General features: G+C 36.1%; 4 protein-coding genes across 4 annotated transcripts in view; 2 read left to right on the top strand and 2 right to left on the bottom strand.

Moving 5' to 3' along the window:
• Positions 1 to 937: 937 nt before the first annotated feature.
• LOC137408697 (uncharacterized) lies at positions 938 to 3,570 on the top strand. Its single transcript, XM_068095274.1, has 2 exons — positions 938 to 1,431; positions 3,175 to 3,570. Exons 1-2 carry the CDS (start codon positions 938 to 940, stop codon positions 3,524 to 3,526), a joined length of 846 nt encoding a protein of 281 aa, XP_067951375.1. The 3' UTR covers positions 3,527 to 3,570.
• Positions 3,571 to 3,961: 391 nt separating this feature from the next.
• LOC137408052 (breast cancer type 2 susceptibility protein-like) lies at positions 3,962 to 62,193 on the bottom strand. The gene is made up of 28 exons (XM_068094441.1): positions 62,176 to 62,193; positions 61,987 to 62,084; positions 61,340 to 61,443; positions 61,135 to 61,196; positions 59,013 to 59,139; positions 58,213 to 58,443; positions 57,640 to 57,783; positions 50,220 to 50,429; positions 46,176 to 49,354; positions 45,689 to 45,818; positions 45,287 to 45,344; positions 43,494 to 43,658; positions 41,572 to 41,701; positions 39,559 to 39,716; positions 37,987 to 38,184; positions 35,183 to 35,297; positions 34,722 to 34,886; positions 29,717 to 29,893; positions 28,581 to 28,694; positions 22,405 to 22,539; positions 21,579 to 21,759; positions 20,843 to 21,051; positions 19,629 to 19,729; positions 19,038 to 19,107; positions 12,471 to 12,656; positions 6,751 to 6,847; positions 4,624 to 4,753; positions 3,962 to 4,410 (listed from the first exon to the last, which is right to left on the bottom strand). The coding sequence occupies exons 1-28, from the start codon at positions 62,191 to 62,193 to the stop codon at positions 4,302 to 4,304; spliced, it is 6,801 nt and encodes a 2,266-aa protein (XP_067950542.1). The 3' UTR covers positions 3,962 to 4,301.
• Positions 62,194 to 68,721: 6,528 nt separating this feature from the next.
• On the top strand, positions 68,722 to 96,666 carry LOC137408320 (ribosome production factor 1-like). Its single transcript, XM_068094808.1, has 6 exons — positions 68,722 to 68,948; positions 76,163 to 76,248; positions 76,945 to 77,049; positions 85,339 to 85,554; positions 86,755 to 86,952; positions 96,284 to 96,666. The coding sequence occupies exons 1-6, from the start codon at positions 68,762 to 68,764 to the stop codon at positions 96,443 to 96,445; spliced, it is 954 nt and encodes a 317-aa protein (XP_067950909.1). The 5' UTR covers positions 68,722 to 68,761; the 3' UTR covers positions 96,446 to 96,666.
• Positions 96,667 to 100,108: 3,442 nt separating this feature from the next.
• Positions 100,109 to 104,368, bottom strand: part of LOC137408473 (beta-1,3-N-acetylglucosaminyltransferase radical fringe-like) — a 13,313-nt gene continuing 9,053 nt past the window's right edge. The window contains exons 5-10 of the mRNA XM_068095011.1: positions 104,014 to 104,155; positions 103,722 to 103,804; positions 103,485 to 103,555; positions 102,385 to 102,479; positions 101,715 to 101,824; positions 100,109 to 100,475 (exon numbers count right to left, since the gene is read on the bottom strand). Coding sequence (XP_067951112.1) covers positions 100,403 to 100,475; positions 101,715 to 101,824; positions 102,385 to 102,479; positions 103,485 to 103,555; positions 103,722 to 103,804; positions 104,014 to 104,155 — 574 coding nt within the window. The 3' untranslated portion in view covers positions 100,109 to 100,402. The remainder of the gene's footprint in view (positions 100,476 to 101,714; positions 101,825 to 102,384; positions 102,480 to 103,484; positions 103,556 to 103,721; positions 103,805 to 104,013; positions 104,156 to 104,368) is intronic.

Below are 104,368 nucleotides of genomic sequence, written 5' to 3'. Positions count from 1 at the left end.
TTGCAAATAACTTATTTAAAATACAAATTCTTATCTATATTTTCACAAGTTTTCAAGTTCAGTTGAAATGAATATACAACACTATTTTTTGCTAATATTGGCACTTTCCTAGCAATACAGGTGATTGTTTTGCATAGACGTTGCAGCTGATTTTCATTATTTAATTACTGAAACTAAATATTTTCCTTTCCATAACTATTTCTATGCTAGTATAGTAACTACTCCTACAGAGACTGCTTTCACTTTATCATAAAAATAACAGTCTACAATCATACAATTAGCATTTACACTTTAAAAGCCATTGAAGACAAGTTTATTGTGAAGGGTACTCAAATAGCATTGCTGTAACTAAGGCTCCGACAGACAAGATTTAAAACTATGCCCATGAACTGCCACCAGTGCTGCATGAAATTAAATGGAATAAATTATTGGGTTGGCATCAAAGCATACTAGGCAAAAATCACAGCAAACCTTACTCAATATGCAGAAAACTGGCTTTAATGCTAATTCTATCCTTTTTTTAAAAGGATGGAAGGAGTAGGGATTCCCAAATAAACTCATAACATCGTATGAGTACCATTGTACCAGAGTACGCATTGATTGAGGAATGTACGCATTTGTGAATCTCTTATACAATTAATGCATTTATGAATGCGTTCATTGTATGAGATTCATGAATGCAATGCATTTATAAATTTATTGGACTAGCTTAACACAAGCTAGTCTAATGTCATTATCTCTCTTAAATGGATCGCCTATCAAAACGATACAACATAACGCACAGCACCAAGGTATGCGTAAAGGCGTTCAGTATCCTAGAGACAGCCAGAATAACACGAACGCAATATAAGCAGTTAGCGTGCTATTAGCAGGCCGAGTAAGTCGGTTTGTTTGAGTATTGTCATTGATCTGGAACAGCAAAGATCAGCAGCGTTCAATGAAAGGAGTGAAGGTAATAGCAATATCTCTACTAGCAGTCCTATTTATAACTCACAAACTGCTGTTACCACTTATAATCAGCTACTACGAGGAAGACTGTTATATGTCAAAGACAAAGTATGGCGCCTACCGTCTGTTCTTCCAACGAATAGTAACATTATATGACCAGCTAGAACAGGTATACTGGGTTGATAGTGGCCTCTTGCTGGGCTACTACAGGCTTAAAGATATGCTACCATATGATGGAGATATAGATATCAACAGGATACATGTACCATCAAAAGAAGCGAAGTTTGACAAACGCTTTCAAGCAGGAATGAGAGCATTCCCAGAGACATATGGAAATGCTATGATAGCTAAGATGAATTTTACGGACAGTTCAGGGAGGCGTACAGAGCTTACCGCTGACTTGTTTAGATACCAGATTGAAGTGATCAATGGGCATAAAGTGGTAGTAAACTATTGGAATCAACATATTACAAACACATCCAAGTGAGTATCAATCAGGTTTATATTTGTTAAGGCTTATGTTAAACTATTTTCATATTAGGTTTGTTGAAGTGATGCAATGAATGAAAGACTACTTCATTCACGCAGTGTGATGATAGTCAATATCTGCAAGTTTCTATATGCATTCCCCAGACACAGTAGTTGTATGCATTATGTTTGTTTTCAAAATTCTTCAGCATACTTTCAAAATTATCCAGCTACGTGTGGTAAGAATAAGCAATTACAATATAGTTCATTAAAAGAGCTATTTTGATCGTTTACAAAGTCTATGTACTTCACGAAACTTTCAGCGATTCATGGCCGATAGTTTGCTAGCACGTAGTTTCAGATGATTTGAACAAAAACTTAAATTGTTTTTGGCATTCTCTCCACTAAAACCAGATTCGACAAGTGATGATGTTAGAAACAAATTCCACATTGTTCATTAGTAGGGCCTATACCTAGCTTTTTACAATTTATAGTCAATGTGAAAACTTGTGAAAACAATCTCACTAAGCATTTAAGCCTGGTTTCCATATGACAGCGCAAAGATCGTGCGCAATGCATTTCTTGGGCTGCGATGCAGTGTTTCCACATCGCGCGTAGGCGCCCATGCTTGCATTAGACAGGGTGGGTAATTTCCTTACTTTTTCGTAGGAGAGACTGATTTCTTCGGAAAAACAGCCCACCGTTGCAACATTACGTTGTCATATAAAAACCAGGCTTACTATTTCGTACGGGAGACTGATTTCTTCAGAAAACAGCCCTCCGTTTGAATTGTGGGATAGGTTGAAAAGGTCGAGCGTTGTATTGTGGGATATATCATCGCGCGCACCCGTCGCAAGAATCCATTCTGTTGGATCCTTGCGATCAGCGTACGCACATCGCGCGATCGTCGTGCATTGACGTTTCCATATCACAGCCGGCCTACGCGCGATGTCGTGCGCCTTGCGCTGTCATATGGAAACCAGGCTTTACCAGGCAACCTACTATTGCTAGCAAGTATAGACTCGACAATGTTTTGAATGAAAGCAACCCTGGTTAAGCTGTAGACAGTCGGTGGCCAAAAACAAAACATGACAGAATTGCAATAGTATGTTATTTATTTTGCGAGAAGAATTTATGAGAGATGCGTAGCTTTTCTAAAAATTTCAGTTAATGTTCCCTAGACTAAAACATCTAAAAATATATTCTTGAAAGCCAACATCTCCTCATGCCGTACAAAACAATTTTAAACAACAATAACCCAGAAGATCCGGTGGTGTATTTGAAGATTAAGCTGTGGTTTTCAGTTCGGTAAGGTATTTTTGGAAGCTGTTCATGCAATTATGATGAAAGAGCTATTTTACACAAATCACAAGTGCTGGAACAAGCAAAAGTGATAGAGCTATCATGGCCAGTCAGGTGTCAAAACCCGATGAAAAATCAAATCTATAACATTATTTGCTTTCAAAGCATTGTTGAGCCAATTTGTAAGATACAATGTAAACCAAATTGTTACAAGCAAAATAATTGTTCCAACTTTTGACAACACCATCTGCAGAAGTGTTGTTTTAATTTCCTGATTCTTTTCAGCAATCATTCAACATGGCTCGGAGTATCCACTCACCACTTTTCAAAGCATTTTTTCGCATTTTTATGATCACCCTTTTACATCATAGATTATGCATTCAAAAGATTCAACCACTAGGAATGTCTTGCAAAATTAATTCAGAAAGTATATCGAGAACTGCATTATCATTACAGATACCAGCTATTTGAAAAGCACTTTGAGAAACAGATTCCATATGAGGTTATCTTTCCATTGCAACGACTGGAATTTTTAGGAGTCACAGCGAGCTTCCCCAACAACATTGAAAGACTTCTTTCTATACGCTTTCCTACATATAAAGTCCCGCTGCCATATAAATGGAAATGCTATCTTCCCAAGGCAAATGCTATAGTGATTATTTTTCTCTTCGTAGCAGCTGTAGTAACAGCTTGGAAAGTGATGCCACTCCGAAAGCAACGACAATCACACAGAACTCGAATCGTCACATTGCCACGAAATAATTTGCTCAATATTGGTGCAAACCCGACTCATGCAACAATGTTTTAAATAATTTTTATTGAATGCTTTTTGTAGTTCATTATCATATTAAAATTAAAAGGGAAGTTGGAAGTCGAATGGAAGTCAATGAACTCGGAAATGTTTTACACAATGCATTATTTGGAATAACAAAACAACAACTTCAAAGTATTCATCTTTTGTTGACAGGGTCATACATACTTCCAGCTGCGTTGCCTTACACCCGAATTCCAAACATACCACCAAACATACCACCAAACATACCACCAAACATCCAATGGTCAACTGTCAAGTCCTGAGAATTAGCAAGATATTTTATTAATTTTTTTAGGCCATTTATTATTAGCTTGGAAAAACGCTTACGATTGTGTCTCATGGAACAAAAGGCATGCAGCTTGCACGCCTGGAAGTTGAACACTACTGCAACAATTTTAAGAAAACTGCTGGAAATTACCAGCGAGAAAAAATGCTGCAGATTGTTTATTTTGTAAAGTGCAACTGAAAATATTTACAAATTGAGCAGAAAATTTGGAGATTCTACTTGGCTTCAGCTTTAAAAGTGAGCAAGAGAAAAACAACTAAAGCGACAATCGCCTAATAAAATATATAACCAAACACCTGAGAGCACCAATAGCCACTATGAATGAGTCTACATATTAACAAACATAATTAATCCCAAATGTCTAAAAGAATGAATGACTAGTTCATAATAGTGTGAGGCAAGACTGCAGTGACTAGATATGGTAACACCACTGCCAAATGGGATTGGAGTTCTCAATTTGAGCAGGTGTTTGTAGGAAGTGCCTTAACTCTGAGAAAAGCATGCTAATAGCTGGCTGTCAGAGACTTCATCTTCACTTTCCTCTGGCGCTTGCTTCACCTTCGTCTTGGGGGCACAAGGGATAGCGGTAGAACTGAGTAAAAGATTGAGGTTCATATTTTATGAGTGTGATTCGAATCCCTTGGCTAGTTGAAAAGATTTGACAAAACAGAGAGGCCATTATTAGACATATTAATAGCTAAACATGTTTAACATCATTCCTTCAATATCATTCCTTGTTATCTCAGTACCTGTTAAGGCCTCTGGAAGATAAACATGATAAAAATCAACAAGAAATGATGCTTACCTTCTCTTTCTGATTGGACTTTGATATTGCCTCTCAAGAGCTCGTCTGCTTTTAGCACTTACTGTTAAACTTGGATAGAAGGAAGATTGCGAGCTGAGAGCTAGAGATAAGAAATCTTCTTTATGATTTCCTAGATGGAGAGACGCAAAACTTGAACAAGTAAACAACCTCAAACAGAGGCTAGGTGTCAATGAATGTCAAATATGTATGTCATTAAGATAAGTGGAGCTTGTCAAAGCGAGCATCGGTTTTTGTAGTTTTAAACAAACTGCAAAACTCTTTTATGGATTAGATGCAGACCGTTAAAAATGGGTACAGTTAGAATTCCCTATTTAGTCTTTATTGGTTCTAATACACCGTAAAACCTATAACAACAAATTGGTAACGAATTTGACAACTACTTCGGTAAATCATAAAATAATAATAAATAAATAAATCAAACAATTATTGGAGCAGCATAATTAAAAAAGAATGACAAAATATTGAAGGAAAATAAAATACTCATCTGTGCCTTTATTTAATCCACTCAAAATTCCGTTACAACTGTATATCAAGGTAGAATTATATCAAACTTATGTTGTCATAAACTATAAAATTAAGAGTCTAAAATCGGGTCATTTCGTTCTTACTCAGTAGGTCCATTCAGGACTGCTATTGGCCAGACAAATAGGCCTGAAGCGAGGACTGAAGATAAAATCATATAACAAGAATTGTGCAGCCACTTCATGAAATAAAAAGCTACGAAGCTCGTTGCAATGTTACATGTAAAATGGATGCAAATATAGTCAAAGTTGCTTTTTCTATTGTGAAGTCAAAATTCAACCTACTACCCAATGGTTTTTCTTTACTCCATCCCAAAAGTGCAGACAGACCAGCTAAATTGTGAAAGGCTATATGAATAGAGATACATAGGGAATACCACCTACTAATCCTAGCTAGCAATTTTAAATAAATTCAACTGTAATCTGACTGGGCCTTAGTGTGAATGCAAAAAGCAACTGCCCTACCATGAAAGTATATCAATCTAATTTAATCCCTGTATAATTTCTCATCTTGTCCAAGGAATTCAATAGCCATTATTACTAGTTACAGAGTTAATATCTCAACTCCTCAGTCATAAAAATATTTACCTAGGTTATACGAATGCTAAAGGGTGCACTAGCTTGTGCACTCTACCATACTGAGTATGTTAATAGGGAAGAAAACATGGCCAAACAGTATTGACTCACCATAACAGACAAGCTATCACTAGTGTTACACCTACGAATTTTTGACCTTCAAAGTTGTGGCTTTATTGGTAGGAATGAGGAGGACGTAATTACATGATATGCAAGAGTTCGCACAACTCCCAATTGTTCGTAGCTGACAAGTTTTTATCCTATGAAGAAATTGTCGCACAACTCGGCGTTTTTCTATATTAGCCTGTTGCACTTTTAGATACAGCTGGGTACATTTGAATCACGGCTGACACTATTAAAATGAGTTTAAGGTCAAATGTCAACGCTAAAACATGTGGGAAATACTTCTTTAAAATTCAGAGTTAATATTTTTCATTTTGGAGATAATATTTTTAAAACATGTGCTTTTAAAACAGAGTTGCATAGGGATGCTGTAAGGATGTCATAAATGAAGACGATAAATATCCAACCTCTGATCGTAAAGATTTATGCAATAATACGAATGTTGATGTTTACATCCTATGCAGTACTTCATTGTTGATACGATATTTTCAAAAAAACCCCCATTGAATCTGAGGTTTGAATCGCTTTGAAGAGTAAAATATGTGACGTTTGAAAACATTTACATGCTACGAAGATGAAAAACATTACAAAAATTTGTAGCATGTAACACTGGTGTATGAGTGGATCACATCACGAGAATTTAGGTTATTAAGCAAATTTCTCCAAACTATGATTGTGTCAAGAAACACACGAAGGTCTATCAGCCTGCAGTGTTCACCATCTAATACACTAATATGACCTACTTGTGGCTAGGATAGATTACGCTAGCTGAACATTTCATGTAACAGCTGCGAACATTAGTTTTAAAGGAATAAAGCACTGAGCCAGCAAACAGGTACGCAGAAGTTAACTGTCATCTAACATACTCATACACGGTAAAACTCACCACATGAAATATCTGACTGCTTTTGAGTGCTAGTAGATGATCGAGCAAGTTGAAGCAAGCGATTCTGACAGTGCCTCACAAGTTCAAGCCTTTTCTTCTACAAAAGAAGTAACAGCAATGCATTCAGCCATCTACAGTATGCAGCTGATCAACAAGGTGCAATATGAAAATGTATAAATAACTAGCATCATACAATCAAAATTTACAGTACTAAATTTCTCCAAGTGGACTAATAAGTTTTTTCCACTACATTAGTTGACCTATCAAATGGAAATATTCTTGATGGAAGTTATTATGAAGTATTCATAGGCAGTGCTGGACTTCCGTGTCCCCAGTGATGCTTTACTATCATTATTATGCGACTCTCCGGGTGTTACAAGATACTTCAATTACCAGCAATGTACAGACAGCAGAGAAGTTTAAAAGGCGATGTGGCAGCCTACACATTTTGCAGAAAGAGCAGACAACTCCTTTAAAACAGCTTGATTTTTTAGAAAACAACTTGTGATCACTCGGCAGATTATTTACAGTATTAATACAGTTCTATGACAAATGTGAAGCTTTTAAAAAACAAAAGAGCCTGGAAAAATCTAACAATTGACGACTTGAACCTACTATTCATCATGAAGACCAACCTTATTACTAACCAACTTATGGGTGTATTGTCAATCCACCGTAATTCTTTGAATATGCAGTGCTAAGCTATTCAAGTATATCTATATATATCTTATATCTATATATAAATACATTTCTAAAAGTCCGTCTGTTGTCGTATATCTGTATATCTGTATATGATGTATATACACACACATATATATGTGTGTATATATATATATGTGTATATATATACATATATACACACATATATATATATATATGTATATATAGATATATACATTTTTCAAAGTATGTCTGTCTGTCATTCCGGCTATAGATATTATTAGAATAGCTGTAGCTGGACAACAATGCTGACGCAACGTCATGGTATACCACCATTCGAAACCAAGCGCTTATTAACTAGCTTACTGGAATCACTAGCTTACTAGCTTAGAATATGTAAGCTTACTAGCTCACTAGCTTATTTAGTTTATAAGCTGAATTTTAACACTCTAGTATATACAGCTAGTATATAGGCACAGCTAGTATATATATATACATATATATATATATATATATTACTGTTTCGGCTACTGTTGACTGTACTGTTGGCTGTACTGTTGACTGTACTGTTGACTGAACTGTTGACTGTACTATCAATAGCCGAAACAGTACTGTCAATCAGACAGTACTGTTTCGGCTTTTCAAGCCTCATCAGTGCAGCTTTGAGCAGGCAAGGGAGACAAATATATATATACTAGTTGCATTACCCGTCTACAGGAATAGATTCACGCGCAGCATAAGGTTTATTGAGAGTTGTCTTTCATACTGTAAAACAACTCCAAATATGCAGTTACATCTCCCTCTCTCCATCTCTCTCTCTTTCCCCTCTCTCCCTCCCTCCCTCTTTCTCTCCTTTTCTCTCTCCCCCTCTCCTCCTCGCTCTCCCTCTCTCTCTCCTTCTCTCCCTCTATCCCTCTCTCCATCTCTCCCTCCCTCTTCCCCCTCTCTCTCTCCCTCTCTCTCTCTCCCCCCCCCTCCCTCTCTCTCTCCTTCTCTCCTTCTCTCCATCTCTCTTCCCTCTCTCCCTCCCTCTTCTCCCTCTTTCTCTCCCTCTCTCTCTCCCCCCCTCTCCTCCTCGCTCTCCCTCTCTCTCTGCTTCTCTCCCTCTCTCCGTCTCTCCCTCTCTCCCCTCCCTCCCTCTTCCCCCTCTCCCTCTCTCTCTCTCCCTCTTTCTCTCCCTCTCTCTCTCTCCCCCTCTCCTCCTCGCTCTCCCTCTCCCCCCTCTCTCTCCCCCCTCTCCTCCTCGCTCTCCTTCTCTCTCTCTCTCTCCATCTCTCTCCCTTAGTTCAACGCAACACATGCAGATAGACAACATTTTTGGTTTTTCTGTCGGGCGTATGAAGAAACAGTTTTCGGCGTGTGCCTACTTTTGAGCAGGCGACGTATAGCTGGTCATGGCTGATGCAGGGTGACAGTAAGTCGATAGCAGCCGCTCTCTTTCTTTTCACAATAGCGTATCACAATGCTCGGAGTACTCGTGAAAGTTCTGTAATAGTAAGTTACAGTAGGCCTACTCGTAGCTGGAAAAAAATTAGTAACTCGGCTGCTGAAGGAAATGAACATGACCCACTATCACGAACAGCGGCAAATCCAACGTTATTAAGTAGTGGAGATGTGGCAATTCATAGACAATACAACATCGTATAAGAAACACTTACCTTTTTGATGTGGAAATTTAGTAGGTGAGAAATGCGTTTTTCCAGTGGCTCCAAGAAACAAACGTTTACGTGACCTTCTCGGTACACTACTCGTTAATTTATTTTATTTAATGAATAGTACATTTGTATAGCTGTATAGACACCTTTGTATAGGCTGCAGAACTCAGGAAAGGTGCTTTTAAACACGGCAGAAAATTTGCCGTTTAAAAAGCGTGCTAACCGGGGATTTCGGTTAATGCGTTCGAGCGGTGAAAGAAAAACAACAGAATCGCCACACCTTTATATAAGCCGCTTGGCTCAAATCGTCAGAGAAAAGTAGCGGCTAATAGTCCATATTACGAAATTACGATATTACGATAATTAGTACTCATATTAACTCGGTTGGCTTCGTTCGACCGGATGGAAAAAGAAAGACCGCTCTATAATTTATTTACCGTTACTACACATATTACCTAATTCAGTTTGCTTCGTACGACCGAAATTCGTACGACGATAAAAGGAAAGACCGCTCTATAAGGCGGACAATCAATCAGATAGACAACGATTGCCGTTTATATAGTAGATAGAGAACAGCGTTTTTCTAGTGGTTGCAAGAAACAAATGTTCACATGACCTTTCCGGTACACGTTGGCAGTAAATATTAATTAGATGTAATTTACTACTTATTAATTTATTTAAAGAGTAGTAAATTTTATTTAATTCACTACTTATATTTACTACTAATTTAATTTTACTACTTACTCATATTAATTAAGTTTGCTTCGTACGATCGAATCTGTTACAATCTTGCCACAATCAATACTCATAGAGGATCTATTCTTCAGCCCTGAACCTTTGTATATAGTACATATCAATCAATTTATCTTTGTATAAGCTATCCTGCATTACTTATTTGAAGTCATCCTCTCATGTAAATTTTCTTTTAACTTTTACACAAATAATCTCAAACTAAATACGAATTGTTCACTACTATCTTGCATTCAGGATTCTTCTACAGTTTCCGTTTTATTGGATAATATGCCTGCAAATAGAGGCTTTTTGGTATTTTGTTATCAGCAAAATAAAAGATTACTAACTAACGATCGCAAAAAAAGACCGCCATATAATTTATTTATACTGCTCATATTTGGGAGTTATCGGTGACTCAATATATCGAGAAGACAACTCATACTATTAGCATATCAGTATTTATCGTCCATCCCTACGATGAATAGCAGGTTACGTATTATAATAGAGGCATGTACTAACCGGAGATTCCCGTTAATGCGCCCTAGCGGTGAAAAAAAACACAGAATAGACACGCCCTTATATAAAAGTAGCGGCTAATAGTCCGAAAAGTACGGCACTCTATAAAGCGGACAGACAGATACACAGATAGATAGATAGACAGACAGACAACGATTGCCGTTTATATAGTAGATATACATATATACATAAATCTTCAATTTATTTCTCAAAGAATGTCGTCTGTCTTCTGTCTGCATTCCAGCTATAGATCTTAAAATCTTGATATTTAAATTCCGCATTCTGATGGATTGGAACTCACGACGAAGTCTTCGAATAAATTCTAATCCGGATGCTCTACCACTTAGCTAAAACACCATAGTGGTCGGAGATGTTTTAACATAACGTATACACCATGCTCGTGCTAATTATTTTAGCCTTGCGTCTATGAGTTATTATGCTTCTGTTCAGAAATATTTTGGGACCCAAGTATATGCAACGCGATGCTTGTTCGTGTTTTTTCATTAGGGCTAATTTATTCGGCCCCACGGTATCGACAATAAATTATCTCGAATTTAAAATTTGGCGATTTGTGTACTGATTATATACGTTATTAAAAGATATATGTCACTGAACTTGCCATGGCGAGTTATCTGTACCCGTTATACGGTGTGTCCGGTATCCGTAAAAATAAAAACGTTTCGCAATGATGAAACTAATGTTAAAAGTTTATTTAAGGTTTACTAAAATACATACTAAAACTTCTTTCAAGTATGTGTTTAGTAAACTAAATTCATTCAAGTTAGATTCAGCGTTTATGTTACACGTCTGTCTTGAAGGTAAAAACTCTCCAGGTAGTACATTGTAATGTTGTATTATCTTGGGCACGCAGATCATAACCACAAAATTCACTCAAGTCATTGTAGGTACCTATAGTTACTAAGATTAACATAGTATTTTGGCACTATTTTTAATGATGATGATTAGCAGCCTACGATATTAGCCTACATGCTAATTTTTGCATGCCAACACTGAAACAAACTGAAATCATATAATTGTATACCAAATAGTTTTGGATTGTAATCGTAGCAAAAAGACTATATTTTGCCATTACTTGCTAATGATTTCACATTTACGTTTAACACCTTTACACTCTTTATTTTTCCTTCTAATTTATTTCAACGAAACACTTCTTTCAAATTATGAAATTTTAAATTTACAGGTTTTTGAAAACATTTACAGTTGTTTTATTTATCTTCAATTTAGTTGTCCTGCACAAAGCCTTTTCCTTATGATATAAAGTTTGAAAGTTACAGTTGTTTGACAAAATTTGAAAACCTTTACAGTTGTTTTTACTTTTTCTCCCAATGCATTTCAACTACACAAAACACTTCTTTCATGATATATAGTTGGAAAGTTATAATGGGAAATGTTGTTATATGTTAAATACAAATAAATTTTCTGCCCAAAGACTTTTTTTAATGGGGCAATGTCGGGTAGTACAGCTAGTAAATCTATATATAGTTGTATATAGATATACTATATACAGCTGTATATATATATATATTTATGTATATAAATACATATATATATATATATATATAAATACATATACATGTATTTGTAAATCTCAAAGTCTGTCATTCAGTGTGTCCAGATATAGCTATTAAAAACTAGGGATGAGTCATTGGCAATGTGCCAGGCTAATGGCAAGTGGCAGGCAACTACACTACCTGCCAATGTTAATTAGCTGTTTTTTAATACCTGTGCAACGCCAGGCGTTTGGTTACTTTCGTATAAATGTCTATCATATTTTATTACATTAGCAATAGTACAAAAATAAACTGAGTTATAATAGTTCAAATAATTTTTGTTTTTATCAAACTGATTTGGATATTACAAAACGTCCATGTAAAATCACCCATTTTTAGCTGCATGAACATACAAAGAACAACCTAATTGCAGCTATACAAGCATGTGTTAAGTACTGCAAACTCAACCTGGCTGCCTAAATTTCAATGTTTAATCAAACACGGACAAATCTATAACTACATGTACATGTATGTATGTTAGGCATAAACTCAAGCAACAAGTTAATAGACGAAAGCTGTTCAAATTCTCTCGTTACATTTAGTTTAATTACAACACATTCTTGTCCTACATTAGACAAGAAGCTACCTGGCAGAGAGAGGAGAGTTCTTTGGCATAAGCTGAGTTATGAACTGACAAATAGCCAGTGGATATGCTGCTGGTTTCAGAGACAGTTAAGTTGGGCAGAGAGTAGCGAAAAGGTTTTGATGACTTCTGCAGGTTGCTGCAATGAAGCAGTGAGCCTTCTTTAACTAACTTGTCATATCCATGTACCTGTAACCAAGAACTGCACCTGACACACAACTCTTCTTCATGGGGGAACTTAACTGGGGAAAACAACTTAAACCACAAGTTTTAACAACCTTCATTCATGTTGTTCGAGGGTCTGAAATGCGAGCCAACCATAAACCGAAATATTTCCTTTTAGCAATGACTGAATGAAGTTTTATGGTTGTGTTTTGGTACAAGGTATATTTACTAGCAATGAGATTTACTCTCTATAAAATTTGTCTATCCATTAGTTAAGGTGACTACACACTTTTATACTGTTTACTTCGTAAAAATGATTTCTTACTTTTGAAACACTATGCATTTTTTAAGTGAATACTAGATGTCCAGTGGGTAATTCACCCACTGAGTTTCCATAATACTACTAACACCTATTTACTAAAAGACTACTAGTAACTAGTAAGTTAAATACTAATCCCACGACCAAACGAGCGGAGCAAAGTTTGAGAGTTTGTATGATAAATGCATGCGCACACAACTTACGAAAATTATTCATCAACAAGGTCGCAAAACCTTGTTTCAAAATCTCATCAACAAATTTAACCATCGTTTTGTAGAGTCGTTAAAGTATAATAACGATACAAAACACATATAACCCTATTTAAATATGTTACCAAGTCTTTGTAAATTGTCGACAGTCTCTTAAAACTTACCCATCTGATCGGATTATACACAAATAGACAGATTAATTTGGCCGAAAATTGTCACAAAACGCTTGGAAAGCTTGGTTTAATAAAAGTTAAGACCGGCAAACGAAATGCCGAGCGACAGAGAATAGAACCATTAAGTCGTGCGCATTTCACGAAAAAATAACGGGCGCATTTCACCAGTCTATAGCATTGTCGAACTGCCGAAGGTTTCTGTAATTAGCGTAAAAGTACAGAAATCGTTTATTTTTTGTCGCCTTCAAAGTAACTGACATTTTGGAAACCTTTGTGTACTTTGGTATTCTAACTGATGTCCAAAGCAGTGAAAGTAAAGGAAATGACGATGATATTTTTTTCTAATGATTTTTATGAGATTATTACAATATTTAATTATAAGTTTGGATGACTATTGAAATGTAATAGTCACACTAACAACATCGATGATGGGCAATATGTTACTGCTATTATTTTTTGTAAATAGTTTTATTAAATAGATTTTCTAAAAATCTATATAAATATCACAACTTTTTGATACTGTTAGCTATGACGTTTTGAAATGTAAACAAAATTGTGCATTGGTTTTCTATTATTACTATATTAATAATATTGGTTGTTCTAATAATATTAGTGCATTTTACTTCTAATATTGGCCAATATTGCATTTCTCCTATTGCAGGGGGAGAGATATAAACATATAATCTTTTTCTTTCATTATTGCTGTTTGTCATGACCAAACACTTTTTAAATAGATTTTCCAAAAATCTATATAAATATCACAACTTCTTGATATTGTTAGCTATTACGTTTTGAAATGTAAACAAAATTGTGCATTGGTTGTCTATTATTACTATATTAATAATATTGGTTATTCTAATAATATCAGTGCATTTTACTTCTAATATTGGTCAATATTGCATTTCTCCTATTGCAGGGGAAAAATATAAACATAATCTTTACCTTTCATTATTGCTGTTTGTTGTATATAATAACACCCACACCCAGTACATTACAGCTACCATTGCAGTTATCCTATTGCGCTGCAGTGCCATTTGACTGCTAATATTGCATTTCTCAACCATCAGTACCCTTTCTTTTTTCCAATATCACTTTGGTCATGGGCTGTATGACAGGGGAATTTCTAGTGAATAAAATTATGTTGTTTGAGAGGGTGATTGAAGATATTGCGTCGAGAGCATGAGAACATCGATATTTTTAACCACTTTAACAAAAGAACATGGAACTGACAAATAATGAGGCACTGCCAGTATTTCCCAGCAGAATATATGCAGAGAGCAGACATCGTTTAATAGCAAATGCTTTACCAAAAACCTAATCAACTAAATGTGGATTATTTTATATCTAGCATATAAAGGCTTTTAATAATTGTATATGTTACATTTTTTGCTTCTTGTTTTTCCATTATACAGGGTCAGGCTTTACGCTATGCATTACGTTAAGCACAACGTGAAGTGGTTAGTGTTCGTTTTGAATAGGTTAATTGAGCTGGTTGTTCTGTGCTCTTGTTCTTTTACAATACAAACTGTGTATTATCACCCATTCTGATCTTGCTTCATTCTACAAGCTACTTCAGCAACACGGCATCAGCGAAGGGTATCCGATTTGCTGAGATGGTGAAAAGCTGCGAGGATCAGAATACTAGTGAGTTTTATGTTTAGTTAAGTTAAGGTTATTTGCAAAGCTTCAGGGAGTCACTGATTTGCCAAAGTTTCTTTTATTGTTCCTTTATGAGTCAGCTTTTGAGGTCTATCAGCAATTGAGTTCTGAAGTGAAGTGAGAAACTGCTCAGACTAATGGCAGACTGATGATAAGGTGTGCATTTGCGTCCGTCTGGTCTGCCGGCTGACATTGCAATGCAACCCAAATCTACTGTCAATGTTGATAAGCTTGATTTAGCTGAGTTGGTCAGTAAAGAGTGTGCAATGCTTGTGTCTAGGGGAGAACAATGACCTTCTGGCTTATGTTGGTGTCCATCAGGTGAAGAAGTCTATCCAATGTTTTGTGTGTCAGAATATGGTCAATATGATCATGTTGCTCATGATTGTAGTAATAACAGACAGACATGTCTGCTCGTATTCAAAGTCAAAGTGTCAGACGATGTTGTGTACGTAATTCTCCTCGTCATTTGGCTAAAAAGTGTCCAAATAAAGCGAGAAATGGCAACAGGGCAGTACAGTGCACCCTCAGGATACGATTTAATCGGTTTCTGGGTTGGCATCGCAAGGTAAAAAAATTGTACGTAGGGGTATAGAAACCATTTACTATATAAACGGCAAAATTTGTGCGTGTCCACCTTATAGTGGGCTTTCCTTTTTTTGATTCGGTCACATGAAGCGAGCTGAATTGATATGAGTAGTAAATAAATCAATAAAGTATTAAATAAATTAATAAGTAGTAATTTACATGTAATTAATATTTACTGCCAACGAGTACGAGAAAGGTCACGTGAGCGTTTGTTTTTTCCGGCCACCTAGACAAATTGTCCTCAGTTGTCCTCAATTTAGTGGGTAATCAAAAATTACCTACTAAATTTCTACTTCAAAAAGGTAAGTACTTCTCATTCAATGGTGCATTGTCTATGAATTGCCACCCCTCCATCACTTAAAGACGTTGGATTTGCTACTGTTTGTGATAGCAAACATGCTCATTTCCTTCAGCAGCTGAGTTAATCATTTTTTTCCAGCTACGAGTACTGTAGTTACTACTACAGAACTTGCAAGGGTACTCCGAGCGTTGTGATAGGTGACGGTGAGAAGAAAGAGAGCAGTTGGTATCGACTTACTGTCACCCTGATTTAGCCATGGCCAGCTGTACGTTGCCTGCTCATAAGTAGGCACAAGCCGAAAACTGTTTGGTCATACACTCAACAGAAAAACAAAGGATGTTGTTTATCCGCAAGTGCTGCATTGAATGAGCATTGAGTTATTGTTATGTCACGCTTGCATTGAGTTAACATTATGTTATTGTTATATCATGCTATGTTCTTCATGTTCTGCTATACCTACATATTATCCGCATGCAGCATTTTCTAATATATTTTCATGCTTTTCATATTTTTTCCAATAAAAAGGCTATCACGTTGGCGTTGTGTTTTATTATTGTAAGGTGTTAATGCTGTGCCTTGACATCATACTGTCTGTGCTGTTATACATATAAATTTTATCAACACAAGCACATTACTGCTGCACTGTTTGTATATACTATGTCAAAACACAGGCTATAGACAAAGAACTGGTGAGCCCTGATTAGTGTTTTAAGCATGTAGAAGTCTCCATTCAATAAATGCTGGCGATAGCACAATATTTTGTAGAATTTCTTGAAAGATGCATAATTTTTCAATACTGCCAGTTTGAAAAACTTCAGTTCGCCTAGCAATATCAATTTGATTATCAGTTCTCTGCACAAAAATAGGACAACTCCAATTTTAGTGGTTTGAGCACCACCTCCATTTGACAATTTTTGATCTTTATGAACCCATAATATCAAGTGATCAGTAGAAAAGTGTCTACAAAATCGTATTAATGAATCGTTTACATCAACAATCAATACTCTCGTCGTCCAACTCCAAAGCTTTTTGCTTTTTCCCGTTACAACTTTAAAAGCAACACTATAAAAATAATTAATAACTGTCTCAGGCTAATTATAGTAGCTCCTTGTTTAATGGAGTCTTGATACTTCAAAGTACATGTACGAAGGTCAGTCAATAAGTAGTGGGAATTTGGTCATAACTTTTGTTCTATTTTATTTAGCAATTTAATATTTTCTAGACTTTTATAAATGGGAGTTCTCATCACTTACTCAAAAATTCATCATTTTAGTGATTCAACTATTTGATATTATTTATATTTAAAATGGAAGCCAAGCTGAAAACATGCTCACTCATAGAGAAAATAGCTACATAATCAGATTTTTGAGAGCTGAAGGTGTAAAAACAAGAGTCATACATAGTAAAATGAAACAACAATATGGGGAAAGCTGTATGTCACTAACAAGCTGCTATTGGTGGGTTGATGAATTCAATAATGGGCGAGAAGACAACCTCTCCTGTAAAGAAGTTCAAATCCCAGAGAACGACACGGAAAGTAATGCTCACAGTATTCTGGGATAGAAAGGAACCTATAACTTGGGATTTCAAGAGCTAAGGTAACACTGTTAACTCTAAAAACTACTGTGAGCTCCTGGCTGGGGTGAAGCAAGACATAAGGAACAAGAGAAGAGGCCTCCAGAAAAGAGATGTCGTGTTTCACCAGGACAATGCCCGCCCACATACTGCTGCCCGTACAATGGCCAAAATTGAGGAACTAGGCTGGGAGGTGTTAGTACACCCTCTTTATAGTCCAGATCTAGCACCAAGCAATTTTCATCTTTTTGGACCATTAAAGAACCACACGAGAGGCAAGCACTTCACTACAGTGATGCAGCCGTCATGGAAGCTGTGCGCGAATGGTTTAAAACCCAGCGGCCAAAATTTTATTCTACAGGAATTGAGAAACTTCCAGAAAGATGGAACAAGTGCATAGAAAAAGAAGGGGATTATGTTGAAAAGTGAACAAAAAATTGTAGCTATCTTATTGTAATAAAATGTTATGATAAAATTCCCACTACTTATTGACTGACCCTCGTACATAAAAATGGTTTTAAGTTTTGGACCAAAGGCACATTTGTACTCAATGTAACGAGCAAAAGTTTTGCTCTGCCAAAAAATTGTTCGGATGCTAATATCGACTAGTTCAGCAGTGCAGAAGAAAAATTGAGGCTAAAAGACATTGTGGAAGACATCGGACAATCAGAAGATGTTAGTTCCAGCGAAAGCAACAATCAGAAAGCAGCTATTCGAGTAAACGATGCAAATATTTTTGTTTTCAAAATATTACTTTTTGTTTCTGCGTGTAATATAAGTATGGTTCATTTATGTCATTTGTTCATGAATATATATTTGTAGCAGTTGATAGATTATCATTATATAACTCATAAATTTGCAGATTTATAGCATATTATTTGATAGCATTATTGCGATTATCTGACCTTACAATTGATCGACGCTCGTAACTCCTCTTCTATTGCACATAGAAAGGTAGTTTTGGCGACAAACTGTAGCAAGCATTTCAATGAGTGCAATGAGCTTTAATGCAACATTGGTAAATATAAATAGAAATATGACTTCAAATTTAGAATGAAATAAAAATTGACAGCTCGAACAAATTGCAAAGCAGAACACAGGCTATAATATCATCGCAGGTGAATTGCAAGCAATATATATTAATTGGTAGATATATTTTTCGGTTTCTCAATGCACATTTATAAAGAGATCTTTGAGAAGTTGGAGATAAGTTAGCAGATTTAATGCGTCTAAACGGTTTACTATCGCTTTACCGGAAAGAGGTCAAAATATAGGCGACATTCGAGTTGCGCGATAAATTGCTAAATTGCCCGAAATTCTGACGAACCATTTGAAAAATACAACGCCAGCCCCTATTTGAATGCCACCTCCAATTGACCGGCACTATAAAGGAAGGGTGGGAAAATAGAGAGCCATGTCATTCAATTACAGGTTTTATGGTATGTACATAATAATATATACATAATAATACAAAACTATAGTTTTTGACAAAAAATAAAGAAATGTGAACAAGCAGTTTTGTGAACTATTAACTACAGCTGAAGGAGTAGAAAGATAAAAAGAATACATTGGAGAGCATACCTTGAGACCACCCCAGAAATTGAGGGACAATATTTCAGCGCTAGGACTTGCGACGTACACTACAGTGATGCTACAAAATACAAGCTCGAGGTTAAGAGTGCTGAAAAGACAATGTTATGATGGTCACATAGAATAGCTTTTTCATTTTCCTTATAGCAGATATAGTAATGCTATTTTGCTGCAATAAAAAGCATGCCACAGCTTATCAACCATGATGCTCAACATCAACAATGAGAACAGCTCTCCGTCCTAAAGCAGGGCATCATATTACATGGAAGAAGTACAGTCATACTCTGACTTGCGATTATCTTTACACATCAAGTTTTTGAGACTGTTTTAAAAAACTTCAGCAACTATTCATCTGGATATGCTAGATGATTTGTAACAAATGACGTCTGAAATTTTTCAAAATGTTGTAGCGTTCTTAACTAATACATATGTATGCAGCTTTCTTCACATAGTTTGGTTTTACAGCAGTGAATATTCAAAGTACAAAGAGAGAAGAGCTGACAATGGTACTTTGCAAGCTCATTTTTCTCCAAGTTATAGTTTTCCATTTCATATAATAAATACAGCATATTGTAAACTCACCTACTATTTGGGGTTTCCCAACCAACAACTATGCCAGCTGTATCAAGTTCGACTATCTCTGTGTCCAAGATTTTCTTAGTGACTTGTGCCAGAGACAAGACCTGCACATTGTAAAATACTAGATGTTATGAATTACTTTTCAGCTACAAATTTGCATGTTAGTTGTCTTCATCTAATTAATGCATGTAGTTTACAAATATAGAGCTAAGCTTTTTGTTGAGGGAAATGAGAAAACAGCTTAAAAACCCTTGACCCATTTCGACTCTTTACAACTTTGTTATATCAGTGTACATGATCAATATCAACATTTTACATGGCTTGCAATCACATTGTTGTGTGTCACATCCCAAACACAACCACAAGCATACAGACAAACATATGTATACATGTATACGTCTATAGCTACTTGCCACAACCATTTTGCAGTAATCATAGGCAGGCACAATAAACCTCAGTTCTTTAGGGAATTAACATATCTATAAAATTAACTTAAAAATTTCCATATTATAGAAATAAAACTTTGCAAGTCAGTACTACTAGCTGACCGAAAACAATTTTATTATTAGCAGGTCAAAGCACATGCAAACTCTGCTTCATCATGCATGTAAACTGCTTAGCGTTTAGAATTATGCTATTCTCATACCACCTTACTGTTATGATGCACATGGAGATGTTTGATATAGCCAGAGATGAAAGACACGTGACAGCCATCAAGCCTATGCGATCACTGTCACTAAAAACAGTTCAACCAAAACATACGCAATGCTGGCTGCTATATCAAGAACAGGTTTTGACAATTTGTAGTTGAAATGAATGCGGTAAAAAAACTTGAATAAAAACTTTGGTTTTTTGTCATTGAACCGAGATGAGATACGTAACCTGTTAATCTACTCAGCCAGGGAGCTAAGAGTCTGCATTCTATGAAGAGTCAAATGAAGGTGCAATATTTTACATTAAAAGTAAATCACAAAGATATGGGCAACGATGTGAAAAAATATCTTTGTACAAGATATCAATGACAGATAGAATGCAATATGACCACGTTAACAGAAATCGACAAACCAGATGGGGAGGGCAATAAACACGTCATGTCATAAATTAACTGACTTAATCACAATTAATCGATTGTGTTGCTAATAATAAATTTTTCGATAAAATATGTGTAATATATATTGATGATAGATATCTGTCTACAATCACAAGGAAATTCTCACCTCTCTGGGTGTGTATATGTCGCCAATGACACTTTTGTCTACAGTTAGCCTCTCGAACCTAGTGTGCTTATTGGCTGAAAGCAGGACCGGAGCCTTGGCCTTTTGACCCCGCAAGTGAGAGGCAGCTAGGTTGTAAATATTGAACACACAGCCTTCCTTTAGCATTGTCAGCATATCATAAGTCGGTCGCCATAAGGTGAGTATTGTCCCTAGAGGATAGAGAAAGACAACATCACACTGGAAAAAACTTGTGATCAAAGGATTTTTGAAAATTTTTGATAAAAATAGTTTTTCCATGTACTCCCTACATTGTGGCATATGTGAAAAGCAATAAGCTATTTTGGCACAGTTCATGTCTTAAAAATTGCACATATATTGCAAAAAACTCTTGGTGGAAAACAACAGAACGATATTTGATTTTTGGTTGAAATCATATTATGATCGCCTCTGAAGGGGTAACTTGCTTATCGGTAATCTTACGTTAGACCTACAGCAGTAAAATACTTTTATTTAATTTATATGCCAATCACAACATGCAAGGTAAAAAATATTTTCCATAATATTGAGAAGTATGAAAATAACAAAATCGGCAGACTGCCCTTCTTGCTAACTTTGCAATGGAAAAGAAGGCAGCACTATTTTTACAACAAAACAGACTACACGGAAATGTTTTTTCAATTACTTGTCATAATCAGTGAGCGCATGGCTCAAATACAGAACAGAACACAACACTCACAGGCTTGCTTCTCCTTATCAATTGCGTGCAAAGAGCTGACTCGTACTTTCAACATGGGAGTCACAGACCTCTCTGCTGGTAGAAGGCCTCTCACTTTCTTCCTAATATTTGCTGCTCTTTCTGATGCCACCTGCTGTTGGTGGACATACAACCTTTCCCTCTGCCATTCTGTCATCATTTCCTATTGTAATGCTACCGTTTTATTTACAGTGACAGAGCAACTGAGTGAATCGCAAAGACACAACTTTAAACATAGCAAGGGCTGTATATTGAAGTGCTGACATAGTGGCATATTACCTGGAGGCTTATATTCATTGAGAAAATGATTAAAAAAGGTAATTCCTAGCAATATCATATAAGCAGCAGCACTATTCTTTGAAATAATAGCCTGTCTAGAACTACTGGATGAGCTGATCGCGCTGCCTCTAAGTAAAGCGATTTAGATAGCATGAAAAATGTTGGTACACTTTTACCTAAATCAGCAGTTAAAATATGCTGTCCCATTTGCTATGAGTTAGCCTTATAAAAAAAAGTCATTTAATATCCAGAACAGTATAATGAACACATTCACCACTAGGTGAGTTCTGATTGGCTTAGCTGAGTGCCCTAGCACCCTAGGTGTTAACACGATACTTGGCTAGCAAGTCGTAAAGATTTGAGTAATTTCCTATGTGGTTCGAACAATGTTATGTTCAACTTGAAAATTACTATATTACGAAAAAACAAACCAGTGCTAAGAGAGTAGACTTGCACAAGAAATATAATGCATCTGAACCAAATCACATAATGTTACACAGGAGATAAAAAATAGATATAACCATCTCACCTGCACAAGGATGGGATCTACAGCATCCTCTATCATAGACATCAATTCTTCCCCACTGGTGGCTTGTTTTATCTCCTTCTCTGCGTATCGCCTCTTCTTACAATTTATACCGATTCGGCTTTGCTGTCCATTTTCCTGGCATAACATGACTCTCATAGTGATACCATGAGAAAATTGTCTTTGCTAACGTTTTTATCATCGAGTGCAAACAAATTGAGTAAATTACTGAAAATATTTATTATTATAATATTTTATTCTAATCAACTCAGTAATTAGCGATCAAAAAGCATGCATTAGTAAGAAAAGTTGTTCCTTCCATATACATGCTGTGGTAGATGCAAACAAGTCAACACAAGAGTGAGCAAACCAAAATTACACTAGATGTATATGTTACACGTATGTGATTTACATGTCAATCAGCCAATCAACTATAGAAGTATGAAGAAAGAATAATGGCATCAAAATATTTGGAGGTCTTACAAAAGCCCCTATATTTAAACACTAATACCAGCACTACTTTTAATGAGACAGATGTCATGATTGCAAAAACCAAGCGGCATACATCATACTATTATTAAAATAGCCGAGATTTATTCCTTTCTCCATGGTTCTCAGCTCTGACTTGCCAACACCGCCACTGGCCAGCCAATGCCAGACAGATACAGCATGGCTAGATAATGACAGCGGTGGCCGTCAGGCGCAAGGCTCACCACTGGCATTCTGTTGAATGGTAGCGTGGTTGCTACGAGCCCTGCTCCGTCAGACCGGGTGGTTGGGAATCCTAGATAGAATCCCATCTACGAAGTATGCGGTTCAAACGGCGGTGTTCTATTCGAAATGGCTCCTTAGACCACATCAGAGAAATACACATGATGCAGTCTAGTACAATGACCGGCTGGAGTGCAGGCCAAGGGAATCTGCTGTTGACTAACTATTCATTGCCTGGCAATTGCTCTTATAGCAGGGTTAGCCTAAGCTCTCCAAGCTCAACTAGTTGAATCAAGCACAGACCCATCCGATATCATATGTAATCCTCTTAGTAGCTAACAGCAACGGTAATCAATAGTTTTGTTTATATTATAGCTCAAGTGTCCCACTTAAAAAAGATTTATGGGTGGCATGACTGATACTCCTACATTTGTAGTGACAGGGTGTTTCACAATCTTTGAAAGGTATTGACAGTTAGCTTTGCTGACTATGCATTGCGCCATGTCATAATAATAGGCAATGCTGACTATACATTGCGTCATGTTATGATGTTAGTCAAATCGTAGCTGGCAATAACCAAATATTTGGAAAGGTTGCAGATCCTTTTCATGTAACGATACAGAACAGCAATGAAAACACAATTAGTGATTGGTTTGAAACACATTAACTCCAGGAGATGTGTTACATGGCTCTCATAACATACAGTGGTGTGCATAAACTTGGAATCACATTGTTTTGTTCACTCTATATCGAATGGATCTTCCATTTGCTTTCTATTTTCCGCCAATTATGATGCCATGCCAGATATTATATATCAATCTGATCAGCAGAAGATGTGCTTTCAAACAATGCATTGATTGATTGAACACAATCATTTCTGAGTGAAATGATCATCAACATCATCACTCCTGAAGAGCTCAGAAAGTTGGTAAACAGCATGCCTCGACGGTGTCAGATGGTGATCAAGAACAAGGGCTGGCCAATAAAATACTAATGCTCAGCTCAAGACACCTTACCAGTCCTTCTGAAGACCAACAATAACCCAACGGCCCTTTTCAGGGCCACCAATTTGTATAAAAGAGTTTGTTTGTATCCTATTTTATCAATTTTCGCTAACAACCTTCATAGCCTGCAATAAGTCTGCCTTTCGGTAGATCCAACCCCAGCGATAAAAATCTGAGAATATTTTTGAATATTTGGCATCATGTTGTTTTTCAGAATTTTCCCTTTCAAATGATATATATATTGATGGGGTTGAGGCACTTAACTCCAAAGAATTTCTTAGACAACAGCATATAAACATACATATTTGAAAATTTAACTGGTGATTCCAAGTTTATGCACACCACTGTAAATTATTAATAATAACAGAAGATTTAGCCCCTTTTAAGCATAAACATTGTCATGAAAAACCTCAAAGAAGTGAACTTAAAATTCTACAGTTTGCTGGGAATGTCTAGATGAAAAACCTCAAAGAAGTGAACTTAGAATTCTACAGTTTGCTGGGAATGTCTAGATGAAAAACCTCAAAGAAGTGAACTTAGAATTCTACAGTTTGCTGGGAATGTCTAGATGAAAAACCTCAAAGAAGTGAACTTAGAATTCTACAGTTTGCTGGGAATGTCTAGATGAAAAACCTCAAAGAAGTGAACTTAGAATTCTACAGTTTGCTGGGAATGTCTAGATGAAAAACCTCAAAGAAGTGAACTTAGAATTCTACAGTTTGCTGGGAATGTCTAGATGAAAAGCCTCAAAGAAGTGAACTTAGAATTCTACAGTTTGCTGGGAATGTCTAGATGAAAAACCTCAAAGAAGTGAACTTAGAATTCTACAGTTTGCTGGGAATGTCTAGATGGATTTACATTACTAGTTTTAGCACGAATTTTTGAACACATTTCAGCAATCTGCTGATTGGGTAAAGTATATCCTGTTTGGACACTTTCTAAGCTAATAAAGTAGGTATTTTCTACCAATTGGCTTTTATTAAAAGTCAACTATTAAAGCTATTGAAAGAGATACATTGAAAATGTCACTAAAAGACTAAAATTACATCAACTGGCAAAAATAGATTTCTACAACCCATCCTTGACATTCATATTACATCTTGACTGTATATTGACTAGCCCCAGCATGAAATAATCTTGTTTATGTTCATGCGCAATCAATCGCAATATGCCTGTGTGAGTGGTTAATGTACCACTAAGTAATAACAACTCAGTTAAAGGTTGACTTGCAATAAAATTCACATTACAGTTATTTGGTATCAAAAGATTCACCATGTCTTGTGTTGTGTTGTACTCCGTTGTGTTGTAGGTGCCAAATACATTGTATGTGGAAATGTGATTCAAGCTCTTAAAAGCTCAAAAACGAAAATCCGCCGTAGATTTGAATCTCTTTATTTCGATGACGTAGTCATGAAATTTGATTATTGTCTTGTCACGTGATGTTCTCACGTGAATTGAAAGGCCAATAAAAAGCTCAATATAAAACTTATCGTAGCACTAGTTTATGACAAACACTTTGGGTTTTACTGAAGACCCCGTATCAAATATAGATGCTTTACTCTACTTTACAGTTTTGTTTCGGTTTGGTCTAATCGGCAAGTCGTAATCTAATCATGTGACTCAATACTTGGCAAATAATTTCTGCAGCACTTTTCGATTATCACAAGTGACCAACAGGCTCGTCATGATTATCAGACAATAATATGATTAGCATTACGATGACGATAAAATAGACGCGTAAGAACAATAGACATAGTTTTATTGAATGCGTGAAGTATAATTGTGAAAATATTTCGACGAATAAGGTTGCATGAAAGTGTGATCAGAAACCATCTCTCACAACTACATCACATTTGAGCCTTTTTGGAAAGAGAATCCAAACTACGGCGGTCTCGTGTGGCTGCGATTTTCTGTTCATTTTTGAGCTTTTAAGAGCTTGTAATCACCTTTCCACATATTTTGCACCTACAACACAACAGAGTAAGACATGGTGGATCTTTTCATATTAAATAACTGTAAAGTGAATTTTGTTGCAAGTCAACCTTTAAAGGTGAGTACTGTGTAGAATTCCAAAAAATGACCTGGTGTATTTAAGGAATTTAAAATTCAGGAAATAGCAATTTGCAATTGTTTGTTGCGATGTTCAATAATTTCTTATTATCCACTCACAAATGAAGCTATGACTATGAGTGGACTAAAGGACTTTGGACTAATCAGGTGGTATTGCATCACTGCTTACTCAGCTTTAGGCAACTGCCATGGGCAGGGCCAGTGCCTAATAGCTTATCATTTAGCAAGGTACTGTGGTCAAAAAACGGTACATTAGCTGTCGTCCCCTATCCATGTAATAATATAAATGCAATCTTAGGATATGCATGACGAGTGTGCCAAGAATTCTATGAATAGGGAGTGTCTCGTTACGTTACAATGATAGATTCTGAGTCAACGCATAGCTAGCTATAAGAATGATAAGTTGAAAGACTAGTGCCAGTCAACAGCTGATTCCCTTGGTCTGCACTCCAGTGGGTCATTGTACTAGGTCTCATCATGTGCATATCACAGATGTGGTCTAAGGAGCCATTTCGACAATCAACACACAGCACATAAAATCAAGCTTTCTTCGTAGATGGGATTCTATCTAGGATTCCCAACCACCCGGTCTGACGGAGCAGGGCTCGTAGCAACCACGCTACCATTCAATAGAATGCCAGTGGTGAGCTCTGTGCCTGACGGCCACCACTGCCATTGTCTAGTCTTGCTGTATCTGTCTGGCATTGGCTGGCCAGTGGCGGTGTTGGCAGGTCGGTATGCGCTACACACATGGGAATATTGGAAAATGGAAGCCGATATGTTTTAAAAGGTAGGCTATAGTCCGCATTTCAAATTCTGTAGTTTGAAAATATATTTTTGATATGATATTCCAATAGCTATATTTTAGTAGCTTTACAACGGACAGCTTTAGAAGTGTTTAGAACATGCATACAAATTTATGCTCCAGTATATAACAAAATAGCAACTGAACATAGTCTTAGTAATGGTTTAAAAAGGCTTTTTTTCGATCCCTATTTACATGAAGTTATTTTATCTATAGGGTTATTATGTTTTAAACTTACACAATAGTTTTGATGATAAAGATCTGAACGGTTTACAGTACATGCACCTAAATACTTGCAACTTTCAGAAGCGCAGACAGCATGCTTCTATTAACATGCTATTTGATTGATTAAATGAACTTTGGAAATAATATACTGCTATGTTCCAAATGTCACAAAATATGGCATTAACACAGTCATATTAAAACACAAATAAAAATATAATAAATAAATAAAAAAATCTACAGCAACTAATTTTAAACAAAATACATTTTTAATTGAGGTGTGTTAATGCCAAGAGATGCTGCATGTTAACAGGAAACGTTCCTTCGTTGAACTTAGCTGATGCTTTATTCTTTTCAGCTTAAAATTGAAGTTTAATAAATTAGCAGCCTTTAGTGATAGCTTTGATGAGGTCAGTAATATACCAAAGCTAACAATAGCTAAACTCTACTGAGGAAGATGTTAAAAATATTTTTGTGTACAGCCACAACTCTACTTGAAAAAAAACAAAGCTATGTACATAGTGAGGAACAAGCAAACCTGCATATCAATCATTTCAAAGACTAAGCTAAATTCACACGCTAAGCGGTGCTTTTAAATTGCTAAGTTCAATATTGAACTTAGAAATTTAAAAGCACCGTTGTTTTCCATTATAGAAAACAGAACCTTAGCATGAATGTTAAACTCCTAACTTAGAAAAACCTCAGGCTAAAAGTTGGACAACAGGCTAAAACTACTTTTAAGTTTTACTGATTTTATCTGGTCAGAGCTTCTTGAAATTGAACAAAGTCACATGAACTTGATGAGCCTTATAGCTCGACGCAAACAGCCAGCTTCCATATTCAACTAGTGAGTGAATGCGAGGATTCTGCATGCCAATCTTCTCAACTCTGACAATTGAAACAAAAATTTCATACATCTTGGGTACTCGTTGCATCTAGTTTATTTGAATAGTTAATTTGAAATAATTTATTTGAACTGTGCCCATGACCAGCAAAAAATTGCTATAAACGTACAGCAATTTACCACAAAAACTATTCGCTGCTTCCTGAGACTAAGGGTGATCACTTTTGGTAAGGAAGTACCAAACGCCTACCACTAAATGCAAGATAGACTAGCAGCTCACCAGTTCAGGAGTTCAGTTATGATTATGGTGTAATGTGGAATATGATAAATATTTTTTCAATCGCCTCCAGGTAAGAATTAACAAAGAAGTATGACTATTGTTACAATCATAAGCAACTTTGGAAAGAATGACAAGAAAAAGAACAAGTATCTTTAGCTAAATCAATGAGTTGAACCTAAAACTCATACAAACCAGCAAACCTTCGAAACTGCCATAAGGCCGTCTTGATAAAAACTAGCCTACCTTATTCAGTTCCTGTTCTAGGAGTTTATTCCTCTTGTCAGCATCTTCCTGAGCTACCTGTCTCTCCTTTACTTCATTCCTAAACACTGTTCCGGACTCTGTTTTCTCCATATACTACAATCAAGCATGAAAACAGATGTAGACTCAGTGAACTCAGACGCAGCAACATCAAGAGGATTGAGCCTTTGTTCTGATAGAGAAGAGCTCATTGTGAGTGCACCATAAAATATTGACAGAGATTTATTGTGAATACATAGCAATGGAACCATTAGGCAACAAATAAAAGTAACCCGAATCCACGTATTCAACTACCAATAATTAGTTAGTAGGAGCTGTATATAGGTCACTTCACTTTTCAACCCCAATCCATTCCACAAGACTGTTCAAAACATGAATTATTTTTTAAATTTCAAAATGACTTTTTTCCATTACAAATAATGTAAATAATTTAAACTCATTCTGAAACTGGAAAAATACTGCTTAATAATTCTTACACAACTCTAACCAATAAAGTCATAAACTGTATATTATGAGAGTGGGTAATACACAAAGTAATTGAACTGATCATGAATAATCTATGAATAAGGACTACATTAAGGATGTACTGCGCATCTGTAGCAGCTCACATCCCGACCTCATTTCCTCTGATATTTGTGCAAAAACAAGTGGCTTAGGTTCTTTATTTTAACGTAAGACTTTAATATTCCACTAGTACATTATGCAAATTGCAAAAACCCTTCAGCATGTCTTATGTCACAATGAACATGTAAGCAACTGCTGTAACAGTTGAGTACTAAAGATAATGGAGAGCATCAGTTGGTGATTGACAAGCAGAACGTTTCCCTAGTTTATTTTGGAAAGAGGGAGGATAGGAGAATGTTCGAGATTTAAATTTAAATTTTTGTTTTGCTTCTGAGACCAGAGACATGAACTATTGTTAATACTTGTGAGGCCTGAGACATTCGAAAACCATGACTGGACTGTAAATAATTAGATCTGCATCACACACTCTAATATATCAGGTTAAGAGAAAACATATTTGTTACAAACAGAGATTGCAGATTTAGTTTATTCAGGAACGAGGAAATGCTATTATCAACTACGGACTGATCACTAAATACAAGATGGTGACTTACAACTAGAGGATATACTGTAGATATGAGAAGTTTTAGACAAGGTACTATGCCTCCAAGTGGTAGAAGGGACGAAAGTGACATCACTAACTTATTTGATGTGAATCCTAGTCTAGTGTGATATGCAGCCCTCCTCACGGAGTTGGTGAATATCTTCAGACAGACATCGGACGCTCGAGCCTACACAAATGAAAAACTGAAAAACAAGATGTTATGTTGCCTGCGCAGCTTACAGCCCAGCGATTAGTTAAAAAAGGCACAAAATAACAAGATCAAATGCAACGCTCTTATAAAGCCAGTAAACAAACCCTGAATGGATATTTAACAATAACAACTAGTGACTGAAACACTCTGGGCCTCTCATGATAAAAAGTAATATATTTAATGAATTACATTATTTCATTAAATAATACTTTTATGATCATGTAATTGCAACAAAAATGTCTTTTCGATGGGTATGATAACCTAGAAAGCCAAACTGGAATATTTATGAATACTTAAAACGTTGAATAGACACAGAACAATTACAAATATATCTGGCAAAATTGGAACAATTTGATGGGTTTCATTGAGCTAAAAATAAGCTGTTGAGCTATTGATACTATTCCTTAGCCTGTAAGGAACATGATATAAACATTCGTCATTATTTCTATCATCATCTTGTAAACTATCAAAAGCCCTGCAAGGTGTTTGCTTTCAAATATGAGTTTTCGCACATCACTTGGTTTTCCAACGTTTTCATATCTCTAATATCTTGCGCCAGTCTCAAGGCTCTACTACTAAGTGTGTATTTCGAGAATAATTAGCAGTTTCAACATTAAAAAACACATTACCTAAAATACATTTTCTATGCATGCTATCAGCAAACTAGAGATAGGAAAATAACTCAGGAACTGCTACACCTAGTGCACATCTAAGCGCGAACTTTGCCCAGCTTGAAATATATTTTAATACTGATAAGCGCATGTTATAAGAAACATGCCACTAATATCGGACACCTACCAAGATAACATTTGTGCAAACATAGCTGATTTGCGTAACTGTATGATGCCAGGTAGTTTATTAGAGCTGGTATGCATCAGAGCACCGTAAACCGGGGCTACTTTGAACAATTTTGCACTTCAACCGCAGCTACCATGCGAGTACTGCAAGCCCCACACAATCATTTGTGCCCAGTATTGGGGCTGTGGTTGGTAGAAGCCATTAAGTTGATCAGCAACATTCAACATTCTTCGCTTGCTAAGCAAGGTGAAATAAATCATGTGTTCAAAGGAGCCCCTGGCGTGGGGCTACTTTAAATAGGTCTAAAAATTGTTCAAATTAATGCAAAACACTAAAGTGAAAAGTTATTAAAACATTTTATTTCATTAATATTATTACCTGGAAACAAACACAATGTGTAATGCAATTCATTCAATCAATGGCGAGTAGGTTTATGGGCCCCATCGGTTTTCTATATCTGGGAAAGATATGACCCCTCGATTATTTAACACAATATAGCCAATGTTGGCACTCACTATCTCTGACCAATCGTAGTGTAATATCTCTGCAGTATTAGGCCATCACCATCCTGCCCTCTTGCATTTTATCATGCTGCTGATGGTGGCCCCATCTTCATCTACCTCCAGTACTTTGCCAGGATAAAACTCCCCTTCATATTTGAATATAGCAAACACCCTTTTTTAACCTCGGTCCTGTTAACTCCCTGATCCTCAAAATTTATCACCATCTCAGTTATCTCCGGCTCATCAGTCTTATCTTCAGCATCACCATCAATAACTGGCATCTCTGTTTCTTCATCGTCGTCTAGTTGTTGCGAGGGTCCTAAATAATAAGTTGTCCACAACTCTTTGGCCTTGTAGACAATGTAGGGTGGTAGGAGGTTCCCATTAGCATCTCCACAGTACATAAGAGAAATGCTGGTTTTGGAGCTGTCTTTCACTCTCTCTGCATTTTTCACATCCCTCTTAAAGACACATTTTCTCACCTCTGGATCATCGCTCAAATTGGTTTCGTCATAATTGAAGACGTTGGAAGGGGGAGGTAATCCAGCTTCTCTGAGAGTACTCTCCAAGTTGTTAAAACATTGCCTGACTTCTTCTGCACTCACTCTAGCTCTGGAACATTTGATGTTTTAGCATGTTCTTGTGCAAAGGTTGTCTTTGTGCCTTGTGATGAATGACTTTACCCAGTCAGTTGACGGAAGGTTGCCCTGGAAACATTTGACGAACCTTCCGGTAACAGTGAGATGTGTACGCACAAGTATTCTGATCTCCATCATATGAAATGGGAAACCCCATTCTGACACTTTAATAATAATAATATTATTGGTGAATGTTGCTCCTGGATGGTAAAAACGAGTTGAGTCCCTGGAGATTTGGGGTGTTTTTGACGTGATTTATGAGACAAAGTCTCCAGTGATATCCCATAATGCTTGCTTGCAGCTCTAAGACATCGATCCACTTTCCATGGAATCTAAAGCTTTATTGAGAATTTCGGCATCAAACTGTCTGTATTTCCGAGCATCTGGCGCTCTCTTGTAAGTTCGCACCCTGGTAATTATTGTTTCAGAACGCTGTAAATGAGAAGCAAATGACCAACTATGTTCTTGACATCAATCTAGGGTAGATTTTAATAAGTTTATACAATGTTCAGCTATCAACAAATAAAATACTAGTATTTCTGGGCTTCAAATACACACATGGGGGTACTTTGAACCGCGTTCAAAGTCACCCCGTGTAGGCTGTGTATTGGGGTTCTTGATCAATTTTGGTCTGGTCCAAAGCATAATCATTATAATTGCTGCTTTTAAAGGCAAATATGGGTGAAGAACATGAAATAGAATATACTATCAGCCGTGGAAATGTTTTAGCTCATTTAGGTTTTAGATTTGTAATTAAATTTAGCTTACCTTTGTGATGTGTGAATTTTGTCTGCTCCAATATGGCTGCCAAAGAGTCTCTCAAAAAGGTTTTCAAAATTGAGCACCAATATATTTTTTTCTCTAATTATTATGCAGAACATCCATAGATCAAAATATGATATTTGAATTCATTGTTTATGTTGTGACATGATGTAATTCTAGTGTATTACATAAATCCAACAAAACTTCAAAAAGCGTTCAAAGTAACCTCGGTTTACGGTACTAACAAATACTGGAGAAAATAGGAATATGAGACCGCAGAGGGTATTGTTAACTGAAATCTCGATTTATGTTTCTACCGACTGTTCCATACCTACTATTAATCTGAGTAACATCTTTAGTAGCATAATTTTTTAGCAGAAGTACTGATTTGATAGAAAAAAGCATACGAATAAAAAGCTAAATATGCATTCTGCATGATGTTTCCTTTAGCTACCATATTAGTACATTGTAAAAATAACATTCGCAATCGCATGGTCAGCCTCTGATCACAAAAGGCGGTTGAACCGTTGTAGTCATAGTGATATAGAAACAATGCAATGTAAAGGTAAAACAGCAACCCTTGCAGTTTAACGGAATGCACTACAAAAATTAATATCTATAGATTTATGTGAACAGAATAGCAAATGTAGTGCTTAGCTATTTGCATTGAACATCAAACAAGTTTGCTTAGCGGTAATTCAAACCTTTGCAAGATGTGAGTACTTCATTAGCCAATTTCATCCTATTTTGCATCTTTTCAGCACTCAAGAAAATCCTTTTCGATAGACTATAAAAAAGTTGTTTTGATTTATGCGATTTATGTTTTACATTCTAATTTCTTGGAAGATAGTTTTTGATTTAACATACAAACGTACCAAATTAATTTAGATTTTTCATGGAATCGTGTCTAATATTGTTGAGAAGTGTTGAAGTGTATATGTAATGTAAACAAACAAGTGTATGTTTACACTTGTTTAATGTAAACAAGTGTATTGTAAATGTATACAAACAATGAAGTGTTCAATGCTTTGCAATGTAACTGTGTGTGAACTAATACGCAAACACCATGAAAACAATAGTCATTGACTCATAGCTTCACCATTTAATAAATAGCAGAATAAGGGAGGCAATTTAAATTTAGTGGTGGCTTAAAAATGAACGAACAAAATTTTTGTAGAGTTTATCAGAAAATTTTTTATCATTTGCGATAGTTTTTAATATTTGAGGTGATCTGGCCGCCAGGAAGTTTCAAAAATAAAAACGACAAAACTTGATCGCAATTAAAACCTATTAAAGGAAAAATACGTACAAAATGATGTCACTAGTTGCGATAGTTGATATCGGCTAGTGTCTTCTAATTTAAGCGTTACATGTCTCTATTTCGTCTGTCTCTTTGCAAATATAGACAGCATAATCGCACCGTCGCTTGATCTGAGTGCTTTAATCGTGATCAAGTTTTATTAATTTTAATCTTGAAACACCCTGACAGTCAGATTACCTCAAGCATTAAAAACAATTGCAAATTGTAAAAAAATACCAATACTTTCTGATAAAATCTACTAAAATTTTGGGTAATTTCATCTTCAACTTTGTACTTAATGGTTCAACTAGATCATATTTTTGCTTTCATAAACTTTTATTTATGTTTGTTGTTTATGGTGTTTCTCAAAGTTAAGTGTAAGCGAATAATACTGAATAGATGCATGTTATTATTTCCGAGAGATTTAGTGGAAAGTTACCAAAAACTTCTTACATGTTGCAGGTGTGGATGATATGCAAATGTGTGAGCTGTCTCTAGAAGAAACAGGTTTGTGTCGCAAGAAGGGTGCTGAGATTCTTAAAATTTACCAAAGTAGTTGTGCAAGTTCATCGTTAACTAACACAAGTCATTCTCTGTATGAACTAGTGAATTGTTTGCGTCAGCCTCTCTTGAAAACTTTACAATGTTGAATGTATAAATGATTTAGATGTGATTTAGATTGACTACCTGCGTGCATGCTGTTGTTGTCAAGCATATATACAGAACCTTCACAGAACTTCCGTTCAATATCACAATATCAATTGATAGCAGGTAAGGAAAGTGACAGACACCACTGAGCTTACAGTGAGTGGTGAACAAGCCTCATCAGGACCAAGTCTCTGAGCACCAGCCACCACCAGCTTGCACCCTTCTTTGATAGACCCTCGATCAATGATCTCTTTCATTTCTGTGTCGTAACTTACCCTGACTGCATACCAACCATCTGATAACTCCATGGTAGAACTTGACTATAAAGTGGACAGAGTGAAATCATGATAAAATAATGCAGCAAGCAGAGCTCGACAGTTAAAGTAAAACGATGTGAACTCCTAAAAAATTTTTTTTGTTCGCAAAATCCCAATTGCCATCTAGTAAATGCATACCAAATTAATAAGCAAAAAGATCATAGACCAGTGATCGTTATCATTTCTTTCACAATAAAAGGTTGAATCTATTTATCTTATGTAAAAATGTTGTTGGAATCTTCTGCAATTTAGATAGTACATAGTTGGAAACAGTGCATGAGAAACAATCTAGCGTGTACCTGCTCAGTATTGTGGTCGTCGTCAATAGGTGGTGTCGCATGGATTGAACTGACAACAAGAACCATAGTTTTGCTGGAGATATCATCTCTCTCATATATCTTTCGTAAAGCTGATCTGTGCAAAAATTAACAGAAAGTTGAGAAGCTTAACTTTAACAATCCAGCTGACTGTGATATACATTTTATAATCTGCAGACTTTAGCACTTCAGTAGAGCACAAGCACACTTTTCGATGCTCGATGCAGTGTGGCACCTATGATTGTTACATAGTAAGCAAAAATTTGAAAAATGAAACTGCCCATATCATCCAAAGTATGACTACCCATTTTCAACATTTATATGTGACTGTTGGTTCACAGCAATTGCGTTTCTTGTGCATCTTTTGCTCTTAAATCTTAAATGGTTAAAAGCACAGCACGCAGTTGGCAGTGAGCATATCTTTTTACTGCTTTACTTTACATAATAAATACAATGGTCAAGTTTCCTCTACATTAGCTATTATTTTTTGTTTGGGAAATTAGTTTTATTGACTTATCTTTTTTCCAATAAAACATCTTTACTACAATAAGAGCCGCGCCCATCTGTCTGTAGCCGTGCTAAGAGAGTTAGATTGAGAGTGTAAAAGGGATAGCCTCATAAGGGAATAGAACTCCAACATTCAGCTTTGCAGCCAAGCGCACTACCAACTGCACCACTAGACCATCTTGCAGCATCATGGAATAATTATGCACATGATGATCTCCCACAGCGCATGGGACTATAAAGAGATTCAAATCTACGACGGCTTTTCGTTTTTGAGCTTTTAAGAGCTTGTAATCACATTCCCACATATTTTGCACTTACAACCCAACAGAGTAAGACATGGTGAATTTTTTCATATCAAATAACTGTAATGTGAATTTTGTTGCAAGTCAACCTTTAAATAAATGAAATTGAATAGCCCGCACAAATAAATATTTTTATTATGTTCCAGTAACAACTAATTCAATTAAATAGAAGACACTGGAGGATACAACTAAAGGACTGCATGTGACATTTCAGTTGTGAAAATAAACCAGAGTTATTGACACATTTTCTAGTTGTATCTTTATAAGCTCTGAGTTGTCCAAACATGAACTAGAATTGAGAATTAACAGATGTTCGGTGATTAATACGAGTTTTAAAACATCCTTTAAAGAAAATGGAGTATTTTGGACATCCTTTATAAATGTAATCAGCATAAAGCGGAGTCACTCATTGCAGAGATATATAATTTGGTCCCCGTAAAATTAACAGATCCAATCTTAAAACTAGCTTGCACTTTACCGATTGAAGATCATGAAACGTGTTAAATTTGTCAAAAGACCTGTAAATGTATTGAAAATCTGATGTTGGAGAATACTGCACTAAAACCCTAGTTGAGTTCACCAGGGTCGGAACATAACATCTGACAGAGTTTAATGTTTAACTGGTCTAAAGGTACATGTAGGATCTTACCATTCTGAATGCAATTTTGTAGCTGCTAGCAAGCAGATTTGTAAGCTGTATATAGAGTGAAACTCGGATAACTCGCCCTCGGATATCTCGAACACATGGTTAACTCGAAAGGATTTGTTCGGTCCGTTCCCACGCAATGATAAATTGCTTTAGATAACTCGACCTTAACTTTGTTAACTCGAACAGTTTTTTTGCCCAGCGGCTACCGAGACGGTTGTTAACATTTTAGAATATCACTTTATTCCAAGCCATAGAGATAAACAACAACTTTTAGTAGTTCTTAGGCGTCATTATTACCACTATCGGCAAAATATTTTCGTTAATCACTTTTTTAAAGGTTTTCAAAAAATCAAATTTTACCAAACATCCGCTTGGAAATAGCCATCTACAAGCAAGGAGAACCCCGGTAACTTTCAGATAAACTTTAAGAAAATCGGCAAAACTGGTTTTTGTTAAAACACTTAAAAGAAAAATATGTCTTTTTTTCTGAGAGCTTCAACCGCGATCAGGTTTTGCCTATTTTAATCTGAAAACGTCTTGGCATCACATCACCTAAAACAAACAAACGAATCTCAAGTAATAAAAGGAAAATATTTATACTTTCTGATAAAAATTGTTAAAACATTACATGAGAGGTCCCTTAACTTGCAACAAGCAATCCATGCTTTTGATTTATATATAGTTTGTATATGTACTGATAAATACAATAATACATGCACTTGTGATAGTGTTCTCATAACTTGAATGCTCTGATAACTCGAACACTTTCTCTCAGTCCCATGAAGGTCAAGTTAGCCGAGTTTCACTGTATAACTTCTTTATTGTGTTAAGGAACTTTTTGTAAAATGTACAAACAAAGCTATGCTAGGGTCTGACATTCAGGCAGTATGATTATAGCCAACACTTGCATTAAACTAGAGCTGTGTTACACATTCTTAGCCAACTAATTCAGCAATATGCTGATTGAGAGTTAAATACTAAAAATATGCCGTAGGAATCGCAGGGGCCTGCGCTGAAAGTTTCTAAATCAATTTCTTAAAAAACCTTGTTGCAAAACGTAAATAGCATTTTAAACATGCTCGAGCCATTTTTGCCGAACATGAATTTACGGTGAGTCTGCTATTTCCTTAACACTAACCAACAAAAAATTGGTGTGGAAAATTAAGTTGGCCACATGAAAAACGGTGTTTAGGCTTATTATTAAAAATTTTCGTAAGAGTTTTGTTGAGGAACTTTTGGCCTCATTTTTTATTAATTATAGATATACAGTACACACCAGGAAAAATCAAACTAATAACTTTATTATTTAAACGAATGAAATAGCTAACCTTTGAGAAAGGTCAACCTCCCTCTCGTATCTGTACTTCATCTGGTGAAGAAGGGCTACGGGATTACAGACACCTTCGTATCTATCTACATAAGATCTTTCCAGACTTGCCAGCTTCCACACTATCCATTTGTAGTGATTATTGAACCATTCTCTAGTGAGCAGTGATGGATCTACACCAACCATCATTTGGAAACAACTACCAATAGAAAGAAATATGAAATTATAAAGTCAAGTATGACAAGTAAAGTGAGTTGTTAGTCACAAAATACACAAATTTTTATTTTTGTTAAACTTGGTTAGACTGAAAATTACAGCAAAAGTACAACGACATAATTGTTAATAAATTATACAGACTTCAAGATTATTAAGAACAACTTAACTAGCAAAATTGTTGTTTGAATCAGTCACTTACCGGATTCATGAGAAATCATAAAAGTAAGTCGAAACAGTTCACATAGCAATAACACTACTCATAGATACCATTGTTTATGTGAGGATGACTAATAACTTCCCAACCAGAATGTTCCTTAGTAAAAACTCTGTGCAGCGGAGTTAGAACTTGGTCACATTAGATGAACAGTGCAGATGTTTGCAATACTCAAATGACAGAAATCCAATGATATTAAAGGTTGACTTGCAACAAAATTCACATTACAGTTATTTGGTATCAAAAGATTCACCATGTCTTACCCAGTTGTGTTGTAAGTGCCAAATATGTGGAAATGTGATTACAAGCTCTTAAAAGTTCAAAAACGAAAAGCCGCCGTAGATTGGAATCTCTTTATTTCGATGACGTAGCCATGAAATTTGGTTATCGTCTTGTCACGTATGTTCTCACGTAAATTGAAAGGCCAATACAAAGCTCAATATAAAACTTATCGTAGTACTAGTTTATGACAAACACTTCGGGTTTTACCGAAGACCCCGTATCAAATATAGATGCTCGCTACTTTACAATTTTGTTTCGGCCTGGTCTAATCAGCAAGTCGTAATCTGATCATGTGACCCAATACTTTGCAAATAATTTCTGCAGCCCTTTTCAATTATCACAAGTGACCAACAGGCTCGTCATGATTATAAGACAATGATATGTACTCCTTCAAGCTTAGACTAAAAAATTAAATGAATTTTTACGGTAAGTTATAGGATATCACTGCTAAAAGTGACAGCATTACGATGACGATAAAACAGACGCGCAAGAACAATAGACATCGTTTTATTGAAAATATTTCGACGAATAAGGTTGCAAGAAAGTGTAAACAGAAACCATCTCTCACAACTACATCACATTTGAGCCATTTTGGAAATGGAATTCAAACTACGGCGGTCTCGTGTGGCTGCAATTTTCTGTTCATTTTTGAGCTTTAAAGAGCTTGTAATCACCTTTCCACATATTTTACACCTACGAAACAACAGAATAAGACATGGTGAATCTTTTCATATCATATAACGGTAATGTGAATTTTGTTGCAAGTCAACCTTTAAGATCTATGCAATTTATAAAAACATAATGTAGCAATGAGGTCAGATCTCATTATCAGCTGGGAATATATGCTAGGATATCGCATACTTGTAGAGCTGGTCACTAGATAGAGAAGATGTCAGGTGCTCAGTGATGTCACACTCCGTGCATAGTGCCTGAATACTGCCCCTTTGCTCATCTGTCACATCGTGGAATATATATGAGGATGCGGAGTGCGATGTCACATTTGCCACCTTTTTTCTTGTCTGTACATTGACAAAAGAACATCATTGTACGATAACCAAAGTACATAGCGTGTAGAAGAAACCTTAGAAAGATTTCTATGGCCTATGTGTAAGTTGTTGAGGAAAATACTTTTGAATCTAGAATGCTTTGTCAATGATAGCAATGCAAGCAACTATTTTAGATGCATTTAGTCTGCTAGAATCTTAGCTTTGACTGAGATATTTAATTTTTGATCAAATGCAAGCAGTGCATTTTTATGTGCCAGAGTTCTTAGGAGATTATATATAATTTTATTTATAAAAAAAAATGCCAGAAAATTTCTGGGCTGCATGTCAATACAAGCTATTTAAGTAGAACTTCAAATTTGATCACATCTTCCGAATGAATGCATTATTTGCATGAAGTTTACTTCAAATCAAACTTGCTCTATTGTCCCACGACCAAACGATCGGAGCGAATGTTTGAGTTTTTATGATAAATGCATGTGCACACAACTTACGAATATTATTAATCAACAACGTCGCAAAACCCTTGTATGGACATCTCATCAACAAATTTAACCATTTTTTTGTAGAGTCGTTAAAGTATAATAATGATACAAACACATATAAGCCTATTTGAATATGTTACCAAGTCTTTGAAAATCGTCGACATAATCCTAAACCTTACCCATCTGATCGGATTATACACAAATAGACAGATTAAGTTAGCCGAAAATCTTTATTAAAACTGGCCAAGCCTTACTTTTATCAAAATTAAGACCGACAAACGAAACGCCGAGCAACAGAGAATAGAACCATTAAGTCGTGCGCATTTCACGAAAAAATAACGTGTATAATTCACCAGTCTATAGCATTGTCAAATTGCCGAAGGTTTCTGTAATTAACATAGAAGTACAGAAATCGTTTGTTTTTGCCGATTTCAAAGTAACTGACATTTTGGAAACTTTTGAGTACAATGGTATTCTAACTGATGTCCAAAGCAGTGAAAGTGAAGGAAATGACGATGATAATTTTTTCTAGCGATTCTTATGAGATTATTACAATATTTAATTATAAGTTTGGATGACTATTGAAGTCTTATAGTCACACTAACAACATCGATGATGGGCAATATGTTACTGTTATTATTTTTCTAAACAGTTTTGTTAAATAGATTTTCCAAAAATCTATATAAATATCACAACTTCTTGATATTGTTAGCTATGACGTTTTGAAATGTAAACAGAATTTTGCATTGGTTTTCTATTATTACTATATTAATATTATTGGTTATTCTAATAATATCAGTGCATTTTATTCTAATATTGGCCAATATCGCATTTCTCCTATTGCAGGGGGAGAGATATAAACATATAATCTTTTCCTTTCAATATTGCTGTTTGTTGTATATAATAACACCCACACCCAGTACATTACAGCTACCATTGCAGCTATCCTATTGCACTGCAGTGCCATTTGACTGCTAATATTGCATTTCTCAACCATCAGTACCCTTTCTTTCTTCCAATATCACTTTGGCCGTGGGCTGTATGACAGGGGAATTTCTAGTTTAATAAAATACCTCCACAATTTATCAAATATCATGCACCCAAACATACATTCCTCAGCAGCTCAGAAAACGGCATTCAAAAACTACTCAAATGATATTTTTTTATGAAAATACCAGCTAATACTGCATATAAAAACCTTATGTATTAATACTAGATAACACCAGTCAACTGAGAAGTGGGAGATGAAATAAAAACGACATTTTTGTCAAACGTGACAGAATGGGGTAAATGACGCGTTATTTGCGAAATCCCTTTGGTTCTGACAAACAAGGTTTATGTACAATATATAATCTTTTGGTGCCATGATCTGACTTCCAACTCACCAGGCTTGAGCTGTTTTGCCGAGGTGGTCCCAAAGCCTCAAGAGTTATCCGCTCACATCTTTCCTTCTGTGAAATCATCAATTTTGTAGGCTTCCTGAGATTAGCTGGTTTTGTCTCGGCAGTGAAGACTCTAAATAAAATAGAATAGATGACAATCAACAAATATAATTAAAAGTAATTAAATAACTTTATGAAAGCCGAATTTTTGGCAATGCGACGGCTCATAGAAACTAGCCTTGAATGCCTAATTTCATGAAGAATTATGCGATCAGAGTGGGTATTATTGAAAATATCATATAGCTGCATACATCCAAAAGAAAACCTGATCATGTATTCTTGACCTCTACAGCCACTACTGCATTGTGATGATACCTATGCTTATGCAGCCACCCTTAAAAGGCTTTACTACAACTTAAAGTTTTCACTGACATCATAGCAATACAGTGTACAGTGATCGCTCACTACTTTATGGTTCAGCTCTCGCGACTTCAGTACTTCGTGGGGTTAAGAACATTCATTAAACGAATAAAAAAGATGAAAAACAAAAACTGAAATACATGAATCTTTCTCATACTCTGGCTCATTGAGAACCCTCTGCGAGCATGATTGTGATAGCAGTCGCCCCGGTTTGCTGTTTCCCTTTGACATTTCGACAAGTGTAAAAGTGCAGTGTTTGTGACACCCTTCATCATGCCTCTCAAACGCTCACGACGCTCAAAATCATCTATTGAGCCTTAGAAAAAGAAGAAAATGCTCAGAAAGAGAGGGGGAAGCGCTGGTCGCAATAAACCACAAAAATGAGGGATTACTACATATATATAGCCTCTGTTATTTAGACCAATTAGTGAAAGTGTTGACGGACAATAATGGTTACTTCAAACAAAACATTAGTACTACAGACATCAACTTTATCAGTACGTTAATTTTAGAAGCTGAGATTTTTAACCCAAAACACATGCACATATAAATTGCGCACTTGGCAGTGGGGAAGGGAGAACTTGTTGGTTCCAATGGTTTCTATCAACATATTTATTCATGGATTTAACTACAATCGTATACCAACAACAAGATGGCAAATAGCCTGACATCAAAGAAGCTTAACAATCCCTGATCATCATTTTAATGTCTTTGGCTTGTATAAAAATTATAATAAATGTACTAATGGCTAATGCATCCCGCAATAGAGAATGTCTGAACAATGGATGAGGCCAGTTGTTAAAAAACTGTCTTTTGTAAAACATTGCATGGTACAACAGCAACACCAACTGACTCAAGAGTGTTCAAAGTTGGAAAACTTTAGATCTTTCATTAACTTTGTAAAACTCACTAAAAGAAACCTATTAGTAATAGGCTACTTGAGAAGAAATATCAAATTAAATTCACATCTACCTAACCAATATTGACAACGTTGACATTAACGAGTATGTAGAAAGAGAGATCTATCTGACGAAACAAAAAAGTCACTTACCAAAATAAAAATGGCTAGATACATCTGGTTAGTAATGGCAGCTATATGATGCAAAAGAGCTTTTACTTGGTTATTGTTTAGAAGCAATATGAAAATACTATGAATGATATAGAGTGCACAAGCTTAATGTGCTGTGCCAACTAGTTCTTCGCTCTCCCTTAAATTAGTAAAACTGAAAAATCATAAATACTTGCATAATCAAATTCTGTAAAACAGAATATTAGCTGGCTTTTACATAAACACACTTGTATGGCGTATGTAGGAGTTGTCAACCTACTTTTTACTAGTGCCATTGGTGGTGATTTGGCAGACTTTCATATTAACAGAAGGAAGGACCCATATTCTCAATGACTTGTTCCAAGATTTGTAAATCAAGGATAGTGAGAGGCACAAGAAACAAACTATAAAGCAAATTTCAAATTTCCACCCCAAATTTTGGCTCCAAAGCTTTTACCTGCGACCGCTTGTCCCCCGTTCAGCCAACCCACACTCTGGAATAGAAATAGTCTGAGCTGGTGAATCACTGCCTCCAGATGACATAGCTGCTTTGCGAGCAAGCGCCTGTCTGTCAGGAGTATGCGGTTTAAATGGTCTGTTCCCATAGCTGAACTTCTTACCACTACAAGAGGGGAGCAGAAGTACAGAGCAGAATGATGCGCTCACAGGAGCTGAGAATGTAGGCATACAGGTGAATACAGGATTGGCATTTTGGACAGGAAAAACACTTTTTTCCAGGACAGCGGGAAAATGCGGAATAAGTGGAGCAAAAGCAGAAAAAAATGGGAAAAAGTGGTAATAAGTGGGATAAATTAAAACAAGTGGAATTACATTGAAAGTTAGTTGATTAATTTTGATGATTGCCACCAAATTAGTTCATGCCTATAGTTTATTGGTACCAGGAATAAAATGTTGTTGGAAAATACTTGCCTGGACACCATTTTGAGTGAAATTCTGAGTGGATTATTAAGAAGTTAGATAGATTCATAGTCTGTGAAATAATATTGGGCTGAGACTTTATTAATGAGTGAACACACCTATGTTCAGTAAAGCTCAATACATGTAATTATTTTAAAGACAATCTAATAATTGTCTTACATCAGTTAGAAATGCTGATATGTTTCACTCTATAGGCCAGCTTAATTTGGTAGAATATGAAATACTATTTATCCAGGGTCAGATAGGATTAGAAATTCTGAGTTTAGTTAGTTAGAAATTTTAGTCTACTCACCATAATAGAGCAAAGAAATGTTAGATATAATGAAATTATTGTTACTTAGTTACTGAGCTCATATAACACTGGTAAAACTTTCTCATTTGCAACTGAACTTTCACCATATTAAGTATAGCTGAGTAATGAGTATGCCATAGCTATGTCAGTTTAAGGCAGGCCAGTGGATAGCATTTGGACACAATTCGAAAAGAACAGCAATGAGAATGGCAAAACCATTATTATGATCTGCAGAAATTGCAACACAGGAGTGAAAAGCTGCTCGTATGAAAACCCATCTTAAGAAGCACCATGATCTTGACAGCTTTAAAAGCTAGCGCCTCTAAACTACTGTCCCAAAGTTTAAAAATCAGACATTCTACAGCTAATCAGGTAACTACGGGGATTATTATGTAAACTACAGAAACATTGTGTAATTTAAAGCATTGGTATATTGGAGTGTTGTAACATTCTAAAAAACAAAATATTTTAACGCTGAATATTATTTGTTGCAGAAACCAAAGAAAGTTTGCACTGAGAAAAAAACTGGATGATTTGTCATAGGAGCTTCAGGCAATGAGAAAGAAAAGATAGATACTGCTCGGGCTAAAATTTTTAATGAGTGTAGTTAGTTCACTATTGCAAGTTGTGTGTTTCGATATTTACATGTAATTTGAAAATTAATGTTTTACCAAGTATATCTATTATGTATCTATATCTATTATTACTGGGAATAAAGTTATAAAATCGTTTTATAAATCAATAAATTTTAAATATATTCAATTTAGCAAACTATAGCTCAACTGCAAATATTCATACTATTTCCCCCTTTATCCCACTAATCACCTTTTTTCCAGGAAAGTAAATACCACCAGTATTCACTTTACTGAGGATAATGCGGCAACCCTGGGTTGAGGTTTGTAACATTTTTACTTGGCACTTTGCTATCATAATGACAATGGGTAAAAATCAGCATGAAATACCAAACGATAAATTCTCTGGACAAAGCCATAATGTTAAATAATGTGAATGGAACCAACCTGCTATTGGGTGTTGTCCAGTAAGCTTTCTGAGCAAAACTCCTGTTTCTCATAAAGCCTATAACAAAAACTGATGGCAATATGAAAACCCTCGCCTAATAATAATAAAAACACTATTATACGTGTCTAGTTAACATGATTTTCTATGACTGTCATGATTCCATGAATAATATGCTGGAGTAAGTGTAATTACAAACAATCTTTAGTAGCCTAGGCAATTATTACTGGACATGTAAGAACCAACTCACACAACACTCATTGCTGAATCCTTATTTTACAAGTTTGTGTACTAAAAATATCTCTAACTCAACGTTTATCTCAGATAATATAATATGACCACAAAGTCAATGCCATATGAAGTTAATATGAACCAGTGCCATTGGGAGAAATATAGTTGCCTACCATTTGGTGTGACACAGAGAGGACTTTGAGACCTAAAGGAGCCGGATCTGCGTCTCACTGGGGGTGTCACACAATTTTTTAGCGTATCGGCAAGGCTCGGATTAGGCAAAGGTGAGCTTAGATCAGGAACCTACTCATACAGTAGCAATTACAATGAGTGGCTTATGATGCCAAAAGAATATGAAGATTTAGTCAAAGAATGATGAAATATATGGACAAGTTTACATCATTCGAAACTCCAGCTAGCGATATAAGACTTTCATAAGCATTTATTTGTTTTCATTCTCTTACTGAATTAGAAACATTACTAGCCAAAATAGGCAACTTATCAAAAATGATGATTGACAAAAAGGCTTGAAAAATTTACTTCATCAGAAACTATCAGATTTGACGAAGCTTCCTACTTCGAGAGGACCATAGCTGTGTCGATTTTTCGATTTTCATACTGAATAATCACTCGATTAACAGAGACATGGTTTATGCTTACCTTTTGACAACTGTGTATATTATCGACGTCCGTAGGTTGTGAAATAACCGATAACTGTAAAGCAGTACTCTGAGGGTATGTATCAAATACTTCGGATGTGCACACTGGTGCAATATGATCAGATGACTTAGGTGAAGTTGGAACTTTCTCCTTTCTGCCCATTGTGTCTGAGTTAGAATTTCTGTGCTGGATTTCGCCTGAAACTGAGCTATAACGGTGGACCTCACTGCTAGACTCGTCAAACAATGATTTTGCATGCAACAGGCTTGAGCTTGAAATATCCACAGCTGATCCTCGAGCAGTGGTAAAGCTTATAGGATAGTCTTTGGGCTTCGCCAGCACCTGTTGTTGACAATTCTGTGAGTTTTCCGAGTCGAAAAGATGTTGAACAGCCTGAAAACTTGATTTAGAAATCTTGACTTTTTTCCCATTGGCTGTAGCAAATGTAACAGGAAATGTGGATAGGCTAGTTGAACTGTTTGATATGGCACTTCTAACTATATTAGATTCACCAAATGAGTTATTGACAGAACTAAAGCTGGCCCTTGATGATTCAAGCTCAGCTTTGCAAACCTTTCCAAAACCCACTTGATTACATGGCTTTTGTGTCTGAACATTGAAGGCACCATTGACAGATTGATTGCAACAATTGGAAATCTCTGTATCAGATAGACAAATTCCTTCTTGGTTCATATCAAAATTTTTGTCTTCCAAGTCTGACTCCTCGAGTAGTTTTTTGGCAACCTTCAAGCTGTTGTCAGATACCTCAATAGCCTTACCAAGACCCGTGGTGAACCCAGAAACCAAACCACTTTTATTATTTTCATTTACTTGTATCGATCGACTCTTTGATGTTTTAATAGGAAATGCCTTATCTCTGATTGAAGTATCTTTAGGCAAGGATTGAGCTGACTCCACAACAGGATTTTCCTCAAAAAGATGTTTGACAGCCTCCACACTACTTGCTGATACATTGATGCTTGTACCACGGGCAGTGGTAAAGCCTATCATTGGTTTGTTAGTGACTACTTTTGAAGAGATTTCCAAACACCTCTTCTCATCGCTCGTACTCTGTGAGCTTTCAAAAATTTGTTTTGCAGCTAGTAAACTGGTTTCAGATATATCAATCTTTTTTCCACCAGCCGTATGAAAACCGACACTAAATGAATTCTTAAACTTTGGTGGAACAACCATGGGGAGTCCACCTTTATCACTGCTTGCATTATAACAAGCAGAGTTAGTAATCCTCAAGGTTGGAGCTTGTGAAGGTTTATCGGGGCTCACCGGTTGAATGGTGTCCAGGGTAGCCATTACTGGTTCAAAAAGGTTCTTTATTTTGTCAAGACTATTGCGTGACACACTTATCTTTTTACCTCCAGCCGTAGTGAACCCCACTGCAGGCACTTCAGATCCAACATCAGCACTGTAATTAGATGATGTGCCTGCCGACTTTGGGCCTAACTCACCCACCTCAAACGGCGTGTTAGCTTTCTGCTGATTTTGAAAGCTACAACTGTCTGCAGATTGAATAGTTCTGTGTTCCATATCTGAAGAGTTATAAAGTGGAGCGTGCACTAATTCATCAAAACTATCTTTAGCAAACCTCACTCTTGTCTCGTTCTGGTTTTTTTCCACACTTAAATCGTCAATTTTTGTAGTTTTATCAGTAGCAATGCTATTATCGAACGCTATTCTGATATGATTCTTAAACTGTGTCATGCTAGTGTTGGCTGTTGTAAATGATGTGTTTGTACCAAGCAGCTGACCAACCTCATTGGACTCTACATAACCGAAATTTTTATTTTCCTTTTGTAAACAGTGGACAGAGGTAGTGCTTTTACCACTAGTTGAACTGAAACCATCATGAAAAGTAACAGGCTCTTTTGGTACTGCTTCAGCAAACTTGGAAGATACAGATTGTTGTTGAGTGTTATGACTGCTTAGACAATGATAATCAGGGCTTAGAACAGGAACCTTTTGCAATAACTTTTCTTCTGGCTCTGTATCGCTATTCACAACAGAATCAGGGACTCTTGCAGCATACTGGGCTTCACTCAAATTCTTTTGCACTTTGTTTGACTGAATGCTAATTGATTCATCTTCCTTTTCAGAAAGAGCCTCTACAGATTCATTGGGTGGGTCACTGAATGACGCGTCAAATTTCAAATGGCTATCGATACCGGTAGCCAGTCCAACAGATGAAGTTTTTGTACCGTTTGAAATGATGCAATCACTCACACTGTTAGTTACATCAAGATTAATTTCTGTATAAGCTACTCCTTGTCTTTCAACACACTCATTGGCCTGTTGGGTGTCCTTAGGGACTGATTGTAGATGAAAATTTCTGGGTGACACAGACGCTTTTCCTGCAGCTTTCCAATCAATAGTGGAGACATCAATTTTTGAAACTTTGGCAGAAGATTCATCAACTTGTAGCAGGGCAGGTGATGCGGCAAAATGGTGACAATGACTGTTAGAAGCCAACTCTATAGCTAAATCAGGATTTGATTCTGCAGTATTACATTTCCCATCTGAGAGTCTTGGTAAAGCTCCTTTGCATGATGCCTTCAATGTCTTTACATCTTGTGAATTAAGCATGGTTGACTTTGCACAAAACTTCTCCCCTTGTATCTTTTTGAGCTCAGAGTCCTTAATAAGCTTGGATGAATTACTGAATGGCATGTTTACAGTACAACCATTTGGATTACCTCGATTAGAATTGGACGTATTGCAAAACTTGTTAAGTAAATCTGCAACAAGGTGGTTAGATGGTAGTGGCTGCACAGGCAGTGTGTGTGAGCTTTTTGGAGAACTAGTAATGCAGCAGTTAGCTGAAGTCATATCCGGTTGACCATTAGGTAAAGAGTTATGACTGGTCTCTGTTGGTGGCGTTTCAACCACCCTTTTAGCTGCGACGACTGACAGGCTTTTCTGGTTACTGGGTTTCTCGCTACCTAGCTTACTAGAAACATCAGAGTTCATTGCCAGACCTAGAAAAGACACAGATTTGTAAATATCTTCACTCAATGAATTTAAACCACGACGATGACAAGAGATAATTGTACCTGTTAATTCCACCATAGCATCAGCTAGTTGGGGTGCATGTGAGAGGAGAGTTGGTGATGTAAAGCCGCTGTCAGATTCAGTAACTCGACTTGATTCAATCTTGTTATCAGAATCTAGAGGCAAATGGATTCTTAAATTAGCTTTTCTTTAAAATGTTAGTGCCAAGGATTTATTATCAATAATCATTCAACCAATGTCTCAAGTTAGATAGCCTTAAACCCAACGTAGAACTTCATTGGAATGAATGCATCAACTCGACTTCATTTTTATGACAGCTGCACAAATCTTCTGCTTTAAAAAAATATGAACTAAAGCTTTAGCTAAGTAAAGAATATCTTCCTCATTGATATCCCGCATTCCTCAATTGAATGGTATGGAGTAAAACTATGCCCAACCTACAAAGTCAGATGCGTGGGAAGGGAGTGCAGATAATACAATCAGTAAAATTAATTCTAATTTATTTACACTCTCAAAGACATGCACAATCTTTGGAAGCTGCAGTTGAAGCTGCTCTCAAAATCGAAATGAGCATGAGTTTTGGGTTGTACACGCACCAAATGGCAGCTGTACAGCTAAAGGCATGATGATGTCATGTGTTTCATACTGTTCATTTAGGAGTGCTAAGAGATTCAACTAGGAAAACAGAGTAAAGTGTAATGGGACAATAATTAATTATTCTCTGTCAGTCAATGCAAAATATTTTTGATTTCCTTTCTAACAGAAAATTTTCAAAAAATCTCAGTTGTTCTTTTAGATTTTTTATTCAAAAGATAAAAAATCGGATTGATAGAATAATATTCTGTACTGAAAAACTTACCAGGGTCCAATATCATAGCTAATTTGATAGCTAAAACTGTATCAAGCTAATTTCACTTAAGCCAAAGCAAGTTCATTTGTTCTGCAAAACATGAAATAATTAAGGTTATCGTTAATTTAGTGGCGTCATACAATTTTCCGTAATCTTTGGGAGTAACTGACCGGCGACTGATTGCTGACAAGTGCCTAGTTTATAAGGGGCAGCAAACTTGGCTAGACGCCGAGGTCTCATCTTGAAAGTCTCCTGATTTTCTTTTTCTGGAGAACTGGTGACACAGTCATTAGTTTTTACATTAATCTGAGATGTTGGATAGAAGAAGCCTCCTTTAGTTGCACTGGAAGGTCTTACAGGCTTAAAATCTTGTGAAGACTCTACAAGAGAAAAACTTAACCTGCAGCGAAATACCGCTTATTGGCTGATAAAGCTAGAAATAGGGAGAGAAAATTGCAACTTCAGACATGCTAATATAAATGCTACCAGGCTTGATAATCAAGTACCATTATATTTACCTAATGCCAGACTAATGAATGCAAACAGAAAACATTTATAGTAACAGCCTACAAGTTGTGGTGCAACAATGCTAAAGGGCAAGAGCAAGCTAAAAGGGCATAAAGGCATATACAGTAAGCGCTTCTACAACTTAAATAGTTCATTCCAGGAACGTTTACGTTATAAAAACTTTGCGTTAAAAAACAGTATGATACACGTAAATTGCCTAATCCGTTTCAAGATCTTTCCAAACTAACTCCTTTGGCCATGCAGAAAAGAAAAACTTGACTTAACGCTTTTAATTTGTGCCCTGTACCGTAACTGCAGTGTTATTGGTTTGCACCGATGACTTTTATCCTTTTTCTGATCAACCACACTGGTTTTATAGACTACTAGCTGCATTACCCGTCTACGGGAATAGATTCACGTACAGCAAGAGGTTTATTGAGAGTTGTCTTTCATACTGTAAAACAACTTCAAATATGCAGTTTACTGAAATTGTCACCCTGATGAGACTGCATATACATATGCAGTCATACATGTCAATAATGTTGGGGAGAACAATAAAAATCTGCAATGTGTTTGACAGCTAGTCTACAATGCATCAGTCTCAAACCACTCAAATCGGAGTTGTCCTATTTTTGTAAAAAGAGCTGATAATAAAATTGACATTGCTAGGCAAACTGAAGTTCTTCAAACTGGCAGTATTGAAAGATTTTGCATGTTTCAAGAAATCCTACAAAATATTTTGTTATCGCCAGCATTTATTGAATGGAGACTCCTACACGCTTAAAACACTAATCAGAGCTCACCAGTTCTTCGACTATAGCCTGTGTTTGGCATGGTATATACAAACAGTGTACCAGTAATGTGGTTGTGTTGATAAAATTTACTATCAGTAAAATTTACATGTGTAACACCACAAACAGAAGGATGTCAAGGCAGATACAGCATTAGCGCCCTACAATAATAAAACAAAACCAACATGATAGCCTTTTTATGAGAAACAATAAGGAAAACGAATGCATGAAAATATATGCATGTATATACTGAAAGATATGTTGGAAAATGCTGCAGGTGACTAATATGTCGGTATAGCAGAACATGAAGGACATAGCATGACATAACAATAACATAATGTTAATTCAATGCAAGCATGACATAACAATAACACAATGTTGATTCAATGCAACACTAGCGGATAAACAACATTTTTTGTTTTTCTGTTGGGTGTATGAACAAACAGTTTTCGGTTTGTGCCTACTGTTGAGCAGGCAACGTACAGCTGGCCGAGCAGCTGCTGTAGTTAGTGCATCTTGCTGTTGTCGCCGTTGCGTCTGCTCTGGAAATTCAGCTCGCCGAGCAGCTGCTGTAGCTAGTGCATCATGTTCTTATCGCCGCTGCATCTGCCCAGGGATTTCTGCACGTCTGGCAGCTGTAGCAGCTGCTCTGAACAGTTTGATTCGCTGCTGGGTCGGCTCAGCAGTCTCTGAACTTCTAGCAGCTGCTGCATCTATTCTGGCCTGCTTTCGACGTAGCTGTGTTTGTTCAGCAGTTTTTGCTCTTCTAGCAGCTGCAGTAGCTATTCTGTTTTGTTGTAGGCGTAGCTACGTTTGCTCTGCAGGTTCTGCACTTTTAGCAGCTGCAGTAGCAGTTTTATTTCGGTGTAGGCGTAGCTGTGTTTGCGCTGCAGTTTCTGCACTTCTAGCAGCTGCAGTAGCAGTTCTGGCCTGTTCTAGCCGTAGCCGTGTTTGCTCAGCAGTTTCTGCTCGTCCAGCCGCTGCTTTGCGAATTCAGTTTCTTCTCTACAGGAATCAATCTGTTTTTGCGTTTTGGCAGTAGAGTAGGCTTTTTGGGAGGCTTCGTACTGCTTCAAGAGGTGAGCGCTTTAATTGGTAAAACTTCTGGTTTTTGGATTATTTGAGGTATATTTTCAATCGGGAGCGTTTCTAAAAGTGAATGAGGTGTGCTTTTTGTAATATACCCTGCTCTCTTTCTTCTCACCGTCGCGTTTCGCAACGCTCGGAGTACCTGTGCAAATTCTGTAGTAGCTGTAGTTCTGAAGTACTCGCAGCTGAAAAAAAGTAAAAGTAAGTCAGATGCGGAAGGAAATGAACATGTTTACTATCACGAACAGTGGCAAATCCAACCTTTTCAAGTAGTGGATGCGTGACAATTCATAGACAATACAACATTGAATGAGAAGTACTTACCTTTTTGAAGTAGAAATTTAGTAGGCGAGAACGTTTTTTCCAGTGGCCACAAGAAACAAATGTTCACGTGACCTTCCCAGTACACGTTGGCAGTATACCTAAATATTAATTACATGTAATTTACTACTCATTAATTTATTTAATTAGTAGTAAATTTTATTTAATTAACTACTAATATTTACTACTAATTTAATCTTACTACTCACTCATATTAATTCAGTTTGCTTCGTACAACCGAATCGAAAAAAGGAAAGACCGCAGGTTAAAAACGCTATAGTATTAAGCTACCATAGACCCCATCTTCTACCACCTGTTGACACGATAATGCCCAGTGGCCACCAAAGTATAGCGGCTAATTGTCGGAAAGTACGGTATTTACCAGGGTTGGGTAATTGATTTTATTTCAAATAGATCTATTTGCAAATTCAAATACTAATTATACTACTATATTTATTTGATTTAGTATTTGGTTTCCAGAATTTCCAGTATTTGGTATTTCATTTGGTAATTGATTCTTAGATTTCTCAGTATTTGGTATTTGATTTTGTATTTGATTTTGAAATTTCCCAGTATTACTACCATACAGGATGAAAATATTCGTTGGTCATAAAAACTCGCGATTTTGCGAACAGTCAATTCCGCGAATTATTAAATTCCGTGAATAATTAGTTCTATTTTTAATCACAAGGGAGAATAACTACTGCATCAAATTGAAAACTAGTCGCTAAGCTAGTTTTTAATATAAATACTAAACTTAATTGAGTTCCAAAACATTTTTAAAATCATTGCCTGGGCTTTGAGCTAACACCATTGCCAATGCATCACATTTATTTACAAAATTATTCAAGGTTGTCACAAGATATGCAGAATGGCGTCATAGCGAAAATAGCCAATAGGGAGAAGTACTAAACGTAGCCGAGTTCCAAAACTTCTTTAAAATCATCGCCGGGCTTCAAGTTTTATTGCCATTGCAGCAAACTTAACAAAATTATTCAAGGCTTTTACAAGTTGTTCCGCATGGCTTCATCATCGCAAAAAAGCTCTCCTAATCTTTTTACATTGAAATCAACTCCATGAATCTCTAATACCGAAGTTGAGGACGATCATGATTCTGATCTGGACATTATGGTATGTATTTGATTTGCAGTGCAGATACGTTTTTCCATAATTAACTGCATTAGTTAATTCTTTTGTTTAAAAACTGATCGCTTTCATTAAATACTTCAGCTATTGTTTTTGTACTTCCTTGACACTTGTTAATATTTTTTCTTTTTTGTGTTTACTGCAGATTGAGAATGAAACAACCTACTCCGATTACGAAAACTAGAGACAAGTAGTAATATTCATCAAGGCAGGAATATTGGCAGAGAAGCAACCAGTCAACTTAGACCCCTTCATCGACAACAACTCCTTGATATCGCTGCAGCAAACATGATTAAATTATATATTTTATTTCATGTATAGATATATTATAATTTATTACAAACTTGAGTGTACAAATAAAATATTTCAAATACAAATAAAATTTTACAAACGATGAATGGAGTAAATATAAACAGTTTAGACATTATGGCGGTTATCTGGCAATAAAATTAAACTGGTACTCTTGATAAGTGAATACTAGCATGTAATGGTGCTCTCTGACTAGTTATTTTGGTAATAGCAGCTCTGTCACTGTCTTGGGTAGATGTTAAAGGCGATTCTCTCGCTACTACATGACTGGTAAGGAAGTTATCATCAGAACTCTCCTCGTGGCTTACTATTGTAAAGTTCTGCCAGTTGGCCAAAGATTTGTGCTCGTAAAGGCATTTTTGTTCCTTTTTTAAACAGATATATTCTCCTCGTTAGCAACTGCGGCCACTTCTACCTCAATTTCAAGACCTCCCTGAATGATTGGTGATCTTCTAAGAATGACATCTACCACCCTTGCAATCATTTTTCTTCCGTGTATGATGAAAAATCTCTCTCTCACACTAAAACAAATAATGAAGCGTTAGGGGTGGAAAAAATAAATATTGCGTTTTACCGAAGAACCAAAGTAAAATTCAACTAATTTAGTAAATGTGAAAAACTCATTACTTACCACAAATTGTTGGTTATTCAAAGGCCTCCAAATCTATGAATATTCGTGAAAACCTCTGAGCGCAGCAAAGAATTTATAGCTTAGCATGATCCACCCGTAGTTGTAAGCTAAATAGAAAACGAAACGCGCAATGCGCGCAGCCGTGCATGCGTAAGGTTAACTCTATTGCTAGACATAATAGAGTTAACTTTTCATAGAGAGTGACAGTTTTCAGCCGCGAATATATTAATCTGCGAATATGCATGAAATGGCAATTTTTGCGAAATATAACTCCGCGAATAAAATCATCTTGTAGCGTATTTGATTTGGTATTTAGTTTCGAGAATTTTTAGTAATTGGTATGTTATTTGATATTTGGTCCTGAGATTTCCCAGTATTACTATTTTATTTGATATTTGGTTCTGTGACTTCCTAGTATTTACTATTTGATTTGGTATTTGGTTTGGAGAATCTTTAGTATTTGGTATTTTATTTGATATTTTTGTTCTGAGATAGCCCAGTATTTAGAATTTTATTTGGTATTTGGTTCTGAATTTATGAATATTTGCTAACTTATTTGGTAATGTTCGGTATAATTGAGATTGTCCAGTATTTGGCATTTGCTTTGGTATCATAATTTGGTTTATAATTGGCCAATATTTTTTCTGGTATTCTGGTTAATTATTTGGTATGAATATTTTCTAGTATTTGGCGTTTGATATTCGTTAATATTTTGCATTCTGATCATCAATTTTGATTTCGGTTTGTGTAAGTTTATAACCGCTAGCTAGAAATAATATGGATATTCGACTGATGTCTAGAAAGCTTCTCCTTCACAGCTCACATTTAACGGCAACCCAGTACAGAAACCATCAAACCTCCCTTTTATCGTTGGTCTGCATTGCGCTTGTATGTAAAACAACACCCACCCAAGTCACATGTTACTCATGATTTATAATCCCGGACTCCGAGTGAAAAAATTTCCAGTATTTGGTATTTTATTTGGTATTTGATTCGGAAATTTCCCAATATAACTATTTGATTTGATATTTGATGTTGAGAAATTGCAGTGTTTGGTGATTTATTTGGTATTTTAATATAAAATTTCCCATTATCTCTATTTGATTTGGTACTGAGATTTCCAAGTATTTGATATTTTATTTGGTATTTCGATTGGAAATTTCCAAGTATTACTATTTGATTTTGGAATTTGGTTTTAAGAATTGCCAGTATTTGGCATTTTGTCTTGGGATCTTCACGTATTACTATTTGATTTAATATTTCGTTTGAACAATTGCCAGTATTTGGCATTTCACTTTGTATTTGGTTCTCAAATTTCCTAGTGGTACTATTTGATTTGGTATTTGTTTTACAAAATTGTGAGTATTTGATATTTTATCTGGTATTTGGCTCTGAGATTTTCAAGTATTTGGTATTTTATTTGGTATTTGGTTATGATATTTTCCAGTATTTTGTATTCTAATTGGTCCGCCAAATTGGCCAATTACCCAACAGTGGTATTTACTACTCATATTAATTGAGTTGGCTTCGTACGACTGAATGGAAAAAAGAAAGACCGCTCTATAATTTATTTACTACTCATATCAAATCAGTTCGCTTCGTACAACCAAAATTCGTATGACGAAAAAAGGAAAGACCGCTCTATAAGGCGGATAAACACGCACACACACAAATATATAGACATATTTGTTGCCGTTTATATAGTAGATGATTGTGGTAATTTTAACAATAAGTTGATGGAGAGCACACGTCTTCGACGTTCATTTACAACGATTTACTTTTTTTTCTAAACAGCAAGGTCAACTCTGCAAAGTAAAACTAATAACAAATATTTTATACGCCTACAACAAAGCAAAACAAAAAATATTTTTATTATAGAAACAGTGGCACCACCTGGTCGTTGTCTATCTGTACCCAGGGGTCAAGGTTAGGATAAAAGAGAACTTTCGACGATACTCCAACTCATCACACTCATATCGGTAGACTGACTATGTAACACCTGTATCAGTCGATCACCTTTGTATTTATGAACAAATCGCGCAGCTATTTATTTTGTTTTGTCGACACATCTAACGATCTATCGGGACGAACTAGAATGTCGCAAAAATTGTATATATAATAGATATAACGCTATACGCACATCGGTTTTTCTTTCGCGAGGATGGCAAGATAGATCAACACTCAAACCGAATTTGAGAACTCTCTCGACTTGATACTTTACATTATATGAAATCTTTTACGCAGTACGAAGCAAATACTTCACATAAATTCTTTAAGTTAGCTGAAATTTATGGTATAAGAGGTATATGTTATAAGAGGGTCTACTGTATTCTATAATACCTCGCCAAATTCAGTAAGTTGAAACAACTACGATTACCTTTATGCAAGTAAAATTATGACAATTGTTACTGGTTGGAATTTAGCCTGCAATCTTACAAACAACCAAAACTAATGAACAAATTGTAGGGTAGTTGCAGCTAAATTTTTGTAAGTTTTAAAATGCAACGTAATTTTTTTCATAAATATCTAGCTGATAAATGAAAATCAAACTTACAAAATATATAGAGATTACTTGAAACTGCTGAAGACACTAATTACAAAATTATATCTTACTTATGAGGCAACAGAAAAACGTGTGACAGAGTCCTTTGTTCTGTCTTGTAACTTTTTATTTACAAACTCAATGAATTTTAATTCGATGAACAGAAGAAATAATCCTGAGGGTGTGAAAATAAGTGCAAGAAAGTCTAAGAGTCTAGCTACAAAAAATTAATTATCAACAAGGAATATACTCACTAGAAGGCTTTTGGACGGAGCGAGACGTGTGTTTAAATGCAGACCTGTGAAGCTTGCCAACTGATGCAGCTAAGGTGCAATTGGATGGTGTGGCAGGAGAAGGCTCAAGATTGGAGGACACATGAAAGGCTGAGTCTACCACATCTATATAATACAAACAGCCTCGACATTGGGGGAAAATAATGGAAAACTCTTGTACTGATTGAAGTGAGTATAGTCATGTTAGCTGCAGAAATATATTCCGAACAATAGTATTCTGAATAGAGTGTATATTATTCTTGATGTATCTCCATTGTCCATCACGTTTGACAAGTGTGATCTAATTAAAATTTTCATGCTAATGCCATTTAAATCACTGTGGTTTAGTAAGTTTACGCCCGTATGCTTAGACTAAGGAATGATTAAACATCTTGGCCTGGCCTCTGGTCCTCATGATTAACTAATATCTATAAACAAACAACATAAACGACAGCGCCTTAGTATTACTTGATTAGGAGATCCTTTCAGCATTGTAAGCAATAATACAATATAGATACATCAGAAAAGTGTGAATAACCTCGCCAAGTTACATACCAAGAGAATCTGAAGGTGATGCATTTGAAACATCACAATCCAATTTGACAGCAAGCGTTTCATCCTCAATCTTACTGCTGCATAATAACTTATTCTTTTTTATATTCATTATTTCTTTGAGCAGATCATGAGAAGGGCTGGAAGCCGATCTCTTTCTAGGAGCTGTTGTCTTTTTCATCTTTAGCGAGGGTGGAGTTTTAAGTAACTCGGAAAGGGAGTCTTGCAACTTTCCTAGAATATCGGAACATAATACTGAACCTTTTTAACAACATGAGGCTTGCTACACGAGAAATTGCTGCAGTTGATGTCAGACCAACATAATTGTTTTAAAGCATAATGAGGCAATGAATGTGATTAATAGCAGTTACCATGTCAACCAAAGGTGCCTATTCTTATAACAGTTTGGTAAGGTACAAAGCAGCTATGAACAAAAACGATTTCAAGCGAGCTATGATGAATTTCGACACGATAAGCTAATTCATTACAATTTGGCCAGTCACTGATCAAAAAAGCAATGAATTAAACTAATAATTGTACTCTAAACTATCAAGCCACATATAATAATGGTAGGCTAACCTTTAAATATCATAACAGGAATGCAAACAAATTAAATATCTCCAAATGATGATGGGTATGATAGAACTCCATATAGCTTTACGAAAACGCCTCATTTATATAACTAGTCAAAAGTATTTTAACTTTTTAGAGCTGTCATTAATAGAACTTAAATCGTTTGTGATACTATAATACATTCAGTTAGCCATTCCAATTTATAACAAATGTTATCAATCTGCCCCTACCTCTTTGGGGTGGGCTGAGACTAGTCATATTCGAGGCTTCAGATGGCCCCATCTTCTCACCAGCTTCTGTATTTTCATCCTCTAACCATGAGCTGAAGAGACTCATTGACACTCCGGGATCTGATGACTAAATCATTACAACAATCTAGTAAACCCTCTAGCTAATGCCTTGCAAAACACTTAACATACCTAACATTATTAAAATTTGTAACGTGTCACATAAAAGTTAATTTATTCTATTTCACCAAGGTACACAAAAATAAAAACTCTTTCTGCACTCATATGCAAAATACGAAAGCTGTAATTGTAAATTCTGTTCCAAGTTTAAATTAGGTTGCAAACTTAACTTGAAGGTTGACTTGCAACAAAAATCACATTACAGTTATTTGGTACCAAAAAATTCACCGTGTCTCACTCTGCTGTGTTGTAGGTGCAAAATATAGTGTATGTGGAAATGTAATTACAAGCTCTTACAAGCTCAAAAACGAACACTTAATCGCAGCCATCACGCAAACGCTGTAGATCGGAATCCCTCTCTAAAATGGCTCAAATGGCACGTACTTGAACACGATGGCTTCTGTTTACACGTTCATGCAACCTCATTCGTCAAAATATTTTCACAAATATACTTCACGCATTCAATAAAACCATGTCTATTGTCCTTTCGCATCTATTTCATCATCATTGTAATGCTGTCACTTTGGGCCTGATATCTCAAAACCTACCATAAAAATTCATTTTTATTTTTCACCTTAGCTTAAGGATTGCATATCATCCTCTGATAAACATGACGAGCTTGCTGGTCACCTGTGATAGTCGAAAAATGCTGCAGAAATCATTCGCGCTGTTTGGCAGGAAGTATGGGTCATATGATCAGATTATGACTAGACGATTAGACCAAGCCAAAACAAAACTGTAAAGTAGTGAGCATCTATATTTGATATGGGCTTTTCGGTAAAACCCGAAGTGTTTGTCATAAACTAGTGCTACGAGACGTTTTATATCGAGCCTTTTATTGGCCTTTCAATTCACGTGAGAACATCATGGGACAAGACAATAACCAAATTTCATGACTACTTCATCGAAATAAAGAGATTCAAATCAATGGTGGTTTTTCATTTTTGAGCTTTTAAGAGCTTGTAATCCCACTTTCACATATTTTGCACCTACAACACAGCAGAGAAAGACATGGTGAATCTTTTGATACCAAATAACTGTAATGTGAATTTTGTTGCAAGTAAACCTTTAAGGTATAGTCAGACTGGGCATACATTGTAACACATTTTCATGGTTCTCAGTAAAATACTGAGCATATCACAATTTTAGTCTCTCTCCCTGATCAAAGATGCCCGTCACGTGTCGAGCACTGGAAAAATAGTCAACCTTGATGGCTGTGGAGACAAAGAGAATGCTAGGGTTTATAGAATAAGAAGTACCACACAGAATATGAGTGAATGACATTATGCTGTTTATATGAATCATTGTAAGTTTGCTGACGAAAGATTGCATGTTAGACAAGATAAAATTGCAATGACATAACACAAAAGTAAGAATTGTTTTCTCTTTTGTTATACTACATTTGGATTACTAATCATAGACTTCCTTTTGTAACATAACTGTACTTTCATGAATCAGCACAAGACTAGTGTACTGCTTAAAGTAGTATAGTAGCACTTCAAAACTTCTAGTGCTCAAGTAAATTGGCAACCATGTGCTGTGAAGCATAAGTGATCGTCCTAATTAAGCAACGACACCTTCCTTCAATCCTCCATTTATTTATAAGCAAATTTACAGTTAAAATACAATGACATTTCTAAAGAACCCCCTCCCATTTTACATTGGCATAGATGTCAACTTTGTTTAAACAGGATGAGAATTTTTGAGAACAGCCACTTTCAAAGCAATTGGAACCATACCATGGCAATCATGTAGGTAGCAGCATCGATTTTCACAGTTCCAGTTTGTCGAGTTACTTTACGGCAATGAATTATTTAAGTTAGCTAGTTGTTGGAGAGCTACGACATACAAGCCTTAATGCCAAGATTTTCTAAAAAAACCCACATGTAGCTAAAGCTCCATTTTATTCCTACCAAAACTAATGAAAATATATAGAGTATCTTACTTGCTGGTGAAGATGGTTGTTTTTGTCTGGAGAAAACATTTGGTGAGAATTTAAGTCTGAATCTGTAAATGAGAAAAAACGATTACAAATAACATGATCACACGAACGCTAATGCGACCAAACTAAAAAGCCAAAGTAACAGTGTGTAGCCCATGCAAATGAAAATGCCAAATCCACTGCAAGACCTAATTTTAAAAAAACATACCCTCAGAGTGAAAACCTGTAGCCAAAGAGGAGGTCCATGTGAACTCAGAGAGATGCACACCACTGTTGAGACTAAACAATTGCTTCACTGCCACAGGAGTGATGCTGCAAGGCAGCTGATGGTTAGATATAAAGTGCAAGTGTAGTAAACATAAATGTGATGAGTGGGTTGAAAAAAGAGACAGAAATGCACAGCAGATTCTGGCACATGTTCTTGGCTTTAGTACTACAGAACTGCAACATACTAACCTAGATCAGCATCAAACTCAACTAAAACAAAATACAATCATGAATCTTTTCTAAAGGTCTACCTTCAATGGTATAATAAATGTTTGTGTTTTGACGTTTAAACTTGTACCAAATCAAATAAAGCTGCATAGTTCTACAAACATAAAATTAGACAGGCGATTGTCATTATGTTAGAGAGGCGAATGCTAGAAGGCGAGACACATTTACAAGATATCCAAACTTGCCAGAAAATAATGACATGATCAGATTAAACCATGCCAATAATATTCCAAGTAATAAATAAAAATTGTTGAATCAAAAAGCATAAAGAATAAACAACTTGATAGGTGGTGATAGCACTGTACCATAAACCACATAAATAAATAAAAATACCCTGCCGGTATCACATAGTAAACCTACTTAGATGGAAACTTGGTATGCGATGTCGCTTTTCTCTTAGTACAAGGAGTGGATGTGGTTAGCTGTTTACTCAAAGGTGTGTTGACAACTACTTCTTCCTAGAAAGTTTAGCAGAAGCAAACAGTGAATTAAAGTTATAAACAAAAAGGCCAGAGCAGCAACAATCATAGATTTTGTAGGTGCGCATACCTCAAAGAACTGTTCCATGGGAATTTATAGGCCGACGGTCATCTGACACTTGAAATGAAAATATCCTACAAATGAAAACAAGCTGGCTAAAGTATTCGAGTGTGAGGCAGTTCGTTCAATGGTTTCCCATTTCAACAATTAAACTGTTTAGAACTAAGCAAACTTCAATGTATTATATGTATTGCAAAGCGCCAGCACAATTGTAGCACTAATTCTTAACCCTTTCAGCACCAGCCCCGAAATATCCACAATTGTTATTTCTTGGGCCAAATCCCGAACTGATCGGGATCAAATTTTCAAGTAGTCTGTGCAAAAGTCGTTTGCTATATCGTAATTCTGTTACATTATTCAATATTATATTCTAACTCTACAACTTTATCACCTTACCACTAGCTCTAGATAAGCTTTAGGAGCAGATGTAATTAAAAGATTTACTTACAGATAAGTACAAGACTTTGAATAAAGGTTGAGCAAGACATCAAATACTGTAAAGCCATTATTTGAACACCACGGCGCTTTGTTTTTAAACCATTCCCTTAAAATAGAGCTTTATTAGAGGTGACGTTCAAATAAAGGGTGGCGTTGTATTTTTTTAAACACCTCATCAGAATATTGAGGAGATAAAGTTAACCCTTTCACGAGCGAATCAAATGTCGCCTATATTTTGCATTATTCTTCAGACGGGTGACATAACCCTTTTGGATGCAAGGAATTTGCTAACTTACCTCCACCTTGTCGTAGATCTCTAAATAAATATGCACAAAGAAACTGATACATGTCTCTATCAGTTGATATCTATTGATTGCAATTAATCTACAATGATCTTATAGCCTGCGTTGCAATTTGTTGGAGTTTTCATGTTTATGTCTCCTTCTAAATTTAAAGGCATATTTGCATTTTATAACTATATCTAACAAGGTTACATAAAAGCTCAGTTTGCTTCAGTTTGCAGCCAAACTGGCTTTTAATGTGTAATAGAAGAGGAGTTAGGAGCGTCGATCCATTGTAAGCAGAGTTCAGATTACCGCAATGATGCTATCAAATATTATGCTATAAATCCGCATATTTATAAGTTAGATAATAATAATCTATCGAATGCTACAAATATATATTCAAGAACAAGTGACATAAACAAACCATAGTTATAATTAAAACATTTAATTTAATCTCTATTTTTCAACCTTTCTCTCAAAGGGTGCTCAAATAGAAATGGCGATCAAATAGAGGTGGCATTCAAATAGTTTTTACGGCAATAACGAGTTTCTACTATCTGACTGAATATGACAGCTGTAATAGAAGTGCTTTGCGAGTTGAGTAAACTTTGAGGTAGTATGATTTTAATTTCAACCACTTTACTACTTTCAAGCTGACAATAATAATTACTCATTAGCAGCTGAATACAACCAGAAGTTGACCAACTATGTTCTACATAATCACAATTATCTCAGCTTGCAGTGCATGGATCTTCATAATTTTTTTTCACTGCTCATACTAACAAATGTGCTAGCAAATGTTAGCAATTCAGCTTGCAACGCTATTTTAACTAGATTGTTAATAGATTTTGCAACTTGTATACAATATTACTACCAGAACGCATTAGAGAGCATGGGTAGTGAGTATCGACATGGATGAGCGCATATTAGTTATCAGGAACTAAATAACATACTACTTCTTTTGATTGAAAAACTAGCTTAGGAGTATTAGACGGAATGCAACAGAAAAGCTAAACAAACATTTGATTTTATAGGTAATTGGGTTATGTCAGCAGCCTTTCAGTATTTGCCAAGGTTGCTATGCATGAAAACCATTGCTCTCCAATGTCAGATCAGATTGTTCTCACTGAAAGCCTATAAAGGCAAAAAGACGTGAAAACTCAGTTTCAAGAGCCTTTTTTGTTTGTTTTTTATTTATTTATTTTTCATTATATATTTATTTATTGATATATATACATGTACAAATCTCTTCGGTTAAATCAAAGAAACTAAACATCTGCACACTCGATATCCCCTTGAAGATCCCTAGTTGTTTTTGGCCAAAAGGAGTGAAAATATTGCCCTGATTTTATAGATGGCATGTACAATTCCCTATTTTGTCTTGTATCATGCAGGTTATTGGGAAGAGTAAAAGTGTTTTGAATAATACCAGAACTCAACTCTTTGCAATATAGTTTTATTCGGGCATCTTTTCTACGCTCTTGTAATGATTTTATGTTAGTGCTTCCCCTTAATTGTGAAAAGCCTACTGGTGATCTTATGCGGTAAACAAATTTCAGACATTTATTTTGAATTTTCTCGATCTTCTTGATATCTTTTTTTAAATGTGGGTCCCACACCTGGCAAGCATATTCAAGGCCTGATCGTATCAGAGTCTTGCATGCCACTAATCTTGTCTTAGTGTCAGCGGTTTTAAGAACTCTATGTAACATTCCTACTAGTCTGTTAGCTTTTGATGTAATTTTATCTATGTGTTTTTCCCATTTTAATTTACTACTCAGCTCAACTCCTAAATATGGATTAGAGTCAACATTTGTTAAAGAATAGAGAAAGCATAATATTATTATGCTTTATTATTTATCTTGAGGTGTTGACTGATGTTCTAAAAAAAAAGAATCAAGGAGATTGACCAACCAGAAGCTGAGATATAGCCAGCCAAACACAGGTCAACCAAAAAAACATAAGTGTTTTGGTAATCATCAATACATGACGTATGAAATCGACTTGTGTGCCATTGGTCAATTAAGCCAACTAATGCGCTCTCCTATAGCAATCACGGCGTTTTAATTGGTTTAATCCCCGGAAGTATAGAACAATCCAATTGGGCCTAACAATCATTGCTCTGATAATTCCGAACCAGTCCCTTTGACGCGTAGTTTAGTTTTAGCATGAAATAATTATACGCGTCTATTATGTCGCAACCTTTCGCTATCTTGCTAGTTCAGCTCAGTTTTGTTGTTCTCCCACTTAGTTTCCCTATTCAGACTCATCCTTAGCGCTGCTCAGATTTTTTTATCTATAGCTAATAAATGGAATCAATTAAATCAATCATCAATTTCGGTTATTATAATTTTCTACAAATTATACTAGTTGCATCATGTATTCTATACGCAGTTATATTATTATTTTGTATAATATGCATTATGATTATTATATTAATCATAAAAATAATCATAGATAAGATAATAGAAAAATCAAATCAAAAGTTATCGTTTTCTTTTCTTACAGCAAGAGCAGTACAGTCAAGTTATTCGTTTTAAAATTATGGCTGTAGTGAACTTACAGTTTGTTAATAGTGACGATAATCATGAAAATCAACTGAATGCTACAGTAGAAAAATGATGAATGAACAAAAAGTCACATTCCCATTTCTTATTCTAAACCAACTGCAAATCGCGGATGTCGCATATAGACTATACACGCGCTGTTCGTTGAACAGAGGATCTTCGGAGCATATCCGTGGAGTTAAAATTTGAAGCACAATACAGTAATACTTCAACTTACGAGTGCTCCAATGTACGAGAAACTTGAGATACGAGCCAGCTTTTAAGCAAGTTTTAGCGCTAACATACGAGCCATGTTTGAGATATGAGCACGTGAGTCAGTTGCCAAGTATGCCGGAGGTGTTTTATGAGAACAGCATCACTCTGTATTTTTCAACTGCTCAGGTTATACTTTTGTACCGTGTTTTTTTGTGCGCGATTTTCAGTGCAGAATTATGTGAATTAAAAGTACTGTGCGTAGACCGAAAGTTTGCCAGTAAAATGAAAGATGAAATGCAAAGAAAAAGCAAATGATAACAACGATTAAACAGAGAATTATTGAAAAATATGCGAAATGTGTATACGTGATTGAGCTAGCTCAGCAATATGACAGAAATACATCCACAATTATCAAACAGAAGGATTATATTTAGGGCATTTATTTAGTTCGCAAAAGAACTAAACCATAGTTTCTAAACGGTGCAGCGATCTTCACGACCGCTGATGGAGAGACTGCTCAGGCACTGGATACAAGATAAACAATTGGCCGGTGACAGCGTAACTGAACGATGCTATGTAAAAAGGCCGGTACTATCTATCAAAACTATAAACATTCGGACAAGTTGGCTAGTATACGTACTTATATACTAGTATACGTACATTCGGACAAGTTGGCTAGTAGTCGTACATAAATCGTTTGTGACGACACATGAGTTTGTCCTAATCGCAACATGTTGAAAGGGCGACAAAGGCAAACGTCCTTACATAGGTTTATCTTAAAACGGCCGGCTAGTCGTGAAAGCGAAACAAAGGAAAAATTAGTTAACCAGCGAGAAACTTTAAACTATGAACGCCGAAGAAATTTTAGTTATTGAAAATGAAAGTTTGCTTTTAGGTTTGCTTCTAAGTTTGTCTTTTAAGACTTTGATAAAATCCAAATTTATCAAAGTCAACTGTCGTAATGAAGTATAACTCTCTATAACTCCCTAGGATATCTCCCTCTCTAGCAAATGCTAGCGTTAGCTGCTATTGTATGTATTTAATTTTACATTTTAATTAATCACATTTATTTGCATTATTTTTTATTTGTTGCTTTTTAAAAGCTTGCGGTAAGTTAGGACAATAACCAACATGTTCTTTCTGTTACAATATCTTGTTTTGAGTGTTTTATGTGCATTTTTTAGAGTATGGAAACCAATCAATATATATTTAATTGTTCTGTATATAAATAAATTGCACCAACATGCGAGTAAATTGACATACGAGCTAAGTCTCGGAACGCATTAAGCTTGTAAGTCGAAGTATGACTGTAGTCAAAATCTGCTCTTCTGCTTTGAAAAATCATGGCGAGGGGTTGTGGGCAAATGCCTTTACCACACGTTTGCTTGGTTTTCCTGAGAAACCAGAGCTAGTCTGTAAATTATTTACTACCGCGAGAAGCGTTTCACATCTCGTAGCCAAAACAATCATTATACGTAACGGCGGTAAGGGTGCGCAACTCCGGCACATGACCATTAAGTCGATTTCATACGTCACAGTTTTCGGGATTTTCGAAGGGTTTTCCTCTGATTCTTTATTAGGTAGACCTGTGTTTGGCTGGCTATATCTCAGCTTCTAGTGGGTCAATCTCCTTGATTCTTTTTAGAACATCAGTCAACACCTCAAGATAACTAATAAAGCATAATAATATTATGCTTTCTCTATTCTTTAACTTTACATAATGTAAATAGTAGTCTTGCTGAGACTTCAGTTCACCGATGGAAAGAACTGAACACTTGGAAGGATTAAAAGAAAGTTGCCAGATGCGGGACCATTCCTCGAGAGTCATTAAATCTTCGTTTAAAACTGCACTCTCACTTCTTAAATTGTACACAAGGGCATCATCTGCAAACAGACGACATTCCGATGTTATTTTGCCTGGCAAATCATTCACATAAACAAGAAACAGAAGCGGACCCAAAACCGATCCCTGAGGGACCCCACAGAGAGAACATCGCAAAAATGTGATTCAACGCCCTCCACTAAAACAAATTGCTTCCTACTAATTAAAAAAATTTTAATCCATGATATAAATGTAGGGCGAGCGCCAAGGCTTTCTAACTTAAATAGCAATTTCCGATGATTTGCTGAATCAAAGGCCCTTAAAAAGTCCAGTATCAAAACATCTGTGATACGGTGTTTCTCTTTATTTAAAGCTAAATCATTGAAAGTATGGATCAGTTGTGTCTCACATGATCTGTCTTTACGAAAACCATGCTGAGAGTCACACAATATTTTGTTTTTATCAAAAAATTTATGAATGTTGGAAGCTATTATGTGTTCCAGTAACTTGCAAGTAATACAAGTCAATGAGACAGGCCTGTAATTGTTTGGTTGCTTTCTATCGCCCTTTTTAAAAATTGGTTTCACCTTGGCAAGCTTCCACATATCCGGAAGAGAGCTCGAGGCGTCCCATAAAAGTTAAGCAAGCATCATACTATTTATTTAGCCAACATGTTAGATCGTTTAAAATGAATTGGCCGCAAGAAAGATGTGGCTCTACAATGTAATTGATATGCAACCGTACAAAGCCTGTTAATTATGTACACTTTCGCCAAGTGGCTGACTTTTATTAAAACGTAGTGTATTGCATTTAGTTAGTACAGCTATATTTAATCTTATCTTTTTTTAACAGCCTGCTTTAATAGACCCCCTTCATAAAGCAATAAATGATAAGACATCACAGCTGTTCCTTGAAGGTTTTGCTGCGACTCGTTTAAAAAGGAAGTGTTTAAAAACGACACAGTTGTAGAACATTTGTCAAACTAACACACTGTTGATGCAGTGTAATCTAGTAACCAAGAATATATGACTCGATTGAATGTTAAATCAAACAAAAAGGCGACTACAACGCCAAAGAGCTAATGAGCATCAATGCCGCAGACGATTACAAGCTTTAAACGTGGGATGACAGCGCGGGCTTGACATCACGTCCGTTAGTTGCATTTCTCGAATTCTGATCGGGCGAGTGTATGGCGAAATCACGCATGTTGTTCTATCAAAACAAGTATATGTGTGACGAATGATGTAAAAGGAAAAGTGCCATAATTAGATGTACCGATATATAAAGCGATGGCCGCGGAAGAAAAGCATGCTGCCTCATCAAATGAAATCAAAGAGCCAGATTTCACATCTCGGAATGTGTCTAATATACGTAACAAAAAGCGTCGTCAAGAGCTGTACAAAAAGCTTAAATTCGAACAGTCTAAAGCAAAGTCAAAACTAAAAAAAACAAAGAAAAAATTGATAAAAGAACAAGGTAAGTTGCTCTTCAACTAGGCAATAGTCTAAGTATTTTCTGCCTTCACATGTGCTAGGTTAGCCGTTGTGGTTGATAATTTTTGTTATTTTATTTATACTTGTTTTATTCTTGAAACTTTCAGCAAAAATTACAGGAAAAAGTAAAAGCAATAGGTAATAAATAACTTAGATAAAAGCAGATCCGTAATCGTAAAACGACTTCTGGCTTACACTATTCTATGTAGACCACATGTTGAATATGCAGCTACAGTATGGGACACACGAATTAACAATCTCGTCCATGACGTCGAGATGATACAAAACAAGACAATCAGATATATATCTGAAAAAAGGAAGCCAAAGTGTAGCCTATCTGCTGTACGGTGTCGTGGGTGGTTAGGGATAATTTATGTTATGCATAACTAAATCGAATCTACACACAATATCAGTGTTGAATTTGCTTTGTCATCTTATTCTATTTTGATTACATTTAGTTTTCGCACTTTGGCTTAGCTTGTGTGGACTAATTTGGTTATTACTGTTTCAGGTACTAGCGAAGATGCTAAGCTGTTTTAAGCAATACTGATATTTACCAGTAAAAGATATTGCTTTATTCTCTAATTCAAACAATTAAAATATCCAAATAACAAAGTTCTAAACAATAATATCGATGACAAAAGGTTAAAATAGCAAATCAAAGTTACACTCGTACTCAAATGGTCATGTCCATGTTGCTCGCCCCCATACAGCTGTCAGTTTCAACAGTCAAACGAGAGTCATTATAGTCCATAGATATAGATTTTTGGCAGTTAAGATAGTGAAGTAGAGATGCTCAGGTGATGATGAAGAATAAGGTTCCATAGGCAGGGAAAATATTCCACAGGCAGAGGAAAGAGAAAGGCTTTACAGGCAGAGGTCTGAGCCTTAGCAGGCAGAAGTAAAGAAAGAACCTTAGTAGGCCCTTGAGAAAGAGAGAGCCTCATCAAGCTTTTAAAAAAGAAAGTGGCACCACAGGCGGAGGGAAGAGAGAGGGAGGCTTCACAGGCAGAGGAAAGTGCCTCAGCAGGCAGAGGGAAAGAGAGAGCCTCAACAGGCCTTTGGAGAAGAGAGAGTCTCAGCAGGCCCTTGGAAAAGAGACAAAGTTATTGGAGCTGTTCTCTTTTATTGATGTCTCCGTTAGCCTGTGAGGTGTTTAAGCTCTCAGGTTCTGTTCTTTTTGTTGCATAGGGTTAGTAGTTTAGTAGACTTGTCTTAAGTACATCACGGGAGTAGAAATATTGAAAATGATGACGAAACTAATTGTTTTGGTTGTGTCTGATAGAGGTCTAATTTCATTTTAATGTTTTTCCGGTACATCAATTGAGGTCTCTTTTCTCATGGGTTACTTCCACCAGAGGTTTTTAATCTGCTTGTACATGGGTATATGATAATTGTTTTTCTGATGGTTCACTGATGTATTAGGTGTTTATTGTAATACCGCGTATATCTCTGGTGATTTAGGCGTTTTTCCATTTTGCTATCTGCTTTGCTAATGCTTCTATACAATAACATGAATGACTTGGAATTGACAGACTTGCTGAAAGAAGCAAGAAAACACACTCCTATTTTGTGTTCTATCTAACGAAGAGAAACACACTGCACTGTCAAACTCATATCATATTCTGACACAAGACCGACTGGCATCCATGGTTTCCACCAGAGCTGTGGCCAACAGAAAACCACAGACGATATACACCAAGAAACCTGTCTACCATAACAGCTTCCTACCACAGACCGTTAGAGAACTTAAATCAAAGATCTTCCACTAACCCTGCACATAATCTGTAAACTAACATTTCAAACACACTGCCACTAACCCTAGTCGTCATCTCCATCATGTCATAACTACCAAATACTGGCTAATTTATATTTATGAGGCACACCTATTGCATTTGATCTAGTGTGTTTGAAAGAAGAGGTAAGATGTAAAAGTATTAGCTTTTACATGGAAGTAAATTGATCGAAACAATACCTTGATTTGTTATGAGTTAGTAGCTCATATAGGAGCAGAAAGTGCCGGTGGTTGGTACAAAAATAAGAGCAGCGTACAAGGAAATCAGAGTACTTGGAAGAGAGCAAAAGTTGCTTAAAGCTCTCCGTCACTTCTTTAGAGAGATCAGGAGAGTGAGGCAGAACGGCAGCGGTACGGGGTACTATAAGTGGCGAGAAAGCAAGACTTTGTTACTGCTGGGAGACTCTGTTACTGCTTATGAGTGTCATAATATTTTAACAAGACAGTCTTCGGAACATCTGCGGAGAGCATTCAGAAAATTGTTTCTGAAATGGAACTGGAAGTCTATTGAGATCCACGGCTTTCAGCATATACCTGGTGGTAGTAGGAGTGAAGTTGTTTTATTGCTGTTGTAAACGAATGAGGATCTAGTGACCAATTTGAAAATTAAAGTAATTTTGACAAGGTTGAGAATGATTGATGGTACCGCGAATCACTTATGTAGCAAAACATATGAGATAAGGGGTTTGAAATACTCAAAACCTATTAGACAGTTGAAGCAGTTGGTGCTGTTGGCAGTAAATTTGGATAGATTTCAGAGTAATGACTAGTGAGGCATATGCACAGCAGCAATTTTTGAAAAAAGTAGTTTATTGCAGGTCATGCATTGCCACAAATAAAAGTTCATCCTACTTTGTCTTCAGTTATGTCAGTCTTCAGGCTTTCTTACAATGAACTCTGGATGCATGCAGTTTTAACCTGGAAATTGGTATCATCCCTGAAACATAAATAATCACAAAGAGCACAAGTTATAAAAAATAAGTGAGGCATCATACACTAGGACATGAAGATCGTTCAGCGTTATGTCACACAAAAATTAAGACTTACAATTATCGATAAACATTCAAACACCTTTTTTTTAAATATTGAAGAAACACTGATCGTTGGTTGACTCATTGTTTGGAGAATTATCTATTAACCCGCAATAATTTTGATGTCTTATCAAAATAAATGTACTGGAGGAAGCCATTTTTTGTCATTACAACAAAGATATTTCAGATTGGTATATAGAAAATGAATTCTCTGCATGAGTAGTTCACATTTTAAAACAGCACGGGCACTGTTTGATGATTCAGGAAGTGCTAATACCATTGCATTATATAAAGTGACATGAAAATACAATTTTACAACTTAAATTATGTGTAAAAATTAAGTTAATGAAGTAATCATCAGTAAAAAGAATGTTTTTATTGTTACTTTATTGTAGAACCTCATAATAGAGTGAGTGATAGAAATATGTGGCGTGATCTGTATACTAATGACGTCAAATAAACTATATATTATGCAATATGCCATAAAGTAACTACACTATATTAAATAGGCCTACCTAGTACATGTTATTAAAAATGATGATCATATTTGTAGTACGTTATGTTGAAATATCTGGCAGTGTTGAAGAAAAATAGTTTATCATAAAACCTCTAATTAAACGCCATCGCGCTCTATTTATCAACCTCTCCATGGTGGCGGTCAATTGGAGGCAGCGTTCAAATAGAGGCTGGCTGTCTATTTTTCAAATGGCTCGTCAGAATTTTCGGAAAATAAATTTAGCCCTATTATGGGCGAAGCGGATGTCGCCTATATTTTGCCCTTTTTTTCCGGTCGAGCGATATTAAACCGTTTGGATGCAATAAATCTGCAACTTACATCTAACTTGTCAAAGATCTTTAATAAATGTGCATCGAGAAGCTGAGAAATATCTACCAGTTGCTATCTATTGCTTGTGATTGACCTGCGATGATATTATAGCCTGTGTTCTTTTTTGCAATTTGTTGGAATTTTCATATTTTATTTCATTCAAAATTTGAAAACATATTTATATTTTATATTTATATTTAACATTGTTGAATAAAAGCTCATTGTACTCACTGATATGTTTACTACAGTTTGCAGCCAAAACTAGCTGTTTATGTGCAATAGAAGTGGAGTTATGAGCATCGATCCATTATAATCTGTGGTAATATAGCCGTAAGGATGCTATTAAATAACATACTATAAATCTGCATATTTATAAGTTATACAACAATAATCTATCAAATGATACAAATATATATTCATGAGCAAGTGACATAAACGAACCATACTTATAATGTTACGTAAAGAAACAAAAATTTACGTTTTTAAAATACAGTTATTTCCATCGTTTGCCCGAATAGCTGCGTTCTGATTGTTGCTTTCGATAAAATGAACATCTTCTAGTTGTCCAACTCCTTCCACAATATCTTCTGGCCTCAACTCTTCTTCTGCACTGCTGAACTAGTTAATATTAGCATCCAAACAATTTTTTTGGCAGAGCAAAACTTTTACACGCTGCATTTAGTACTAATGCAACGCATAGTTTGCTTGCTAAAAGTTTGCTTGTGTAACCTATTGTTCAAAACTTGCGAACCGGTTTTTATATGCATGTCCTTCGGAGTATTAGGACCACGTTAAATAAGAAATTACTATTAGCCTGAGACAGTTAGTAGTTATTTTTATGGCGTTGCTTTCAAAGTTCCATTTACCATTGTAAATTTAAACTGATTTTTGTATACATGTACTTCAAAGTATCAAGACCGTGTTATACAAGGAACTACTATTAGCTGAGACAGTCTTTATTTCTATAGCGTTGCTTTGAAAGCTCATCCACCATCGTAAACTTGAGCCGTTTTTTAATAAATGTAGGCTACTTCGAAGTAGAAAGACCGCGTTAAACAGAGAGCTACTACTAGTCTGAGATTATTATTGATTATTGCTTCGGTGTTGCTTTCAAAGTTTTAATAAAAAAGAAATGAAAAGCTTGGGAATTGAACAACGAGAGAATTAACTGATATTGATATAAACAATTGATTATTAATACGATTTTGTGAACACTTTTCTACTGATCAGTCGATATTATAGGCTCGTAAAGATCAAATAATGTCGAAGTGGCTGTCACATGGAGGTGTCATTCAATTGGAGAGTGGCGGTTTATTTTTCAACCATTCTCTTAGGGTGGCGGTCAATTGGAGGTGCCGTGCAAATAGAGGTGCCATTCAATTAGAGGTGCCGTTCAATTAAAGGTTTTACGGTAATTGTTAAAAGGTTAAAAGACATGTTATAAAAGACACTACAAACTAAATAATTAAAGTAATAATTGATAAAAAAGATTACTACGGTTACTTTACTTTATAGAACCGCTCAGGTGTAAATTTAAACTCAGCAATGCGTAGGTGCCATCCTAGAGTGAGTGATTAAGGTATGCTGTGTAAGCTACTCTAACCTAGTGCTTACACTAGATATACATTTTTAGTTAATGTTAACTGCATAGTTTTGGATTTTATTTTTATTTCTAATAAATATCTTCAACTTGACCAGTATTTTTGCTTTTAGTTGCATAATTGCAATGTTTCAAAAAACTTCTGATATTGTATGCCGAAAATTACTTGGTTTATCGAGGCAATTATTTGCTCTGATTTTATGGTTTATGTCAAAAAGTTTGCATGTAAAGGTGGCCATGAGATGAGGTTTGGCTGTACAGTGCACCCTCAGGATACGATTGCCTTGATATACAATTTTTTCGCCTTGGTAGGTGAAACATGATGATTTTGTCACCTCACCACACGAATCTTTTTTCACCATACAAGTTCAACAATGTTTTCGCTCAAGCATAAATTTGGCAGTCTGTGTGCTTATTATGTACGTCAAAATAACAAAGATGCCAAAAGGCTGTTCGCCGAAATTATTTTCACAACGCCTAAAAGAGACACGATGACCGATTTCTCTCAGTTCAGCAATTGTCTTCTGTAAAACGATAATAATGTTTTCCCTTAAAAACCAGTGGCAAAGTTGGAGTTTCAATCCCTTTATGTCGAAGGTTTAGTGGTCAGACAACTTCCCTTAACCTGCTAACAAAAATCCGCTTCATCACAAAAACAGCATCGTTCGGGTTTTCTTGTCAAATTAGGTTGAAAGTTTTTTTAAACAGGTTTGTAAAAGTTATAGTGGAAACGTAGACAGAACCTGAAGAGTAATAAAATTTTAGTGGTAAAAAGTTGAAATTCAGTTAAGTAGCTAAATATACATACTAAGATTTAGCTTCAAGTATTTTAAGTAAGCTAAACTTATTTGGGGTGAATTTAGAGTTTGTGTTATACGCACGTCTGTCTTGAAGGTAAGAACTTCCTACGTTACATTATAATGTTACATTTTGTTGCATATCATAACCACTAAATACAATAAAGTTACTATAGGTAACTATAGTTACTAAGGTTAACATACTATTTTGTTACTAATTTTTAATATGTGCAACACTTATGTAAAATTTTAACGATTTTTACCAGGGAATGTCTGCATTATATAATTACTATGGTTTCTACACCCTTACATGATTTTTCACAATATGATACCAACCCTTAAACGAATCATAATCGTATCCTGAGGGTTCACTGTATCTATCTTTTTATTGGCTCTCCAACACAGTTGAACCGCGAATTGTGACCAGCTATAAAATACTGATTTTTCTCGGTGTAAAGTTTGATTATATATTTGTCTCGACATATGAAGTAATTTTCAACATAAAATGTTCAAACATTTTTGAAACATTTGAGTTTTGTGAGCAAAAGTAAAACAGGTGGTAAAAACCAAAAGCAAGATGTACAAATACTAAAAAATATGTAAGTTAATTTAAACTATATCAATTGTAAGTTAACGTAAGTCAAACCTCAAATTTCTATCAGTTCCGTTACCACCAACCACGAGCATTACTGGGTCCACTCTTATGTCCACGTGTCTTTAAATAATAGTAACAATAATAGCCTCTTTTAATGAATAATTAAAGATAGATAAAAAAGAAAAATATAAAATATATATAGGAATTTTATAAAATAATAGCCTCTTTTAATGATTAATTAAAAAGAGGCTATTATTGTTATTATTGTCAACAGTTAAACCTCTATGTATGTTTTAATGTTATTTGTAATTTTAAGTATATCACTATCGCTTCTGAAATTAATCAAATAAGATTGAATGTATTTTTAAAGGAATGTTTGTTTTAACATACACAGTTTCGACACTTGGCTCGAATATCTGAGCGTATTAATCTGCTGTGTCGAGCACCCAATGTACTTCAGTATGTATGAATTTATACAATGATAAGAACTATTGCTATCATATATGAAGTTACATTTATATCTAAAAGTCCGCCAATGCGATTGTTTATTTAGGCGAGGATGCTGCGCCAAAGAGAGTACCCAAAACAATTGAGAATCAGAGAGTACCAGATGAAACAATGGTGGAAGGGGATGAAGAAGTGAGTTTTAACAAGTAGCTAATCTTCTCACTTGGAGTTGTTAGCTGCTGTGTTATCTGTTACTAGTACGTTTGCCAGTCCCATGCACTGCGAGAGATCGTCATGAGAAATCAGTATGTGGATAATTATCCCTTAAAGTGGTAAAGCAACCGAGGGGTGTAGTGATAGCGTGCTTGCCTTTGAATTGGACACTGCGGGCTTGATTCTTCAGAAAAGCAATCTGTTTTCCTGACGCTCTTGGCGTCGCTCCGGACAGACAGACATGGCTCTTATTATAGTAAAGATTAAATTGAGCCGGTCGTACGTCTCCATGACCTGACCAGCTTTTTATTCTGGTAGTCAATTATCAGAATAAAGAACACATTTATATTGTTCTAGCTGCTACTACATGTAGGATGTGCCCCCAGGGCTGTTAGGTACTCCTTACGTCATGATACATTTGTTTAACCTGCGGTTCATGAATTTGCTGGTAGTCGTTAAGTGGGTGAAGCATTTTGATGCTTGCTTTTTTGTCATCAAATATTCTTAATTTTTGTCAGTACTCTGTAGTGTTTTATATAAATATTTGTCATTGATAGCGCATTCATACTGACTAGATTCAACCAACACCGATAGTCAATGTTTTAAACTACGGTCTGACCTGGTATGCAAAGGCATGTATGTGTGCTCCATCAGCACATTATAAGTTTCTTGTAGGTTCTGGCAGATCAGATGACAGATGAATTGGCGCCATATTTTAATCGTCAAACTCAACCCAAGATTCTTATCACTACCTCTGACAAACCTTGTGTTCGAACTCGGGTAAACAATAAACCTTCACATTGTTATCCTTATAATCCATTTGTAGTAGATCTCAATACTGTTTTAGTATCTTCTGCCAAAAACATGTTTTAAGACTTTTCGAGAGTTGAATATTTATGAGTCTTCGCAGTATCTATTACATAGTTCTCTTTACTCAAAGTAGCTAAACTATTGAGGTTAGCTGTCTGAGCTTTGAAGTGTGTGAGCAAGCCATCGAAAATTGAGAATATCTGCTTGGTTGACTGCAAACAGAGGCTTTTTTAAGAGCATCGTGGCACAAACAATGACTCTTTGATTTTGGCTGGACACGGTAAAGAAATTTTGATGACTGGAGACATGTGCAGTTGCAGAAAGCAATTTAACGTTAGATATCATTTCTGTTGCCACCAGCGACCCTTCTGAGAATTGAACTCCACCCTGTTGTATGCAAGTCAGACAGTCTAGATCACTAGATTGCTAGTGCAATTAAATAGAAAATAGTTTCGATCATATGGAATACTCATTTAGATTCACATCCATACAATCAAACCAGCCATCTTCTTGTTGTCACCATCTATTCCAATTAGTAATAAAAAAATTGTTATAAGGTGTTAAGTGTTTTTAATACCCATGTTGCTTTTGGTAATATAAAGTATAACATCAAAAGTTTTGAGAAATAGTGTAAATTTAGCTTCGCGATAGACATTATTACTTCGTGTGTGCTCAGTTTCTAACTGCCTATAAAGACCAAGAATTTTTATCATATGTCAAGCACCTTGTTGTCTAGGTTGACTTCTTGCAAGCCATCAAATCAAGCTTCAGAATGACCAATGAGCCACACAGCTATATACATATTCATTATGGAAGCCTAATTTGTCCTAGAATGCTCTATGCCTGTTTGTATCAAACATGTTATAATAAGCTCAGATGTCATTGAAACTTGGATGCCCAAATCTGGTTTTTTGAGAACTTGAAGCATCTGAGTATTAATAGTCCCACGACCAAACACGAGCGAAGCAATTGTTTGGGAGCTTTATGATAAATACATATGCGCACACAACTCACGAGAAATTATCCGCCAGCGGCCGTTACCAAACCCTTGTACCGAAATCACATCAAAAAATTTAACCATTTTTGTGTAGAGTCGCTTAAGTATAATAACTAGAAATTCCACTGTCATACAGCCCACGACCAAAGTGATATTGGAAAAAGAAAGGGTCCTGATGGTTGAGAAATGCAATATTAGCAGTCAAATGGCACTGCAGTGCAATAGGATAACTGCAATGGTAGCTGTAATGTACTGGGTGTGGGTGTTATTATATACAACAAACAGCAATAATGAAAGGAAAAGATTATATGTTTTTATTTTTCCCCTTGCAATAAGAGAAATGCAATATTGGCCAATATTAGAAGTAAAATGCACTGATATTATTAGAATAACCAATATTATTAATTTAGTAATAATAGAAAACCAATGCACAATTTTGTTTACATTTCAAAACGTCATGGCTAACAATATTAAGAAGTATCAAAAAAAATATCCAAACTTAGTAATAGTAATACAGTAATAATAGAAAACCAATGCACAATTTTGTTTACATTTCAAAACGTCATAGCTAACAATATCAAGAAGTATCAAGAAGAATATCCAAACATAATTAAATATCGTCATAATCTCATAAGAATTGTTAGAAAAAAGTATCATCGTCATTTCCTTTACTTACACTGCGGTGGACATCAGTTAGAATACCAAAGTACACAAAAGTGTCTAAAATGTCAGTTACTTTGAAATCGGCAAAAATGAAACGATTTCAGTACTCCTACGTTAATTACAGAAACCTTCGGCAATTCGACAATGCTATAGACTGTTGAAATGTGCACATTATTTTTTTATGAAATGCGCACGACTTACTCGTTCTATTCTCTGTCGCTCGGTGTTTTAATTTCCGGTCTTAACTTTGATAAGAGTAAGGCTTAGCAAGTTTTAATAACGATTTTTGGCCAAATCTGTCTATTTGTGTATAATCCGATCAGATGGGTAAGTTTTAAGATAATGTCGACGGTTTACAAAGACTTAGTAACATATTTAAATAGGCTTATGTGTGCTTTGTATCGCTATTATACTTTAGCGACTCTACAAAACGATGTTTAAATTTGTTGATGAGATTTCAAAACAAGGGTTTGTGACGTTGTTGGTGAATAATTTTCGTAAGTTGTGTGCACATGCATTTATCATAAAAACTCTCAAACCTCGCTCCCGCTTGTTTGGTCGTGGGATGATACAAAACACATATAAACCTATTTAAATATGTTACCAAGTCTTTGAAAAGTTGACGCAATCTGATCCGATTATACATAATAGACAGATTAATTTGGCCTAAAATCGCCATTAAAACTTGACAAACCTTTTTTAATCAAAATTAAGACTGGCCAATGAAACAACAATAAGGCCGTGCGACAGAGAGTAGAACCATTAAGTCGTGCGCATTTCACGAGAAAAACGTGCACATTTCACCAGTATATGGCATTGTCCGATTGCCGATAGTTTCTGTAATTAACGCAGAAATACTGAAAAGTAACCATTTCTTTTTTGCCGATTCTACCGGATTCTGACATTTTGAACACTTATAATGAGTACTTTGATATTCCAACTGATGTCCAATGCAGTGAAAGTAAAGGAATTGACGATGATATTTTTCTTACGATTCTTATAAGATTATTGCAATATTTAATTGTAAGAATAATTATTCAATTTTATAAGATTATTATAAGGTTTAGTTATAAGAATAATCAATCAAATTTACAAGATCGAAGTATATAGTGACCGATGGTGTACAATATGTTACTGTTATTATTTTTCTAAAGATTTTGTTGATGATACTGTGGCTGTGCCCAATATCACGGTACTGCCAAGCTGCTTTTAATATCTGCAAAATTAAGTAATAGGCCTACATTCTCTTATACATATAGGGGAGAGCGGGGTAAGATGGGACAATTTTTGGTTTTCCACCTCTAGTTCATAAACCATTCCAAAGAAACAACTGAATGTATAGGAACCCATGTGGATATATATTACCCACCAGTTTGTTGAAATTAAAGGTTGTAGACCTCTTTGAATTTTGTATACGACTGATAATCTAATGGGATGTCTACTGTCCCAACATACCCCGCGTACGGGGTATGTTGGGACAGGGCGGGGGTAAGTTGGGACACACATTTTAATAGCTTTTAAAGGCATTTGATTCAATATAAAACAAGTATGAATAAAATAAAATGTTTGATTTATAGAAGAGGTATGAAGATAGTATATATGACAGTATAATTACAAAAGTGTGATTTAAACAAACAATTTCAACGACATATACCCATCTATGTTCCAAGGATACTCAATGTTAACACCTGATGGCAGTCCTGCGAATGTAACATTTCCAAGTGTTCAAGCAGTGATTCCAGTAGTAGATGGAGGTAGAAGCAGAAAAATGATTTGCTGCTCTTTAATCAAACTGACATCCTGCTGAGCTGGCTTGATGAATGATGTACCCTGGGTGGTTTTTCGGTAAAAAAATCAACCCTCCATTCGAGCTCACATCTTTCCACAAACTCACCCATATAATAGCGTTCCCTCGTCTTGCTCTGAAATTGGACGAGAGCAAACTTTCCAATAGCAATCGACATGTCTTCATGTTCGGTTTGCTCTTCAATACCTTGATTTCTCTCGTCTTCTGAAGAGATAAATAAAGGTATAAGAGAAATGCTTTCCAACTGCTGCTCAGCACCACTTCATCTTCTTTACTTTCACTCTCATGTAAATTTACAACTTTTCGCTTTTTAACTTTGCTGACAAGTTTGGGGGCCTTTTTACTGTGCAAGGCAGCGAAACGGTCTTTTTCAGGGGTGTTGGTAATGATGGCTGACTTGAGTTTAAGGCTTTTTCGGGTATTTTTGGGTTTGGATGCTTTTTGCAGGGGTATGATGTGATGTAACAGCACTGCTTGTGATTGGCTCTGATGGGCCTGCCTGTGATGGTGTTGAAGTATGATCTTTTCTGCTGACTTCAACTTCTGAGAAACATTTTCTAGGGGTTTCATTAGCTTCTAAGGGATTTGGGCGGTCTGTAACATCTGACGGCGTAAAATCAGCATCAGAAAATATGTCTTTGTTCGGCGGATAGATCCCGCAGGCGCGAGATCCTGAGATAATACTTACATCCGACTATTATTTGAGGACAGTGGGGTAAGATGGAACATCCCATCTTACCCACACTTTTTGTCCCATCTTACCCCATCCGCCATTTTGTCACTATTTGTCACAATTTTATTTAAAATCAGACAAGCAGGCCAAAATACTGTGAACAAGGTAAACTAAACATCCTCTTGCTCAAAATCTACTAAAACTTATGCTAATCAAACAATGCTTTCAAGAACAAAATTCACCATACGTCTAAAAATGAAAATTTACAAAAGTAGTGCAAAATTATAAATTTTACTATAGCTTATTTACCGGTAGAGCAGGAACAAAGAGAATGATTTATGGACCATGCTTGTAGTAACCTTTGACCCCTAGGCAATTAAAGTCACATGATTATCAATTCCTACATGGTAAAACAGGCCTGTCCCTTCGTACCCCGCGTCCCATTTCACCCCGCTCTCCCCTACATCTATTTCTATGACAACCAGCTAAAATCTGTTTAGATTTTTAAATTCAGGATAATTTTTCAGATATAAATACAGAAATCTAGATAAATATCACAACTTCTTGATAATGGTTGCTATGACCAATGATATACAGCCCCCCAGCCTGTGTATATTACACAGCAGCTTCCCATTTTACTTCTAATATTGTATTTCCCTTATTGCAAGGGAGAGATATAAACATAATCTTTTCCTTTCATTATTGCTGTTTGTTGTACATAATAACACCCAGTACATTACAGCTACCATTGCAGTTCTCCTATAGCACTGCAGTGCCATTTGACTGCTAATATTACATTTCTCAACCAGCAGTACCCTTTCTTTTTTCCAATATCACTCTGGTCGTGGGCTGTATGACAGGGGAATTTCTAGTTTAATTTACTATTGTTAATTTGCATCTGATTTATTGAAAGTGTGTTGAGTTTCAGGTTCTGAGCAAGAGACTGACAAATTTAAAACTGTTCCAAATCGCTCACTCACTATGAAAAATAATTTTGCTTTATCTATATGGATCTCAAAGTCCGTCGTTCGGTCTGTCCAACGATAGCTATTAAATTTTAGGAAAGAAATATCCGCTTCGTGCTGGATTTGATCTCTGAACCTCCTCATGGTTGGGAGATAGCCTTACCAATTAAGCTAAGCAAGATGCAATAATTTCATTAGGTGATATGAGCCGCTATGTCAGTTAAAATACGTATAACACTCTGCATTACACAACGTCACTAAAGCTGGCTCTCATGGCTCTTATTAGTAAGTACTCAAATTAGTCATTGGCAATGTGCAAGGTTAATGGCAAGTGGCAGGCAAATACATTATTTGCCACTGTTGATAAGCTGTGTTTGATATCCATGCAACTGTGGGCATTCGGCTAGTTGTAATATACAATGCAGATTGGTTGGATAATGCAAGTATGGACAGTTTTTATATGCAAAAAGTAATGTCTCTTATCACCCACCTATTTTACTTGGAAACAATTGTATAGCTCAGCAGCTTTACTGTGAATATTTTATAATAAGAGCCTTGAAAGTATCTGTGCAACTTGAAAATGTGTAGTAACAATTAGAAAGAGAAAAGGTCTTGAAGCACGAAGACAGTAGTATTATCATTGTAGTCCAGACTGCAATATTTTCGCCAGCAAGAATTAGTATTGATGTTAACAGTTGTTATAAACTGGCCTGGCGATCACCAGTATCAAACTTTTAGGAAATAATTGAGTTCTTACTCAGGATTGAACTGGTATCTCTCTGAACATGTTATTATGTGTACTGGAAATTATGTTCTGAAGAAAACAGTTGGTTTCTAACATAAGCCAAGGCTTGTGTGATTTGTCAGATCATCAGGAAATAAGCTTTTAGGCTTGACTTACTACTCTATATCCTCGCATATAAGCTGATTCCAGAGCACAAAATTTTTTTACCAAATTAATGGGTCCGGCTTATACTCACGTAACTGATTGAAAGCAAACAACATGACATTATGTTAACTTAATTTCCTCGATTACAACTCGAACCTTTATTAACTCAACATTATTAATAAACGTAAAACAATAATAATTGTTACAACTACCATTAACTCTTTCTCTGCCAAATTAAAATTTTGGTGGAGGCAATGAAATATTCGGTAAAATAGAATTTGACATCGGCGCACATAAGTACTGTTGTCATTAAACTTTGCCAAATAACTTTCACATCATCTAATGCCATAAAAAGGCCACAAATGTGTTGCAGAGCGAGTTTGGCCACTTTTTGTCCACTTCACACTATCAGGGTTGGCAAGCAAAGCATGTTGTGAGTCCGAAGAGCTACCACTATTACTATAGCTTACTGCATTATTATAATTACTGTTAAAAATAGATCTTATCGCTGCTACTATTGTCCAATAGATAATCATCAGAAGTTCATTGATCTATAATTTGTAAACCTGCGTAGCTATAATGCATCCAATCATCACGAAGAAGAAACAGCTATAAAACCGTGTTTTTGCAAAGCGTAACAAAGGTCTGTGTGAGATTTGTTTGTTTGTTTATTTTCATCTATAATATAACTACAAAAAATAATATGAAGACTCATTGAAGAGTGTTTCTTACAGTATAAAAGAACAAGAGAAATAGAAAAAAAAGTCCCTCCAGGGAAGGTGATGATGAGGTCCCTGTGCGCAATAGTAAGGCTAATCAAGGCGCGGAACCTGAAAGTAGAGTCAGCAGAAGTCTGTCTAGTTAGTTTAGTCTAGTCTGGTTGTCTGAGGTAGCGCTTCAGTTCATTTTTGAAAGAATTCGCATTTAAAATTTTACGCAGTGTAACCGGTAGTAGATTCCATAGCAATGACTCTTGATAATCCAAACAACATTGACCAGATTTTGATTTAAAGAATGGTATTTTTAGGTTTATGTCTGTTTGACGAGTAGTTAAATGTGTTATGGTCCTGTTTTGGTTTGTTTCATAAAATGTGTTGTGTGCTTTTATCAGTACTTTGTATTTGTATAACTTTTTAATAGTTAAAATTCTATTTAGGTTGAATAGCGGATTAACAGAAAAATCATAAGCTTTCTTGTTAATTATTCTGAGTAAACGGTTTTTATGCAAACATGTTTTCCATTGGCTCAACGCAAACACATGATTGTTTCTTTTCGGCTAAGCAGACTTATGATAGGCTAATTATACAACTACTCACTAATCAGAAATGTTTTGTACTTGGTCTGCAAAAGTCGCTACATTTCTGCAACTTTTTGCTTTGATAATTATATATACTGCCTGTTACAATTTATAGGGTTGGCTTATATGTGAATTCATATAAATTCCCTGATTTCATGGTGGTTTTACTATGGTCTGCTATATATGCCAGCTAGGCTTACATGCGAGAATATACGGTACTTACTGTTTTGGTTTTACTTGCTCAAGTTTTTGGGCATGGGGTGCCACACCAATAGGAACTCATTCAAAGTAAAGCTACTTCCCTGACTGCAAAATCTTGAGACATTTTTCTGGTGCAATCTACAAGCTTTGGAATATACGCTTTGGTAGTTTGTCATGTAACAATAGGAGGTAGTTTCAGTCAATGAGCAATCATGACACCAGTGAACAGGTAGCTTATGCATTTACTATAATTAAATCCTTTTTCTTCTTGTCATGGCCTTATTCTCTACAATTTGTACCACTTCTTTCAAAGAGGTATCTGCTACAGTTAAAATAACTGGATTGCCTTTCTAATCATTCAGTCCTTATCAGGCCAAGCAAAAGTACTCACCAACTAACAGTTTAGGTGTCAAGGATGAATCTAAACCTTAGGCTATTGCAGGGTAACAAGCTGATGTCAATGTAGACAAAAGTTGTAATATTTTCCATAGATACCCGAGTTATTGAAGAGTTTTTGTCGTATTTTGGAACATATTCATTACACAAAGTACTGTGATGAAATATCAATCTACACAAATCCTCCTCAGTTGAAGTACTTTTTTACATTGCTCGGTTCTGTTGGTTTACGGGTCTTCAGCGTAACATGGCCTCATGCAATAAATCAACATTGAGGCAGCAACTCCTGCTGACGAGAGTTATAGCCCAGATGACAAGACGACTGTTCTAGTGTAAAGGTTATTGCTCTCTAGTCTTCTCATGCTGTTTAGGTATTCTGCAAGCAACTGGCTGCCACTATCCCCAACACAGAGTTCTTTAGCAGACATGATCAAGACCTGAAGAAGATCATTCTAAGAGCAAAAGAGAGGTCATACACAGACTGTATTGTCATCAATGAAGACAGAAAGAAACCAAATGGAATGGTTATTTCCCATCTGCCCGATGGGCCAACGTTACACTTTAAACTTTCTACATCTAAGATTAGGGTAAGTCAGTGTGGTTATTGAGCTTGAAGTAAGTATTTTGTTTTCTTGAGAACAATTATTTTGAGAAATATTTTTGGACTATAAATTTATTGGCCCAGACAGGTATTAGGATGCTGTCGGGCTTTTTACAGGATATAGAGAGGGCAACACATGGCAAAATAACAAAAATATCCATGGTTATCATTGAGGAACATAATATAATATGCATTCGCGTAGTGCTACAACCATCCACGAATTTGGAGACTTATCCAAAATCCTTAAACTTGGACAGCAGGGTTGTTTAGTTGAAACAAACAGCTTTTCTAATAAATTTTTAATTCAGATTTCTCCAGTCCGGTCACGTCTAGGCCTGAAATACAGCAGTTGCCATGTGCTTGTTTCAATCCATCATGTGAAAGTCCCGAATTTGCTTGCACATGAAGGAATAGTAGGGATTTTTGTAGAGGGATTCAAGCGTTGTAGACAAGACAAGGAGTAATGGAGCTTAGGAAAATCGCACTCCGTGTTTTCATGGTCTAAAAATAGCTTCTTTTCTGGAATTCACTGCTTATAGATTACTTGTGTAGAGGTTTCAGGTTAATTTTGCATAGCAGCTGGGCCATATACTCGTACATCTGAAAACTAAAACAAACCAGGGAACATTTATTATATTGAACGAATAACAAACTTATCTAACGCTACATTTGCTCCAAACATACTACTAGTCTGGGCAATACAAAACAGCAGAGTACAAGGATTGCTGATCTGTTCAGTTTGCATTAGTATCTCAAAAAAGAACAACTCGAGCATTAGTAAACTAAATTCAAATTTCAACCTGGTTTTACTAAAAACAATTATGAATAAATTATATCATTAATAAATTAATGATAATTTTCATTAACATAAAACTACAGGCTATTTAAACGTACACTTTAAGAATTGCCTACTTGAAATGAGAGTTTTTTTGGTATAGAGATACCGTATTTTGTCTAAAAGCTTTCATACGGCCATGCTTATGCATCAATACAGACAAACCAAGACTTGAATCACCTTGACCTTGGTTAACATCATATGTTGAGGTTTGGCTATCCTGCGCTAATTTGCAAATTTTACTGGAAATGTTACTAAATGCACTTTTAGAATTATTATCACACTATTTGCTAGAAGAGTATGCGTGTTCAGGGATCAGCTTGGTGAGTTTTGACCTTATCTCCCTTCCAGACTGAGATACGAAAGGCTGGCGACCCAACTAAACACTTACCTGAAGTAATTCTGAACAATTTCAACACTCGGCTCGGCCAGACGGTTGGGAGAGTGTTTGCTTCCCTCTTTCCGCATGACCCGCAGTTCAATGGCCGCAGAGTCGTTACTTTTCATAATCAGAGGGATTTTATTTTTTTCAGACACCACCGCTATCAGGTGAGCTTACTTATCTACAGCAGATCATGTGATGTAATGCTTTCATTGTCATCTTGTCAGTTGACATGTTTAACTATGAATTCAAATTCTTATACAGTGAAACCTTTACCTTTGAAGGACTCTACATATGAAATTTTCAAGTTATGAAACCTTTTGTGGGGGAATTTTTTGCTTTTACTTGCGAAATCAAGATTCTAGATATGAAGGGCCTTTCGTATCCTGGCAGCTTTTTTTCCTGTGGGGTACAATGTACAAGACTTCTCATTCAATTTTATTTGCTATCAAAAATCAGTAAATGACTAGTGTTTTGTTTTGGTTCATTGTAGAATTTGGAGCTATCATATTGCATACATTGTAGGACAACTTTTGTTTTTACCAGTTCAAGTTCGGTTTTTGTATGATAAAAGTTTTTATGAAATGTATATAGATCTTTCTACTTACATTTCTACTCACTAAACCAAACCAAGACCGCAAAAATATATAAATAAATCTTTTTTGAAATAACTTATTCTGGGCAAAACAACAATACAACAATTTCTTCTGATCGCCATCCCCCAACGTCCCGTGGTCTTTTCTTAGACTTCTAGACAGCCAGCGCCAAAGGTACCAAACAAGCATATCATTCAGTTCTTATTCATCATTCGTCTCTTCTTTTTCGTTGTGTCTTTTTTCTATTTATTATGTAATAATATAATTCTAACATGTATCTGCTTAAAGTTTTAACCATTGCGGTCATACTTCGGCATACTAGTGCTCCAACATATGAGAAAATCGAGATGTGAGCAGCATTTTGGCTTAGTTTCTTAATTGAGATGTGAGGAATTTTTGAGATACAAGCCGGTTCTTGATGGCCACAATATGGCCAAGTAAGCAAGAGGCCGCTTTCGAGAATGCCAGCAATCGGTCTTTCTCCTCAGATTAGTTTAAAAAAAAGCTTTTAAAAGGTTCACTAATAGTTATAGTGAATGCGAGGCAAAAAGCGCCAAACCGGAACAGATAGTCAGAAGTTTAAGACAAAAAGCTTAAAGTAAGTTTAGTAAAAGATTAAAACTTAACTTCAAGTGTGTGTTTAGTAAGATTCATTTAAGTTGAATTCAAAGTTTTTGTTACGTCGTAAAAGTCTAGTGTACCTAACACGGTTCTGCCAAGTCTATCTCAGACTACCATTATTAGTCATTACGTCTGTTTTGAAAGTAAAAACCTTTAGAAGTGTACATAGTAATGTTACATTTTGTTGCAGATTTTAACAACTAAATAGCTATTTGTTACTTTGTTAGCGTATGTACTACATTATAATAGTTAAAACTCGTTTTTCCATCGTTATATTCTGTATTATGTGGTTTTTTCATAGTATGGTAGCCGATAATTTGTATTTAGTAAGTTTAAATATGAGAAATTATTACTGTAAGTACTGAATTACAAAAATTAAAAACATGTTTGTCCTTGGCAATATCCTACATTATATGTGGTTTTATCATAGTATGGTAACAGATTAATTTGTGTTTAGTTATTTTATATATGCAATAGTACCTTGAGGCACGAGTAAATTTACATACGAGCTCAGTCCCAGAATGCATAAGCTCACTTGTTGGGGTATTACTATACTCGTATTTATAGTTTGTACCATTGTATTATCAGACTTTGTGTAGACTTGGAACGTATTAGGGCATTTATAGATAATAAATTCAGTTTCTACCTGCGAAATTTTCTACTTACAAAACTACTTCCAGAACATATTACTTTCGTAAGTAGCGGTTCTACTGTACACAATAGTGTGTGAAATAAACTGGACCCCTTTGTTTGAGAACTAAAATTCTCATTTACAATATTGTTACTCATAGTTAATTTAGTCAATAGCCATAAATTATATATTAAATTAATTCTTATTTTTTTCAAAAATTGTATAACAGGGTCATCGTAACCAGAGGGTGCACTGTATTTACAACTGATTAACTGTGTTGCATGTAAACTTGAATTATTAAATTTGTATCCCCTGAATCTTCTTGCTATAATTAAGCTATATCTCATTTAGGCAGCTTGTGAAAGCACTTTTAGATCATGCGTGTACATTTTCTAGATCATGCGTGTACATTTTCTAGATCATGCGTGTACATTTTCTAGATCATGCGTGTACATTTTATAGATCATGCGTGTACATTTTCTAGATCATGCGTGTACATTTTCTAGATCATGTGTGTACATTAATGCGCGAAATAAACTGGAACCGCTTTGTTGAAAAACTAAAATTCTGACATTGTTACTCATTGTGAATTTAGTCTATACCGTAAGTCCTTATGCTCAAGCCGCGCGGCTTGTCGTTAGGCGCGGCTTCTGGTTTAAAGTCATAGGCCGCGGCTAAAGCCAACTTTTTAACCATTTCAGTCCCCAAGCCATTAAGCAATTATCTAATTATTCTCCATTCTCATTGTTAGAGTGAAGGTTTATGTCTCATTTTACAATATTGTCATTTAGACCATCTGGGAGTAACTTTTCTTATAAGAACACCTATATTCATTCAAATCAGAAATCTTTGGGCTTTCTAATGGTATAAGTAGCAAAATTGTAGCTCAATTACTGAAGAATGTATAGAATGTCAAACTTGGTGAATATAAAAATTTGACAAAAACACAATGGTACATGATTTCAAAGACATTATTTTTATTATTATGACATGACTGAAAACATAACAGAGGATTGACGAAGTTGCAAAAAAAGAGGAAATGTTCGAGATTTTCACTTCCAATACTGAACTCTGGTATGGTACGCTTTCCAGCAGTCTGAACCGCGTTTGATGCACAAGTACACGTTGCAGGTTTCACACCAAATTGAACTCTTGACTGATTTGTGTTGTAAGTCTTTGTAAGCCTTCTCTGGATTTTGCTGCGATTCTATCAGGTACTTTTTCTGGCAGACTGCACAGCGGTGATCTTTTGACCCATCAGTAGGCCACTCGGGACAGTGTAGTTTGCTCATGTCTAGACGTATCTCCGGATTGTTGGGAGTGGCAGCTGGTGTGTTTGTCCTAGTTGACTGTCGAGAGAATGACTTTTCACCTATCCATGTCGTCAGTATCTGCAGGACAAAGTCTCTGAATTCCATCGGCTTTTCCTGGCCATGCTTATAGAGCACATAAGCATTGTACAGGGACCTGTGAAAGCATTTGCGGTCGATTCGTGCGTACCACTTATATGACTTTCGAGAGCGATCGAGTCTTGCCATTTTATCATTGAGGTCCACACCACCCATCATCTGATTGTATACGATGACGGATGGTGTGGCCTTCACTGTCAGCTTCTCACCTTTCTTATTTCTACGGATTACAGTTGGTGGCTCAGACAACTCAGCTCTGACATAGTTTGACAGGAAGTAGATCGGTTTCTTGTCATTCCAGCGGGTTGCTACAATTCCTGTTTTCGCACACTGGAGCCACTTAGAATCCCCTTGCTCCAACCTCCGAGCTTCCGCTTTGGTGGCTATTAGCTGTTTTGGGTACTCCTTTCGGTTGGTCATACATGTACCAGAACCAGACATCTGAAGCTCACGTAGCCAGTGGAGAAGATAAGGTGACGTGTAGTAGCGATCAGTAACTACATGGTAGCCTCGACCCCAGTAACTTTGAACTAGTTTCAGTACTACTGCGGCAGAGTTTTTCACTGTGGTCAAGTCCTCAAAGTCTCTATCCTTCCCAGAATAGACATCTAGGTTTAGCGCATATCCGCTGAAAGCACAACACGCCATCCAGACTTTCACTCCCCATTTGATTGGCTTTGAGGAGTCGTAACATTTCCCACTCCAGCGACCCCGAAAAGGAATCATGCACTCGTCTACTGACAGATCCTGGGAGGGAGAGTACTCTGTTGTGAATCGCTCTTTCATGTGGTTGATGAGGAACCTGATTTTGTAAAGTCTGTCATATTCAGGATGGCTACGATCCTGAATTGACGTCTCTTCATTACAGTAATGCAGGTAACGTTTTATCTGGTCATACCGTCGTAATGACATGACAGTTGAAGCTTTAGGCATCTGGAGAAGCTCGTACTGCGGTCTCCAGATACTTCGCTGCCTATCCTTGCAGAACATTTCTATGAATGCTCGGAGCGCGTAGAACGCTCGGAGTTCGTCTGTCTTGAGTTTAGTCCACTTTCCATAACCGCTGTGGATGGTACTCTCGCTTATCTTTCGTCTGGCAGCATTCTCGTTCGTGAAATCACATACTGATTGTAAAAGTTTCTCATCGTAGAACAGCATGAAGAAGTCAGCTGGCTTTGAATCAGCAGGCATTACTCTTGTTGGTCCATGTGGTGCAGCTGGGTCAAAGTTAGGGCTGCACATTACTTTCTCAGTAGGCTGCCAGTCGAACGTGGGTGTTGGGGTATTATCCAAGTCAGACAGGATGAATCCCAGATAACCTAGTGCTGCCAGATTTCCTGAACTACCGTCATCACCAGAGGCTCCAGTAGGAATGTTGGTAGCAGTACTAGTACTAGCAGCTCCAGTATCAGTTGTACTAGTAGGTCTACTAGTAGTAGCAGTACTAGTAGAATTTGAGTCCAGCTGATCCAAATCTGAATCCCAGTCGAAATCAGCACCTAATTGTGAGTCATCATCACCAGTATCAGCATCAAAAACAATGTCCCTTGTTCTAGGATGAGCTCCAGTAGCATTGTCCACAAAATCATCTAAATCATACTCAAAATCACTAGAAAAATCCATAAATAAGCCAGCACTTCAAAATGTTACAACTTTCAACAATCAAAAATGGCCGCGTAGTTGTGAGTTTCCTTCCGTATATTTTCATTGGCCTTCACTCAGAAAACTTTCATTGTAACATGGTTCAATATTAGCCAATAAGGGAAGCTTAGCATCTCTTCTTATTGGTTGGCTACTCTAAGACTTCATTTGGATTGGACAAAGGCTGAAATTAGTCTATTCCAAATAGAGTTACACTAAAGCCTCTACAGAGGCTAGGAGGACTGTGTGCAGACAACTCCAAGCCTCCACAGAGGCTTGTATGACTGAAATGGTTAAAACTTACGTGAGGCTTAGGGCGGCTTCTCGATAAATGCGGTCTCTGCTCAGTTCCGCGCTATAACCATAGAATCGCAGCCATGATACTTTTATGTACGGGATTTTGGCAAGCTACTCGTTTATTTTCAAGGTCATGTTTATGGAATACTTTAAACTAACGAAGAATTTGTCGCTAATGTTTAACTCACCACAGTCATAGGTCATTAAAACCGTTTCTTTCCTGACCGCATCTTTCCATTAACGTGAAACCTCTAACAGTGCAACAAAAATCTAGCTGAGACATGGCAAGTAAGTTCTTGATGCAAGGGTTTAGGAATTTTAATTCGAACTTGGAAGTAAAAGAAAATTCTTTTCACGCGTACTGTTGTAGCCTGTTTTCTTATTCAAGAGGAAGGGGGGTATAGCGAAACTCTTCTCAACACTCTCGCTCCTGAAAGGGTCAAGGGCGACAAAACCTCAGTCATTAGCCGCGGTCTGTGGGCATACGAGGCTTGTTGGAGGATTATTTTTTCTTTCGTGAGTCATCTGGTTTTGAGCACAAGCCGCGCTGCTTGAGCATGAGGACTTACGGTAATCATAAATTATATATTAAATTAATCCTGATTTTGTCCTGATTTCAAATATGTAAACCAAACAGCTGTAAAGCTAACCAAAAAAATCTCGAACAATGAGTGTACTACCTACAGTAAGCCTGGCGTTGCTTAGGATTTCTTTTATTTGCAATGCAAGTGTCTACACCGCTTTCACAACAAAACCGTTTTACATGTTCATTGAGGGCAAGTGTTCTTATGGGCAGGCGTTGCTCAGAGTGGGCCTGATTTTTCACATTAAATAAGCTGTAGGTAGCGCATGAAGCTCTGGCTGTATCCTCTTGTAACTCTTCCATCATCGGAGAATTTTTAGCGGCATGAAACACGGCTCTTATTATAGTAAAGATTCTGCAATCCATATGGCAGTCGGATAGGTGTAGTTCATAGGTGTTGGTATTGTAAGTTTAATGTTGCAAGTTTGACTCCCTTGAATAGCAATCGTTTGTGAAGCACTTTTATTACCATATATGTTATTTCGTCAGTGTAACGTTATCAAATAAGATTACAAGCCGATCTGAGTTTTATAAGAACGTAGATTTTCCGAGCAGTAGCTGCAGATGGTGTTGTTTATGATTTTTATGATGAATAGTCGACTTGTCACATCGACATTGGTGATAGAAGTAGTGCAAAGAAAGTTAAACTCAATGTCAGTTTATCATGGTAATGTTTCTAGATAATTTTGGATATAGGTTGTCGATTGATATTGGCCAAATTACCTGTAAAAGATAAACCATCTGTTTGTCTCGATTAAGTAAAATAAATCAGAATTATCAATGACCCAATAATAACCTTGACTACTATTGAATAACAGGTCTTCAAGCAAATGCTGTGAGCAAATTTAGTCTCAAATCACCTGCTACTAAATTCTCACATACAAACAAGGCTGACCAACTGACATCGTGATTATTACTGTTGCATTCCTGTTAAGCAGTTTTTCAGCTAGACTTTGCTTATAATAAATCGGAACTGTATTTCAGTGTTTTTACATTTTTCTTTTTCAATATTACTTTATAGTCGTTATCTCTAGTGAGTATTTCAGCGTAGGCTCATAAGTAGTCTGTATTGTTATTAGCCATTTGTCATCTCTTTTTCGGCTATATTCATTTTTCAAATAGTCAAACAGTAGTTTTCTTGTAATGCCGCTGTGGATGAGTATGTTGCAGATGGGTTTGATTGGTTCTCTTTTATGCAAGAAAAAAAACCAAAATAAAGATATTGGATAAAGTTTGAGTTTTTTCACAAATTCAGTTGTTGACCATCAAAAAGACTTCAATGTTGTCTGTTGACTCATCTACTCTGAGCCCACTGGTAAGTTTCGATTTCGGCCAATAACAGCAGGCTTGCTGCAATTATTATTGTTGTTGCGGAGGCTCTTCATCTGAGTAGATGGAAATGCCATGCACCTATTGTGTCAACCAAAAAACATTGGCATTAGTATTTCGCAAAATTCTATCAAATGAGCAACTACTTTAATTCAAGAAAAGTCTCAGACCCAGAAATGCGAGTTGACAGAGGAAAGAGATGAGAGCTCAAAAGGAGTCTATAATGCTACAGACTGAAGACGAAGAATGAACTAAAAATACTCTACAACAATCCTAACTGTGAGAGGAATGGAACAGAGAACAAGTACAGAAGGAAATATTGTCTAAAGTTCACAATGAAGATTGAAAAACTTAAAAAATCCAGCATAACCACAATTCAATTCACTGAAAAATTGGATGAGTAAGAAATAAGTTTGAGTCTTTGGTACGCTTGCTTTAAGAAATCCCGAAAATAAAGAATCATTACCCAATTGGTCAGCTTGAAACTTCTGTATGCACAAATCCAGAGGTTCATGCTGCACCAGTAGTCAAATTCGTCACTTTACTATTTCATATAGGCATCTTACGTACTAACCTGGATTCTTCTAATATAAAAGTGGCCCACCAAACAAGCTTGTTTGTTGCTTGTCACCAAATATAATCATTGGTTACTGCCACTAGTAAACAAATTAAGCAGTCCAAATCACATGTGCAGACAAAATAATCACATGCTGAGATCCGTTTCAGTTTTTCTATGAGATTTGACTGTAATGGTTGCATCTGTAAACGCATGAACTTTTATCACTACGCCTATTCTGATTTTCTAATTGTCTCCACAAGTTTTCTAATGGTATAGATTCAGCAGCTTGACTGCATTGAATACCTCACCAGTTTTAGATTTTATCAGCAGCACTTGAATGAATATTACACTAACGAATCCTTTTCGTTAGCTGCTTTATTTAAAAGAGGATAACTCGCCCTCGGATAGCTCGAACACATGGTTAACTCGAACGGTTTCTTTGGTCCGTTCCCACGTAATGATAAATTGCTTTAAATAACTCGACCTCAACTCTGCTAACTCGAACAGTTTTTTGCTCAACGGCTACCGAAACGGTTGTTATCGCTTTAGAAAATCACTTTATTCCAAGCCATAGAGGTAAACCTCAACTTGTCGTAATTCATGAGCGTCATTATTACCACCATCGGCAAAAAATTTTCGTCAACGACTTTTCTAAAGGTTTGGTGAAATTTCATTTATACCAAACATCCGCTTAGTGATCGCCCTTCGGAAGCAAGGAAAAGTGAGGTAATCTTTGCATAAACTTCAAGAAAAATCGGCAAAATTGATCGTGGGTAAAATGCTCAAAAGAAAAAGATGTCTTTTCTTTTGAGCATTTCAACAACGATCAAGTTTTGCCAATGTCAATCTAAAAAAACGTCCTGGCAATAACATCACCTCAAACAACAAACCAATCTCAAGTGATAGAAAAATCTCTATACTTTTTGATAAAAACGTTTTAAACTTTACATTAGAAGCATTTAATTTGAAACAAGCCATTTGTGCTTTTGATTTATATTGTAGTTTGTATATGTACATGTATCTACTAATAAATAAGTAAATACATGGACTTGTGACAGTGCTCTGATAACTTGAACGCTCTGATTATTCGAACACTTTCGCTCGGTCCCGTGAAGTTCGAGTTGTCCATGTTTGACTGTATGTGTATGCTGTAAAAACTTAGGCTATTTTAATATTCTTAGTTCGGCTAAAAATAGGAGATTTTGGATCTAATGATCTCGTACATCTTTAACATGAAACTTTGTTTATTTTTTTTGATCTAGTGTAATAGAGACAATATTACTCGTATTGATAGGAAACAGGACACAATAGACTTGACACATTTCATAGAGCATTACTATTAGGTTAGTAATGTGTCATAACCACGGTTGTCATCGACTTGCCTAGCAGCTTGTGCGCAAGTGTTTCAAGTAATTGTTATTTGGTTCATGTGGAAATAACTCTTAATTAAATCCCAGCTCTATGCCCTGTAACCATTTTAGTGAAATGTATAGTGCTTTCCTTTCTTATTGAAGGAATGAGATTTCAAGTCTTTGCTGGTACTCTTTTGCAGTCGGCCGTTTGACAATGACCAAGTCTCACGGTTTAGGCTTTGTCATTCACTTCTATGTACCTTTGCTTTTTGCCTTCTCTTGCCATCTGTTTGTGTCTAGTTACTTCAACTTCGTGTTACCCTTCACTGCATTTTCATATTTCAGTCTGTGTCTGCCCTGATTTGTCTTTCCTTCATTTGTTTTCCTTGCTTCAGATTTGTGAATGTAATAGTTATCTTGGTAACCGCTCATGATCCATCCTGTCCCAAAATGCGATTACCAAAATCTTTTTTGTTTTAGTTTCGCAATGCAAAGAAATGCGGGTTGCATGAACTCGGGCCAAAGTTCACCCTGAAGCTACGTTCTCTACAAAAAGGCACATTTGACTCTAAATACGGTGAGTATGAGTGGATTCACAAAAGGCATGAGATGGACACGAGTAGACGAAAGTTCAATCTATAGGTCCTTAGTCATGGCATTGGTACGAGGGAGCTGCTGTCAGTCAGCGCCTGGTAACATGGATGCTGAATTGCTGTCTACTCCATTATGACAAGTGGCTTCATTGGTTAGGAATGCACTGTAGTCATTCACTTGCCAAGTTTCTAAACCCAGTTCAGCAGTTGTCATATATTTGTTTGCTGTTTGTTGTATGCGTATATTAGATAAATAAACAACTTTGGTGACAACTACCAACTTGTCAGCTTCAGTTTGGGTTTCATGCCGTTTCAAAACATTAACTTCGCCACACCGCATCCTTGCCTGGTGGCAAAATGTTTTTTCCCAAACAGGTTTACATATGGCCGTAAAATCTTGGCTCCTGATTGATTTTAGTAATTGAGTTTTTGTAACCAAAACCTACATCATTACATTAAAAATTTATAGTTATAATTAGAAAGGAACACAAAATTCCAAAATTGTATTACAAATGGTTTAAATCAATAAATTTTAAGTGAGCGCCCTCTTACGTTTTAACAGCAATTTTTGAATGATAACATAATTTTTACTACGTCGTTTGGAATTTTGTGTTCCTTTCTAATAATAACTATTAATTTTTAATGTAATGATGTAGGTTTCGGTTAGTAAAACTGATTTACTAAAACCAATCAGGAGCCAAGATTTTACTGTCATATGTAAACTTGTTTGAGAAAAAACATTTCGCTGCCCGGTGGCGCTTGAAAATGGTTGAATGTGACCTCATGAATTTTGTAAGATGTGGGCTGTGTTTTGGCTGACCTTTGGTCCGAATGTACAATCAAGCTTTATATATGAGCATTTGAGCTGATGCCACCAAAGGCAACTCCATATCAGTTAGTGTTTTTCGAGTAGCTCTTTGCTTTATAAATTCTCGCAAAACTTGTCTTTGCAATGTCAAACACGCTTAATTTGCTAGTTGCTTACCAAGAATTCACATGGACATGAAATCCTTTGATGTTATCAAATTGAAATTGGTATTGTCAAGATGTAATTGGCGAGGTGAAAGGAAGCAAGTGACAACAAACATGGGATTTTTGTTACCACAACAAGGATTTTGCCCGTGTATTACAGAAATATCTGTGTAATAAAATAACTTTGAGTTATCAACTGTTTGTTAATTCACACAAAGAAGCAATTTAATTAATGTGAATAATCCGAAGTTTTCCTAGCCAGTCACTATGAGGGGCGGGTGATTGCTTTGCCTGGCGTGAAATTTTAAAATGTAGTTTTTTGCTCGATGAGGTCCTTATAGTGCAATATCATGTCTTGATTAAAACACATTTATTTTAATTTAATGTTTTTTCAAGCATATTCATTATCCATAAAAAATTCCTTGTATTTTGCTCAGCGCATTTCATTAGCTAAATTAGATAATTTGTTCATAGAACTAGCTTTTACACTTGGTAATGTCGGATGGTCTGTTGAATAAGAAAGACTCCTCGATTCGGTTGGTGTATTGAAAGCTTCCTGTATATTGGCTAATTGTATGTAGCATTTCAGCGTCCCACTAAAGTGCTATTCCAACAATATCACAAGCAGAGCAAGTTTCAGCATATCAGGTGCTAAACTTCACGTTTACTGTTATGTAGTGTCAGCCTTCCGGAAATGCAACTCATCTGAAATCATAATTTCACAGATCTGAATAAGGCTGTGTTTCAGCCAAGGGCTAATGGAATTCTCGCTTTTCTAAAAATAATTTTCATTCCTTCATTATTTTGCTTTAAAAAGTTCATTCTCATTATGTTTGAATCTTTTTGTAAATATCCAAATATCATCTTAAACAAAAGGATATACTATTTTGCTACACTCAAGTGATTATTTCTTATACACCAGTTGTTCACCTCATAAAAAGGTGTTTGTCGATTGTTTCGTACTAAATGGCTAACTAATAGATCAGATCATCCATCAAATATCTATGCATCACCATTCTATCACACAAGGACTGAATCTCAGTGCACCGTAAAACAAATGGAAGAATACTGATTCATAACTAATCTCAAGGGGGTTGTGTCGTTTCCTCAGTAAATTAGCTCCATAATTAGTTTTTATTGAATTTGTATAGCTATATAAATTTTGGTCATTTGGTAAGCCATTTTACTTTTACATCATTTTGTAGAGCAAAGCGTTTAATAAGTCAGAAGCTTCAAAAGATTTTTACAAAGTGGCTCTAGGTTGCTACATTTTAGATTATTCCTAGCAGCAATGCTCAATCCAGTTTTTACGATTCCTGCATCATGGCGGAGCATATTTTTTTCTGCGCACTGCTCATGAAAGGGAAAAGTCTTTACAGGTGTGATGGCGAACTCTAGATTGCCTGATGACATCAAAAAGCACTTGTGTATATACAGTAGGCACATCATCGTCGTCCATGATCTCTAAGTGAACATATCCTTCCAGGTAACTAACTTAATTAGGAGAAAGAAAATCCTTTGGTCAGAGAAAGTCTCCCTTTTGGTAAGCATGTTCAGGGTAAATAAAGTTATTCCTGATAGTGGGAAAATGTAACAAATTAAACGATGTGTTAATCAGCAATGTTTTGAGACATTTTGTAAAAAATTTTTAGAGCGGCATACTAGTGCTTGGAACACTTTGCTATGGAGGATGGAATCTATTTGTTTAAAAGAAAGCTGTAGGTTGTGATTGATCAGCAATACATGTGCTATGCTTGCTATAATTTCAAAAATTGTATGGCTGTGGCTAACTGTTTATTATCATCCACAACAAATAGCCTCACCACAATTCATAGCGTTCTCTCTGTCAGCATCTTTTCACCTTTAGTCTGTAGAATATAACATCACTCGACAGTGGAGATATACATGTTCTTCATTATATGAAAATTAACACCATCCCTATCTACTTGAATAATCTACAGTGAGAGTTGTCAGTATTCTTCAAGAAAGTTGTAGTTTTGCTCCTCGGTCCTTTATTAGGCAAGTTGCCGCTTGTTTGTTCTTTGATGATATAAAAAGACGCAAGAAATTTTTCCTTTTAATTCGAACTCTTGCACATAGAAGTAGAGTCAACTGAAAATCTCTAAGAACGAAATAAACATGCTTTTATTTGTTAGTAGCAGGATTCTATGTTCGTAATTGCGACTGTATGTAGCATAGGCTTATTAACTATACTATTTAGTTAATAGGCCTATGGTATGTAGCATCAAAATGTTAAATATGTGATCTAGCAAAAGTGTACCTCCAACAACATTTATTTTTTTAAATTCTTAGTAATTGGCTCGCAAAAATCTTATAAATATATGCATTGCTAAAGTTAATAATACAAACAGCTTGGCTACATTTAAGCACTGTTCTGGGTAGCCTCAATCTGGGTGTTTTTTTTCAGCAGCTTTCATGGTAACACATAGATTTTAAGCCAGCTACCTTACAATTTTTTTAAATATATTATTTAAATGCATTATTTAAATGCACATGGAGCCCAGCAGGCATATCTCACTGTTGTAACCTTAAACCGATGCTACAGCAAGCTTGTTTTTTCACAAATAATTCTGGAGATTCCTGAAACATGGATGGCGATCTGTATTCCCATATGGATTTATTTGTTTTACTTTTCACATTTGCAATGCTCCAAGTAGAATTTGAATTTTGCACTACAGTATACGAACTTGTTAGTCATGATAGGAAATAATAGACTAAGTAGAATGATACTATTTATTGAACAATATACCCTGTACAAAGGAGGTAAAAATAAATTTTAAAAAGATATAAATTGGATACCGTAAAAATAACTTGTAGCAGCTAGGAATTATGCAAAAGCATCGTCGTGAGATCTAGGGAAAGAGCGGTGAGTAGCAATATAGAGAGCGGACAAAACTTTAAAATGATGGGATGAAAGAAAGTGATCAGACGTCGTTTAAGGATAATTTCTGCATGCAAAAATACAAAACATAACATGAGGATTAGATTGCACGAAGTTTTGCTGCTGTGAAAGTCAGTGAATAGCAACTTTCATGCCCTCGCATTCCGTAACTCCAGGAAACAAGTAGCAATGCAGAGACCTGAGTCTACAAAGATAAATTCCAAGACAAGTATGCTCATATACAGCTCATTGTAGTTGATAATTAATGTTTTAAGCATTGCGTCCCACAAAAGTGCCATATTAATACAATTAGTTAATTTACAGCAAACGAAACCATGTCAATCTGAGATGCAGTAGTCATCGGGGTTTACTGTTTATGACTTTTTTACTAAATGACCAAACTCGTGCAAGGATAAACTTCATATTCATTAGTTTCAGGTGCAACTTGCAGCACTTAATACAGTGGGCTTGACTGTATTCTCTCTCACCAAATAGACAATTCACAATTAGCATAGATATTCTTGGAAGTTTCATTTGCACATAAAATAATTTTTTTGCAACTTGCCAGCATTCTGTAACCATGTGCCTATTTCATTTTCATGCTTGTCAGGTTTAAAGAGTGACAAAAATGGACCTACCTAATCAAACTCCTTAAAACACAACCTAGCTTTAGATGGAACATGTAACTGAGATGACAGAACACTAATTACTCAGGTTTAGTCAAGTTCATTGAGTTTTGCACGAGGTTTATGGGTTGTAACAGTAAACCAATACCAACCGTGCCTTCATCATTTGGTGAGTGTTTCAAACTGCATAATTCCTAACTTACCTAATACAGTTAACGACCATGCACGAGCTTTAATCCTTTTGCCACTAAATTAATTTTTTACCGGAACATAATTGAATATTCGGTAAAATTTATATTTGACAAAGAGGCAAACTTTTGAACCATTAAGTCTATCAAAAAATATTTTGATACCAAGTTATTCAGCATAAAGTTTACATCAGATGATGCCAGAAAAAAAGTCACATATGTGTTGCAGAATGAGCTCGAATTATTTCTTGGCCCTGTTTCGAGTCAAACGAGTTAAATGGACATAAACAGTTAAAGTCTGACATGACTGGTCCTAGCGAATGAGGTCATTGCAAAAAATGAAAGTTTTCACTAAGGGAAACTAAACTCAGGATGGACTGAAAACACATTTTCTATTGGCTCAACGCAAACAGATAATTGTTTCCTTTCGTTCATGTACAGAAACGTTTTGTACAAGCCTACTAAAGCCGCACTACGTGTCTCTTGGCCGTACACAAATGCTGTGCCGAGCCGTACTGTCTGGCTCATGGTACGCAAAGAGTTAATAGTTTACAAGCACAGTCTATTTTTTGTCTTATTCATTAGAATTCCATAAAAATATAAAATTATGACGGGGAGACACCAACTAACCTTGTCGGGTCATATGGAGGAGGAAAAGTAGGAATGGTCTTTCCGAGATTTATTACATTTGAGATAACATGATTTGGTCCTGTCTCAAACTCCCCATAACTAAGAGTAACCTGCAAGCACACACTAGTGCATGTCAGCTGGTCACTTTGTCTTTGTATAATATAACAACCAATCATAAAGACACAAATCTTCATTAGTCTACTAAAACAAAATTTCTCATTGCTGGCTGCTAATTGGTGTCAAACTATTGCTTTTCCAGAACTAAATAATAATTTATTGTTTTACATTGTCAACCTTTCCAAAGCTTCAATTTTCAAACAACAACTTCAAAAGTCTGCGGCAAAAAAACATGCAAAACTTGAATAGCCCAGAGAAGGTTGGCATAGCAGCATTATTAATAATATTCTTAAAACCGCTTCTTGAGAAGGTTGATTCCACAATTAAAGATGAGCTTGCATAATACTTCATTAGAGAGTATCGGTACTTTTCTATCATTTGTGATTGTTTTTTGTTGCTTGAGGCGATCTGACAGGATGTTTCAAGACTAAAATTGGCAAAACTTGATGGCAGTTAAAATGCTCAGAAAAAAATTTGTGTGAAATGATGTTGTAAGTATTGAACAAGTGCGCAAGGACTTCTGACACTAAACATTCTTGTAAGGTAAACTAACCTGGTTCCTAAGATCATGAGGGCTGATCCTCCATAGTCCCTCTAAATGAGAGTGAAATGTGAGCATTCTTGTTATATCCACACCCAACTTTTTATCTACAACAGGGAGCCCAGACAGACTTGGTTGAAACAATGTACTGTCATACCTCGAAAGATGAACTTGATGCATTCTGGGACTGAGCTCGTATGCCAATTTAATCATGACTCAACGCATTATTACTTTTAGGAAATAACTAAATACAAATTAATCCATTTCCATTCCATGAAAAAAAGCACATAAAACAGGATATTGTAAAAATGTGTTTTCAACTGCTGTAATTCAGTACCTAGGCTAACAAAGTCACAAATACTTATTGAGTTGTTAAAATTTGCAATAAAATGTAACATTACTATGTACACTACTATAAGTTTTACCTTTGGGACAGATGTAGTGGCTAACAGCAGTCTGAGAGTGACTTTACAGCAACGTGTTGCGTACACTAAACATTTGTGAAGCTAACAGAGACTTTAAATTAAACTTACATGAACTTAACTCACTGAACACACACTTAAATATTGTACAGTTGCAATATTTTACTAAATTTACTCCAATTTTGATGTCCTGATTTTTATTATCTGTTTCCGGTGTTGTTCTTTTTGCCCCCCATTCATTATAGCTGTTAGCCAACCTTTTAAAAACTTTTTTCAAACTGAACCAAGCATAAAGATCGAGCGATGGTGTTCTCGAAAGTGGCCGCTTGCATACTTGGCCATATAGTGGCCATCAAGAACTGGTTCTCAAAGAAAAAACTTGCTTGAAATGCTGCTCATATCTCAATTTTTTTAATATGTTGGGCACTCGTATGTCGAGGTATGACTGTGTAGGCTGCTGCAAGAGATCATCGGGTGTATCAATAAAACACAGAGGATAAGTATATGCATAATAATTCCAAAGCACGGATGGTGAACGATTAGCACTTTGGTTAGTGTCAGTCTACCTAGGTGAAGGTAGAGAGCTCAAATCCAGTACAATGCAATATTCTTCCCCCAACTTCTCGTCATGTCTTCGGACACGCGGAGACCGCTATTATTATAGTAAAAATTATAGGTGAATGTACTTACTAATAATATATCCCACCGCAACATCATCGGGTACTCTAATCGTATCAGCTAGCTCTCTCAGTTTTCCTCCCCTACAATAAAATCCAAACTCATGTTTCTAGCTGCTATACAGTGTTGTTCTACCCTACTCATATCTACAGGCTGTCATGGCAGTCAATGTGAAAAACCAAAAGACCACCGTGCTAGTATATTGCACACGCTATGCTAACTCAATAGCTTTAAAAAAAGGAGACTTACAATGCATGAGGGGACATTTTGAGAGCAAGAGCACGGCTGATGCAGTAGCCAGCACCTCCTGTGTGGAACCAGAAAGACTCCTTCTGTTACAAAAATAACAAAACTATACCAGAATGATGCACCATTGTGTAAAGGAAGTAAGAGTGAAATGGTAACATTAAACATGGTTTATTGCCTCCCGTGATATTCTCTGAGCAACCACAAAGGCAACAAAAATGTAAACCTATTTCCATTACGTCACATGATGAGTAACTCTGCGAGTAACTTGACGATTGACAGAGGCAATACTCACCAGGTTGTTAATAGTAACCCTGATGGGATACTTCAAGCTTGGTCTACCGATGTACCAGTCAAGCGTTGAGTCAAACTTTTGCAGGGTTGCCACTAAATTAGGTATGTTTATGTAAGTGTCATCATCTACTATGCAAAACCACCTGCAAAAACAACACACCCTGAAGAAACGCCACTTTCACACTACACATATACTAAGTTTTCACACAATGATAGTGTAGCAATACCTGGGCGTGCCAGCGCCCAGCGTAATGAGGGGCTGAAAAGCAGATCATGTTTCCATAGGGCGCTATAATGGAGTGATGGTTGCGTGACGCCTTATGTCAAGGCATGTCTGCCTATGAAAAAGCAGAAGA

The sequence above is a fragment of the Watersipora subatra genome, chromosome 11 (genome assembly GCF_963576615.1).
Source record: "Watersipora subatra chromosome 11, tzWatSuba1.1, whole genome shotgun sequence".
NCBI lineage: Eukaryota > Metazoa > Bryozoa > Gymnolaemata > Cheilostomatida > Watersiporidae > Watersipora > Watersipora subatra.
Note: the sequence above shows the minus strand (reverse complement) of the source record. Positions and strands in the feature narration are given on the sequence as shown.

Excerpts from the sequence above, each read along its gene's own strand:
- LOC137408052 (XM_068094441.1), bottom strand. Across the intron at positions 61,444-61,986 it reads CATACCAAGTTTCCATCTAA|CATCACTCCTGTGGCAGTGA; the intron begins GTAGGTTTACTA and ends GCTGCCTTGCAG. Across the intron at positions 39,717-41,571 it reads GGCAAAACAGCTCAAGCCTG|ACAAGAAAAAAGGTGGCAAA; the intron begins GTGAGTTGGAAG and ends GTCAATGTACAG.
- LOC137408697 (XM_068095274.1), top strand. The coding sequence starts at position 938 with ATGAAAGGAGTGAAGGTAATAGCAATATCTCTACTAGCAGTCCTATTT. Across the intron at positions 1,432-3,174 it reads CATATTACAAACACATCCAA|ATACCAGCTATTTGAAAAGC; the intron begins GTGAGTATCAAT and ends TTATCATTACAG.
- LOC137408320 (XM_068094808.1), top strand. The coding sequence starts at position 68,762 with ATGGCCGCGGAAGAAAAGCATGCTGCCTCATCAAATGAAATCAAAGAG. Across the intron at positions 68,949-76,162 it reads AAAATTGATAAAAGAACAAG|GCGAGGATGCTGCGCCAAAG; the intron begins GTAAGTTGCTCT and ends TTGTTTATTTAG. Across the intron at positions 85,555-86,754 it reads TTTCTACATCTAAGATTAGG|ACTGAGATACGAAAGGCTGG; the intron begins GTAAGTCAGTGT and ends TCTCCCTTCCAG.